Source organism: Pseudonaja textilis, chromosome 2, assembly GCF_049901715.1.
Source record: "Pseudonaja textilis isolate UNSWEBS1 chromosome 2, rPseTex1.2, whole genome shotgun sequence".
Taxonomy (NCBI): Eukaryota; Metazoa; Chordata; class Lepidosauria; order Squamata; family Elapidae; genus Pseudonaja; species Pseudonaja textilis.
In genome coordinates, this window is record NC_141991.1 from 164064215 (window position 1) to 164180906 (window position 116692).

The 116692-nt window shown below is 39.4% G+C and overlaps 5 protein-coding genes and 1 long non-coding RNA gene across 10 annotated transcripts; 4 read left to right on the top strand and 2 right to left on the bottom strand.

Moving 5' to 3' along the window:
- Positions 1 to 10304: 10304 nt before the first annotated feature.
- SMU1 (SMU1 DNA replication regulator and spliceosomal factor) lies at positions 10305 to 23480 on the top strand. Its single transcript, XM_026712681.2, has 12 exons — positions 10305 to 10428; positions 11854 to 12064; positions 12767 to 12919; positions 15793 to 15903; positions 16082 to 16210; positions 17164 to 17283; positions 17987 to 18103; positions 19275 to 19402; positions 19482 to 19608; positions 20457 to 20624; positions 21655 to 21807; positions 22553 to 23480. The coding sequence occupies exons 1-12, from the start codon at positions 10403 to 10405 to the stop codon at positions 22649 to 22651; spliced, it is 1542 nt and encodes a 513-aa protein (XP_026568466.1). The 5' UTR covers positions 10305 to 10402; the 3' UTR covers positions 22652 to 23480.
- A 1070-nt stretch (positions 23481 to 24550) lies between these two features.
- DNAJA1 (DnaJ heat shock protein family (Hsp40) member A1) lies at positions 24551 to 32489 on the bottom strand. The gene is made up of 9 exons (XM_026712632.2): positions 32285 to 32489; positions 31365 to 31509; positions 30451 to 30628; positions 29887 to 29991; positions 29556 to 29783; positions 28701 to 28815; positions 27104 to 27219; positions 26331 to 26431; positions 24551 to 26114 (listed from the first exon to the last, which is right to left on the bottom strand). Exons 2-9 carry the CDS (start codon positions 31494 to 31496, stop codon positions 25896 to 25898), a joined length of 1194 nt encoding a protein of 397 aa, XP_026568417.1. The 5' UTR covers positions 31497 to 31509; positions 32285 to 32489; the 3' UTR covers positions 24551 to 25895.
- Positions 32490 to 32503: 14 nt separating this feature from the next.
- APTX (aprataxin) lies at positions 32504 to 44556 on the top strand. 5 transcript variants are annotated; one of them, XM_087926318.1, is made up of 8 exons: positions 33803 to 33899; positions 35988 to 36121; positions 37473 to 37519; positions 40919 to 41248; positions 42221 to 42280; positions 42374 to 42600; positions 42757 to 42860; positions 43748 to 44556. In XM_087926318.1, exons 2-8 carry the CDS (start codon positions 35992 to 35994, stop codon positions 43900 to 43902), a joined length of 1053 nt encoding a protein of 350 aa, XP_087782444.1. In that variant the 5' UTR covers positions 33803 to 33899; positions 35988 to 35991; the 3' UTR covers positions 43903 to 44556. The 5 variants fall into 5 exon arrangements, with proteins under 5 accessions (XP_087782445.1, XP_087782444.1, XP_026568569.1 ...); XM_026712784.2 differs by lacking the exon at positions 33803 to 33899 and adding an exon at positions 34132 to 34213; XM_026712786.2 differs by lacking the exon at positions 33803 to 33899 and adding an exon at positions 34240 to 35067.
- Positions 44557 to 45002: 446 nt separating this feature from the next.
- Positions 45003 to 48242, top strand: ACTL7A (actin like 7A). The gene has a single exon (XM_026712782.2). The coding sequence runs from the start codon at positions 46518 to 46520 to the stop codon at positions 47739 to 47741; it is 1224 nt and encodes a 407-aa protein (XP_026568567.1). The 5' UTR covers positions 45003 to 46517; the 3' UTR covers positions 47742 to 48242.
- A 156-nt stretch (positions 48243 to 48398) lies between these two features.
- Positions 48399 to 93993, bottom strand: ELP1 (elongator acetyltransferase complex subunit 1). Its single transcript, XM_026712778.2, has 37 exons — positions 93858 to 93993; positions 91599 to 91768; positions 90826 to 90978; positions 89027 to 89108; positions 85716 to 85796; positions 85194 to 85279; positions 83608 to 83707; positions 83191 to 83281; positions 82747 to 82870; positions 82404 to 82497; positions 81556 to 81789; positions 80475 to 80642; positions 79213 to 79306; positions 77022 to 77192; positions 76228 to 76334; positions 75136 to 75239; positions 73704 to 73757; positions 73500 to 73605; positions 71991 to 72106; positions 71236 to 71309; positions 71051 to 71129; positions 70006 to 70085; positions 67983 to 68120; positions 65567 to 65652; positions 64089 to 64237; positions 63034 to 63157; positions 62263 to 62360; positions 61239 to 61440; positions 59673 to 59734; positions 58307 to 58369; positions 58143 to 58203; positions 57773 to 57886; positions 56862 to 56973; positions 54452 to 54579; positions 51945 to 52099; positions 50479 to 50557; positions 48399 to 49545 (listed from the first exon to the last, which is right to left on the bottom strand). Exons 2-37 carry the CDS (start codon positions 91746 to 91748, stop codon positions 49478 to 49480), a joined length of 3987 nt encoding a protein of 1328 aa, XP_026568563.2. The 5' UTR covers positions 91749 to 91768; positions 93858 to 93993; the 3' UTR covers positions 48399 to 49477.
- Positions 93994 to 94092: 99 nt separating this feature from the next.
- LOC113444173 (uncharacterized) lies at positions 94093 to 98371 on the top strand. Its single transcript, XR_003375196.2, has 4 exons — positions 94093 to 94317; positions 95039 to 95092; positions 96195 to 96267; positions 98237 to 98371. It is a non-coding gene; the product is annotated as an uncharacterized LOC113444173 (long non-coding RNA).
- The last annotated feature ends 18321 nt before the right edge of the window (positions 98372 to 116692 follow it).

Here is a 116692-nt window from a genome sequence, read left to right on the forward strand (position 1 = left end):
AAGTCCAAGTTTTTCTTCCTGCTAAGGGACCACCAAGACCATTTCTAGGAAAGCCACTGTGATGACTCATGAGCCGGTCAGAGACGTTAGTCAAAAATTCTAATGTAATTGAGCATGGAAACCTGTTTACGTCATATTATTTTTACAAAAGACTGCAAACCCCAGCAGTTTGTTTGAAAAGCAGATCTAATAGGAATATGCAGGACTTCTTTCTGGACAGATGCGTTTTGGAGCAGATTGCAAGTGGCATAAAAAGAAGCACCGTCACTTACCATTACTAACCCCATTCACAAAAAGGAAAACTCTATTTTAAATTTCTCCCATGTTTCAGATTAATTAGTTTCTGCAAATTGTAAACAAAAAAAAAAGATTTTAGAGCAGGGGTGAGCAAGAGGACGTGGGGGCATGTTTAAATTTTCTGCAAAAGCAATAGTAGTTGTGATTAAACCCTAATCTTAGTAACACTTATCTTGACATTCTGATTACCCAACTTGGATTTATTAGGAACTATCAATTATACATTGGCATTATGATCTGCATTCTCTTTCCAAAGAGTAAGCATCAATGAATTTGGTATGGGGGAGTTGTCTTTCTTAGATCCAAGCATGCCAAATCTCTTACCAAACAGTGTAATGTGATGCCACTTTAAGTTCCATTGGTTAGTATTGCAGTTTGTGTTGAAGAGAAAACCATAGGGATATGGTTCTCAAAGTCAAAGTACTTTATTTTGGTTTACATACATTTCACATTTGTTAAAAACATCTGTCTCCTTTTAAGAGATACATCTTGGGGGGAAAACCTCTTCTGTGATTAAAGAAACACAGAAGTGAAGGATTTCCTCATCATACAGAGGTTGTTTATTTGATTCCTTTCCTTTTTATTTTATTATTCCAAACACAAATCTGACCATCCTTGAGATCATTTCCCATAACAACAAACAAGCAAACAAACACAACTCTTAAAGCATGCTTCTTGGAGGTCCTGGTGTTTGCACTGCTCCATCATTATTTGCCATTTTGGAATTCTGATATATTTATTTGCAGAAAATGGTTACATAAAATGATTTTATAAAAATTCTTGGGGAGAAGAATTTTGGGGAGAGCAGTACATTCCCCTCTATCCTTGTTTGTTGCAAAGTAAGTCTCTATGTGCTCCACAATAAGCCTATCATACATTTGGCTAGTAATCTGGTTTGATATCCTCAAACTCCATCACCTCAACATCTCAGGTTGCTCCAAGTGAGGGATGAGGACTGAGCAGGTGCAGAAAAGTGCTTTCTCTTCTTATCTTCTTTTTCCCCCACAAATTTTTTATGTTTTATTTATATAACGTAAACATTTCAATTTCAATCAAACAGTGTGTTGTCTGGGTACAATTATTTTTAGGAAATCATAATCAAAATGTTTATAATAATATTCATCACAATGATATTACTTCTATAATAATAACATTTTGCTTGTCTACTTTAACAAATCTCCTTTATAACATTAGTCTTTTTTGTATTACAATATTAATACAAAATAATACAATTAATTATTGTATTAATACAATAATAATATTGTATTTTATTTCTAACTTCTGTTTTTATTATCTAACCATTGGTAAAATAAGTTATATGTCAAGAAATATTCAGTTTCTTCTTTTTCCTTAATTGTAAACGTTAATCTTTCCATTTCTGTACATTGTAATATTTTTTTAATTACACTCTCATCTGTCAGCATGTCTTCCCTTTTCCAATGTTGTGCCAATACAATTCTGGCTGCAGTTAGTACATGTAAAATCAAATATATATTCCTTTTATCATATTTTACCGATATGATGCCCAACAAAAATATTTCTGGTTTCAGATCTACAGTATATGCTGCTTTATTATTTTTTCCAACCAAGTATGTATTTTCATCCAATATTTTTTTGCTTTTGGGATGTCCAACACATATGATAATACAAACCAGATGTCTGGTTACACTTCCAACATTTAGTGGACTTGTCTTTAAACTTTTTTGCCAGTCTTGTTGGTGGAAAATGCCATCTATAAAACATTTTATACAAGTTTTCTTTATATGCAGTTGACATAGTTACTTTAACATTTATATCCCACAATTTCTGCCATTTACCCAGTTCTATTGTATCTCCAAAGTTTTTAGCCCATGCTATCGTTGTCTCCTTCATTTGCTCGCTTTCCAATTTGATGTTTAATAAATAGCTATATATTTTCTTTATTAATTTTTCATCTGTCCCAGTTAATATCTGGTCCAATTCTGTTAATTCTTTATTAAAACTGTACGTTTTAGCATCTTTCTCATATTGAGATTTTATGTGCACTTGTGGCCACCATGCTATATCCATCCCTTGACTACTCAGAATAAGGAAAACTTGCTTAGTTTTTAATTCCCTCTTTTCATTCAAAATATCTTTATATCTTATAATGTTTTTCCATATTAATAACATTAGGATATATCAATGCTTCCATCGTGAAAAGCCAGACTGGCATTTTCAAATAATGTTGTTCTTTAATTTTTACCCATACTGATAGTAATGCATTTCTAATATAATGTCTTTGAAAATAACTATGTATCTTATTTTTCCCATACCATAAGAAAAAATGCCAACTTAATTGATGGTCATGTCCCTCTAAAGTTAATAGTCTTTTATACCTCAAATTAATCAATTCTTTCACCCATGTAAGTACTGAGGCCTGATAATACAATTCCCAATCTAGAACCCAGAGCCCCCTCTTTTTTTGGAATCTTGCAACATTTTCAGGGTTATTCTTGCTTTTTTCCCTAGCCAAATGTATCTTAGTATTGTTTTATTTAGTTCTTCAAAATATTTTCCCCCAGCTTTATTGGAATTGCTTGAAATAAGTCTTGGTAAAATACTCATTTTTATAGTAGCTATTCTTCCTGTCAGTGATAATTGCAAGATTTTCCACTTCTCCAAATCTGCTTTCATTTGTTGCATCAGTTTCATATAATTATCCTCTTTAATCGTTGCACATTTTGCTGTTAATTGTATCCCTAGGTACTTTACTTTCTTAACTCTCTGTATATCAATTTTTCCATTAACCCCGCTTTCTGTGTATCTGTAAGATTTTTAACCAGTATTTTAGTCTTTTCTTTATTTCAGTCCTGCAACTTCACCATATTCCTCTGTTTCTTAATTAGGTCCAGTTTCTAGTGGATCTTCTAATATATAAACCAAATCATCCGCAAACGCCTGTAACTTATATTTCCCCTTTTTTATTTCCATATCTTTTATTTCTTCGTCTTGTCTAATATTTCTAGTTAGCACTTTCAAGGTCAGTATAAATAATAAAGGGACAGTGGACATCCTTGTCTTGTGCCTTTTTTATATAAAAATTATCTGTCATGTCCCCACTTATCATCATCTTACCTGATTATTTGTGATATATTGCTTTGATCATATTAATAAGGTGACCAACTTTTTTACAGTGAGAAGAAGAACACAAATAAATTGAAGAAAAAAAACAAAGCCACTTGCGTGTGGCGCACTCTTGTGCGCGGCGCACCCTTGCATGCAGCACAGTCTCTCAAAACAATTCTTCTGTATGGAGCGCATGCGTCTCATAATCGCACCTCACTGCACTGTACCGAGCCTTGATGAATCGTCATGTCAAATACAAATATGTCACATCACATGCAACGGATCGGATCGGCATCGATCAAATATTATCAAATATATCAAATGTCCCCAAATAATAGTTCCTATTTCTTATATTTAAATTTATGTTTATTCTAATTTCTATTGTATTGCAATATTTTGACAAAATAAAATGAATAAAATAAATAAATAAATAAAAATACAGAGATTTACATATTAATCTTCAAATATCAAAAAGGAGGACGTGTAGGAGGACACTTTTCGAGAGAGAACAGAACTTACAAAAGAAGGACTGTCCTCCCTAAAGGAGAACGATTGGTCACCTTAATATTAATAAATTTCTGCCAAAAATCCATGAATTTTAGATGTAATAACAAATATTGCCAATTAACATTATCAAATGCTTTCTGTGTGTCTAAAAAAATCAATGCCATTTGTTTTCCAGGATGTATTTCATAATACTCCAATGTGTTTAAAATCATCCTCATATTGTTTTTAATTTGGCTCTTTGGCAGAAATCCATTCTGATTTACATGCATTCATTCAAAACCCTTTTTAACCTCTCCTCAACTTCTGATGGCCATCAGCTGACTGAATGAGGTGCACAGTGACTTTGCAGAGCTTGACCAAACTTGGTTGCCCCCTGCGGTGTGCTTATTTATATTTGATTTCTAATTGCCAATTGACCTCATGCAGGCTGGACAGGAACAGCCAAAGATTCAGATGTGGCCTGAAGCAGAGGTGGTATTCAGCAGGTTCTGACCAGTTCTGGAGAACCGGTAGCGGAAATTTTGAGTAGCTCAGAGAACTGGCAAATCCCACCTCTGACTGGAGATTTCACAGTCTCCTTCCCCTGCCATGCCCACCAAGCCATGCCCACAGAACTGGTAGTAAAAAAGTTTGAATCCCACCACTGGCCTGAAGGCTATAAAATGCCCAGGCCTGCTTTACAGGATAAGAGATTGCGGAAGGTTGGTATAGACAATTTTGGATTCAGAAGTCAAATATCCAAATAAAGATAAGTCAAACATATTCTTCTCAAATAATTTTCATACTTGCCACTTTCTCCTGACTATTTGAACTTCCATGTTGTCATTATTTCTGACCTATAACCCTACAAAACCAGACTGAAATCACGATCATCCTCTCTTTTGAGGGCCTTGGTAAAAATTACTACTGCAAAACAAGCTACCACAAATTCAGGCAGTGGAAGGGATATTTACTGATTTGTGAAATTCATATGAAAATAAAATAATCTTTTCTATCTCTTGTCCCAGCCCTCAGACACATTCCTACTTGGTGTTATGTGCCATTCAACTCTCAAACACTGTCAGCCCCAGGAGATTTAACTTCTGGACTCGTGGACTTGGTTTAAATGGATGCCAAGTCCTTGTGTGAAAATGCCCATTCCTTCCTGTTAATATGTGGAAACCTTCCTGCAAGATTTTCCAGTCTTAAAGAAGTATGTATTTTGGTCAGACAAACAGCAGGAAGCTAGAATGGGAAACCATATGCCAGATGTGTTTTAAAAGGAAGTCCCTATACAATATCTGGAAAGCGGGAGACATTTTCAAACCTAAAGACGATGGGCTGGTATGTAATGGAAATGGATTCTAACTTTTCAGAAACTCCTGGCCCTATCAAGCCTCTTTCCCTGATATACTCTTTATCTCTTTCTCCAGGTAGAAGAAAGGGACTGCATTCACACAGCATGCTTACCTATAATATAGCTGGCCGTAATTTTGATCAGTTGTGGACATAGTGTGATTAGTTTATGTTTAATTGAGTTTATGATTGATGCAGTAAACTATAATTGAGTTACCCATGTGTAGAGTTGTAATTGCAGGAATGTTCTCATCTTGGATGGCAAACCTCAGATAAGGAATGTTTACAAGCAATTACAACTCAGGCAAACAAAGTCACTAATGTAAAGGAGGATTAGAGAAAGGAAGTAAACATATATTGGACTTTGACTAGAGATAATTAATTGTATTAATTACTATGCTAAACAGTAGCAAAAGTTAAGCAATAACCCAAGTTAACCAATGTTAGAGGATTACTAAAAATTTGTATAAATGCAAGACTAGACTCCAATAAAGTTCATCATGATTCAGTTGATCATGATCGAACACCTCGACTGCCTCGTTATTACAACACCCATGCATATTATATTTTATGTGAAATGTAAACATAGCCAAAGTGTCAATGTGTCTCTAGCGAATGAGAAAATATCTAGCAGAAAGAGGGTTCAATGTAACTCTCTTAATAATGATACACTATTCTAAGCCTGAGTCCATACAAGAGAATGGAATGGCATTACTACTCATTAAGAGTTTGATTAAAGATATGCTGGGCTATAACTTATTCGCAATAGGATCATAACAATTAAAATTAATGAGAGCCTAATATTCAGCAGTGTGATACAATTATATATACTTACTATAGATGAAATAGAGAAAGACATTGAGGAATTTCCTGGCAAACTGCTAGATACGCTAGAAGCAACTTTGAGAAAGGATGGAATATTACTAATGAACAAAAATAGAAATTTGTACGAAATTAAGGATTCTGGAATCACAGGAAGATGAACCAGAAGAATAATGCAAGGAATAAGCTAATAATGTTTTATGGAGAGAATTCTCTGTGTATTGCTGCTTTTGCATATGGATATCATTTGAGAGATAACATTGAAATCAAATGAGGCCATAATAAGAAACAGAAAATGGTGAAGTGCATTTCAATCTGCCAGTACATGAACACATAAATTATTAGGATCCAATCTGTGGAAGAATAAAGAAAGTAGTATTCAAGCAGGATATGACTACATAATGTAAATTTCAATGTAATGATCACACACGTAGTATGTTTAAGTTATGAATCAAGATAATATAAGTAATGAAAGAGTTGTGGAGAAATAGATTAATAGTAAAGAAGAGTGCAGTAACAAAGTTCGATAAAAATAAAGATGACTTAATGGAGATTACAACAATCTTTCTTTACAGGGCTAATGTTTGGCTATGGGCATTGAAAGGATAAAAGGAAGTGTTGATTAAGAACAGATCCCACCTTCCCTTCTCATATTTCCCCCCATCTTTTTAACTAGGTTTTAATAGTATTTATAGTATTGCATAAGGGATGGGATGGCTCAGTTGGTAAGATGCTGAGCTTGTTGATCAGAAAGGTTGGCAGTTTGGCAGTTCGAATCCCTACCACTGCCTAACGGAGTGAGCTCTCATTACTTGTCCCAGCTTCTGCCAACCTAGCAGTTTGAAAGCATGTAGAAATGCAAGTAGAAAAATAGGGACCACTTTGGTGGGAAGGTAACAACATTCCGTGCGCCTTCCATGTTTAGTCATGCCGGCCACATAACCACAGAGACGTCTTCGGACAGTGCTGACTCTTCAGTTTTGTAACAGAGATGAGCACCTCCCCCTAGAGCCAGAAACAACTAGCACGTATGTGCGTGGGGAACCTTATACTATTGCATTTATAGTTTTAGGGGTGCAATGATTCCGTGGTTAAAGATGCTGAGCTTGTCAGCTAGAAAGCTGACAGCCCAGATCACGCATGGGGTGAGCTCCTGTTAGTTGCTCCAGCTTCTTCCCACTTATAAATTCAAAAGCATGCAAATGCAAGTAGATAAATAGGGATCACTTCAGGGGGAAGGTAAGAGCATTCTGTGTGCCTCAGGGTACAGTCATGCTGGCCACATGACCATAGAAATTGTCTTCAGACAACACTGTCTCCCTCAACCAAGAAACACAGATGAGCACTGCCCCCTAGAGTCAGACATGACTGGATAGGGTAAATCTTTATCTTTATTTATATATAATTATAAATTACATATTTCATCTTTTAATATTGTAAGATGCCCAGAATAACCATATGGCAAAATAGTGGTCTAATAAATTTTACAATAAATGAATAAATGAGAAAAAAAAGAAAGTTTTCTTATAATTATGGATTTTGAGATGTTTATTAAGAGCACCATGCATTAAAATAATTGTAAGTCCTGAGCAAATAAAGGCTTGATGAAGCAGAAACTCACTTGTTTAGAACTAGAAAATCTAGTCCTAAAAGGCAAGGCTGAAGAAAATAGAACACAATGGACAGCATTGGATTAGATTAAATTAACTGGAAAGTCACTGGAAATCTTAAGTAATGATCAATCAGTTGGCAATTGTATACATATAGTTAGGAGTTGAGCTTCACCTGATGGCCCCCAACCATTCCAAGCTACCATTTCTTAACTTAAAACTGTCCATTCCATGACTGTTTTAGAGAGATACTGCCATTCAGCTAATTTTCCTTGTAAACTTTATAATCCAACAGACCAGAGGTGGTATTCAGCAGGTTCTGACCAGTTCTGGAGAACTCTTTAGCGGAAATTTTGAGTAGTTCGGAGAACCGGCAAATACCACCTCTGACTGGAGATTTTACAATATCCTTCCACTGCCACGCCCACCAAACCACGCCCATAGAACCAGTAGTAAAAAAATTTGAATCCCACCACTGCAGCAGATATAGTATTACACCTAGGTCATGTTGAAGATTAAGAAGGTCAGGTTAACTCTTGATTTTACCTACAAGACACTGATGTTCATGCACACTAGCACAACATTCAAGGATCTTCTAGCCGAGATACCAACATTTTCAGCAGTAATTTTTAGAGATGGCACTATGGGAAAAGATGTGGTTGATGCAGTGGATAGACTCAGAGATTAGGAACTATCACAGGAAATGCTGTATCAGGAATCTGACAGTACCTTTTCCAATTCTGATTTTTGCTGAAATACACTAAAACAGATCTTGTACAAGGTTATATCAGATTGTGCTCAGTACAAATGGTGGCTTCCCATTTTTATCATTCTTTCCTCACCCCCCCCCCCGATGCATCTTCCAATTTACGGGCATATCATCTGCAGGATGGCAAAGGTCAAGGCGAGTAGGTGACTGCTCGTGCTATGCAGGCTTTTCTATTTGCTTTGGCGCATGTAGAAGTCTGAATGTACTATTCACTTGACTCCTTTAAAGAAGGTGCGCTTTTTTTTTTGCAAGGGATCTTGCAAGTGCTCTCACTCAGAGTGGCCATCATCCACAGAAATGACGACCCATGCCTCCTGTTGCAAAAGATGCAGCATTTATACCAGACATCAAGATACACGCCCACGTATCACCACCTTGACGCTATTATAGCTGGCTACAGATACCAATGCTATCACCACTCCGTAGTAGTATATTCAATTATGAAATAACTGTCATGTATGCGAAGAAGGATTTCAGTTTCCCTGTCTGTTGAGCCACTCTATTGGAAACAACCCTATAGAACAGGGGTCCCCAAATTTGGCAACTTTAAAGACTTGTGGACTTCAACTCCCAGAATTCCCAAGCAGCATGGAATTCTGGGAGTTGAAGTCCACAAGTCTTAAAGTTGCCAAGTTTGGAGAGCTCTGCTATAGAATCAGGTGGGATTGATTTACGGGAGTGGAAGGGGCAGCTAGCAGAAGGAAAGAGAAGAGTTCGAATTATGTGACGTCACAATGCCCCCCCCATGCAGCGGAATAGTTCTGTGCGAAACACGTCATCAAGAAACTCCCGAGGCGATTTAGTTACACAGGGTCAAGGGCGCGACATATCACGTGACAAGGACTCGCTTTTATTTATTTTAATATCACGAAATCGTAGACGTACGAAAAGTAAAGATCAGACAGCATTGCTATCCTCTGCTAGGGCACGTGCATTTAAGGAAGCCACTGGGAAGTTTATCACAATAAAACGTTTCTTTCCACTTCAGATTCAAGCCTTAAGCCTTGTTTCTGCATACCAAGGGCGATTTGCAGAAAAGTTTCTACGGTGCTTATTGGGCAACCAAGTGCCACCTTCCTCCAATTAAAATATTTCAGTGTGGATAATGTTGCAAAATCAGAGAGGGTTTGTTTGTTTTTGTTTTAAGTACGGGTTTCTCTTTTTTAATTCTAGAAAAAAATCACTTCTTAATGACATATTGCGGGGGGGCAAAGGCAGCTTGTCCTGAAGGGGGTTAGGGCAATCTCAATACTCCTCTAGATTTGCATCACTTGTTAATAATGCCGCTGTAACATTTAGAGAGAAAAAATGCCAGCGTTTTCAAAGGTCATTCATATCCCATCGTTAAAATGAACCGTCTATATTTTATTTATTTATTTGTCAATCGTTTACAAGATAATAGATATAAGTATAAACATGAGTAAGAATACAGGAAATAGGTACGAATAAATGGGGACAATAGGACAGGGACGGTAGGCACGATAGTGCACTTATGCACGCCCCTTAGTTCGCCAAATCCATGCTGCATAATATTGGTGGGTTTTTTTTAAACATTTTACATCTCAAGTCGAAAAATCTTCAATCGGGACGGGCGTTCCGCCTCCCCCGACTCGGAAAGAGAAAAAAACAGATATATTCGTCGCACATTTTTCTTATTGTTTACCCCAGGGGGCTCCAACCTTGGCAACTTTAAGCCTGGCGGACTTCAACTCCCAGAAGTCCTCCAGGCTTAAAGTTGCCAAGGTTGGAGGCCCCTGGTTTACCTCACTTCTCTACTAAGCCCAGAGAAGGAGGGGTGGAGTGGGGGGGAGGCGGTCAAAGTAGTCCGGAAGTAAAAAGTCACCGAGAATTTATCTATGGTGTAGCTATGGCACGAAGGAGGCATTGACCCGGATGTGAATGAGCGGAGTGTGGGTGGGGGTGGAGCTGGGGTCGTGTTTCGTGTCGAAGGTGGCGGGTCTAGGCTTAGTTCAAGATGTCGATCGAAATCGAGTCCTCGGAGTGAGTGGCGGGGCGGGGGGGGGGGAAGGGGTTTGCGCTCGGTGTCAGTTTCCTTTGGCCTGCCCCAGGCCTAGCCCCTCCGGATCCGCCGCCCTGCAGCTTTCCCCGTTGATGCGTCCTCCGGACACTTCGCTTGCCGTAACTGCAGCCCAGCGGCCTTGGGGTGCACCGGGTTGCTCTAAATCCATCCCGGGAATTTCCGAAGGCGGCCGAAAGCTTCGCGCTGTATATTTACTAGCTATTCCTAAGGAAGGCACAACATATCGGGGGAGGAGAAGGGCGGGAAAGAGAAAGAAATGGCATTTGGCAACGTCAGTGCAGGTGGTCCTCAGCTTACGACCACGATTGAGCCCAACATTTCGGTTGCTAAGTGAGAAATTTGGTTAAGAGAGTTTTGCCCCACTTTATGACTTCCCTTGCCGTGTTTGTTAACCGAATCGCTGCTGTTGTTAAAATGAGCAACACCGCTGTGAAGTGAATCCGGTTTCCCCATTGACTTCCCTTGTTGGAAGGTTGCAAACTGGGATCACAAGAATCCAGGACAGTGCAACTGTCAGAAAAGCAAGTCAGTTGTCAAGCATCTGAATGTAAATCACCTAACCATAGGGATGCTGCAATAGTCATAAATTTGAAAAACGGTCACAACTTAACTTTTTTCAAAGCTGTTGTAACTTCAGAGGGTCTCTAAGCGAACTGTGGTAAGTTGAGGACAAGCGATAGAATCAAAAAAGGAATAAAAGCATCCTTTTGATTGAATTTCTCTCTTTGAAGCAGAAATGAATATTGGAAAATGCCTTCTAATGAGATAGTATGTACGTTATGCGTGTTGGAGAGGGAGAGAGTGACTAATGGAATAAATATCAGTAACTTAGCTCAATACCCATGCTTTGCTACGAAACTATGTGGTCGGGCTTAGTTTTTGGGGAGGAAAATAAGGGGGAAAAAATCTGCCTCTGCCCACCAGCATCCATCAATATTCATCTGGCTAGCGTCCTGTCAGTATGTGAGAGAGTTGAGGGCTGTTTGGAAACTGAAAGAGTATTTACTGTGTGAGCAAGAAGGAGACAACAAGGAGCCTGGGCGTGGTTTTGCTCAACTGTTCTGTACTAAAGCTGGTTGCTGCTGTGATACTAAAACTGAACCTGAAACTCCTCTGCTTGTGTTTTGCATTTGGAACAGATTTCTTTTCAGGTGGGGAGGGGGAGTAGAATTCCTTAGCATCAGAGCATGTTAATAATAATATAGGAAATACTAATGCTCTGATGGTCATTTCGAAAAATCCTTTCTTAGTGAGCACCTAGAAGCCAAGAGGAACATTCGTGCCAACTTTCAAGTTTGTAGGCTTTACGGTTATGGAGATTTTGTGATGATGGTGTGAATGGTATTTCGCTATAGATTAATTGTACTAATTGGTTTTTTTTTCAGTGTTATCCGTTTAATCATGCAATATCTGAAGGAGAACAGTCTTCATCGTGCCCTAGCTACATTGCAAGAGGAAACTACAGTGTCTCTGAATACAGTGGATAGCATTGAGAGCTTTGTGGCGGATATTAACAGTGGCCATTGGGATACAGTTCTGCAGGCAATACAGTCACTAAAGTTGCCAGACAAAACGCTCATTGATCTCTATGAACAGGTCAGCAAGCTTTATTTAATAATATTTTGAATAGTATCTTTTGGTGTATTTTTAATTGCTAGAAAATAAATTGGCATTTTGTAACTTTGCAGAATATTCATCTTTCACTTCTGAATGGGACAAATGATGATACATGTATGATGTATGTAGGACCATGCAGATAACACAGTTTAATATTTGTGCCAAAGTCATGGCGTCATCATCTAACTAATTATTTAGGCTGTGTTGTCATGCACCATTTGATATATCATGGCATGTTATGGTTGCTGCTGTCTCTGAAAATTAAACCATCTCCATTTAGCATAAAATTATATTAGCTCTGGATGCAATCTGATTTCCCCCCAGTTTTTTACAATGTGTCAATTATTTTTTAAAGATTTTTTTTCAAGAACAAAAGTTTGTGTTGTATGTGCTTCCTCAATATAATATTGGTACCACATAACAGTTTTAAAGATGTTAATGTATTTTATATCCCCCTGTTCATAGCTGAGTTATTTTTTTCCATTAAAAAATAAGAATTTTCAAGATTTATGGTCTAAACTCTTTCAGTTTGAAACTTGAATAAAACTGTGTAACATTGACCAAAGTTTTCAGCAGTGTAATTCCATTTAAACTGAATTTGCAAGTCACATAAGTGTAAATAGTTTGGTGCATTAGCACATGTTTGTATGACTAATAATTATTTTTCTGTTGATATTTCAGGTTGTTCTGGAACTGATAGAACTTCGTGAATTGGGTGCTGCTAGATCTCTTCTGAGACAGACTGATCCAATGATCATGTTAAAGCAAACCCAACCAGAACGATATATTCATCTTGAGAACCTTTTGGCTAGGTCCTTTTTTGACCCACGTGAGGTAAAACTATGTTAGCTCATAGTTTTTTACATGTATTATGTTGAATAGTATGTGAAGGAACTGCTAGGCTCTGGCTCTTAAATAATATTATATTGTTCTTTGTTTTGCCTAATTAGGTTTACTTTATTATTTTTCTCATTTACAATTTGTAATATATAAAATATCTCATTTAATCATTTCTGCATAATGGAAGATCTAGCTTGTTTACTAATTTCTTCATTTCACAATGATATAATTAGAATTTACAATTTTAAAAACTTTTATAACTAATGATATGTCTGTCACAGATACATTTGTTGTTTAATGAAAACCAAACTATGTAAGTTATCACACAGTTTTGAAGTTATAGTTAATTATGTAATTCAATTTGTAATACCATTGCATGTTTCATAAGTGAAAATATGCTTAAAACAATTCAGCTCTCTATCTCAGTTATATCTCCCAGCTGGTGAAATGGGCAGTATATAAATTTAATAAATAAATAAATGGTAGATAGATGCGACTTGTATTCTAAGAGATTTAGGTCTTGTAAAAGAAGAAGTTATCAGATATATTTCTAATATTTTTTGGATTGGTTCAGATACCTCTCTGGAACGAATTTTAAGAATTTAAAATTCTCTGTTGATTTCCGCATACATTCTTCCCATTTGCCTCACATATTCTCCATATTTGTTTGACTAATGTTACCTAAGGTGGCATGCTTTTTCTTTGAAAATCCCGATTAAGCCTGGCCTGTCTAAACAATTTGATGTATATACAAAGATAAAACATGAAAGAGGAATATGACTTTATACAGAGGAAAGAGGCTGAGAATCCATGATCTTGTGCCTTGTTTATAATTTAGAATTATTTCATGTTAGATGTATTGTTTCACTGTGAGATAAATAACAATGCTATTATTTCTTTGTTACATTTCAGTCTGAGGTTTGACCTAGTTTAGGATAGAATCAGCATGATACTTCCGTCCTTCTTTACGTGAGAGAGTAGGAGAGTGTAATTTTGTTAGTCTAGCTTGTTTTTGAGATAGCTCTTGATATAATCAACAATCTAGTCTTCCCTGGATTGTCTTTGTGAGTTGGAGGTCCTGTACAATAGAGGTGTCTCTCCTATTTGCAGTATGGCTTTACATAACACAGTGTGCTTTTAGATGTGTGTTGGGTACCAAAAGGCACTGCTTTGTCCCCAGTTCTATTTTAACACTTATATAAAGACACTGGGACAGTCATAGAGAAAATTTATTGGGGTGGTGGTGGCGAGGAGACCGAGAGGATTCCCAATATACTGACAATCGTGCTATTTCTTTATAATTTCTTAATGTTGGTTGGACATTTATTTGTTTAGCTAATTCATAAAACCACCCATCAACTAAAAGGAGCTTTCCATTTCCAAGAATAAAACCCAATATACTGATCAAGCAGCTTAAAAGAAAAGGCAATGGTGAAACCCCAATAATAGGGCCTGCATGGTGTGAATCAGTTCTTGGACAGTCAGAGTGATGGATTAGAATAGGGCCAATCAGTAAAGATTGAATCTTCACAAATAGGAATCTTGTGGGTCCATGATTTTCAGGTAATAGGAAGTGGGAATCTTTACTGTATTTCCTCAAAAATATCAGGTCTACAGTTACAACTGTTATTAGAGGCCAAGAAACCAGCATGGCTGGGAGTGTCTGGTTTCAACTTTGGTTTATGTATAAACTTTGCCCTTTCCTGGACCAAGTTGAGTGAGATGCTTCATTGTGCACATGTGGTATTGGTGTGGAAGCAGTTAGGCTCAAGGGCCTCATCTTTGTAGATCAGGCTGACTGACAAACTGTCGTGAATGCCTAAAATTGTAGAAAATCTCAACTAGCATTTGCTCACACTTTTCTCAGTTATGGCATTTATTGCCATACTGTATGTTATACCTTTGAAACTCTCTTCGTCCAGATCTTATTTTGATGAATGACAGAAAAATGTTTTTGTTCCTTCCTGTATTTTGCATTCCCTCTTTCTTGTTAATGTGCAGAGTGTATGTTTTGTTTTATTGTGTATTTTTATTTTATAAGCCAGAATGAATTTCTTCTATTCAGTAAACACACATAATGCTTACTTTCTTATCAAAGTTGGAAATTGCCTTTCCAGAATTTAAATAGTTCTTTTCATTCCCAGAATTTGTTTTGTTTTCTATTTGCCTTTAGATCAGTGTAATTTATACAAATAAGCAACCAGGCTTTCTTAGTTGGCTGGATTCAAATCTGCCCCACAGTATTCAGTGAGAAACAAAATTTAATGTTTCTACATTGGGTATGCTCTTCACAACATAATTATTTATTTTTCACGTTACATTGTCTAATTTGTGTGGAACTATATATTAGAAAGTTTTGCTGATACCAGTTAGAAAGACTGTCAGCATGACAGTATATTTCTGAGAATATAGTAATTGTAAGTATAAGTGATGGGTTGGGTTTTATTATGTATTGACATAGAAAATTGCTATTTTGAGGATTGGTAACATTTGAACATTTGTTTTCCTTTTTTGCTGGACATAATACGTTCTCTACTTTTGCTGGCTGAAGCTGTCATGAAGCAGAATGTGCATTTTAACAATAAGTAGAAAATTGGATTAAAGTTTTCTTCTGATTCAAATTAAATAGGGTATTGGCCTTTCCCAATACAGTTATTTTTGCCAAATTTGTCCCAATACTCAAAACTGTGTTGTAGATTTAGAGTTGCATATATAATGTATCAATTTTTAATAAAATATCCAGTTGACAAACCAGACAAGTTGTGGTTAAGTGGCAGATTTCTCAAAAGGAAGTTACTGCTCTGTATGTCTGTGGAGCTGAATGAATGTGGCAGCATGTAAATCCGATGACTATTGTTGCGTTTCAGGCATACCCAGATGGAAGCAGCAAAGAGAAGCGGAGAGTTGCCATTGCCCAGGCTTTGGCTGGTGAAGTTAGTGTGGTACCTCCATCTCGTCTTATGGCGTTGTTAGGACAGGTATTGTTTTTCCCCCTTAAGCTGAATTGACGAGTATGAAACGGAAGGCTGATTGTTCTTTAAAGCCTAAGATTGTGAATCTTTCATATGAAACTTTTCTTTTAATGTTTAAGTGCCCTTTTGTATTAAGTTTCAAAAGTGTTACAATCTGTGTCTGTAATCCTCTTTGGTATTGTAGGCCTTGAAATGGCAGCAGCATCAGGGGCTACTTCCCCCTGGTATGACTATTGACTTGTTCAGAGGAAAAGCAGCTGTCAAAGATGTAGAAGAGGAAAAATTCCCCACGCAGCTGAGTAGACATATTAAGGTGGGTTGTCCTTCACCATGATTTCAGCAACAGGTCTCAGGCCTTCTGGGATTGGGGAATTTTAATTGGATCAAATGAGGCAAGTGCTTAAGGCTTTTAATATATGTCACTGGCTGGATTCAATACTGCGTTAAATTATCATATGGCGTATTTTATTTAGCTTGTTATGAGAACCCAATTGATTCATTGATCAAACTCTAATATATTTTAGATGACTTCAAAAAAATTCTATATTTTAAAATAGTGCATGCACATGTCATTTTCATTCTTGTACTTTTAAAAAGAAAATAAAAGTTGATTTTAGTAAGGAATTGGATAAGAGCCACTTGATATACAGTGGTTAAGGCACTGAACTGGTCCTTCTCTCTCAGGAGTAGGTACTGGTAACCCTCAGTTAATGATGGTAATTGGGGCCAAAATTTGCCACGAAGTGATAACAGTTGCACAGCATGATGTCACATGACCACATTGCTCAAGAATGACAATCCCATTAATCTCTGTTGCTATTGATAAGTAAAGACCTCCTGGCCACTTCCTCACAACTTCCAAGAAAAGCAGAGCAGAAGCTGGCAGGACATGGCAAGTCCCAGCTGCCTTGAAAGTAGGCTGGTAGATAGGTGAGTGACTGCAACCAGTAGGAGGCACCAGTAGGAGGTAAGTGACTGCTACCAGTAGGAGGCGCAAGTTGCACGTGCTTCAGGTGCAGCATTAAGCCAATGTTTTTTGGATCCAAGAATAAAATAAGATCAAGATTCAACTAGTGAGCGATCACCAAGGTATCCCAGGGTTGTCGAGAAGAAAGGCACCGCAAGCTACTTTTGTACAGTTGCCAAGAGAACTCCCATCAGTGCAACCAATGGGAATTAAGTTTAATTTGAGGATGTCTTTACCTTTTCAGTCTAGATTAGTACATATTTTTTGTTATACGCTATTTCTTTCTTCCCGTAAAACAGTTTGGTCAAAAGTCTCATGTGGAATGTGCTCGATTTTCTCCGGATGGTCAGTATCTGGTCACTGGTTCTGTGGATGGATTTATTGAAGTCTGGAACTTCACCACTGGCAAAATCAGGAAGGTAATTCTGTTACTCTTAACTGTCATGTGAACTGCTCAATATTCTTCATCAATTCTTTGGGCACAGTAAATGAAGATGAGTAATATGAACTTTTCTGGATTTCCAGATAAAATTGGAATGGAATTTTAAATTAGGGTATACAGTGCCAAACCAAATGTTCTATTTGCTTTTTTTTTTCTTTTGAAAAGCAATGCAGCACAATGCACTCATTACAGTCTTTTTCACAATGGAAGCCAATAGAAGATGTTATGAGGTGCAAGATCCATGATCCATACCGAATATTTTCTTCTTTGATTTATCTTTGCTGTTGGTGGGGTGGGTAGAAAACTGGAATTATTTTCAAAATTGGAAATAAATGTGAATGGAGAAAAATGAGCTTTGGAGAAGATTTGCAAAGCGACAGTAATGTTGATGTTATTTGTATAAATGATTACAGTGTTAGAAACCCCAACTTCATGGAGTAACAATTAACATATGAAGAAGCACAAACTTCGCTTCAGTCCTTGACTTATTCTGTTTCAAAGAATCTCCTGGTTTAGATCCAAAATTGCCCTCTGAATTAGAGAGTCACCACCAGTCTGGATTTTAATAGTATGATTTAGGATAGTGTGGCTCCTGAAATGAATTTTGTATATATCTGTTCCTCCTGATGCTTGTTCTTATCTTAGTTGTATTAATTTATTTTGTTCACTGCTTTGTTTAGGATCTGAAATATCAGGCACAGGATAATTTTATGATGATGGATGATGCAGTGCTGTGCATGTGTTTCAGCAGAGACACTGAAATGTTAGCAACTGGAGCACAAGATGGAAAAATCAAGGTATGCTGTTAAGGACAGCTAGAGGCACAAAGTGGCACTTAAGAACTCTCTTATAAGCCATGTTTATTGAACTTCTGAGATATGGCAGACACACAATACTGGGTGTTTGTCAGGGGTCAGAAGAGTATGAATGAACCATCCTCTGAGAATATGTTCTTGGTCCTTTCTCCATGATTTTTTGTATTGGTTTTTAAGCATTGATTCATGGAGAGAGGTTAGAAGTATTTTCCTGAAGGTCTATGGAAATTCTCAGTCATCCAGGTCCCGGTTGTCCCAACTGTGTTTTTTCAAGAGGCAACAGAACTTTCTGTATTTTCTTTTAAGACATTTTGCTTCTCCTCCAAGAACCTTCTTGGACGAGAAGCTCAGAGCTGAAGAAGCTTCTTGGAAGAGAAGCGAAACGTCTTCAAAGAAAAAACAGAAAGTGCAGTTGCCTCTTGAAAAAAACCTTTCTGATATTTTCCTGAAGGAAAGTAATTCTATTCTTTCTTAGCATCAGGAATAGTTTGCACAGTCCCCGATCATGGTGTATAAAGAAACAGAAACAAGTAAACTGTTCCTCTCTACTTTCAAGATTGCATAGAAGGGAACAAGTTTATGGCAATGAATCAGGCAGCAAAAGAGCAGTTTTCCCTGGGTGCACATTTGGGGTCCAGATTGTTCTGGTTTTTCTTTGTTCCTCTTGTAGCACACAGCATGGGCTGGCAATTTAATGACATTCACTAATCTCAGATATTCAATGAATAAAAGAGGCCAATTTGAGTACAAGAGCCACGGTGGCGCTCTGGTTAGAATGCAGTACTGCAGGCTACTTCTGCTGACTGCCGGCTGACTACAGTTTGGCAGTTCGAATCTCACCGGCTCAAGGTTGACTCAGCCTTCCATCCTTCCGAGATGGGTAAAATGAGGACCCAGATTGTTAGGGGCAATATGGTGACTCTAAACTGCTTAAAAAGGTCTAGAAAGCACTGTAAAGCGGTATATAAGTCTAAGCGCTATGGCTATCTTGTTCAACATTCTGGTCCAACAATGGCCAGTCTACTGCCACGGAGAAATCTATTTTATTCATAAAGACAAGCAGTATATATTTTAGATCTGAGTGAGCCAAGAAATTTGGAAGGAAATATTTTTGTCTTCTTGTGGTAACATCAGTTCCCTGGTTTCTCTGAAGGTGTGGAAGATTCAGAGTGGGCAGTGTCTGAGGCGATTTGAAAGAGCCCATAGCAAAGGTGTCACCTGCCTGAGCTTCTCAAAGGATAGCAGTCAGATTCTGAGTGCCTCCTTTGACCAGACAATCAGGTATGTCTCTTTTTTGCAATAGATTTGGCTGTTCCGTCTGACGTGGACAAATAACACTAATGTTTTTATGCTGTAACAGGATTCATGGGCTGAAATCAGGGAAGACTCTCAAAGAATTTCGTGGTCATTCCTCATTTGTTAATGAAGCTACATTTACACAAGATGGACATTATATTATTAGTGCATCCTCTGATGGCACTGTGAAGGTACGTTCCTGGGTCCCAATCACTAGGTGCAATTCCCATGATTACTTAAAATATTTGCTTGGTTGTTTTTGTTTTTTTTGAAAACAAATTCTTAGTAGTAGAGATAGTCCTCGATTTGCAACCACAATTGACCCCAAAATTTCTGTTGCTAAGTGAAACATTTGTTAAGTGAATTTTGCCCCATTTTATGACCTTTCTTGTCCCATTTGCGACCTTTCTTGTTAAAATGAATCGCTGCAGCTGTTAAGTTAGTAACATGGTTATTAAGTGAATCTGGCTTCCCCACTGAGTTTGCTTGTCAGAAGATAGGAAGAAGCTGGTCACATGACCCCAAGGCAGTGCAGAATGTCATAAGCACCTGAATTTTGATCACATGGCTAAATCAACTGTTGTTAACGACTATTTGTACAGAAATATTTACAAACACTCTGCAGTGCCTGGTCCAGGTAAAATTTAATTAATTACAATTTCTGTCTCAAATGATTTCTACTAGCTTCAGCGTTTTCAGACATATCAGGTTTTTGGTCTTTGGAGACCCACCATAGTTTTTGACTTGAACTAGCTTCTAGATGCACTCTTCTGGTTACGCTTTTTTAAGTGACTGTTTTTTTTCTTTTTTTTTTAATATTGGTCCAGGTTGACTTTTTGATTGCACTAAGATCATTTTTGAATGAAATGTTTGTATCAGTGAGAGACAGTGTGTATAGATAGAGAAAAGGCCTATGTATTGTGGGAAACAATGCTGTGGTTAGGGCCATTATATACCCTGCATGAAGACACATGTGGGGTAGCTTGGGTTTCATTCTAATATGGAATTTGCATATTTTCCTTTCCTGTTTATTTGTTAGGTTTGGAATATGAAGACTACCGAATGCTGTAATACTTTCAAATCCCTGGGTAGCACAGCTGGAACAGACATCACTGTGAACAGTGTGATTCTCCTGCCTAAAAACCCAGAGCACTTCGTTGTTTGTAACAGATCCAATACAGTGGTCATCATGAACATGCAGGGCCAAGTACGTAATTGGATTGTGTTTTAAACATCTGTGAGAATGCAGTCGGTGTTCCTTTTGGACTCAGGAGCTAGCGTTGACAATGAGAAGTTGTTGTTCCCACTTTTTCTGATTAGTAAGGCTTTTTAAAGTCATGATTAAATGTTGCATTGGTTGATTGAGGATGCTGAATTAATATTGAGGAGTCTCAAGTAATTCAAAAGACCCTATTTTCAAGCTATTTGGTTAAAGATTATGTTTTTGTTCATACACAATTTTAAATTGGTTTGGAAGGTTCTTAGCTTTTGCTTCAGAGATCCCAGAAATTTGTACTGAAAGAAAAGTCCTCTTTTTTTCCCCATATATTAGCCCATAATATTGGTACTACTTTTTATTTTTATGTTTTATTATTAAATTTTTACCTTGCCCATCTCTGCTGTAAGGCGACTCTAGGCAGCTTACAGATTATATATGTTTTTAATCAAGATATATAAATGTCTCTAGTAACATTGTTATAGCTTTTTTAAGGTGCTTATTACTCAAATCCTCCTATACTATAAGGTTAGTTGGTGTTCCCCTGCTGTGCCTTTAACATATTTTCAAAGACAAAAGGAGCTAGTGAGGTTTGAAATATGCACATCATAATACTTGTACTATGTATTGAATCAAAAGTACAGTGCAGATTTAATATATACATTTCAGCGCACCCTCCCACCCGCTTCTCCAGGCAGAGAGATAAAACTCCTTCTTAGCCTTTAGTCTCTTTGTTCCCTCAGTATCCTTTAACCCAGAGGTCTCCAAACTTGTCTGGGAGTTGAAGTCCACACGTCTTAAAAGTTGCCAAATTTGGGGACCCCTGTTTTAACCTCTGAAGATCTCCTTGCTACTTGTGCTATTGCTAATCATTTGCATTAGAGATTGCAATTCCCTAACATTTTACACTCTGTCCTTTGGAGGGGGCATTTTCCTAAGAAATGAATACCGTATCTTGAACTATATTATGGCTGCTGACTTTCTTTTCTTTTTTTTTCTTGTTCATATTTCAACTTGTTAGATTGTGAGAAGTTTCAGCTCTGGTAAGAGAGAAGGGGGTGACTTTGTCTGCTGTGCCCTATCTCCTCGAGGCGAATGGATCTACTGTGTGGGTGAAGATTTTGTCCTCTACTGTTTCAGTACAGTGACTGGCAAGCTGGAGAGAACACTGACGGTGGGTAGCAGAGTGTGTCTTGGTGGCAACCTAGCAGCAGCTCTATATGCAGTAGAAGCTAGATTTGGGTCCCTGGTCCTATAGACTTTTCCACCAAATCTAATATTTCCCCAGTTTACACTTAGCAGAATTCCTGGAAGAGCAGATTTCCTCCTCTAAAAATCACTGGTGAAGATTACAAAACTTTTCCGCCGTGTTTCCTGACTGCCCCACCACTTTTTCTCAACCCAAATATCCACCAAATGTATAAACTTCCAATCAGAATCCTTTGGTCGGCTAACATGGCTGACATTTGAAGTCTTCAAATTTGGGCAGCGTCTGGAAGCCTGCTTTGTGGTGTCTTTTCAGGACTTATATAGGAATTAGGACTATAGTTTAACTTTAATCCAACATGCAATCACCAAGTAAACCATAACCATGTATTTAACAATCCACAATGTTTCTCTAATCAAATCAGATGTAATCCGCAATCCCAAAGTCAAAATTTAATTTTTCTCCTTTTCCTGTAGGAAATATAATAGTATTATAATATCCAAGCCACAAGAAACAAGTAGTCAAGGTTTTTGTTTATTATTAAAGCAGTAAATTTTGTTCTCTCAGCTAGTTCTACTAGTTTCAGAAAACATTTCTTGATTATTCTAAAAGTTTTTTTTTTCCTTTTAGTTTAGAGAAAGATAGAGAAAATACTTGATTTGATCTTATATTCTGGAGATAATCTTGTTTCTTCTTTCTTTCTGATGTTAAGGTTCATGAAAAGGATGTCATTGGTATTGCTCACCATCCCCATCAGAATTTGATTGCTACCTATAGTGAAGATGGGTTGTTGAAGCTGTGGAAACCATAGAACTGCATAAATTCCTTCAGCATGTGGCTTCTAAATCCCTGGGAAGTGTGTACCATGTGCAGCGGATATGTTTCCAGAAAGATTTTTAAAAGGCTTGTTTTAATTTATATTGAATTTCATATTCAGCTGTCTCAAGAGGAACCTTTAGCTATATATAACGCTAGTTGTGTATGCAAATTGCAAAATCAGTTCAATTTCTATAAATGTTCTTTTCATGTTTCATTTCTGCTTCTTATGTGAATGACATTACTTCTACATATTTCTGGATTTAAAAAAAAAAGATAAATTCTTTTAGTTACGGGAAAAATGAAAAGCAAATTACATGCAGTTTTACTTTTTAAAAATTGCATGTTAAAATTTTTGGCAGTATTCATGGAAATGTAAAGCACATACTTGAACATTGCCCGTTGAAAGTTATGATCTTGCAGATTATGTAACTTGGTTGAGTGAAACCCGTTGTTATTAAGATAATTACCATTTAATGGGAATATGTGTAAAACATGCCAGATTAAATTTATAGCCACACTGGGAGTAGGGAGTTCCTGCTCTGGTTAAATGTTAATTTCCCTCTCCTATTTAGAATATATAAATTGTCTTGAATAGGATAGAAACCGATTGTTAGTGTTTTGTAGACTTTTTGATGTTCTGAAATATACCGAGTTTATGTTACAAGCTTCATCTTATTTTCAGAAAGAAATAAAATATTTTTTTCCTTGAAGAATTTTAATTTTGCTGTACAAAATGGACATTTTATGGTTTCTAAATGTGTGCAGATTTTTTTCGTAGCTTTTTTTAAAAACACCTGTTCTACAATAAAATATTTCTTAAAGAGGCATTTCTAAGAGCTTTTCTAACTCTTTTAAAATAAGACCCAAAGTTGAAATTTGTGTTTATGAAGAAAGTAATACTACTTTCTGGACTGGTGAAGAGTTACTTATTGAGTTGCATCTGCAAATTAGCACTATTAAATGTATATCTAATCTTTCTTATACATATTCACTGGGAGAGAGAACTATAGTATGCGTTTTATTTGGTGGCATGATCTGTTACATGATGGCGTCAGTTTTGTCACAGGTGTTCGTATGAACCTTACCACCTAAAACATTCACCATGTGTCCAAGCGTTTATTTATATTTATTTATTCAGCCGAACAGCTGAATTTGTGTTATTCTGTAATTGGAGCATTGTGCCCAAATGTGCAAGAACCCTCCATAGCCACCTCACGAGCAGACCATTCTCCGTTATACATAGAAAATGGTCCATAGTGATAAAGGAGGCACCATACCTTTTACCAAGTTTCAGCAATCTTTGCTTTTAAAGAAATTTGATGAAAACAAGTGCAGTTGAAACTCTTAGCAAAACTGAATTATAAACATATTGTCGTTATCTAACATTTTCTAAGATTACTTTTTTAATTTCACCTCAAATAGCTTGGTATGTTGAGTTCAGTATTTACTGGCATTAGACCAGGGCTGTCACCCGGCCCATGGGCCAGATGGGCTGGATATGTTGGCCACGCCCACACCATTTAGCAAAGCTGCAATAAGTCACATGATACTGTGACAGGAGTTTGACACCCCTGCATTAGACAATTATTTAATTTTTCAAACCAGTCTAGCTCATGTATTTTCCTCATGCAACTCAGGAGGCAGATATGTGACTTCTCTGCTTCTGAGCATTCAGTTTATAACTAAACATCTATATATATCTGCCAAACTTATTTCTTGTAACTGGCTTCAATGGCATAAAGATGCCAAAGTGTATGAGCCTCAGGATCATCCCATTTAGCTACATGCCAAACTAGACCAAGGGTTTTTTTTTTAGATGATTTTCTTGACAAATGTACTGTATATTTGGAATAGATGGTTATATAGGCCAAAAAGGAAAAAGAGATGAAGCTGTTAGAAGGATAGTTTTATTTCCCCCTACAGGTACAAACTTGAATGTAAAGTACAATAATCAAGCATTTTAAAGACACAATTCCACTGTAACTCATCCTTATCACAAGGACTAAAATAATTTGCTGTACAACTTAAATCCTTGCCAAGGACTTAAGCTAGTGAAATTTTTTTGTCAATTTAAGATTCTAATAGTGACAGACTTGTTTAAAATTTCATATGGAACTGAAATGCTATTTTCTGCTATCCTATTTGCCCATATACAGATATATACATATAGCAGTTACATAAATTTAGGGCTTATCATAAATGACAATGTTAGCAACTTAGTTTTTAGAAATAGCAGTCTTAGGTATATTTAAAAGAGGTACTTGAATCTTTGCTAACCCTTCCCCCAGTCATGATGCAATGCCTAATTATTTTAGATGAATCTACACTATGTTACTTATATTGACATTTTGAAATAGTCATTAAAAGGTAGCCTTTTTCAGAAACTACACACAAAAACCTTTTGGACTGTGAACAGTTCATTAAGGAGCCATTTAGTGTTAATGGTTTTTTTTTTGCTAGTATTCATGCAGAATGGAATTTGAATGTTAGTGACATGAAACTCAAAATGCTTAAGGATGCAGTTTTGTACCATTATTCTTAGGCATAGTATTTTTCAGTTACATGATTGCCTCTATAAAATTATGTATTTGCTATTCAGAATCCTTTTAAAGATTTCAGCTTTTGTCCCATTTACACTTAAGACGTTTGATGAATTTTTTACTCCTATCCAAGAATCATGTCAGGATCCTGTCTCACATCAATGAGTTTTATACAGCATTCTAACTAAAGCTCAGTATAGAATGAAAGGGTGTTCAACATTCCAGGGAAGAAAACAAGTAGAGTTCCATACAGGTGCTGTGCAAAATCTCAACCAGCCATAGCACACCCAAAACACATCAATGTATCTAGATGAATACAAAATTTTAATTTCACATCCTTAACATGAATCATAAATACAGATGCATACATAAGAGGGAATATAATTTATAATACTAAACAGAAATCACTGAATACTAAGCCGGTGCATTTGCACACAATACACTTATGATGCACAAAATAAAATAAGCCAGAGTAAAGTGGCTTCAGATTTCCTTAGGAGGCCATATAGAAATATGAACATTCCAACTTGATCCAAGTAGTGTTCTACCAATTTCAATTTGTTAACTTGATTTAAAAACAACTAAGTTTAAATATTACAGAGACAATAGCAATTCTTGAATATAGCAACTTCAGTCCTTCACTCATCCACAACTGACATACAGGACAAGCAGCACAAGTGTAACTGTGAGACCACTTTAAGAAGTCTGGCATTGAACACCACCTCTAGGGTGGTGCTCATCATCTTCATATGCTTCACCATTGTAATGCTGTCTTCTTTCCTGAGATGGGTCAAAGTCTACCAACTCTACTTGATCCATGTCTTCAGTTTCTTCCACTTCTTGCCTTGGCGGTAGCAGTGTTTCCAATAAACATAGCTTATCTGAGCAAAGGAAACCACTTTCTGGAAATATCACCTGAAAATAGAAAAAATATGAATGCTTCTCATAAAGGTATTCTTATGAGTATGAAAAAGTATGAATAATGTGTCTGAATTTTAATGTAAAAGATACATTTGCTTAATTTGTATAACTAACACCAATTGTTTAAGAAATCAGCATTATAAGGCAGCATTGCCTAAAATATATTGAAATTTTCTGAGATATTTAATTAGTAATTCAACCATCACTTACCTTAAATTCAATTATAAGACGACCTTTTTCATATGGCCTACGGTAGATTGGCATTCCTTCATTTAGTACACACTTAATATCACCATGTTTGACAACCTGACCTAGAAATGAAAAAGATATAACTTGTGTTTAACAAACTTTATATAAAATTAAAGTTACAAGTACTCGTAATTGCTCAAGCAGATACTCATCTAAACAGCAAACTAAAGACACATGAACAAGGCATCCACAGAGAGTAGTAATCTGATTCTGGGAAAAGATCCAAGTGCTAGAAATATTTTGTAACCAAATCCAAACATGGCATATTCATGATAAAAAAACCAAAGGATTTCCAAGACATGTTCAAAAGATTTCTAATTCATCAGAGTTACAAATGATTGTGCCATTCCTGTCACTCCAATGTAACAGGAGTTTGCTAAATGCTAAATTCTATGGAGCTATTTAATTACAGTACTATTTTAAGACAGTTATAGCTGCTTAAGATCTTTATAGCATTTCAACTTTGATTCTTCAAAAAGATAACATTTTATGGTGGGTTCCAATTAATAGTGACTCCTGTATTAATTGCAAATGTTCAACAGACTAATAGTAGGGAGCAGTTGTCAGTTAAAGTAGAATGTTCATTTAACTGAAGGGGAACTTCACAAGATAAATAAGACTTTATACGCATAATGTAATATGGACGGATTTACATCCAAAGTGTATTAAACCATGGTCTTTTAAATTTAAATTTATTGTACCCAAGTTCTTTTTTCAGAGCAATACAGACTTACCAGGATGAGAAGTAATTATTATAGTTCGATTATCCAGCACTGCAATTGGTTTTTGAAAGCCACAGAGTGCTTCCACTAATTGTATATCCATAGACATGACCAGGTCTTCACCTCGCCTGCAGAGAGAAAGTTATTTGCCTTAGAATTGTAAGGCTATAACCATACTGTACAGGATATCAATTCAAAAAAGCCAAGGAAAAAAACTACTTAAAAAGGTAAATTATACTATTAAATAAATGTACAGAAAGAGTATAAAGAGATCTGCATTCCTACAGAATTAAAAGGGTTTGTTAGTGAAATAAGACTATTCTGGCACCAGAACTGATTTATATGGGAAAACAAAAAAAAATGAAGGTTTTATCTTAACATCTGATGTTTAAATATTATGCTATAATACAGATCAGTGGTCCCCAGCAAGCTATCAAAGAGTGCCATAGAACACAGAAACATCTACGGTGGTGGTTCCTCACCAATCCTTTATATGTTTCTTAAAAAAATTTAAGCGATGGTGACATGCTGAAATGCAAAGTGATTATCTTTCAGCATCATTATTTGCAATAATGCACCTGAATTGTAAATGGACTCTATAATATTTATTGAAAAATAAAATATTTTGGATGGAGGCAAATACTTTTAGGAGGAAGGGAATTTCTGTTTGTTCCCAAGCATGATAGCAGGCAACCTCAAATATTTAAACAGCACAACACATGATAAACTGGCCCTCTGAAACTTTCCCATGGCAGCCATTTTGTGAATAGGCAATTTTCCCCATCCAACAGCCACAGGGCTCCTATCGTGTTTTCAAAATTTCTCCTGCTCAAATATGGATGAGGATCCCCATAATAAATCAAAGAATATCTTGAAACTCAATGACATTCCATGTTTAATTTTCTAAGTAAAAAAAAAAAATCCTGCCACAATTTCATGGGAAAAAAACTAAACCGATTTGCCCTGCTACTGTACAGTAATCAAATACATACTATTTACATCCATATATAAGAAATCGTTTCATCACTTAAACTGAAACAAATTAGGGCACTTCAAGCCTTAAAATCAATGTAACATTTTACTTAACATCTGAAGTGTAACTTCCTGAAAAGGAAAACCAGTTTAATGACTTAGAATCATCATTAGGCTGAACAAACTTTTTAAAACAGAGAGAGTATCATACACTTTCCTAAACAAAGAACCAGGAATTGGCAATTAAAAACTGCTGTTGTGCCAGGCTTCATAACTTGATATAACTAGTGAAGGGCTACAGAACTATGACAGAATCAGTCCGTCATCTGTATATTAATATGAATTTATAAAAGTAGTAGGTGTCCAGATATTAGTTACAATGTGGTGGTTTACATTCGTTTAGTAGCTTAGAACAAATTGGGAAAATTGCAAGGCACTGCAGAAATAATTAACCTTTGTAGAGAGAAAGTTAACTGTGTGCAATTGTTACCCTGACCATTCTATTCTGACTACAAAATTTAACACCTGCTCCAATCAGTGTCTTCCAAACATAAACCTTAAATGTCTGACAACAGACATTCCCAAACTGTTACACATACTATCCAAATAAGATTTCCACAGTATTATTAAAACTTGCCTTGTAAACACAGAATGATCTTTTTGATCCAATACAATGATAATGTCTCCTGGTTCCAATCCTGGTTCTTGATCACCTTCACCATGAAAAGTTATTTTCTGACCATCTTTCATTCCTATTTCAAAAGAAACAGGTTAATATATTTTAAACTATTGTACTAATAGATTTAGCATTCTTCACTCTGAAAATAATTTGAAGCATAAGTAGAAGCATGAAACAGGCGCACAAAACATATTCCTTAGCTGTTAGTAAAAAGCCAGCTAGTCTCAATAAGTTATTTCTTGCTAAAAAAAATTGCCAAAATTTCAAGTTCTGTATTATGGAATGTACAAGTAACCTGTTTGTATTTTTTAGATATTGTGAAACTGAACTGTTGATGTATACTAGCTGTAATAATTTAATTTGACTATTTTTAATAGTTTTCCTTTTGTGTTTATTTCAACCCTTAAGTCAAAATTATTTTTATCCAAATACTAGTTTTCCAGAGCTAGTTGTCTAGTGATGTCTAGTGTTCAAGGAATCATTATGTCACCCATATAGCACCCCTCAATTCTTATTGGGAGCCATTAAACACACAATTCATACAAAAATTATGGAAGTTATACTATTTTATGAAAGCACCACCTCTTGACAGAGGTACTGAGGTTTAATGCCCAGAAAGTCAGGTGTGTGTGTGGGGGGGAACTATATTCTTTATCAAACAGGGTCATTCTGAGAAGAAAAATTAACAAAAGACACAGGTCTCATGGCAGAGACAACCCAAACCTACTTAATTTATCATCCATTTCTAAAATTAATATGTTAATATATAGGACTTTTAATATCCCACAACTCCTAGTTTCTCCTTTAGTATACCTTTATCAATGTGGACCTCCAAAATTTTCTTTTCTCTAACAATTTTCCTTCCATTGCAGCTTTTACACCTGTCCTTGGGACTGATGCGCTCCCCATGGCCTTGGCATTCCATGCACACAGATTGGATTTGCTGAACCATTCCGGGCCCTATCTGATGAATTCTTATTTGCATGCCTGTTCCTCTGCAATTAAGGCAGCATTCTACTGCACCTTTCTTGCCCCCTCGGCCTAAAAAAAAATAAATGAAAAAATAAGATTAAAGAATACTCCATCTTTTCACATTAAAATTTCTCCTGAACTTCTATAAAATTAAAGAAATGTTTTAGCATACCTTCACATTTATCACAAATCACATTTTTCTGCAGAGCAAGTTTCCGGGTTGCTCCATTGTACAAATCTTCAAGAGTTACTGATAACTGATGAACTACATTTTTACCTGAAATGAAAAACATGTTATTAAGGATTAATTCAATTCATAGCTGAGATTGTTTTTTGGGGAAAATTACATTTATTACAATGGAAATTAAACTTGGTTGGATCAATGGGGCATTTCTAAGTAGAGAGTTACAAAGGCCATTTAATGTGCAGCTTAAACCATGTTGAAAACATTTTGACTAATTGTATAATTTATACAGCTAATATTAACAGTAATAACAGCAAACAGACTTTGAGGTACTATTCAAATAAGGCTAATAGATGCTTTAATGGACATTAATTCATTTACAGCAATCATTACAAAGAAATGGTTTTACAATAAAGATTCTGAAACAAACTATATACCTGTTCACCTTGAATCCACACCATCACCTTTATCTTTATGTCTGCAGGCAACCACACTTTTTACTAATAAAAAGTTAACTACAATTTCCATTAAATAAAGAAAGTTTTGCATTACCTCTCCTCTCTCTTTGCATTCTTCCACCTCCTCCAAAGAACATATCAAATATATCCATTGGTGATCCAAAACCGCTTCCACTACCACCTTCTTTTATTGCTTGTTCACCACCTTTATCATACAACTCTCTTTTCTTGGAATCAGACAGGACTTCATAGGCTTGGGAAATTTGTTTGAACTACAACATTTAAAAACAATCTATTTAAGTAATTGCTGCCAGACAAATGATAATTTATTATTTATACCATCAGCTTTACTAATGTAACCTTCCTAATTGTAAACTTTTAAGTCATGTTCCACAGAATCAGGTTTTTTTTTTTGATATTGTGATAAAGTGATTTGTTATTCTTTTCTGCTGAAGTCTAGTTCACAGGTTCAATGCTGCTTTAGCTTTTTCAAAAGCAGCTAAGAATGACTAGGTGCTGCCACAAGAGCTGGGCTGCAAGTTTTCCAAAGAGCAGTGATTGTAAGAAGTGGGAAAAAAAAAAAATACAACATGCTGATTTACAAGTGGATATGTCTACATAAGTCACCAGGAGCCAAGCTCATCACGGAAACTTGTACTGAAGGTCACATTTGGAAATGACATGGAGAGAAAATTTTATGTATGTTTTTCAAAACTCAAAAAGAAAGACACTTAACTGTAAAAATCAAGTTGTATTTTCAATCAGAGACGTTTGGCAGGACAAGAGACAAGAATGTTCAAGGGCAAGCAATAGTCAAGCAAAACAGAACATGGAAACATTGAAAACCTGAAGAAATATTATATCCTGAAGAGGTATGCATATGGGTTCAACAATCAGAATCCAACTCATTCACACCAAGAAGTCAAATGAAATGGATACACACTACCTTCCACACAGTTAATTAGCATAAGGTGGGAAGAAGATTAAAAAAAAACCCTATTAACTCACCTTTTCGCCTTCATTAGGATTCTTATCTGGGTGGTACTTCAATGCTAACTTCCTATAGGCCTTTTTCAACTCCTCCTGAGAGGCATTAGGTTTTACCCCAAGCACATCGTAGTATGTGGTCTCCTTCACCATGATGCAACCTTATCTACATGGGAACATGGTGGGGAAGAGAATAACAGTAAGACACCGGTCTAGCGAGTAAAGCTGTCTAGCTGTTGAGACACTTCCCACACTTTCCTATTTTACCTTCTCCTCTATTATACCTCTTACCCTCAACAGAAACAATCCTCCCCATCTTTCATCCACTTCCCCAGCCTCCCACAGCCTAAACGGCTATACAAAACAATTACTAAGTCTGACACAAAAGCACCTTTTCTTGTTCCTCCCGCTTGACTCGGCCACCTTCGCTTAAATGGCCCGAATAAGGTCCACCTCCTTCAGTCGCACACCTGCCTGGTTCCGAGCAGATGGTTACTTACCTGAAAAAGGGCTTACTCTACCCCCCACCCCCGCCGCCACCCAGCTTCTCCCAGAAAGGATGCTTCTTCATGGTCACCCTTCCTCGTCTCACGGACGATGGGCGCCAACCCCTCCTCTGCCCCGTTCCCAAAAGGCTCCTTTCTCTCAGGTTTCTCCTCAGTCTCCCTCACCGACCACCATCACCCCCCTTCCGCCCTCGTGCCTCTTTTACCCACCTCGTGTCGGTTGCCCCCCCACCCCCCGCCTTCCCCACAAGTGCACGGTTTCGGCTCGCGCACCGCGCCCCCCGCGCGCGCCTCGGCTTCCCAGGCGCGCGGACGAAGCTGCCCAGGCGGGTCGTTTTCCTCGCGCGACGACGGGGTGGGGGGGTGGGGAGGGAAATCTGAGGGGGGGGGAGAAAGGAAGGCGCGGCCAACAGCTTCCCTTTGTCTTTCACCCACCTCGCGCTTTCGGCCGAAAAAAAAAAGGCAGCCTGACGTCTTCCCCGTAAGTCTACCCCCTCCTGCCGCCGAGTGCCACCTTCGCCTGCCTCTTTCTCTCCCACAGACAAAACGACCGCGACTTTTCTGGAAAGTTCCGAGCCGGTCTCAGGCTAGGCAGCATCCGGGGAGTTTTCTTTTTTTCAAGGAAGCTCCACCCATTCCCGGAAACACCGCCTTCTCTGCTGGTACCTTCGATGGCTGGCATTCGTCGGCTTTCCAGAAGCGATGACGAAAAACAAGTCGTCTTCCAATCACTTGTCGAAGGTTATGTTACCGCCGGGGACTACAGATCCCATCATGCCAAGGTAGGCAACGTGCTCGGCCCTCCGCCATTTTTCGACGCGGCTCAACAAGAGCCGACTAACAAGGGCCAGAATGCAAAGCGGCAGGGGCGGGGGCGTTCGACCTTTCGAAGTCCTGCGGAACTGAGCGGTTCTGCGCAGCTACAGGGGACTTGCGGCTAAGTTTAGGGCAACCCAAATCCTCAAGTGTGAGGGATGCGTTAAAGCAAACGAAAATATAGAATCTCTTTTAACACTGCGTCGAAAAATTGTATTTTATTTATTTATTAAATATATATGCCCCACCGTCCCACCAATAAGGTGACTCTGAGTGGCTTACAAATAGTGTAAATTAATAAATAAAAGAAGCAAAGAAAAATGTGCAGAAAGAAATAAAGCTTATTTTTTGCAGGAAATATAAGTAAAATTACAATCTTACTCTATGATTTAAAAATGCTCACTATTTTCTATAATAATCAAGTTTTTATAATAAAACAAAAAACGAGTGCATTTTTTTTCTATTTTATGTAAAAAGTCTTAAAAGGATTTCCAGTCAACCATAAATCCACAGATACTGTTTTTGCTTTAATAAAAGAAGTTAATTTATCCATCTTTATAAGTTCCATTGTTTTCATCAACCATTCTACCATTGTGGGTATTGTTGAACCTTTCTTCTTTTGATCATAGTCTCACTGCAATTGTTATATATATAAGAAGTTCCATGACTTTTTCTTACCAGGCCTTTAGTCATCTCAAAAAAAGTCTCTGGTTTCAGTTCTACTTTAAATCTTCTGCATTAATGTATTTGCATCCCAAACTCATTGGGATTTTTAAATTATGTATTAATACCAATTTGAAAACTACAACTTCACTGTTTAGGATATTTAGCTCTACAAATTTCCTGGTATAGGAAACTAATGTCACATTATGTAAAACAATCTTGATGGGGCATTTAAATTTGTTCCATACTTGTGCGTCTTTTTCATCAGTTCTTTAAAAAGTTGCTTAATTTTAGGAGCAGGGACATCTAGAAAAAAACATAAAAACTGAAATCCTATATCCACCCATAAGTTCCATTTAATTTTGAATTCTGGTATAAATATTCAGCATAGAATTTTAAATATATATATATCTTCAATCCGTATATATATATATGTATTAGCTGCATTTCATTTTTATGTCCCTAAAAGGCATCCTAATGGGACTCTACAGTACCTTCCCCCTTTTCTGCTTTAATGAACATCCAGCCGGATTAAAAAGTTGGAGAATTGAAGAGCTCGCTAAATATTTTGGTGAGATTTTGAGTGGCCTTAATATTAGTACTAACTGCCAGTGGTTTTGGTTTTAATGGATCGGCCTAGCCTTTTTTAATGGTTACATAAATAAGAGAAAATCCGATCACGAATCCTTGTAAACACAGTGGGTTTTTTTCCCCCCTCAAATCTTCAATGCGGGAAAGAAAGGTCGAGAAACCGGCTGGGTAATTTACTTCCTTCCTCTTAGCGGGGTGGGAATAAGGAATCAGAAATTTGATTGGGCTAGAAGCGGTCCAGAGGGACGCTATTGGCTAGGAAATGTAGAAAGGTGCAGAGATGGCAACGTGGAGGTGAGTGGAAATGCGAGGGAGTGTGTGTTGATGAAAGGAGGCGGTTCCCGTGAAGGAAGCTTCTCGTATTTCGGGAGGGGGGTGTTGAATAAGTCGCCGAAAATTATAGGGAAGGACGAAATCGAATGGGGTACATGGGTCTTTAGATGGTCTTTTAAAAAAATCAAGCACAAAATTGTACTGTGAGATGGCGCAAGAGAGATTATCCGGAAGAAATGTTTCTGTTGTAACATTTTCCTCGGAGAAACTCGTATAGTCGTACAGTCACTGACTCAGGAGCCAAACTCCAGCTGCCCTAAAATGCTGGATTGATTGTGGCAGGTGTTTGGCTTGTTTCAGTCGCATCCTTTGCATGCTGAACTTAGTTAATAGGATTTTTAATAAACATGCATTAAATCTGGATGTTGGTGATGAGGCTCATCGCCCGGATAAAGTACAGTGCAGAGCCAAAATTTTGGATCCATGTATCCACCAACAATTGCTTTCCAAAATAGTCCTGGTCTGTCATATTTGCAATGGAAAAAGAGGGAGTGAACCAGTTCAGTTTCTCTTGTAAAGTAATTTCTGTATCCTGAAAAGTGCTGAACTCTCCTGCTGCCAGATGCAGAATCCATTCAAAAACCATCTTTTGAAGAAAACTGGAAATTCAAAGAAAAACTTAAAAATGAAACTGCACCCTTTTGTTTGGTTTCTCTGTTACAAGGGTAGTAAGAAGTACACAGTAAATAGTTCTTTTAAGGTGTAAAAGGAAGGGCAGTGAATTTTCTGTTTATAATTGTTCAAAATCTAAAGTTCTCCAAACTTTCTCCAAACAAATTCAAAACTGTTTTCTGAACTTTTCATGAAACAAAATAGTAAGCTGTATTTTTTTTCAATTTAGAAATTAAATAAGCAGTCTTAGATGTTAAAAATAGGATGATTTCCCTTGTTTTGCTCCGCAAAAATAGTTTACTTCCTTGGATTCTACCATAGACGCACTTAAGAACAGCTCCAATGAAAGAAAACCTTCATTTCATAGGCACAATGCTTTCAGCTAATTCACCCATCACTACTTAATGTTGCCCTTTGGCCAAGTTAAAAGGTTTAGCACTGTAATCCATCATCTGAAAAAAAAAAAATCTGATGTGCTAGAATGTTTATTCCAAATAAGCAAATTCTGTTTTTTTTTCTTCTGGAAGAAGGAAAAAGCTATGCCAAGTATGAATCGGCAATTTTGGTCTATATAAATTTATAAATAGTTAGTTTTTATACTTATAAATTATAAATTGTTAGTTAAAAACTATTGGCAGACTTAAAAAAAGGACACTTTACAATAAATTTACTGTAAAGTGTTAGAGTGAATGAAATTATGTGGCTCATATAAAAGTATAGTTTTTAAAAATGACATTGCATATGAGTCACAGAACAATTTCTTTAATTGGAATGCTTTATAATCTAGTTAATGTAAGTTTAATAGAATTATAAATATGCATAAATATAATGATAAATGTAGCATAATATATATTGTTTAATCGGTTATTTTCTCAAATCTATGCATTATAACAAAAAATAAATGAAAATCTCACCATTTTGGATAATAAGCTGTTCAAAGTCTTGTAAATTTTTGTGCGCTTCCCTTTATAGATGGAGAGAGTAAATTTCATACAGTAGATAAAAACCTCTAGTGAGTGTTCTGGAATGAAATACTTTTATAGCACCTGTAGATCATTCTCCCTAGCTGGACCTTATTTGATAAAACTGAGTATTTCTTTTTTTTTTCCTTCCCCTCCCTGAGCACAATGCGTGTGTGCTGGCTAGTGAGCAAAGATAGAAGCTGTCAGCGAATTAAACTACCGCATTTAGAAATGGTGGTGATAGGGCGTGGGCCTGACACGGAGATTACAGACAAGAAGTGTTCACGAAAACAAGGTAAATTGAAGATTAAGGTAGCAGTCTTAAATATGCTAGGGAATAACTCTTAGTAAACTCAGTAGTTTTTACTTTATTTAATTTTTGCATCTTTTTTATTGTGCCTAATGGCATAAATATCTGGTGCCAGATAAAGGGTCAAAATAGGTGGCATGGTGAGTCATAACTAGGTAGCTAAGAGACTGAGCTAGCTAGGAAAACTGGTTTGAATTTAATTTCTACTCTCAAGGATGACTATTTTCATTTCTCAGGTTATTTTTATTAATTAGATTTTGTTATAGCCATCTATTCCAAAAGAGTCTAAACTACAACTGTGCTTATGATCTTACTTCAGCTTTTCTTTGCTTTACAGACCTCATAAAAGTGAGGACCGGTTGCAAACTTACTTGTTCATCCTTATCGTTAATGCTAATAATAGTATAGTAGAAGTAGGAGAAATATAAGAAAGTTCAATAGAATTTTTTAATCCTGTAATGAATCTGCCCTTGTTAGAAAATAATAGTGACTCTAGGAAAACTCAGCTACATAGGCTGCTTAGATAGTCCTGGAATGTTCTGAATGAGGAGTACCTTGACATTTTCTGTCCATGTCGAGAACACTGATGTACAATGTGGTGAATGCATGTATCAAGAACTGTAGTGCAAATGTGTATAACTAAATTTGAAAAAGAAAAAATATATTTTTCCTCTTGAGTACAGCTACTGAAACCCAAAGACTGATTAGTATAGGGAGATAGTATGAGACTGAAGTAAAGTGTTATAAAACTATTATAGCGTGTAATTGTAGCAATAATTTTAATCAGGGGTGGGATCCAACCGATGTAACTACCACTTTGGTGATTTACACGCTGTGCGCATGTGTAAACCATCGTCAGCTTGCTGCCTGGACAGCTGGGCAGCGCTACGCGTGGGTACGTAGCGCTTGAAAAACGCCTTTTTCCCTGCTTTTTTCAACCGCAGCTGTGCCGCGCAAAGCGGCTTAGGTTGAGAAAGAAGGAAATAAAGGTCAGGTAAGAGCCTGGGCGGGCAGGTGGGCCAAAACAGCAGCAGACATAGAACCGGTTCTACGTCTGCTGCTCTTCAGAGCTACCGGTTCTATAGAGCCGGACAGAATTGGTAGAATCCCACCTCTGATTTTAATCCACGTGATCATAGTTTATCATTTCTGGCTGCATTTATTTTTAAACAGACAAAAGAAATAAGAATAAATTGGTTGTCTCCTAGCACCTACTGTTTAATTTAAATTGCATCACTGTTAAAGCATTTGCTTTTCTGAATTGACCCCTTTTTTCTCCTTTCCTCAGCACTTCCATAAAATTCACAGCCTAATATTCTTTGTCACTTTTTTTCAGTACAACTAAAAGCAGATTACAACAAAGGGTATGTCAAGGTTAAACAGGTATGCTTTTTCCTTCCATGCAGCATTATGGAATAAATTATTAAAACAAGAAGTAAATATACATACATACAACATTTTATATATGTGTGTATACACACACACACACACACACACACCAAGTACTGGAAAAATAAGTGAAAAAATACATCAGTAAAAAGTATGCTATTACAACACTAAATAGTGACAATTCTATATATATAATCTGATGCAAACATTATGCAAGCGTGTGTGTGTATGCACCCATACCGACATATATTTCTAATACACTTTAAAACTGCCAAACTGTTTTTAACCAACTATATATTGTATAAATGAATCCCATATTACATTGTACTTATCTGTACAAAGACTGTCTTTATGTCATCTGCTCATAAGTAGCAAGTATAATCAGGTCTTCAATCTATTGAGTAAATTGGGTCATTTATCATTCCAATTCTGCATCATCAGTCTTTTAGCTATAGTAAAGACATGGAGAATCTATTTACATGTCCAGTTGCCATATTCTATATACTAGGTAAGTAATAAGAGAATTATCATCTGAAAAATTTAACTTTTGTTGCGTGGTCACTTTTATATGGTCTACTACTTTCTCCCCAAACACAGTATGTATAGGACATTGTTAAAAACATGAAGAAGAATTGTCTTTATATCTTCAACAAAATGCTGTCCTCAGTCTCCCACTGTTTAGGCAATATAGGAACCTCTGATTCTTTATTACAATCATCTCTTAGCATCTGCATATCCAATTGATTTATTAATTATAAATATCTAGAAAAATTAATAGCAAGGGGTTGTTTTGTTTTGTTTTAAAGGATTAAATCAGCTGTTCTAGCAGTCTCAGAAACCTTTTGGCTTCTGCCACCATGCACTGCCGTCCCAGCTGACCTTTTCCTGCTCCCACTGTTCCCACTGCTGACCAGACATATCCAGAAGCTCTTTGGAAAGGGATTGCTCCCCCCACCCCCGAAGAAGTTCAACCCGGCCCAGCTCAGAATCCAGGGTAGACATGCCTAGTTAGCAGTGGGAGGAAGAAGGCATCAGAGGTTAACTCGAGTGGCAACAGAGTGCAGGGTAGCAAGGCAACTGGGACTGGACTGTGATGGTTGGGACTCGGCTGAGGTGGCTGCAACTCCTAGAGCCTTGCATTGGGTGCAGGAAAGCAAAAGAGCAGGGGAAGGGAGGGTAGATAGGTGAGTCGAGGTGGGGGGGACACAGTTGGAGACAGTCCCTTATCTTACTGAGACTTGGGACTGGAAGCGACCAACCTGGGGTGACTTGGCCTGGGCTGCGTACTCGTTTAACGACTTGCGGTTCTTAGTTAACAATGACAACCAGGACTGATGGGATTGTGGTTGCTAAGTGATAGAGTCATGTGACATCTTGCTTTATGATCACATTGTTTAGCAGGAAATTTCAGTCCTAACTAGTCGTAAGTTGAGTCCTACCCTTATAAGAAGTAACCTTTGCTATGGATCATTACACCTTATGCTAAGCTATGATTTAAGAAAGGCTTATTGACTCAGTAAATTCACTGCGTTTATAAAACATGATACACTATAAAATGCATTTTACAAACCATTAGTGGTTAGGTTTACATGTTAAATCCAAGGAATTAAAATGATTGGGCGTATCATAAATGTAATAAATAAACGCTTTTAATAATCATTCCCAATGTGCAAACCATAGTGACTGGGTTTATTATCCATGCTAAGCCCAAACAGAACAACCCTCAATTTATCTTACCGCAAAGCAGCTTTATTAGGAAGAGGATTCTATGTACTCTACACCTCTTCAAAATGTATTTGCTTTTGGACTTCAGTATCACATCAGATTCAGACAAAATTCTGAAATCCTTCAAGTTGGCTTTCTGTGCTAAGTTTTGAGGAAATTGTACATTCCTCATTTAAGTCAGATCCTAATGAGTTTGCTTGTCAAAATTCTTGACCAAATGACTCTAGATTGTGCATAGGGGTCATGGATTGATGTTTTGTAATAAAAGGCTCAGGAAATGCTTTATAAAACAATCAGTTCCCAGAATTTGCCAAATGGAAACCAGGAGAATATTCAGGCTAATTTGAACCCACACTATAACTGAACCCACGGACGCAAAAGAATGAAAGGCTGGCTTCTTTTTCTTTTAAAAAACTAGGAACTCTCTGGTATGATTTCCCTTTTGCTCAGTTTGCTTCCACCAAGATTAATAAAGCAAGAGAGTTAGCCGCCTTCTCTAACTAAGGTTTGATTTTTGTGGATGCAGGTGGATTATCTATTGTGCAAGATGGTGCATCACAAGAAACTTCCTTTGTTTACTTTTATTAACTTTGAACTTCATTAACTTCATTCTTTTGGTACATCTGTTAAGATCCATTCCATTTGGTAGAAATCTTATTATGTGTATTTCTCTGTCTTCTTTAATATATAACAGACTTCATTCACAATTATTTGCTCCAATCCAAAAAGTAAAGCTAAATTTCTGTAATTTCCTTGTTCTCTGTAGGAGGATTAGAATGCTGTCCTATATGTCTTGTCACAGCAGTAAACCCCATCAATACTGTGGGACTTACTCCCAGATTAATCAGTATAGGATAGCAATCAGTCTGAAATAAACTGCTTTGTTCCTGTGTATTTGCAATGGACTGGCAAATATTTCTTAATTCTTAAGTATTTTGGTGCATAAATCCAGATTAAAGGATCTTTCACCTAGAGTTATCTAGCCGGTCTTAGGAGAAACATTACATAAAACGTAACATTTTGCAAAAACGAAAGTATAGTTTATGGTATAGAACCTTGAGTTTCTCAGTTTTGTTTCCTTAGTTAAGAATTAAAATATGAATAATTATAGGAATCAACCTTTTTTCAACCTCCATTTGTTGGTTCTCATGACACACTCCTATATCACAAGATTTTCACTATTTCATTATATATACATAATTTGAGGATTATATATACATAATTTGATAACTTTGGGATAGTAGATACTTTAAAGCCAAAAAAAAGCCACTGTCATTTTAGTACATCCTAGCTTTTATTGCACTATTTAACTTCATATTAGAATTGTATAAAATTCACTTTTCTATGGAACTGTCCCCAGTCTGCCATCTGTATTATAATTATTTAATACAGTAGCCGCCAACATTTCTGGCATCAGGGACATTTTGGAAGAAAAATTGTCCTCCGTGGACAAGAGGGGTATGGTTTCATGCGCAAGCTGGATCCCACGCATGTGGAGATAAAACTTCGCCCATCACTTGTATGGCCCGGTCCCTAATAGGCCATGGACCAGTACTGGTTCATAGCCCTGGGGTCAGGGACTCCTGATTTAATAAGATCACAATATATTTTAGGGATTCTGATTTTCAAGGAGAGCAAATACTAACATTTTGCCTTTTTTTTTTTAAGATAGGAGTCAATCCAACCAGTATTGATCTAGTGGATGTTGGCAAAGATCAAGAAACCAAACTGAAGCCAGGGCAGGTTCTCCATATTGTCAATAAATTGTATCCATACACTGTACAATTCTTGGAGGAAATGGGCACATGTGTTGGTCGGGAAAGCAACAAACTCCAAAGTGAAAAAAGGCCGCACGGTGAACCTGAGAACAAAAATATGGAAAGCTTATTTGGAAAACAAATAAAAACAGACCAGGTGGCAGTGCAAAACTGCAATTTGTACAAAGAGGTGACAGATGGCAGTTCTGTTTCTTCACATGAAAGCTCTTCTACCAAAATGGTGAGCCAAGAAATGAGAGCAATTGGTGTAGCAAAAGTGAATGCAAGAAGGTAGGCCAGGAAACCCTTCGGTCTATAGGACCTCAACCAAGGCCTCTTCCTCTCCCCCCCCCGGCCAAATCTCGGCTTTTCTTCACTCCCACCAACACTAATAGGCAAGAACCCCTCTCCCTTCTAGCACTGAAGATATTACCTGGGCGTGCAAGGAAACGTGCAAGCAAACAATCTTCCTCCCGCTCTTCCAAGTTATTCCTTCTGCCTGTTACATGAGGACTGGAGTTCTTAAGAGAATTCCCAATACCCCTGCTAATAATTCCCTGATATTGTTTTTGAGGGGAGCCATAACATTTGAATGAGAACAGACTGGAATAGCCCCATTTTGACCCACACACAATCCCTGATATTGCCCCCCCACAAATTCTAGGCCCCTTTGGAGAAAATTACGAAAACATACTAGGGCTGCAGTCAGAAGGAAATCTTTCCTTGTTCTGCTGATAAAAGCGATTCCATCATTAAGAGAAGTTAATCCAAAACTCATAATTATCTAGGGAGCAGGAAAAAGTACTGAGAATGCTTTTGGAGCTTAGAGTATGCGAGTGATTGGCATTTTGAACTAGGTCACCACTTGGGGGCAGGCACTATCTGAATTGCTCTTAGATTTGAGTAAGGTACATTCTGTCTATTGAGTTATATTTGTTTCTCTTGGGAGCAGTCTCAAAGTGGTAAGTGTTTTAGTATTATGTATACTCTGAAAATTATTTAAATTCTTAAAATTATTTTAGCTATTCAGAAGCACAATTAAATTGAATTTAATATTGCAATCTGAAGCTTCATTACTTTAGTAGGAAGCCTTTCATACTGGACTCTTCAAGATACATTTTGTAGTTTTACTATGTCTGTCTGTCTGTCTGTCTGTCCATCCATCCATCCATCTATCTATCTATTTATTTAGATTCTTCTGTTTGTCCTTTAGGAATGTATGCCATACTGGGCTCAAGGTCTGAAGGTTTCTATGCAAAATCCAGATGTGCAGGTAAGGTTTTCATGTTGCTTTGCTTCAAGACTGATAAACATGAGAATATTAACATCATTGTAACTCTGATGCATTTTCTTCCCTATCTGTTAGGTTTACAAGGATGAGCAAGTTGTAGTTATAAAGGATAAATATCCCAAAGCTCGCTATCACTGGTTAGTGCTGCCCTGGAAATCCATTTCCACTTTATTTGCTGTAACTCATGAGCATCTTGAACTGTTGGAACATATGCACAAGATTGGAGAAATGATAATCCAGCAGTGCCCAGAGAAAGACAGCCTGAGCTTCAGACTAGGCTATCATGCCATTCCTAGCATGAGGTAAGGCAGAACTAAGGTGTGCTAACCTTCTATCAAACATGCATTAGACTAAATGCTGCCTTCTGGCCTGTATCTTTTGTTAGTAAAAATGCTGTTTTAGCACATTGGTTTTGCTGTAGTGATATCAATCCTAGTTATTATTTTTGTTTTTCTTAGCCAGCTACATCTTCATGTCATTAGCCAAGACTTTGATTCTAAGTGGTTTAAAACCAAGAAGCATTGGAATTCTTTCACGACCAACTACTTCTTGAACTCTACAGGTAATAACAGAGGCTCTTTTAATTTCTGTGCCTATTCAGACTTGGGTTTCTTCCTATAACTTAAGATCAAAATAAGTTAATAGTTACTGCCCTGTTGGTTTAATAAAGTTCCTGCATCAGTCCCATAGAAAGCAAGTGGACAGGTAAAGCGCATTTAGTTTTAGCACTAAAAGGCTTGAGACAAGGCAGGTGTTCCCCTGCAAAAGGTTCTCTCAGTATGAGAGAAAAGGGCCATGGAAAGTAAAAACATGGGAGAATTCAGTTTCCCTCCCTTCCAATAAGGACAAATATCTTCCCTATATATATTTGAAAAGCTCAGACACAGTTAAACAAGTGTGGCCGCTGCTCAGTTTGACTGGCTTACAAGATTCTTTCAGAACAAATTTTTGAACGACCTATTCACACCAAATATCTTTTGCATATCTGCTGTTGTGGGAATTGCCACAGAAACACAGCCATTCTCTGGGTGCTAATTTTGGCATTAATATAAAGAACCTTGGGATTATGTGTTGCCAGTATTGCTGAAGATTACATCAAATGTCATGAATTCTGTCCTCCCAATTTCTAAGATTTGCTCAAAGTGAGAAAAGTATTAGTAGCTAAAACCATTCATGCGGGGTTTGGAGTGGGATGGACATGGCTGGAGCTATAATCCTAGATCTATTATGCCAGTGGCCCTGAACCTTTTGGGCACCAGGGACCAGTTCTTTGGAGAGCGGGTTTTTCCATGGACTGAAGGGGGCGTGGTTTCGTGTGCTGCCTGTATCCCGTGGATGGGGCTTTGCTTGTTTGTGCTGCGTAGTTTTTGGCATACTGCGGACCGGTGCCAGTCCACGGTCCGTGGGTTGGAGACCCCTGTATTATGCCTCTCTTCTTTTTCTCTTCAGATGTGATAGCAATGATAAAAAAGAAAGGAAAAGTAACTGTGGATAAGAATGCTATTCAACTTCTAACACTGCCTCTGAAGTGCCACATGTGCAAAAAGCAACTGCCGACTATCCCTCAGTTAAAAGAACACCTTAAAGAACATTGGCCAGAATGACCCGTGGACTGGTTTTATTTATGCACTACAGCTTCTTGAGTATTGGGTAAATTCAGTTCCAATGTTCATATGCAAATATTAATGCTGTTGCCTTATGAAGTGTACCAAAACATTGTCTACCTTAATATGACCGATAGTATTTATGGAGGGAAGTGGTTGTTATGGATAGAAGGGATGTGGAAACGTAAAAGGTTTGTACAATGATGTGCTTGTGCTTTTGCAGTGGAACCTTCACCTATGACATTTCTCTGCCTTTCATGCTAAAGAATTTGTTATAACCAGTTGGCCAACTGAAGTGAGCCCTGCTGTTGAATGAATCTTTTTGTTATGTGGTAATTACATGTTTTAACTTTGACGTGACGAAAGGTAACACTGTGCTGAAATTCAGGGTACTATTCTACAGGCTGAACCTTGATTTTCATTTTCATTTTCAAAACTGGCATGGGTAAAGGTTGAAAAACCTAAAATGTACTGTAGTAAGATTTGACTTGTAGTTTGACATATCAGGATAATGTTCCATCCTATGTTGGAGGCATTTGTGTTTTCCCAATTTAACTTTCAGCTTTATCACCATACTGTTTCTAAGTGGACTGCTGTGGATGTAGCAGGCATTACAATGTGAAATCTGAGATCTTATTAAAAAAAAGACTATCACTTGAACTCCTGTGTTTATTTCATTAAGTGTATGTATCTACAGTGCAAAGCAATGCCTATTAAATTCTACTCCTGCCTACATCCTTCATTTTTTCAAATGATCTCAAGATAGTGGAGATACTATTTTTCTTCCACACACACCTCCCATTATAGCTTCACAAGTACCATTAAGTAGTTCAGGCTGAAATAACCTAAGAGACCACTTCATCCAGCTAAATAAAAGGTTTTTTTAAAAAAAGGCGGGTGTCTATTTTAATTATCTCTGTTGATTGCAATCCTGTGTGAAGCAATCTCCCTTAACTCAGTTTTTATTTCTGAGCAGGCATAAATGAAATTATACATTTAGGTATAATTCTGACATTCATGCTTCTAATAAATTCTGGGATAACAGGCCAAGAAAATGTTTGAATTCATGAGCCAAAAACAAAAATTGAGATATATCCATGGGGGTAAACAAAATATATTTAAATAGCATTAACAATAAACAGAATGTTGAAACGGATCCAACAAATTCCCCCTTTGAACAACATCAACAAACTAGTCAGAATAGCTCTTAACCTTAGCAGATTGATCTCCCAGCTATTGCACAACCTCATTGCTATTGTAGTAGAAGCCTTTGTGAAACCCCGCTGAAAGTAAAACTACATATTGTGTAAGGCAGAGTGGGACTCCACAAGCAGGTGAGCTAGAGATGAAGACTGCAGAAGACACCCCCCACCCACTTGCCATTTTTTTTGTGCCTTGCTTCTTCAAAATAGACATTAACACATAATTTTGAGACAGCTCTTCCAGATTCTCTGGTGTGCCTTGTTTCACCAATTCATCTCAGCTCATCAGCAAGTCCATCTCAACATTGATTAATCAGAGCAAACACACCCCACCCATTATCTCGTAAAATGAAAATTTGATGTGAATGTAGAAAATACGATTTGTTTTTAGCTTTAAATTCTCTTGATTACCTGTTGCTTTCTTAACAGAATCATCAAAAGCAGCTCTCAATCTTTGTGCAAAATTCTGATAATTCTCCAATACTAGATATTTGATATTGGGCATATTTCATTTGGCTGTCTCTTTCAGCAAACTCAGAATAAAAGTCATCTTGATGAGGTCTGTAGTATATACAGTCCTCCAATATCAGTATAAACCATCTCAATGTGAAGCTATAAAAGTTAGAATTGATCCTGAGCATTTCCAAAACTTTTCTGGCAAGCTCCCATGTCACTGTTGGTTGAGGTAAGCCATGTTGCAAAAGCTGTGCTAGGTGCATCATGGAATTTTGCTTTTATAAATCCACTTGTTGGTGTTACAATAATGCTGCGGCAAGATGCTTAGCAGATGGTTGAGTGCTCTGAAGATCAGATCTTTGATCAAAGATAAGAGTCTGCTTCTCCTAATAGGTGTTAGTTCAATGTAGGCCATGGCAGGAAAAGGATTCTGCAAGATATACAGTACTGGATTTGTAATCTACATTACAGTAGAATTTTGGAAATCTAACAGCATTTTCTCTTCCTCAAAATTAAGTGAGCCTGTTTAAATTTCTTTCTAGAGTTGTCTTCTTTCTTGGACTTAAATTGTATTTGGCTAACTGCTACGTTCCTCCTCCAAGATCATATATGTGCTTTGTTATGCTGGACTTACATAATTAGTGAACCCACAAATTTGAAATCATGTTTAGAATATTGTGAATGTATGTATGGTTTGGTATATTGTACAAATAAAACCTAAAAACGACCCCCTTTTTGGATCTTAAGTGTAGATAAAATTAAATGTAGACAGCCTGCCCTTGAGGACAATCTTCTAGAAACTAATGTGTTGGAAGTACTGCTCAAAGAATTCCCATTATGATGTCACAATGCTTACTGTTGGTATCATCAGGCCTTTACTACATCATGTCCATTCCTGCCATTTGAAATGGTGGTCAGTACATGGAGAGTAAGCATATATGAGCATCAGGAAATAAAATGTCAAGCAGAGGAAGTGCAAGTTCTGGCTCTCTGCCGTCAAAGAAAGGACCAGCAGTCAAGCCGAGTACCAAATTTAGAGAAGAGGGAGAGGCAGCTCCAAGGAGGATAGTAAAGGAGACAAGAGCTGTTGTCGTAGACATTGGTACTGGCTCCTGCAAATGTGGTTTTGCTGGAGAACAAAAGCCAAGCCATGTGATTTCATCTACTGTCGGCAAGCATATCCAGGAGACAGCAAAGACTGGAGATAACCGGAAGGAAACTTTCGTTGGAAGAGAACTTCAGGAAGCTACAGTACCCTTAAAACTTGTCAATCCTTTAAGACATGGCATAATAGTGGACTGGGATTCTGTTCAAGATATGTGGGAGTATCTTTTCCTTAGGGAGATGAGGATTCGACCTGAAGAGCATGCTGTCCTAGTATCGGATCCTCCTCTAAGCCCTACCACCAACAGAGAAAAATATGCAGAAATGCTCTTTGAAACCTTTTGCACACCTGCTATGCACATTGCTTACCAGTCAAGATTGTCAATGTATTCCTATGGAAAGACCTCAGGTCTTGTGGTGGAGAGCGGTCATGGTGTCTCCTATGTAGTTCCCATTTACGAAGGATACACCATGCCAAACATTACCGAAAGAGTAGACTATGCTGGATCTGATGTCACTCAGTACCTAATGAAGTTAATAAATGAGAATATAAAATTGTTCACAGAGAAAGACTGGAATATCGTAGAGGATATCAAAGAGAACTATTGTTTCACTTCACTGGATTATCAACATGATGCAGCCACAGCTCCCAGGAAACACGAGGTTGAATATCAGCTTCCTGACGGGCAAGTTATCATTATTGGCAAAGAGAGATTCTTATGTGCTGAAATGCTCTTTAAGCCATCCTTGATAAACTCACAGCAATTGGGACTTCCTCTCCTGACCATGACTTCCCTCAACAAGTGTGATGTTGCCCTCAAAAAGAACCTGATGGGCAACATCTTGTTATGTGGGGGCTGCACCACACTAAAGGGCTTTGCTGACCGCTTCCAGAGAGAGCTGATTAGAATGTGCCCAAATGATAATCCCATTTCATCAGCTTCTCCGGAAAGGAAAACATCTGTCTGGACTGGAGGCTCCATTCTTGCATCTCTCAAGGCTTTCCAGCAGCTTTGGGTTCATAGAAGAGAGTATGAAGAAAAGGGCCCTTTTTACATCTACCGGAAATGTTTCTAAATCCCAAACGTGAATCCCTTCGCCTAGGAGAACGGGATGAAGTTTGGTTGACAAAATGGACACACGTTCCCTGCTACCCCTTATAATACCAATCTGCATGTTATATGATCTGGATGACATTCTGTTCTCTGTGTATTAAAAGCTCATTGTTGTAACAGCAAAAGATAGCATTCCTTTTTTGGTGTGAGTAACAACAAAAATCAGAGAAGATTAATGCATCAAGGAAAACCTTCCAATTAGATGATCTATGCTGAGAGCCAGCAACTGCACTTCTTCATTCATTCATTCATAGTAAGCTTTGTTGAACCGAATGGGATTGTCTTTTGAATAAATTAGGGAGGATTGTACACTTACTATATTCCTGAAAACAGTGTCTATCTTAACAAAGAAAAATAAAAAGCAGAGTAGAACACCTTAAAATACCAAAATATCTCATGAATTCCAGCTGTGTTTTTGCAGAATTTTTAAACCTTACCTGTTATATAGCCAGTGCTAACCTTGCACCATTCACATGCTTTCGAAGTATATCCCAGCAACTTTAGCAGCTCTGAGATTTCTTTTAAGAATAAAGTCAGGTTTTCATTAGCAAACTTGTGCATGTTGGCTATGCATAATCTTTAGAGGTTGCACAGAGTGATGAAATTGCAATCCACAGTATTTGTAATATGTACCCTTTATTAAAAATATAAACAGGCATTGGTCAACATTCATACACAAACATATCTGTTCATGTATCTGATTCGGTCACTGGAAACTATTTCCAGAAAAGGACTGTGTACTCGGTGCTTCATCATGTAGAAAATCAGAGATGAGAGATTCAAAGAAAAAAGTTACAATAAAACTGTATTAACCTCTCCCCCTCTTCTCTCTCCTTTGTTCTCAGAAAAAGAATGTTCCACCAATATTCAACCTGTCAAAACAGGGCTTAATAATAAAATTCAGTGGTACTCAGTGGTACTGAATTGTGTATCTTTAAAAAAATCCTTACAAAAATAAAGTGCTACTGGTAGCCCTGCTTTAAAATCCCCAAAGAACATTTCAGATATCAAACTGCAAAAAAAAAGAGTTTGGAGAGTTCAAAGCAACATATTAAAAATAATTTACAATAGTAGAAGCTGACTGATTGCTATCGGGTTAAAAAGGCAGTGATGGGAGAAAAATGTGGAAGGAAGCCCATGATCAGACATATATAAGGGCAAGGTGGCTCACAAAGAAGTATAAATTCACCTTGCCCTTATATATGTCTATTTAAACAATCTGTTTAAACATTACATTTAAATTCTGTTTCTCATCATATATCCTTAAATGAAGGATGAATGCAGGTAGCCTTCACTCAATAACCACTCATTCAGTGGTGCTAAACAAGGACTTATGACTGATCCTCATGGTTATGGCCATCACAGCATCCTGGGGGCTTAGCAACCAACTTGCAGTTATGATGTTCCAGGGTGATAATCATTTGCAACGTTTGCCGCCAGCTTCTGATTAGCAAAGTCATTGAGGAAACAATAGTTACAAATGCCGGTCACATGACCATAGGCTGTTGTGACAATGCAGGATTCGCCTAATGATGGTGACTGGGACTGCCAGAACTGCGGTCATTAAGCTGGTATGATCACATGACATTATGCCCCATGATCTCATTGCTTAGTGATGGAGTTCCTGGTCCCAATTATTGGTAAGCGGGAACTATCTGTAGAGAGATCTTCATCCTGACAATAGTTGTGGACCTGAGATTATTGGAACAGAGTAAGCTTCCACGGAGTGTTTTTGTTGAGTTTGGGAGCAATAAAGATCTCTGGATCTAAGAGAAAGAAAAAGCAAGAGAAAATCCTACAAATAAGATACGCAAGCAAGCAAAAGTAACGGATATTACAGTATACTTTATATAAACATTCTGACAAAAAAAAATTAACCCAAATCTCACAAATGAGAAGAAATGTATCACTGTGACAACAGTCCTATGATTTGTTTGCTACATGAAATTAATGAAGAATAAACTAAAACTTTATTCCTTTGCCACCTAAAACAGCAAGCTCAATTCTGAGCTTTCCTAAATTGCAATGCTTCATGGTAACTACGCACGTCTAGGGAGTGGGCTCAAAATTTGAATGCTAGGCCTGGGCAAAGAGCATAGCTAAGCAAGGAAGGGGTTTTGGTCAATTACTAAACTTCCCAATCTCCTTCCATGTTAAATAAAGTGAGCGTTCTTGCAACTGGGAGCCAAGTTTTATTTTTTGGCAGCTGAGAATTAACAAAAGACCAGAATTATCAGCCCACAGGTGAGCAGTATTTGGAGAGTTGATGGTAAAATTGCATTTGTATGCTGTTCAGAGTCACAGTTGTGAGATAGAAAGCTCAATAAATCATTTAAATAAATAACTTTGCTTTGCTATTCCATTTCACGTTGTAAGTGGGCAAAATCAACTTTTTTTCCATGCTATGTTAATATACTATTAGGATTGTAACAGGTTCTTTTGCAACCCATAAATTGCTGACAGATGCATTTAAAGACAAGCTTAAGTTCCAGCATCCTCATATTTATATTTTATATATATATATATATATATATATATATATATATACATATACACATACATATATAAACACACACACACACACACACACACACACATATATATATATATATATATATATATACACACACACATATACTGGTATACATACACATATGCACAAATTGTAATTAATTTGTACACTGCATGATCCGTCTTACCTTGTACTATAGGAGCCATCACTTTCTGTTGAGTATAGGCAGCACTTATGCTATTAGCAGTTGAATTGGGACCCAGGATCTAAAATTGCAAGGAATTAGTAAAAGATGTTGATTTATTTAGAATGACAGTACAATAAAACCATTATTTTCCCTATGGAATGAACAGGAGAATTAACTTGATTTTGTTTCCCAACTCACTCTTGCACCTGCTTTGAATTTTCAAGTAGTCCTTGATTCATGACAGCAATTGGGACCATGCTTAAGCGATGGTCATATAGTGTACTGCACTGTTAGTAATAAAAATCCCTGCATTCCGGTTGCTGTCATTAATTAAATCCTATTGTTGTTAGGCGAGGCAACTTCCTGCTGACTTTCCACCGCCAGTCAGTGGGGAAGGAAGCGAGGGGGTGTAGGGGAGGATCAGTGAGGTTGCACAAGAGTTAAGCGCAAGAGGGGTGAAGGGGTGTGCGAGGCGCAGGTCAGTGAGGAAGGGCCGAGGAGGGTGCAAGGGCTTGTACAACAGCATAAATCAGGGAGGGTGCCTGAGAAGTGCAGTGTATAGATCAGGGAGGGTGTAAGAAGGAAGACTGGGAGCATGAAGGTGCCTGGGTCAGGGAGAATGTGTGGGTGTGGAAGGGAGGGTCAGGTTGTGGTACTCTTGAGGATGCATATGAGTGCAGAAAAGTGTGAGAAAGACATGGGGAGGGTACGTGAGTGGCCAGCAGGGTGTGAACAATGAAGGGCTGAGGGAGGGTGCAAAGGAAGACTTACTGACTGGGGTGAATTTCCCTGCCAGCTTCCCCACTGACTTTCTGGTCATGCATGTGAACTATTTGCCACGTGCCCAAATTGCATTTGTATAACACAGGTGCTGGGACAGATAGAACGCCAAGCATCATTTGTTTAACACCATAATTTGGAATGGTTGCTGAACAAATGGTCATAGATCAAGGGCTACCTACACTCAAACATAGATTGTCTTCCTGGCAGCAACAGAATTCTTGACACAAACCAGTGAAATGGGATTCTCTCAAGAGAAATCAGGTAAATAAAATGGCTATAGATCCTCCACTGCAACCCATTACCAGGTGCAGCTATGATTTATTTATTTTTTTAATAAAATGCAATGAGCAAAAACCCAATCTGGTACTACGTCTAGTTTCTTCCCCAGGCCAAAGAAGTGGCATGCAATTCTCCCGTACTCTCTTCCCATTTTGTCCATGCATGCAGTATCACAGTGCACTTCAAGAGTAAAACAGGCAACTTGATGCTGCTTTTGTCATTTGCCTCCTCTTGACTTTCCCTCCCCCCTCATGGTTCAGGCGCCCCTTGTGGATCTCTCTGTTGCAACGGATTTTTCTTCGAATAAAGTGACCTCCTTAAGAATGCTTTTTCAAAATGAAAGCAGTGTGATACAGTGTGCCAGTGAGGGTGCCAAGGGGGCTAAGCTGGAATTAATGTCTTACTGGATTGGCTGGGGTGTGCTGCAAGTCTGGGCTCCAGATTTCAAGCAGGGAGCTCTCCACCAAGTGAAGGGTATCCTCAAAGGCCTGTTGCAATTCCTGGGCTTGTTCATCATAGCTATACAGGACTAGGTGTCTTAAAATGCTGTATATCTCACCTTCAGTGGGAAAAAAAAAACACATCCCATTCTAGTGAAATGCATTTTTTAATAAAATAGGCTACACAGAGAATCAGGTCAGCTTTAGGATTTATTACTTGGAACCCTGACACAGAGAAGATAAACCTCTTCCTTGCATGCTCTCTGATCCTAGGTTAAAAATAATGAAATCCCCCACTCCCTATTTTTCAGGGATATAGGCATAAACTGTATCTATCAGCTCAAACTCCCTGATTTCAGAACAACAGCCCTGGAGGTTGCTGCAGGGCTTGGTTTCTCCAGGCACCATTCTGGAAAGGTATTTAGAAATGTCCTACATTCTAAAAATAACAATATTGGCTGACAGGGCTAATAAGTTAGAAAGTTCCAGCATTCTATCCAGTGATTCCAGGGTTCTTAAGATGAATGGAAATACACACACACACACACCATGTTTCCCCAAAAATATGACCTACTGTGAAAATAAGCCCTAGCCTGATTTTTGGGGTTGGGCATAATATAAGCCCCACCGCAAAAATAAGCCCTAGTGAAGGGGAGCCCTGGTCAACACAGGAGGCAGCCCTTCCCTGGTCACCTCATGGAGGCTTGGCCCTTTAATCATGGCCCTCAGATCACCTGAGCTAGCAAGGGCTGGGAGATGGCTCTCATTCTCTCTCTCTCTGCGGAGGCTCCCAGTGCAATGCTCTGTCGCAGCAAACCTCTGCCTTCCCTGAGCAGGATTGCAAGGCTGAAGGCTTGGAAGGGAGCATTTTTGGGATGTGTGTCTGCGGCAGGGCTCCCCAAGGATAGAATGATTAGCAGGGAAATGGGGGAGGGGATTTTCCTGCTGATCGGAGCAAGGCGAAGCCTCCAGCCTTGCAATCCTGCGCAGGGAAGGAGGTATGCTCTAAAGCTGTAGCATAGTGTTGCATCGGGAGACCTCCCCAGGTAGCATTTCTGAAATGTTAACTTTTAACACTGTGCTCACAGGAAAATCCCCCCCCCCATCACGGTTTGATTTGCTTTCTGTGAAGCTTTGTGCTTTATGCTGAGAAAAGTCTGTGCTTTTTTTGTTCCCTTCTCCCCCTCACCCCTGGCTGTCCACCTCAGCTTTCCCAGACAACTGTCCACCAAGGTGGAGGCTCCCTTGTGGGGTGCAATCGAACTTCCAACAGACCCAGTGAGCCTGAGCTACCCTGACACAGAAAGGGGAAGGAACCGACTGGGGGGAGAGGGGGCTGTGGGGAGTTCTGGGAGTTGAAATCCACAAGTCTTAAAATGGCCAAGCGGCTGCCCTTGCTGCTGCTGGCCTCTTTGCCCTCCTGGTGCGGGATTGCTCCTGCCTGGCCAGGTTGAATCGTCCCAGATCGATTCAACAGGCTTGACTGTATTTAGGAATGAGTGCAAGTAAGAGAACCAAAGGGGAATAAAAGACAAGAGTGACAACTATCAAGTCTCATCTCCTCAGTACTGTTTTTTAATAGCTCATTTGCAGCCAGTTTTTTTTAATTAATCTAATTCCTTAAGACTACTATCATATCGGAGGACTCTAAAAGGGAGAAGAAAATGAGAGCCAGAGTAATGATGAAGAATTTATGGGAGACTGTAAATTCTAGTCCCACCTTAAGCATCAAAGCCATCTGGGTGATTTTGGGTCACTCAAGCTCTTTCAGCTCAACCCACCACAGGGTTGATGTTGTAGGAAAAATAGGAGGAGGAAGGAATAGTACAAATGTTCACTGGCTTTGAATTGCTTATAAGCTAATAAAGATGGGATAAAAGTCTAATAAGCAAACAAGTAAATTAGCACTAACAATTAAGTATTCACAAATCATTACCCCATCTACAAACTTGGTTTTGGATATGTGGATTTGGTAATTAGGCTCATCTGGTAAGGAAGTAGCCTTTTGTGCAACTTCCTGTTACCCCAAGATCACTGAAGATCACCATTTGGAATCTCTACATTAAGCCCTGCTCCCTCAGATCTTTTCCTGATTTCCTTTAGGGCAGTGGCCCCCAACCTTTTTTGAACCAGGGACCGGTTTCATGATTATTTATTCTTCCACAGACCGATACCTGAGTAACGCGAGACTCCACCGCCATCGGGACGGCTCTTGTTCGAAGCCGCACCCCGCCTCTTCGACGAAACTAAGGCACGAGCACCCAAATGCCGCTTTCCAACCGAAAACCCAGAAGCAACCGAAAACCCGGAAGCGCCGTCGAAACAAGATGGCGGCGCCCAAGCTTTGCGGCCCAGTGAAAAATGATCCACGGACTGGTACCAGTCCGGGGACTGGTGGTTGGGGACCCCTGCTCTAGGGCCATTCTTCTGTGCCACATCCAAAATTTGAAGAAACAACCCCTGCAACTAACCTTTCAAGTTGTCAATACTTCGAACGATTTCCCCTAAGGCCTCCAGAAGTGCCACATCTTCTAAGGGACTTCCTTCCTTCAGGCTGTGTTTCTTGCGTTCTGCCTTGCGACGGTTCTTTGAAGAGCGTCTGCAACAGATCAAAGAGCATCTGCAAAATGAGCTGGCTGACCAGTGGAGAAGTGAAAAGAGAGACTGAAGGGATGGGAGAGGAGGACAGCTTATAAACATTTTGTCTGATCAGTATTTCTGCACTCGCGTGTGGCTTGAATTGGATGAGAGAAGCCTGAGATAGTAAGGCTGATACGGATTGCATTATTTCAAGACTGCAGATGAAATTTATAGGACAAGATGACTGCCTTAGGTTAGTTCTGCTCCCCTCAAACACAACCCCTTTCCGTTCCTGAAAATGGAAAAGCTGCACATCAGAAGAAAGCACTTTTCTCCTATTATGCTTGTTTTCTATGCGCAGCAAGTTTTGATTCTGGATTTTTATAGAGGAGAAATAAAGGAAATTCAAACTGAATATATCTGCCATCACACAAAAAACAGATTTACAGTGTGCAGATAAGCAGAACATCATTTGAAATGGGTGTATTCACATTCAAAAAAAAATAACTGCTTTAATGAACTGAAGAAATGCCTGTTCACATTCTCATATATATATGAACCACCTCATTTGAAGAGCCTTGTTTACAATGTCAAGAACAATGACAGCAAAGTGTAAAGTTTGGAGGGCAATTTATCAATTTTCCTTCTTGTTTCACTATTAACTGTGATTATTGCCAGATACTGAACCGTTTTATGTCCTTCTCTTTTTTGGAAAATGTAATGTATGGAACAGAATCAGCAAAAGAATTACACTGCTCAAAAAAATAAAGAGAACACAAAAATAAGACGTCTTAGATCTGAATGAATGAAATATTCTTATTAACTACTTTGTTCATTACATAGTTGAATGTGCTGACGACAAAATCACACAAAAATTATCAATGGAAATCAAATTTAGCAACCCATGGAAGTCTGGATTTGGAGTTACACCCAAAATTAAAGTGGAAAAAAACACTACAGGCTCATCCATCTTTGATGTAATGTCCTTAAAACAAGTCAAAATGAGTGTAGTAGTGTGTGTGGCTGCCACGTGCCTGTATGATCTCTCTACAACGCCTGGGCATGCTCCTGATGAGGTGGCGGATGGCCTCCTGAGGGGTCTCCTCCCACACCTGGACTAAAGCATCCCCCAACTCCTGGACAGTCTGTGGTGCAACGTGGCGTTGGTGGATGGAGCAAGACATGATGTCCCAGATGTGCTCAATTGGATTCAGGTCTGGGGAACAGGCGGGCACGTTTGTGGCCCGCTGCAGGTCATTTTGCAGGGCTCTGGCAGTGCTTCTCCTGTCCCTCCTTGCACAAAGGTGGAGGTAGTGGTCCTGATGCTGGGTTGTTGACCTCCTACGGCCTCCTCCACGTCTCCTGATGTACTGGCCTGTCTCCTGCCTCCATGCTCTGGAAATTACGCTGACAAGACACAGCAAACCTTCTTGCCACAGCCCACATTGATGTGCCATCCTGGATGAGCTGTACTACCTGAGCCACTTGTGTGGGTTGTAGACTCCGTTTCATGCTACCACTAGAGTGAAAGCACTGCCAGCATTCAAAAGTGACCAAACCATCAGCCAGAAAGCATAGGAACTAAGAAGTGGTCTGTGGTCACCACCTGCAGAACCACTCCTTTATTGGGGATGTCTTGCTGCCTATGTTTTCCACCTGTTGTCTATTCCACATGCACAACAGCATGTGAAATTGATTGTCAATCAGTGTTGCTACCTAAGTGGACAGTTTGATTTCATAGAAGTGTGATTGACTTGGAGTTACATTGTGTTGTTTAAGTGTTCCCTTTATTTTTTTGAGCAGTGTATTTTTATCTCTATCTCTTTGTTATCTCTCTGTACACCCACGATCTGGGAACTGGAAGCATGTCATTAGCCATACACTCCCACCCCTCTTCATATATGGACAGGCTTTATAATGTTTTAGCAAAAAGGTTTCATGCTTATAGATGGCATATTCTCTTAAGACAGTACACTGAATTCCTAAAGGATATTACTTTTAAAATGTGAAATTTTCTCTCTCTAGCTCATACAAACATAAAATTCTAAAATTATTTTTCTTAGAGGTGAAAATGGGAAAACATTTTAATTAATGTTTAATAATGAATTAACAATGAATGACTAATGTTGCAGACCTCTAAGAGAAGTTGCTTTGTGGCCTGTTTGATTATCAAGCTCCCAGTGGAGTTCAGGGAGATATAAGGAAAGCAGTCTTTATCTGGAGACCAAAATTTTCCACTTGGGACATGAATGGCAGTCAAACTATTGTACACCAAAGCTATGATAAGGCAAAGTAACATACGCAGATATTCTTGAATTACTGTGAGTATATTTGGAACTTGTGTCACTGGCTGTCACCAAACTGCTGGTATCAGAAAAGAGATCCGATTCAGGACAATTTGATGCTTCGTGACCTGCAAAAATTAGTTAAAAGGGGAAAACATTCACATCTTATCTATTAAATAAATTCCTCTTGTCACTTCATTTCAGCAGCGCTTTTTTGACTGTTTTAGAAACATTTTGCAATGTTTCAGGTGCATCCATGGAAGGTGAAACCAAGGAAAAAGGTATGATTCCTGATGTGAAATATGAAGAATAGCAATCTGAACTTTAGTTAATGGGTTAAATTAATGAATGAATCAATTCTATCTAGTCCAACATCTTATTCCTCTGGAGGTCTGGCAGATATTCCTGGAAACTTTAGTTCAAATACTTTGTTTCCAGCATCTGGCATACAGAAAGGCACTGCCATTGAATATAAGGTAGCATTATTTCAAACAAGGTCAAAGTAAGAACTATACAGATTGCAATAATGTATCTTTAATGCTAATCTGGTACAAATACAGAATCTTGGAAGGTGTAAGAGGAACTTCCTACCCTCATTTACAAAGAGTTAATGAAGACACTTTGAGGGATTCAGAATGCTTCTTCCTTGATTTGTTTCCATATAGGCTAACCTGCCATTTATGAGATCAGTTGCCAACTGATTCACTGCAATCTCCTGATTGTTTAAATCAATGGTCTTACCACTGTTTTCTCAGCCTCCCCACAATCTCGCTTGTGTAGCACTTCATAAGTAGCAGAAACCAAAAATGTAAAGTTCTACTATTTTGTTGATATAGTAACTGAGGTTCCTACTCTTATCTTAAGGCATTAATAAGGAGCTTTCTATGAATCAGTGTCACAAAATGCAATTCCATTGAAATACATTACCTAGTAGTTCATTTTGGGCTTGCTGCTTAAGCTCTCGAACTACAGAAAGGCGCTTACGATGGTGGGAAAATTCTGCTTTCTGTGTTTCCAAGAACACTAAATGGTTTTTTTGAGCTAGAGAGATGATCACAGTAAAAGGAAAATTATACACATGTAGCAGAAACAGGCACATTAAAAACTTTGATTTGGCAATGTATAATAAAACAAAATCAAGATCAAGCTTAGATGTTCTTTGTGCCCAGAGACCAATTTTTTCAATATCCCGTTGTATGTCCTTTTTTCTCAATCCAACACTCTTTCCCTTTTCACCTAATTTGAATCTCATTAAGCTCACACCTCCAAGCACATATCAACTCTCAAGAAGCCTTACCTTCCAACAAAGATGGCCTGAAGTTGGTCTCTAGAATGTCGGTCCTATTGTATTTGTAAATCTAAAATGGAAAATAAAACAATAAACCTCTTTGACAAAACAAAGCAAAACACAACACTTTCCCACAGATAATGGAAAGGATTCAAGGCTTTCAGGAATCTTACTATTCTCAAGGCTTCATCCCAGGCAGTTCCTTCTAAAAGAAGCAGGATGGCCTCTTCGTAGTCCTGGAAAAAGGTAATCAAACATTTACTGTCATTTTGTTGACTAATCAGTTATTTCCCTCTCCTGAAGCTCTTTAGCTGAAAAGAAATATATGGATGAAATCCCAAATCCTGTGATATTCATAATATACAGTGAGTACTCTGCTTGACCTGCTTCTAATATATATTTGTAAGTGTGTGTATGTACCCAAAGTGCCTATTATTAACCTTTGCTTTCTCTTGCCACAATTGTTCTATTTCTATTTGTGGTTCTTCATATTTTATGATTTTCTCCTCTAGCCTTATCACTACATTGCAGGTAATATTCTGCATCAATGAACTATGAGAACTGATATAACCTAATGTTCCAAATGCTTCTATCTTATCACATCAACTCAGCCACAATGCTGTTCAAGAGCATCAGATGATATATGCCTCTAATTAAAAGCTATTTCTACCCATACATGCCTGAACCAGCTCTTGTTTTTTCCTTAGCTGGCATCCTTCCCGGGATTTTGAGATATCAAGCTAATTTTATTAGGCAGGCTAAATCTTTAGGATAGCAACTAGCAATACTTTAGCAATACTTATATTGTCAGTCATTCTATTTGCAGGAAATGGATGAAAGACTGATAGATTTGCCACATAAACAGATGAGGCATAGATGAAGAGGTTTTCATAATAAATTTGTTGTCATTAAACAACATGGTTCAACACTCTGAAGTGTATAAATTTTGGCTGTAGCTAGAACACAACATACAAAATCCAAATGAAGCAACGTAACCATGGGGACTTACAAATAAACTGCTCTCAGCAATACCATCAACAATAGTTTATATTATCTTTCTTCTCTTATCAAATATCCCTTGATATGAAAGATGAAATAACAACATGGAAAAAAATGGAGGCTTATAAATGGAAGATGAAGATACGGGAAAGGAACCTTGTCCAGAAACATGGGGAACAAGTCATGGTGTTACATATAGTAAACAGACCTGCAGGAATTTTGATTTACATCTAATCATCTGGGGGAGGAAGCAACCCACTGCTGCTCAGTGTTCATTTTCTATTTTCAAACACAGGCGAAAAATACAAGGAAGGATGAAACTCCGGAAATAATGTCACATATCATCATGCAAACACTACGATTTATGTAGCTATGTCAGATGTGTAGAATGATAGCACTTGGATGGTGATGTCATCATTCTGGCATCATTGTAATTTGCTACAGACTGTGTTGTGAAGAGACACGCATGGGTAGAAAACAGCAGATAAAAAAATGGATCAGAAACAGAGGAAATGAAAGGGAGTAAAATAGGAACTGCACCTTGGCATATTGTTCCAGAAGAACTGCTGCATCGATGTATTTTCTTTTTTCAGTAAGTCTTCCTGAAAGAAGGAAAGTGTTCAGGAGAGAAAATGGGAGATTTTAAAAGGCTATTTTTTTCCAGAGTTTCCCAGCCTGTCACAGTTTCACAAGCCTCCAAACCAAATGTAGCTTCTCAATCACTCATCCCTATTCTTAAACTTTAGCAACAGGTACATGAAAGGGTACCATTCCTTCCCAGCCATGCAGTTCCAGGGAGAGAACTAGTCCAAAGTGTTGCTAAGACTTAGTGGTGGTGGCTTATATCAGCTGAAGAGAGTGCGCATATTCTTTCCCAACACTGGAGCCCCATATCATACTTGATTGGTGCTTAAAAAAAAAAAAAAGGTCTTCAGGAGTCTAGCAAGGTTGCTGTTTGAGAAGGACTGAACCAAAGTAGATTTCTGCTATCATTTCCAAAGCTTTCAATTATGGTGGAGATTAATGCGCCCCTCTGAATCCACTGGGAGGCCCTACCCAGGGTCACTCATATGTTAGTGATCTCTAGATTGGACTGCTGCCACAAACTCCACACAGGGCTGCCACTGAAATACATTCAAAAATTTCAGCAGGTGCAGAATAGTGACACAGGCAGTTAGTGTTTTTCAGCATGTGACACCATTGTTAGGTAGGTTGCATGGCCGCTGGTATGATTCCAGGTGTAATTCAAGGTCCTGGTAGTCACCTTTAAAGCCCTTCATGGTTCAAAACCAGGTTACTAATGGGGCCATCTCTTTCCGACTGCTTCGACCCGCCCTATTTGGTCAGGCAACAGAGGGCAAGGAATGTTAATTATCAAGCCCCAGGAAGAGATGTTTTTCAGTAATGGCATCTACTCACTGGAATATCACCCCTTTGGAGATCAGACTGGCCCGATGCCTGTAGGCCTTGCCCAAAAATTCTTGGCTCTGTGGTCAAGCCTGTGACCCCTAAGCATGTAATGAATCCTGTCTCCTGTTTTGACTGTGATTGTTATTTGATAACTCCTTGGCTGTTATGGGTTTTATATTTTGATTTTTGCATATGCCTTTATCATTTGAAATACTGTTAGTAGCCCTGAGTCATATATTTGTGGTGGGCAGCCATATAAACCTATGGGCGGCCATATAAATCTATGAATAAATAAGACATTACAGATAAGGTGCCTTTGGCCATGTCACAGTTTGCATCAGTTTCTATATGCTGATCAACATACAAGCAAAATTAACTTCATGAACTAATTGCAAGCTTAACAGTGGGGATTCCATGCCTCTCCAATTCCCCGCCTGGTCTACCTCTCAGCTGAAATGTAGACTGCATGTTCCTCAGAGTACATGCCTGTCTTTTTCCTGCTCTGGTTCTTAAATGATTCTGCCAAGTGCCAGGCATGTCACCTGTACTATCTCATAAAAACGAACAGTATTTTTAACCACCACCTGTACGTTTTTGGAAGGGAAAAGAAATTGTAAAAAGATAATAGACTTAAAAACACTGGAATGGCCAAATTTGGAAAGGAGAGACAGGTTTAGGGTTATCATGGATGCTCACCTGCCATGCTCCTCGCCAGGCTAGCCAGCTTGTCCTCAGTGTAACAAAGTTCAGCAGCTGCACAGAGAGCCTGCTGCCAGTTGCCACTGATCAGAAAAGCATCCAGAGCTTTCTCAAAGGCACCGCATCGGAAGAAGATCAGCCCAGCTTGTCCAGCATGATGCTTCTGGATTAAATATTCCCCATAGGCGTAGCTGATGGTCTGCAAAAGATAGTTATAAGGAAATGGACCCGGGCTTTCTCACTGATCGAAAAGTTGATTGTTCTTGACTGTTTTTGGAGACGACCGGCAAAGGTTTAAGTGAAATTGTTAAGTGCACCTTCCATTAGTCATCTGCCAAAGGAGCACAGGCTGTCCACTGTCCGAGATGGGGAAGCAACTGAAGGTGTGCCAGGCCTATATTTCTGCCTTTTTTACAGATTGTCCTCAACTTACAACAGTTCATTTAGTGACTGTTCGAAATTACATAGGCACTGAAAAAGTGACAAGACTGTTTTTCACACTTATGATCTTTGCAAGCCTCCCCATGGTCACATGATTTGTCTCTGGATGCTTGACAAACATGGTTCATATTTATGAGGATCGCAGTGTCCTGAGGTCATGTTATCCCCTTTTGCGACCTCCTGAGAAGCGAAGTCAATGGGGAAGCCCGATTCACTTAACAACCATGTTACTAATTTAACAACTTGAATTCATTTAACGAAAGTGGCAAGAAAAGTCATAAAATCGGACAAACTCACTTCACAAATTTCTGACTTAGCAACATAAATTCTGGACTCAATCGTACCTGGAGCAACTACCTTTAGTTGCTCCTTCTATTGCACATTGAAAGGCTTACATGAACCAGAAGTCACAAACCAAACTTTATGCAAGAAGAACTTCTAGCTAAAGTACTTAGGGTTTGATAAACAAAGGAAATATTCAGAGAAAGATATATCTGCCACTGTGCAGCATGTATTTTATGACTTGAGTACAGCTGCCTGCTCTCACCAAATAAAAATGGATGGAAAATTATTTGTGTACCTTGTATTCTTGTGTGCCTGGCAAACAGAGCTTGAGGGCTTCATTATATAAAGTCTGATCAACCACCAAATTTAGGAACTCTGGAAAATGTTCTGAGCCTGAAAAAAAACAACAGATATTTTTTTCTGACACCCAAAAGACAAAGCTCTGCCCAGGCCTATGGGAGCCAGTTTAAATTAACTAGGACATTTTATTTTAAATTGCAACATGTAATATGCCCAAATCCAGGAAACAGTTTCAACAGTCTGTACTCCAAATCATTCTTACTTCAAATCCTTTATTTTTATTTTTCAAAGCTGGATGATTCCATAATATAAATTTATCAGACCTGTGGTTTGGAGACTCCCTCAGAAGCTATTCATCAATTAAAAAACCCCCAGGTCTTTTAAACAAAGAAGATAGTAGCAACTGGGGAGTAGCCTCATATGTTGTAATTCATCTTCATTTTTTAATGTACAATCTCCCACAGGGCTCCATCCTCAACATTCCAGGCATGCCCATTGGCCTGAAAAGATCTCCTCCCTCTTTACTACTCTTCTCCTAATAGTTTCCACTGAGCTGATTCAAAACCTTTTCTAAAAGCATGATGGGCTGCATACATGCTCTTCCATGGGTTCAGGGACGCTTCTCAGTATTTCTGTATCATGGTTACAAAAAAGGTTGGCCATCAGCAATTCCAGTCATTTTTAGGCAGTATAATGATGCTAAAACGAAAAGTATTGCTTATTCATGACTTTCTATCTCAGGGTCACACATTTCCAATGTACATACCACATTTACTAAGGTGGTAGAGAGCCTTTGGATATCTCTTCAAATATTTGTCTATTGAATATCGCTGATAATTGATTTCCATTTTCTTAAGTTTGTTTAAAAATGGGAGATATTCCTTAGGATCCTGAAAATAAATAAATGAATAAAAATAACTGACATTAAGACTGTATTGCCACAGTAATTAAAAAACACTGCAATACCATGCAATACATGAAGAGGGGCCACAAAACTAATTTCTGGTGCTTGTTACAAACATATTTGTCAGATCTGTGTATCTGCCATTCTTCAATGGAAGAAGGGGGGGGGGGAGTTGGTACAAGTAATCCTTTTTGATGTAACCTGAATATATTAAATCCTATATTGATTCTGTATAACTTGCATATGATATACAACCGGAGGTGTGGAGCCAGATGTCTAGAAACTTGTCACCTCTTAAAGAGATTACAAGATGAGAAGGGACCATAAAAATTCCAGCTCTGGAAGATGGTCCTGGGAACTCTGCTAAGATACGTTTCCAGAGAAGGGGAAGGAGGAATTAACATGTTGGTTCTTTGTTTGACTAAATCCACATCTAAATAAAGGGGGGGGGGGGTTGTTTCTAACTTCCTTTATCTATGACTGTATGCCTGGAAATATCTTAGACTCTGCTTTGCCTAGTGTTGGGTTTAATCATACATGGCTTTGTTGATGACACCACACTGTTACTTCTGATATTATGGAAACTATAAATGTGCGCTCTCCCTCGCTCTCCCTCCCTCCCCCTCTCTCTCTCTCACACATACACACACACAGAAGAATGAGCCACTGTTGGCAATCTCATTAAATAGACAAATGGCTAATGAAATGTAATAATGTTGTTGAGCAACAGAACAAACCACACTGAAAAACACGTAATTTTTAAGACTTGCACTGAATGTACAATTTATTGTATTTTACAAATGTTGAAAAGTTTGAGTAGAGATGGTGATGGTGGCAATTTTTGAATGCATCTCATAGTTTTTCTCATAACATAGCTAGAATAAGATTTAGGAAATCAGAATAAGAGCCAATCCTACCTTTTGGGACTTCTCAGCAACCATGATGACTAAATCAAAGTCATATGTCCCCAGTGAATAATCATACAATTCACTGACATCTACCAGATACAGCAGGTATTTCAATGCTTCTTCCACACTGATAGTTCCAACTGTTTCTGAAGACTGTCCTGTTAAGATTAATTTTAATTAAAAGCCAGACATTGTTTCCATGTATAATATGGATTCAGTCTTTATGAATTCAATACTGAAATAGCAAAACCTTAACCAGAAAAAAACAGGTAATAATGTACTGAGCAAACCCGAGCTTTGGGCAAGAGTGATATTTTTGCTAATAGACAATACAGAAGTAGTTCTCTGAAAAATATAGTGAAATGCTTTCTCCTTTTGTAGTGATTACATTCTTGAATCAGAATTGCCAGCTACTAATTCCTGCTATTTTCTCCTATCGTAAGGAATGCCTTTCGCCTGATAGATATCTTGTGGGGAAGGAAGTGAAAAATCACATTTCAATTTCTATGCTATAGTAAAAACAGTATCCTAGGAGATACTTTGGACCTCATCGTTACCTTGCTTTGAGTGACTGGGCAGTGAATGAACCAAAGAATAAGGTCATTTCCACTTTAGCATTTTCCAGAATTACTTAACACTTTTTGTGCCAAAATCACAGCAAAGATATTACATCATTTCAATGATGGCTTGGTGATGCTATGAAGACATTCTAATTCAGTAATGAGAAATTGGCCTAAGCTCTGTTGCTTTATCTTGATGATGTTGCCTTGTGTCAAAAATCTGAATGGCCGCACTAGCCTTTGAAATGATGCTCATTTTTTTACCTTTTCAGTGAGCATCAGGAGATCCACAAGAGCAATCTGTGTAGGGAGGTGCATAAGAGGGCAATTTGCTCTCTACTTGACTGACAGGCAATCTTACCTCATGATCAGAGTTATGGATAGTCAATAATATCATTACTTGGAGAACCCCAACCTCTTACCGTTGGAATCCTGAAGAAATCTTCTCCCTCTCTACTCTATCCACACTCCACCACCCTTGCCGATCAATCTGGAGTACTGACTTTTGGCAACACTTTTAGAATTACAGTAAATATGAAGATGTGTGTTATCTGTCCATCTATTTATTTTTAGCAGATTTTTTTAAAAATATACATCTTTATTCTCTATGCAATATGGATTTATGTCATTCAGTAATTTAATGCTTGTAAATTGCAGTTCAGAGAGTAAAACAGAAAAGTCATAAAGCCACACACAGTGTATTTTGTGTATGTGTGTGTTGCCTTATTAATCTGCTTTGTTTGAATAGAATAAATCACAATATTAATTTGGCTGTCATTTGAAACTCTACCATTCCTGATGTTTACTTATTCACATACAACAAAGCAGAAATTGGGGAGAAAGTGTGCTCTGCACTGGTTATTTGAATTATGATTTGGGTAGCCATAAGAGTGCTATGCAACTGACCAATCTGATGCAATACTTCACCTTGAAGCTGACGAATTCTCTGCAGGGCTGTTTCCAGTTCTGGGGGATTCTTTTTGACATGAGAAGTCAGTATGGCTAAGCAGTACCTAAAGAGTCCAGAAAAAAAGGAAGAATTGAAAATTGGGAACTTCTGAGGGTTGTCTCATGACAATTCTGACTGATGTAGGATTGCAATAGAATTCTACTGCAAGTAAACCCAGAAATTTTAAAAAATGGCTATTTGATTAGAGCCCAATAAAATAAACAGACTTTTGCAGGAACATCACTGAGGTATTAACCTGGAAGAAAGACTTAGTCTTCTTTTTCCAAACCTATTCTCCATTCTGAGCAGGCATTGGCCTATATCAATGTGTGTGACCCTAGAGAACCAGTAACAAGACCCCACAAGATTGTAAACTTTTAAAGTTTGTTGTTTATATTCATTAACTGTATTATATATTTTGTATGCAATCACAATTTCCCAGTTGAAAATGTGGTTGTATTATCTACGTGTTGAAAGATTGGGGAACTTTTTTAAAAGTCTGGCACAACAGCATGTATGATAGAAAAGAGACATGATATGCTTCCACTTCCTTAGAAATATCATTTTCTCTTTTGCAATTGGTGAAGGTCCATCACCTGCAAAAAATGAGGAGAGATACGTCTTCCCTTTTCATAACTCTTCAACTTGAGCTGCTTTCTGAAGAAAGACTATCATTAAGACTTCTTCTAAGTATGGAGCTGCATCCTGGGCTTTGTTACCACTTGTTAAGAGTCTGATAGTGTACTGAAACTGCCTTTGTACAGGTGAAACTCGAAAAATTAGAATATCGTGCAAAAGTTCATTTATTTCAGGAATGCAACGTAAAAGGTGAAACTAATATATGAGATAGACTCATTACACGCAAAGCAAGATAGTTCAAGCTGTGATTTGTCATAATTGAGATGATTATGGCTTACAGCTCATGAAAACCCCAAATCCACAATCTCAGAAAATTAGAATATTACATGCAATCAATAAAACAAAGATTGTACATAGAACAATATCGGACCTCTGAAAAGTATAAGCATGCATATGTACTCAGTACTTGGTTTGGGCCCCTTTTGCAACAATTACTGCCTCAACGTGGCGTGACATGGAAGCTATCGGCCTGTGGCACTGTTGAGGTGCCAGGATGCTTCAACAGCGGCCTTCAGCTCTTTTGCATTGTTCGGTTTCATGTCTCTCATCTTTCTCTTGGCAATGCCCCATAGATTCTCTATGGGGTTCAGGTCAGGCGAGTTTGCTGGCCAATCAGCACAGTAATCCCATGGTCATTGAATCAGGTTTTGGTGCTTTTGGCAGTGTTGGTAGGTGCCAAGTCCTGCTGGAAAATGAAGTCAGCATCCCCATAAAGCTCGTCTGCGGAAGGAAGCATGAAGTATTCCAAAATCTCCTGGTAGACGGCTGCGTTGACCCTGGACTTAATGAAGTACAGTGGACCAACACCAGCAGATGACATGGCTCCCCAAATCAACACAGATTGTGGCAACTTTACACTGGATTTCAAGCATCTTGCAGTGTGTGCCTCTCCATTCTTCCTCCAGACTCTGGGTCCTTGGTTTCCAAAGAGATGCAAAAGTTGCTCTCATCAGAAAAGAGGGCTTTGGACCACTGAGCAACAGGCCAATTCTGTTTTTCTGTAGCCCAGGTAAGACGCTTCTGACATTGTTTGTTGTTGAGGAGCGGCTTGACAAGAGGAATACGACATTTGAAGCCCATGTCCAGGATCTGTCTGGGTGTGGTGTCTCTTGATGCACTGACTCCAGCCTCAGTCCACTCCTCGTGAAAGTCCCCAACACTTTTGAATGGCCTTTTCCTGACAATCCTCTCCAGGCTGCAGTCATCCCTGCTGCTTGTGCACCTTTTTCTTCCACACTTTCCCCTTCCACATAACTTTCTATTAATGTGCTTTGATACAGCACTTTGGAAACATCCAACTTTGTTTGCAATTACCTTTTGAGGCTTTCCCTCCTTATAGGGGGTGTCAATGATGTTTTTCTGCACAACTGTCAGGTCAGCAGTCTTTCCCATGATTGTGCTTCCTACTGAACCAGACTGAGGGACCATTTAAAGGCTCAGGAACCCTTTGCAAATGTTATGGCTTCATTAGCTGATTAGAGTGGGACACTTTGAGCCTAGAATATTGAACCTTTTCAGAATATTCTAATTTTCTGAGATTGTGGATTTGGGGTTTTCATGAGCTGTAAGCCATAATCATCTCAATTACGACACATCACGGCTTGAATTATCTTGCTTTGCATGTATTGAGTCTATCTCATATATTAGGTTCACCTTTTCAGTTGCATTACTGAAATAAATGAACTTTTGCACGGTATTCTAATTTTTCGAGTTTCACCTGTTTATGTAGATGTTTTGTAATGTTATGTCCCATACTTAGTAGCACTGATATTCTCCATTGCTTGTCTCATGGCATCACAGATGATATTAATCTTTTTATTATTGGAAGAGTGCAATTCATTGACACCGGTGGGATCCAGAGGGGGGTACATTGTTTTTGTGAAATCTTCTTCTCTAGGAAAGGAAAAAAAAATGACCTTACTACATTTAAAAAGTAAAGTTAGATATATACAGTGTAATGTTGTCAGGCAGTAATATTTACTAAAAATATTTGGTAGAGCCAAATTATATGCTATGGTTCCTCAAAAATAAGAAACAAAGTGTTTGGGCGCAAAACTCAACTTTTATCAATACAATTCCTATCCCTTAGAACCAGTGGTGAGACTCAAATTTTTTTATTACTGGTTCTGCGGGCGTGGCTTGGTTGGCGTGGCAGGGGAAGGATCCTGTAAAATCTCCAGTCAGAGGTGGTATTTGCCGTTTCTCCGAACTTCTCAAAATTTCCATTACCGGTTCTCCAGAACTGATCAGAACCTGCTGAATACCACCTCTGCTTATAACATCAATAGTATTCTTGAAAACATGCAACCAAACCTACAAAACTCGTAGAAGCTAAGCCAATAGACACCCGACAAATTTCAGCCTCATTCATATCATCAGATATATTCTTTCAATTCCTTCCTGTAAGTTTTATTTCTATTCAAGTAAGAAAATCACAGAAGAAATCATGAAAGTATGAGGAAAAGTACTGTATTTTTCAGAGTATAAGACATACTTTTTCCACCCCCAAAAGTGGATGGAAATGTCCATGTGTCTTATACAGCGAATGTTGCCGAAGCCCCGCCCACCTGCCAGTGCATACCCTTCAGCCTCTGCCTCCCAGAAATTTGCCTCCTTGCAGCAAACAGCCTGGTCAGTTTCAGCACAGCCTGATTAGCACAAGCAGCTGACTGTCAGTAGGATCAGCCTCCTGACGATAAGCTGTTTCAGGATGCAGGGATTGCCATCACCTATTGCCGCCTCTGCACGCCCCATTTTCGGCCTCCACATCCCATTTTCAGCCTCCGCGTGCCCCGTTTTTGGGCTCCGTGTGTCCCATTTTCCACCTGTTCTGATCCCTGCTGCCCTATATGTGATGACAGTCCCTGCAGCCTGAAACAGCTGATCATCATGAGGTCGATCCTACAACAATCACCTACTTGTGCTAATCAGGCTGTGTTGAAGCTGAAATAGGCTATTTGCTGTTTGCTGCAAGGAGGCAAATTGCTGGGAGGCAGAGGCAGAATTTTTTTCCCCCTTGTTTTCCCCCAAAAGCTAGGTGCATCTTATACTTTGGAGCATCTTATACTCCGAAAAATATGGTAAGTGAATTTGCAGAGTTTGGGCAGATTGCAAAATCTTGGTTCAGAAATTAAATATATTTAAATGTTATAGAAACAGAACCCTCTTCTTGAGTTATTTTGATAACTTCTCTGCTATTCCCAATCAATATGTGAACTTATCAAGTTTCAACCAAAATGTTCCATTTCCTCTCTTCACTAATCTAGCCTTGCATTCCTTAACCCGAGTCCTTCTCAATACACTGGATCATAACTCTTAACATGACTATTAGCTGGGGGGACAGTAATGGTACAGTTTTAGTCCAAAATATATGAATTGCATTTCAATTGGGGAACTTTGCCTCAATTCCTATGGATAGTCCAGATTATTTCATTCTTTTTTGATTCACATAGCTCTAAGGATTATCATGCTGATCTCACTCAGCATATTAAATATTTGCTGGAGTTGGATGGAATCTAATTGTGTCTTGCATATTCATGCATTTTAAAAGCCAAGATGTCTTTTTTTAAAACACAGAGTAGCTTTGATGGTGATGGAAAAATCATTTATAGTACCATTTGTTTTTTCTGGTACCAAAGGGAGCAAATTTCAAAATAGAAAGATTATTAATTGGAAGGAAGTATTCCTAACCCCTTTCACTATTTTAAAATCCCTTTCAAAGTGTAAGAAACAGTTAACCCTCTGTCTTAAAAGCCAATCATAAAAGCCAAATACTCACTTCAGTTCTGTGAGGAACAGGTTGATATAATTTACAGAATCAATTTGTTTTATAAATGTTTCCACATGATTTAAGAAAACCTGAAAAGAAAGCAAATATTATTAAATGTTCATTAAACTGCCTTATACTTTCCATCTATTTAAAATGGAAAAAAATACTCCAAATTACCATGATGAAGTGGCTGCCATTGCTCACCAAGTTATGATGGAAAAACCTGAATCATTCCCATGCGACCACTCTACACATTGGAAAATAATTATATTGTGTTGTGATACAGCAAGATTTCGCAAACCACTAAATCACTGACTTTGATTAAAAAATAAAAAATGTGCCAACTGTTAGGAATGTAAGTCATCTAACAGTTGGGTTGGAAATATATAAACCAGGATAGACATTTTAATACTGTCTCTTTAAGGGAATTCTAAAATTGTAATTGGGTGTGGTTCCTCAAACGGCCATAAGATGGAGCCAGAAACCTGGTTTCCCAGAGTGTTGCTAGTTGGTTGATGTTCTGTTGTTCTGTTTTTTGGTTCCTGCATTTCCCTATTGACTCTTGATGATCGTTGTTATTCTTGGATTGATGTAACTCTATTACTGAACTGTTTTTTATACTGGACTTTTTTATTGGATTATCCCTGGACTAAAAACTGACTGCTATAACCGTGTATGACTTGGACTGCTTGTTGGACTTTGCTTAACTGTTTACTGGAAGTAAAACCTACATTTTACTATTCAGTGTATCTGTGTGCTGGTCGTGTGTTATTCAATACCACTCTCACTACGTCTCCCTGTGTGCTCTCATTCTCCTAATGGGGAATTACCTCAACACCAACATCTAATCAAGTTTATATCTTGCTTCAGAGCTATCCGTTTTTCCTAGCTGATATATCAACCTCCCTCCATGCCATCAATCCTTTAAAGACCAAGTGGTGGCAAAAAGAGGTGTCCTCATCCTGAAAGACTATCATTTGAGTTCACAGGAATCTCTCCAGACTATCTGTCATCCCTTCAGAAGATGCCAACTGAGCCAAGAGCTTCCACTTGCCTTTGGATTGTGGTCATAGAGTAGGTTGAGATTGACTCGCAGTTTCCTCATACATTCAAATGCTTCTTTAAACTGGAGGCTAGCAGGAAAGGCAGAACAGAGTTTGTCAGTTCCAACATGACTGCAGAAGCATCAAGTTCCACAGTCTCTCTGAGGCCAACTCGAACTTAGTCAGCTCAGCTCACCTATCCAGCCATTTGCGAACTTGAGCTAGAACAAGGGCTCGATGATGAATAGCTTCCAAGTTTCCTCTTGGCACCTGTAGAGAGCACAAATTCACTATGAAGCAGAGGAGGACCCACAGATGGCTCTTTCTGATCCGTAGCCACTTGACATCAAACACCTTTAGTACAAGAAGCTTTCAATTCAATAGTGGTTTGGAGTGGAACTCATGAAATCTATTAGTCCTGTTGAGCATGCTAATGAAAATTACAATTATATGCTAAATAAATCAATAGAATACTTCTGGCTGAGCCTTTACTGAACTCCAGGCCATTCAGCATGTCTTGCATGTGTGTTTGCTGATACACCAACTCTGAAATCTCCATATGGAATGACACAACCGTCTCGCTCTTGATTTAGGCACACATGTATTTTATAAAATATACCTTCCCTAATAGGAGATGAAATAGACCTCTATCTATCTAGGCCAATTCATATGAGCTGGAAAATCACACAGTATAGTTTCTGATAGATTGTGCTACTTTAGATTCTAAATAGGGTGATACTCTATGTTTGAATTACCACGCTTTATTCCATCCAATACACTATTTTTTTCCAATTGGGTAGATATTTGATAGTATATATGAGACTGCTGTCTGAAAGGTATACTGCAACAACAGCCAGAGGGATGATAGGAGGTTTCAATTTATTTTTAATTGAAAAATAAAGGACTCTATACAATCATTTGGGGCGATTGCCATAAAGAAAAAGCACTAACCTGCAATATCAACTTTGTGTGTTGTGGCACAACTGTGACTATCCGGGCTCCTCTTTCAATCTTGCGTAGAATCTCGCTATTGGGGAGAGAAGTGCTGCCCAGACCTGTTTGCAAAGCTGAAGGTGCCACAATCAATAGCATAAAAACCCAACCTCAACCTCTATCAGCTTTTATGAATTGGACAAACCTACACTCAAAACTAAAACATGAACTCATGAAATGCAGTGGTAAAAATCCTACATAGTGATTTGGAATATGACTTGAAAATCCCAGTGTCCGATTTGAGAAGTAATGGCCTCATCATGGAACTCTTAACTAGCAAGCAGGGGTGGGTTTCTACCGGTTCTGTCCACCTCTGTAGAACTGGTAGCTCTGAAGAGCAGCAGACATAGAACCGATTCTATATCTGCTAATGTTTTTGTCCACCTGCTGGCCTGGAGTCTTACTTGACCTTTATGTCCTGCTTTTTCAACTTCACCTGTCGTGCAAGGCACAGCTGCAGTTAAAAAAGCAGGAAAAAAGTGCTTTTTCAAAGGCTGCTTGTCTGCATGCAGCGCTGCTCAGCTGTCCAGGCACCAAGCTGATGATGATTTACAGGTGCACACAGCATGCAGAGAAGCACATCATAAATCACTGAACCTAGTAAATCACCGAACGGGTAGTTAACTGTGTCGGATTCCCACCCCTGCTAGCAAGGTATATTTCAGTATTATTCAGGTTAATGCTACCCTATCTCATTGTAGCGGTACTCAGTGATGTAAATATTAGCATTTCCTTGTTTCCCAGAGAAACAGAATTTATAATATCACAAAGATGCTATTTTCTATTGAATCAGTATGGTCTCAACTCAAACATTATGTCCTCCCTATGGTGAAGTTGGATACAAATATGCCCAAAACCTTAATTGGACTGAAATTTCTCCTTAAGAACTTAAACATGCCTATTGTCTAATAAGTAGAATAACCTGATTATTTTTGAAAGGGTGACATTGTTGAATAATAAAAGGATTCCTTCCTCTGTTTTACCTGGTCTATTCATACATAAATGTACATATATCCATCCATCAATGTGTGCAAAGAAATAGAAGGCCATATTTGGGCACCTTGGTATATGTACCTGTCCAATAACATGCAGTATGTATTCCTTCAATCCCCTCATTCTTTTGGGTGTAGATAAGCTAAATGTGTGCATACATAGGAAATGCAGCAAAGGAAAACAAGGTCAGGATGAAACACCATAACCTTCCTTCCTCATCATGACAATACTTTGCAATATACATACAGCATCTCAAAATGGCATTTCAACTGGCATTTTGAAAATGGGATTGTAAAGTTTAGAGTGGCCAGGTTCATCCTCTTTGCTACTCTCCCATGGAAAAGTGAATGACTATAAAAATGCAGGAGTCCAACAGGATCTTGGACAACTCACATACAATAGCTCTTCATAAATGAACAAACATATTTGGAGAAGGGTGCACATGGTCAAGAAATAAGAAACTGGGATTTTTACCTTTCAGGGATGTGTTCCTTATAGGCAGGCACTGACAAGTATGGGAATGTGTGGTCAATAAGAGAAATTCATCACTGATTGAAAAGGACGTAACATTTGAAGAAACCTATGAAAAGCAGAGAATCAAATTGCCCGTTGATTGGGGGAGAGATTAAAGGATTATGGACACAGCAGATGATATAAAGCCATGAAAACAATCAGTACCTCAGTATCATTAATAAAAAAACGGCATCTGTCAGTCAAGCCAAATATGGTTTCCTAAGAAAGAAAAGCAAAATGGAAACCAGAGTTAGAAACCGGAACAAGGAAACCAAAACCCAAAACTCAATGCTCTTAATTCTGATGTGAACCAGTTTGGTATCATAGTTAAGGTGCTACTCTGAAAACCAGATTACTGTGAATTCTAGTTTCACACTTTAGACATGAAAGCCAACTGGGTGTCTTTGGGCTAGTCTCCTTCAGCTTAATTTACTTCACAGAATTGTTGTTGTGAGGAAAAATAAAAGGAGGAAGGAGTGTTATGTATGTTAGGGTCAACTTTATCAAGCCATTAATTGAGGTTTAAGAACATTGCATTCACCTTGTGATCTAGTCACTAAATCAAAAAACATGATATTATTACATAGGCACAACTTATTTTTAACAAACTTATGGTGGCTTCAAGTAATCACTTTACTACTTTCTAAATGCCTGCACTCTCTGCTCAATTATCTTTTCTAGGATTTTCAAGCTCTCTCCTGGCTTTCGGTGTACCTTCTGACAGGCTGGACCACTTTTTCCTCTAACAAAAACACAGTAAAATAGAAATTAATCAGTTCAGCCTTCTTCCTATTGCCTGTTACATTTTGTCATGTTCTCCAACCAGAAGACCAACTGCTTCCTTGACTTTCCCTCTTGTTTCTCACATAACTTTTTTTTTTTTGTTATTTCAAAAACCGACTGCTCTGATTCACATGGAAATTTAGGGAGTTGAAACATCTATGTGGATTTTTCAAAATAGAGGTAGCCCCAGTTTGCTACATAAACTTAGTAGATCTCCTGAAGCCCAGAGAACTTGCACACTTAGTGTGCACTCTGTCAAGCTACGAGCAGCCAGGCAAGAGCAAAGAAGCAAGAATTATACAGATTTCCATAGGATAATCTGAAGTAAATCCAGAACATAAGGGAAACGTAAGAGGAATTTCCCACCCTCATTTGTAGTAAGTTAATTAAGCAGGCATATCTTTAAATGATTTGAAATATTTCTTCCCAAGTTTCTTGCCATCCAATCATGTTGCCATTTATAAGAGAAGCTGTCAATTGACTTGCCTGCCGTCTCTGTCCCTTTTCCATTCTTTTCCTGGACTTTCCACAATCAATCATAGTTAAAGACTTCAGGAAAAAAAGATCTACCTATGACGGCACCACAGTGGCTTTGCAAGCCAATTTATCACAACTGATCATTCCTACATGGCTGAAAGTATATTAACCTTAAGATGTTATGTGCCATGAGCAATTCTGTGCTTTTCTACTCACAATGTATAAATGAGATTAGGAAGAATAGCAACAGATAAAGTTTATTTAAGCAAGAAACACCCAGGAGAGGTGCATGGTAGACTATTGGCACAGCCCAAGATTTCCATACTTGTTTACTTACTTCCCCGTCAATTACAGTTAGTTCTGTCTGCATACATGGGGTTGGAAACCGAACACTGGAACCATTATTATTCATCCAGGGGATGGCAACCGGTTTTTCAGCTCCTGGAACATAAGGGAGAGAGGATTGATTATCAATCTTTAGGAAACCCAGGGATATATATTAGTAGGTGCAATTTGATTCATTTAGCTTCATATCCTGGAAACTGTGTTGGTTTCAGTCAACATGGCATCTTATAGAACAACAGAGGCTGCCCCTAAATCTTTGCATATAGATTATGAATGGCCATAACGTACATGTTTGAGAAGCTGATAAGAGTAGTAGGATGAAGTAGGATAGTTGGACCTTAGGAACCTCCTTTACTTCAAATCTGCCCAACATGGTTTTCATGCTCTGAAATCTCCAGATTATTAGATACCTCACAATGCAGGTTTATTGTGTTTCATAAACACAATGTACCTTAGTACAGCACAGTAAAGCAGAGACCGGCAAATTTGGGGGCCCTAAAGATGCATTTCAAGTCAAATCAGGGCTCCTGTATACAAGAACTATCATGCAATTTCTTTTCTTTCTGAGAGAAGAAGATAATGAAAGGCAATTCTCTCTAATCCAGCAGACTAGGGCATTGGGAATTGGATGGGAAGAAGATTTGGTAAATTTGAACATGAACACTGCAAGAAAATTGCAAAATCAGCCCATAAATTTTCAGGTTATTTGAGCATGTAAAACTGACTTAAACTGAAATAAAGCATTTTCACCCAAGCACCCAGGACGTGTCTATATGAGGTAGCATATGGTTTTGAAATTATGAAAGGACATTATGGTTTACATTTTCCAAGTATCATAATTCTGTTTTCAGTGCTACAGAGAAGAGGAAGCTGGAGTATTGTCAGCTGGTTAACTTTGGCTACTGGGCCATCTGACCCATGACCTTAGTAGTTCCTCCCTAGGTATGATGATGATGATGATTACAATTTCCTTTGTTTTATATATAAAATTTCTATATCCACAATGGCAGTGTACTGTCTGATCTCTTTTAAGTACAAACAATGATTCTGTTCCAAGCCCAAACCAATAGTACATCACACATACCCCACAGATACTTCAGGATTTGGCCATCAGAAAGTTGCAGAGCCACTGTTTTGGTCTTCGGGTTGCAACACAGGCTGATCACATCACCATCCACACTCACAGGGGACCTATTAAGAAGGGGCAGAAAAGGGAGAAATTTGGGTCAACTTATGCCTTCTTGAATGCCATCTTGAAATCACAAGAATGTTGGCAATGACCACAAGGAAAAAAGTGGAAATATCCTTAATTTAACATTCCTGCTCCAATAGTTTTTGCTGACAATGCACTTTTAGCTGCAGTATCCTGGGTTCATATGATTGCCATTTACAATCTTTTCAGGCAGTTTCTGACAAGAAAAGCTAATGGAGAAACCAGATTTGCTTATTAACCTAACAATTGCAAATGATTTCCTTGACAACATGGAAAAAAAGATTGGGTGTAACTCACTTAATTAAGCCTTGCTTAACAATGAAAATTCTGGTGTCAATTCTGGTTGTAAGTCAAGGACTACCTGTAACACAAGCTATCTCACACTATGAGCATTTCCTAACCCCACCAATTATGCACCATAAAGGACTGTTCCACTACAACACTGTTTAATGCTTTAGAAATGTGTCAGCAAGCAGTGAGAAAAAAATAAATATTGAAGAATGACCTTGTCTCCATCACCAGCATTCATGCTGTCAAAGTTTCTATGTTAGTTCAACTAACCAGTTAAAAAATAGCATTCAGGAGGAAAGTGGCCTTTTATTCCAGAACCACACGAAATAGTTTGATTTTCATTGATCTGATAAACATAAAACCTTGTCCAGTACCAGATATCGGTATGTCCTTCTTGTCCTGAGGAGCACAACTTCAGATGATGAATAACTGTGCGCATTGGGAGACAGCCCTGGCTAGCAGCTAAGAATAAGTCATCTTGCAGCCAAGTAAGAAAGCGAAGCCACAGTGGATTTCTTCCTCTTTTGTCATCACTCAGGCCAATTCTATGATAATTTCCCCCACAAAAACAAAGACATTTAGATGAGTGATTCATACTAAATTACACAATTTTCTAAAATATATCTAGGCAAATCAACGGATAATATGGACTCCCCCAAATATCAATGACTCTACAATAGTTTTCCTTATATATGTATTCTATAGTAGTAAATGCAATTTAGTCAATGATACATTTACATGTGTATATTCACTGTCACCATCATTGAATAACTTCATAGGAAATTCATGCCAACCGTTCTCATGTCAATTCAATTGCAAAGCTATTAAATCAGTTCATTCATTTTTTATGTTGACTAGTAGGAAGTACAGGTAATCCCTGGGTTATCAGCATTCTCTTAGCGAACATTCGAAGTTATGTGATAAGCACTCCCTAGCACTTATGAACAAGTCCCGAAATTATGAATATTGCATGGCAGTTGTTTGCTCTTAGGAATGATCGCAGAGGCTCTGGAACATTCCTCCCGCCTATTCCCCCCACGGGGTCTTCACACGCACTTCACCTGAGGAGACTCACTTATCTTGCAAAGATCTCCTCTCTGTCATGGTTTCTTTGCTTCAGGCTTTTGGTGCATTCACAGAGAACAGAGGTCTAACGTACCTTGAGATCACACGAGATCAGTAGTGCAAGATATTGTGCTACTTGATCTCATGTAATCTCGCATTTTAGGCCTCTATTCTCTGTGAATTGAGGCCTGGACATTTGCAAACTGAGGGAAGGCTTCGGTCCTTCAGACCTTCTCTCCATTTGCTGTTTCCTTGCTAAAGCCTGCAGGGAGAGAGAGTTCCTGTAGCTTCAGCAGCCCTTTGCAGAAAGCCTTTGTTGGCACCAGTGGAGCTTGGGAGAAGTGGATGTATTCCTCCAAAGCCCTCTTCCTACTGGCAAAGGCCTTTTGCAAAGGGCTGCCAAGGCCTACAGCGACACAATCCTCTAGTGCTTTGCCATGAAAACAGGCCCATAAGGCTGCGTGCGGCTTCTGTGGCTTTCTCGCTGGATATCAGCTTCACAAGGCCTCTGGCAGCAAGAAAACAGCCGCATTGGCTTTGTCATAACCGGAGGCCTCATTCAGCTGATCTCTGGTGAAAGGTACGTCACCCAGTGCAGCAGGATGGTGGGGGGGGAGCAATTGTGGGGACCCCAGAAGAGGGAGAATGAGGTGTCTGGGGTCGGGGGGAGGCTTTGGGTAGCCTGAAGTAGGTGACCTGTTCCCTCACTAGCCCCCCCCCCCCCATGGTCTTCCCCACCCCAAGATACCTCATTGCATTTTATGAGCTGCACATTCGCCTAAGCATTTAATTACTGAATGTGTGGGCAAAAGCAAGGAGTGATCTTGTTCAAGGTATGAGATTCATTCCAATGAATTCTCGAGTTATGGATGGAATGGGCAGGCTCCATTACATTCATACCTCGAGGATTACCTATATAACACAAGTCTTCTCCAAACTTGGCATTCTCCAGGTATGTGATCTAATTCTTGGCAATTCTGTGAAGTGAAGCCACACATTTGGAGAGTGAAGCAATAGGAGAAAGCTGTGTTACAAAAATCTAAGAAGAACTGTCTATAAGAAACAGACCTGAAATCTACTTCATACATCTTATGGCATTCTTCTCAACTAGAGGGGCTTCAAGATGTGATGGATAAGACCCTTGGTAACTGCAGCCAATATGGATCAGTTAGCCAGAAGCTATGGGAGTCATACCTAACATAGCTGAATGGTATCTAGTTCAGACCACAGCATTAACTGTTTCTATGCAACACAAACTCTTATTCAACTGCACTCTACCTTTGTTGACAAGACAGAAAGAGTGAACGTTACTAATTATATCTTACAATGGATTATGTATTAATTTCTATGAACACCTGCCAAACAGCAACTGGGAGAATCTAATTTAGAAAATGAAAGGAACAACTTCTTGGAAACTGGAGGTCCTATAGATGTAGAACCATTCCCTGTCTCCAATGACTCCAATCAGTGCCTTCCAGAGTCAAGTGTAACATCTAGTACCTGTATGATGTTTCCAGCCGAGGAAATGCAGCTGTAAATCTTTTCCCATTAACTGCACCCATCTTAACTGTAGAGTCCATTTCTGGATGACTATCTGTCAAAAGGCAATAAGGTATATCACTGAGCTAAATCACACATACCTTGTTATCTTTACAGCCACAAATTTATTCTTTAAAGTTATGGCTTAGCGAATAAAACATTGGGTGGCCATTCTGCATGGACATCTCCAATAATAAGTTAAATCTATTTTCTGGCAGAAGTGTTCTATAATTTCAAGACAAATATGACCTATGACTCTTCCAAATTGAACATTTCCTGAACAATGGAGGCTGTGATGGGAACAGAGACAAGATACCATCGGTCTTTTCTCTTCCAGGCATCTTCAAGTCCCTTCCTCCTTCCATGATTGCTCTAAGTCTAAGAGAACTGGCTGCACCTCAGCTGTGACTTTGAAAGACTTATAAAAGAGGGAAATTCATACAACAGGGAACCATCTCTAGTCACTGTTATGTAAGACGGAAAAAACATGTACCACTCTTTCCTTCTACATTATTTTGTATAAAATGATGGTACTGAGACGGTCTGTTCTTCATATGAAAGTAATCAGCAATCAGATCAGTTCACCATCATTGTTTGTTTGCAAGGAGCAGCTGCTGAAGAGCGGTGGGACTGCCTGTAGAACTGAGGGAATCAGGAAGGCCCTACATGGCTGACCTGCTTTTTCTGTCAGAATGGACATTACATGACTCCCACTACTATACCCTTGGAGGGGATTTGTGTATTTTTACATAGAATGTCCTATGTTGAATTTTTCAGTTACATTAACCAAGGAGGTCTTAATGAAACTATCCCATACTTTTATAAGTTAAATGTACTACTAAGCCTCATTTGAAAAAAAGTTGCATTAGAAAAACTGGGGTTCTCTCCAAGAATTTCCCCCAAATACAGGCATATAGCAATTACAAAAGGTAGTGAGATCTGAGGCAATACATTGTTCCAGCCAACATACAGAATTGAAGCCATATTCCCATGAACAAAAATCAAAGACACCTACAAATTATCTGGTGGGCATGTGAATATTTCCATGCCATGTTCTGCGAAATAATATCGAAGTAGCACCCAGTTTCCTTTTCCTGACATTTCTCTCATTTCCCAGTCTAGCTTGGAATTCTCTGATGGTCTCCCATCCAAATATTACACAGTGGTGACCCCACTTAGCTTCCAAGCCCAGACAAGGTTGGTCAAAGAGTCAGATTACCTACCCAATCTATAAATGGATAATTTGTTCTCAGCATCCAGAACAGCAAGATCCCCACTCTGAGACTTCATAGAGAAAGCAACTTGATTGACAACAGAGAAGAACTGGAGCTGGTATGTACAAAGAGGTGGGGGAACCACAGCGTGAAGAAAGGCTGTCCATAGAACTTTATCTTTCAAAAATGAAAAGGGAAAAAAGTTTATTTAAGTATCAGAGATGTGTATATGTGTGTGCAGTATATGTATGTGTATATATGTATGTATATGTATGTATATGTATATATGTGTATACTTATATTCAGATGACATAATTCAAATATGATTAGGCAATATCTGCACTTGTTGGCTTGCATTAAATCGAACAGTTAAGACACAACAAAGTCTTAAAAGCAGCATACATGGTTTTGGGCAGTCTTTGAATAATAGAAAACAGAATAGAAAGTGTTTAGCAAATTATTGCCCTCTTGTCTCATGGGACCTGCCATAACACAACTGGGTTGAAACAATATAACTAAAGTTACCTAGATAATGTAACCCAAATATTTTGATTGCATCTTTTGAAAGCTATGTAAAATTCAACATGATTTATAAATTTGCCATTGAAAAGATACAGTCACAGCCTAAGAAGAAAACAAATTGTAGACTAGGACACAACCGCCTCAGAAATCAACATCCATGTCAGCAGGAATCAGCATCAGGGGGAAAAAATAATGCCCCACTCAAGACACCATCAAAGAGGAAACCCTCCCATTGCTCCAAGGTTGGCAGGACTCAAGTTAGCATATATAAGAGCCAGCAAATATTGACTCTTCTCCCCACTGATAATGTAACCAAGCCTAGTAATGAAACATCTGCAAGAAAACAACCAAGCTCAGAGGATACCAAGGACTTAACAGCTGAACCCTGAGCTACTTACATTTTCTCCCATGAGTTATTTGTGAGTATCACATTATCCCCACAAGTATATCTAGTTTACCCGCCTTTATAAACCAGCCAGCAAGATGCCTCCAACCGTTCCCTAAAATCATATACATATTATTCTTGTGAAATTCTTGTAGTTGCAGTAAAGGAAAATTTGAAATGTACCTCCATCAATGACTGCTACACTAGCTGAGTCATTGGCCCCTCCGCTGGTGCTGTGATCAGTACTCCACTGCCAATCATAGCGAAGATAAAGCCATTGTTCACAGAGAACATGAAGTCGATAGGGAATCTCCTGATCCCACACCAGAGATACAAGAAGTGGGCTGCCCTCTAGGCTGCCAAAATGTAGGCTTTGTTTCAGGTACCAGTGATGGTTTCCCATTGTCCACAACTGGACTGTAATTAGAAGACAAAATGGTTATAGAACACAAGATTAGTAATAGTACATTATACTTTAATTATGTAAGTTCTGAATCTTATTGATGATGCGGTACCAAAACTGATTATAATATGGACTCTTCCCAACTAATGGTTTCTACAAAAACTTGTGCTACTTAGTTACTCAACACAGTATGTTTGCTTGCCTCTTCCTCTCTATCCATAATGTCCAAAGTTCCAGGTAAGAGGCATTTTAGGGGCTGCCAGTTGCTGATTGCTGGATGGACTCAGTTATAGCACTGTCAGAAAACCTGAAGGACCAGGATGGTATCAGATCCTCCTAGAGATAACTATTTATCTATCACCAAGATTCAATATCAACTTGACGGCATATATTCATCATCAATCAGTTACTGATTCCCTTAATTCTCATATCTCCTTTATCTTGTTGAGAAGAATTAAAAACACATGCTCTCCATTGCAATACTTAAACACATGTTATATTTGCAATTTTGATATCGTCAAAATTGAATAGCCTCACCGAAACCTGAAATAAAGTAGCAAAGACCATAGGACTGTGACAAATCCAATAAGTTCTATAAAATTAAGAAACAAATACTGAATCTCCTTACCATACATCTTTCTTTGAGAACTACTGTTGCTTTCCAGTTCTTCCACCCAGGCGGCCAATATTGTAGAGTCAGAATTCCACAGCAGCTCATTTACCTATAGAAATGCAAATAGGATCATCATCTGTCAAGCATTTTTAACAAAAAAGTTTCATGCCATACATAACTTCTTAATTAAAATCTCCTCTGAATAAAGTTCTACCTTGGTAATCTCCAAACACATTCATGTAGACAACTTGTAGGCTTAAAAAATGTCCTCCCACTGATAGTATCAGATACACTATTGAGGAAAAAAAGTCTGCAGATTCAATGATTGTTAATGCCTCAAGAAAAAAAAAAATCCTACCTTTACTTGGCCTTTTTGGAAAGGAAGAGTAAATTCACCATGAAGGAGTCCATTTTGTTCTACGAACACAACATCATGTTTGTTCACTTTATCCTGTGTAGAAGCAATCAAGCTTCCTGAGGGCCTGAAATATAGCCAGAAAAGAAAGGAATGAAGGAATAATTAGAACAGGTTTTCAAGCAACAATTCTCCAAATATTCATAGATTTTTCTAAAAAAATATCTGTTACTGTGTACAGATATGTAACAGATATTTGTTTGAGCTGGGTGGCCATGTAAATTGAATAAATTTATTAAAAATGGATTAGGAGTGATAGAGGGGAATCATAATCCTACACTCTAGATCCAAAATTAATTCCAGTAAAATCTTGATAAATAACAGGAAATTATAAACAGAAAGCCAATAATATACACACCATGAACCACCCCATATTTCCTTACTCACTTCCAGGCCAGAGCTTGTCCTAGTCCTGGGATAGGCTCACTGGTACTTTGTAGAATAAGCTCCCGACTCCACACTCTAACTTTTCGAGCACCTGAATATTTGCAGAATTCCCATAATTCCCAAAGTAGAGGATGAAATCGAGGAACCCATGAACGAATGAAACAGAAGGCAAGAGGAAAAAAAGAGAATAATTGCAAGTCATAGAATTCCCATAATTCCTTATCACTATGGTGCAGCATCATGGAAGCAATAAATCCAGCACATCAACCATATCAAGTTGGGGAAAGCTGCATCAAAATGTGAATACAACCATGGGGCTTTGGAAGATTTTTTTAAAAACTAAGACTGTACTTCCTTCACCTGCTCAGCCAAAAGCTGACAGGAATTAACATGCTATTATTTTAAAATAGTGCCAACCTGTTCCTGGGCAAACGTCACTCACTGCTACATATTGTCCATCTCCTTTCCAACTGATCCGAGGTTTATGGTCATCCCATGGTAAAGCAGGCAATATTTCCTGAAAAAGATAATATGAAATGATGCAAAATTTGGAAACAGATATTTTTAAACACATTGACTGAAATCTTACAAACATCACCAGATTTCATTAGATTTTAAGTGTTTTAAAATTTAAAACTATTAAAACTTGCAACAGTGCCTATCACCTGTAAAGGACCATTACCACCTAATTATTCTCCTTTAATATAATTGTATATAATTGCATTTCTATTAAGGGTTGCCATGCAGGCTCAGCTAATAGAAAGTCCTCAAGGCATATCAGTCTTCCCTCAATTCTCATTACATTCAGTAAGCCTGCTGAGATAATAGTGATCATGAAATTGAAATCTAGTAAAATTTCGCCCTAGGGGGAAATTGCAGGGCAGCCCTACTATTTGTGATGTCGTCTATATCTAGGCACACAAATTATTCACAGGGATCTTAGATGCTCTTGAAGCAGAGGTGGTATTCAGCAGGTTCTGACCAGTTCTGGAGAACTGGTAGCAGAAATTTTGAGAACCGGCAAATACCACCTCTGACTAGTCCTGCCCCCATCTATTCTTTGCCTCCTGAGTCCTAGCTGATTGGCTGGGTCTTCTTTTGTTGCCTTGCACAGGAGAACGGAGCTGGAAATCAGGTTAGTGGGGCGGGAAGGGAATGGAGATTTTGCAGTAACCTTCCCCCAGGAGTGGGGAGAGAATGGAGATTTTACAGTATCCTTCCCCTGCCACGCCCACAGAACCAGTAGTAAATTTTTTTGAATCCTACCACTGTCTTGAAGGGAATGGTATTAATTAAATGTTGATTCATAAAACTCTTTTTATCCCCACAAAATGAAGTAGCAGTGCAAGATCAAACATGTGGACCCATTCACATGTAATCTTACACACTTACTTACATATTAGCACATATTAACCATATTAATACTTAGCACCATATGCACAAACATTAAAGTGTCACCTTAGGCATCTATGTTTTTTTATTATCCCACAAGCTGGGAGAACTCTCATTGCCTTTCATTTTACTTTCTTGAATTCTTGGCTTGACATTAGATGTGAACCAGGAATCACAAGTTAAACACTCATTAAAATGATTTCCTGATGGCTTATTTGGCAACTGTTATATTCCTGATCTGAACAAAAGAGGCAGGAATCAAAGAAAATGAAATTAAATCATAGTTGATATTTCCACCTAGTTGTATTCAAAGACATGGCACATGAACTTAGGACTTGCACAAGTTCATATATTAACATTAAATCCTGGCCCATCATTAAATGCAAATTCAGCTGTGCCACTGAGTCAAGATCTGGCAGTGAACTTATGATTACTAGAAATGTGGATGCTTTCTATCCAAGTTCCAAACTCTAATCACTATTTCAGTTCAATAATTTGCTGCATATATTTTAATATTCATGTCTGCAGTAAAAATGCATACTTGTGCATCATTGTAATTAATTGAATATTTACATACAGAATCAGTATTTGCATTATTAAAAACATAGTACCTTTGGCTTGGTATGAGCAGCTTGCTTGCCCTCTGATCCATGAAACTGTGTTTCCTTTTTACCCCATCCAACAGTAATGAATTTACCTAAGAATCAACCAAATAAAGTGTATTTGAAGATTAACTTTTCATATATTTGTCAAAAGCTTACATCCAACTTTTTCAGTTTCCTTCTAACTCTCCAGAGACCACTGCATAAAAAAGTAAAAAAAATTCTATAGACAATTTCCAAGGTTAAAAAGTCCACACTCCACATTCACTATATGAAAGTTAATGTTTTTATACTTGGTAAATTGCCAGCCAGACTGATGGCAATGTCACATGTATGTAACAAGTGACTATAAAACATTCCTCTCTTTAAACTTACTGCCCTGATACAATAAACACATGGTCTTGGACTTCAACCCATAATAATTGATAGAGCAGCTAGTTTCGTCAATTTAATTTCTCTGTGTAGCCCAGCCCTTCACAGAATTGTAGTAATGTATTTTGTAAGATTCTAGCATCTGCACTACCACCTCACCTTCTCCAAAATCATCCTGGTGGATCTGCCTTTCCGCAATTGGTTCAAAGTCTCTTGTCATCAAAATCAGAGTCTGCTCACCTGTTACAACAAGAATATATAAAAAACTTTGAAATTAAAATTTAAGTGCAGTTGAATCATCTTGTAGAATCATAGAAGGAAGCAACTTCTAATTCTGAAGTTCTCAGGCCCAATCCCGGGTTAGTTCAGATTAACTCTTCTTTGAAAAATTATCTCTTTTCTTGACAGATATCTAGAAAAAAGGAGCCCTCCGGTGCTGTTCACAACAAAGAGGAGGGAAAAAGTGGGTGCCACTATGGTTTCAAGCCCTACTCCTTTTTATCTGTGTCAATGTCATACAAAGGGAAAGAGCGTTGAATTGTAGATTGTACCCACCATCTGGCCCCTGCCTATTGCTTTGTTGCCTGTTGTGGTTAAGAGTGATATTAATGCATGGCATATGAACCACCATGCTTTTGGCAAACAAGGAATAATTAAAGCAAATCAATGGCTGGTTAAAGGTAGAGGTTCTCTTCGTACATACGTGCTAGTCATTTCCGGCTCTACGGGGTGGTGCATCCAAGTTACCCAAGAGCTTGCTCTTCTTGAGACCATTATCTGTGAACTGACCTTAAATATCACATTTCGGTTCTTACTATGTTACAGAGGCCCTGATTATGACATTGAACATGTAAACAAGCTAAATACACTACTAACATGGGAAGCATCCTGCCCACACGCTTTTATCTTTCTTGGTGACTTCAATCTACCTCATATTAACTGGACCCTAAATGAATGTACAACTGAACCCATACATGCAGCCTTCTACAATGCTGAAACAAATCTGGGACTAGAACAACTAGTAACCAACAATATTAGGCTTAACAACTGCCTTGATCTCATCTTCTGCAATAGTTTGAATTCAGTTTACAGAATACAAATTAAAGAACCCTTTTCCAACAGTGACCACAACATGATTGACTTTTGTCTCAACATACGTCCACACAAAAATCATCACAATGACAAAATCCCCAATTATAACTTCAAAAAAGGCGACTAGGATCTTATAATCAATGATCTCTCATCATTGCCTTGATTGGCAATTTCCATTCACTGGGTGCAATACTGTTGAGGACCATTACAACATACTCTTACTAGAAATCAAAAGAGACATCAAACTATATGTACCAATAACAACTCCCAAAAGCAGGAAAAACAGATTACCCATAACAATAAGGAAGCTTCAATCCAAAAAGAGATCACTTTGGCAAAAAAACATTGTTGAAAAAGCACTGCGCAATCTAAAATCATCCCTATCTATTGGACTGGACAGAATATGTGCCTACTTCTTAAAAAAGCTATCCACTGCCATAGCCGAACCTCTAAGCATAATCCTTGAAAAAATTTTCAGAACCAGCTCCTTGCCAAAACTATGGTCACAAGCCACGGTCATCCCCATCTTCAAAAAGGGAGACCCCAGCCTAGTTGAAAATTACAGACCAATCTCCTTATGCTGCATCACCTGTAAAGTCATGGAATCAATTATTAATCAATCCATTATCCTTCACTTAGAGACAAACAACCTACTCTCTAATAAACAATTTGGTTTCAGAAAAAAACTATCCTGTAATCTGCAACTCTTACACTTCAAAAACATATGGACTACACAACTCGATCAGGGCAAAGCAATAGATGCAATCTACATAGACTTCTGTAAAGCCTTTGATTCAGTGGTACACGACAAACGACTCCAAAACTAAAATCTTACGGTATCTCTGGACACCTGCATAACTGGATAGAAGCATACCAGCCAAACAGACAACAAATAGTCAAAATTGGGAGCGTCCTATCAAATTCTGTACCTGTCAACAGTGGTGTCCCCCAAGGCAGTGTTTTAGGACCAACTCTCTTCATACTCTACATAAATGACCTCTGTGATCATATTAAGAGCAATTGCGTTCTCTTCGCTGATGATGTAAAGCTATTCAACACCACAGACAATACTACTACCCTCCAAAAAGACCTTGACCATGTATCAGAATGGTCAATCAAATGGCAACTTCAAATCTCAATTAATAAATGCTCTGTCTTACATATTGGCAAAAAAAATTATCAGAAAATAAAATACAAGCGAAATAATCAAGACCTTGTTGAGGATCCAAACTTTGTCAAGGACCTTGGAGTACTCATCTCTAATGATCTAAGTGCTAGAGCCCACTGTAACTACATAGCCAAAAAGGCATTAAGAGTTGTTAATCTAACGTTACATAGCCTTTCTCTGGTAATATTACACTAATAACTAGAGCATACAAAACATTTGCTAGACCAACACTTGAATACAGCTCATCAGTCTAGAACCCACATTACGTATCTGATATTAACACAATTGAAAAAGTCCAGAAATATTTCATAAGAAGAGTTCTCCGCTCCTCTACTCATCGCAGAATACCTTATGCCACCAGACTTGAAACTCTAGACCTAGAAAACCTAGAACTATGCCGCCTCCGGTCCAATCTAAATATAGTATATAAAATCATACATTGCAATGTCCTACCTGCAAGTGAATACTTCAGCTTCAATCATAACAATACAAGAGCACACAATAGATACAAACTCAAGGTTAACCGCACCAAACTTGATTGCAGGAAATACAACTTCAGCAACAGAGTGGTCAATGTTTGGAATACTTTACCTGACTCTGTGGTTTCTTCCCCAAACCCCAAAAACTTTAACATTAGACTGTCTACTATTGACCTCATCCCCTTCCTAAGAGGCCTGTAGGGTGCGTGCATAAGCGGACCAATCGTGCCTACCATCCCTGTCGTATTGTTTCTTTTTATTTTTCTTATAAGTATCTATCTCATGTATTCAAAACTATGTTTATTCTTATACCTGTATCTTGTAAGCAATTGACAAATCAAATAAATACTAAATACTAAAATACTAAATCTCCGTTACAAAGCTGAAGAGCCAGCGCTGTCCGAAGACATCTCCATGTTCATGTGGCTGGCATGACTAAATGCAGAAGGTGCATGGAACGCTATTACCTTCCCACCAAAGTGGTCCCTATTTTTCTACTTGCATTTTTACCTGCTTCTGAACTGCTAGGTTGGCAGAAGCTGGGACAAGTAACAGGAGATCACTCTGTTACGTGGTGCTAGGGATTCGAACCACCAAACTTCAACCTTTCTGATCGACAAGCTCAGAGTCTTAGCCACTGAGCCACCGTGTCAGATGCAATGAGCCATTCTTTGCCAGAATCCAAAAGACAGAGAATAAAGTTGAGAATGTTTTGCAATTTCGATTTGTACCTGTAGCAAGAAGAACAAGCTCTTGGTCTGGACTCCAGCTCATTGCGGTCAGGCCACTGTCCACACTCCCAACACATTCCAACTGCAAAAGAATAAGATTTTAATACTGTTTATCTCTTTAATAGAAGCCAACACCAATAAATCAAGCAAATTACATGTTTTACTTCAATCATCTTCAGTCATCAGAGTCAAATAAAGATGGATAGTGATCATGCTCTAGTCTTGCAATACTGTTATTTCTGTAGTCTTGTATAAGAACTTCTCTCCATAATATTTAACTAGAAATGAGGTTGGAGCATAATGTCAACACAGGTGACCCATAATTGAGCCCAAAATTTAAGTTGCTAAGCAAGACATTTGTTAAACAAGTTTTGTCCCATTTTACGACCTTCCTTGCCACAGTCTAAGTGAATCACTGCAGTTATTAACTTAGTACACAGCTGTTAAGTGAATCTGACTTCCCCATTGACTTTGCTTGTCAGAAGGTTGCAAAAGGTGATCACATGACTCTCGGACACTGCAACCATCATAAATATGAGTCAGTTGCCAGAAATCTGGATTTTGATCATGTGACAATGGGGATGTTGCCATCGTCATAAATGAGAAAAAAAATTCAGTGCAATTTCAAACAATCATTAAATGAACTGTTAAATTGAGGTCTACCTGTATATCTTTATTACTATGGTTACAGTGATACTGTACAGAAAATATTAACTCTTTGCTCCCATATAGTGGCCACCAGCCCATGTGTAGCATAACTTTGCTCTTTTTTAAAAAAAGAAAGTGCTAACTGCTCAAAACAATTTCACTGGAAATCCAGTGGAAATTGGACTCAACATTTTGAAGTTAAATTTCTTCTGTACTACCGTCAAGCATATTAACTTTTTACAAAGATCATAAAATTCATCATTAATTAATATACTCCTCTTAAGGATTTTAAGATACAAACTATTAACAAGAGGTATCAGTGGAGGTGTTAGCATTTCCCAAATGTTGCAAGTTATGACACATACTTTTGTCACAATATGGGAAAGTTCAACATCTTAATGTGATGTTTTTATGTACTAGCCCTGTGAAGCAGCACAGAATAGATGCACAACCAGGAGTACTAGCTCTGTCTTTACAGATAGTCCTTACTTAATGACTGCCCTGTTTAGCAACGGAATCAAATCAAATCTTTATTACGATCAAAAGCCAACAAAAGGAGGATAGGGTACAAAAAATTAAAAGGCATCAAAGAGACATCACAGTAAAAAATTACATCAAATTCTAAAAATATTATGAAAATGTAAAACACTGTATTTTTTTTAATCTAAAAAGAATCTAAAAAGAATGGCACAGGTCATCTTCTGATGGATTTTAAGTGCTGCTGCACAGAACCTGGCAACATTATGATACAGAATCAAAGAAATTTATATCCATAAGCAACATAACAGATAACATATTGCCAAGGTCAAGTAAACATACATCCGATTCCCCAGAAAATGAGCTCATCATTTTCCCAATGGATGGGGAAAACCAGGTTTTCCTAGCTTCCCATAACAGTTGGAATGTTGGGGGTCATTGAATTTCAGGAGCTAAAGGCCAAACAGTGCCACAGAAAATATATACATATAATGATTAGTATTTTATGCTATTTTTTATTCTTATGTCCAAGAAGCCAATAGATTTATTTAAAGGGGCAACAACTATATGAAGACTAGCTATGTTAAAGCAAGTACTTTTGTATTAGGCCTTGTGTTCTTGCATTCTATTTCATATCTTATTTGGACACTGCTATATTTGCCATTCTGCCATACCTGGTGAGTGTTTAGATTGCATAGTATAACATCGCCAATTGCAGTAGCTACGCAGACTGATTCTACATCTGGCAAATCTTCCAGGCCCACAATACACCCATTTCCATCTTCTGGCAGAAAACCCTCAGTTGTCAAAGTAACTTCGTTGATGACCTTTAAAACAAAGACCAAAAAAAAAAAAGGTTCACGAGAAATCTTTCATTCTTGTTCTAGATATTGTTTGGATCATAATTGTTATCTTTTTGAAAGATTGACAAACAAATCCAAACATCTTCGATTTTTATCTGTGTCTTGATGCTGCTCCAAATTAGGGTACAGGCAGAAACATTTATTATATCATGAAGTATCCCCCCAAGAAGCTAATTAGTCTGCAGCACTTAAACTGAATGCAACATTCAGCTTCTTCTTGCACAAATTAACAATAAAATATAGTGATTAGATTTAGAAAAGGAATATTCATTTTAAAAAGTCTTATCGGAAAAGTACAGATTGTAACCTCTAAGGATAGAACATGTTTACAGTTTAGAAAAAAAAATAGAATGGAATTTTCTTTGTATTTTTGGATACTCCCAAGTTCTTCCAAAATTTGATAGGGCTCTCTGTATAGCAATTTTTTTCAAAAATTAAAACCTTAATTTCACGAACCATTTGAAGAAAGAAATTTCCATTAAAACAAAGCAGCAATATCATCTAGTTTTCCTTCCACAGCCCCTGCTAGTGAGACAATTCTTCAAACCCAAGAACCATATATGGGATAACATGTGAACCCTCACCTCCTGTGTGATGGGATCCAGTTCCACAATTCCATACTCGGTGCTGATCAACACTGTTTCTCTGTCTGTGCGGACAGTGAAACCTTGAGGAGTTCCAAGAGCTCGGACTGGCTGGCATTCTTGTGCTCTCAATAATTTTAGGTTTCTCATTGTTTTCTCTACACACTCCACTGGAAAAAAAAAGAGATATGGTTTCCACATCGAATGATGATCTACAGACCCAGGGGTGGGATTCTACCGGTTCGGACTGGTCATTACAATTTTGCGCAAATCACTGGCCCCACCCATCCCCGCCCCACCCACGCACCATCGCTGCGTGCATTCTTCCACCCATCACTGCCTGCAGTCTGCCTTCACCCACCCGCCTGCCCGCCATCACTGCCTGCCTTCTGCCACGGCCCTGCCTGATCTGATTTCCCTGGGTAAGTGAGGCTCTGCAAGCCCCAGTCGCCTATCTGTCGCTGCTGCCGCCAGCCCCCGTTGAATCCTGACTCCCGGGCCACTACCGCCCTCACCGCCACAAACCGCAGTTGAGACTCAACTCCCAGGCCGGCCTAGGCCACCGCCACTCTCGCCCTTGCCTCCGCCGCTACCACAAGCCCTGGTTGAGTCCCAACTCCTGGGCTGCCACCGCTGTGCCACAAAGCTGGCTGAAGAACTCTGGGAGTTGAAGTCCACAAGTCTTAAAGTTGCCAAGGTTGGAGACCCGTATTCCAGTCCAAAGCGGCATGTAAGTCTAAGTGCTATTGCTACAATGACAGTGCTAGCTAGTTTTGTTTAATTTGCTTCAAAACATGAAGCATGTGGTTTTGGAGCAAGGACTTCCATGTACAGCAGCAGTCTATCTGCAAACAATAGATCTTGGAAACCAACAGCTGAAAAAGGCTCTTGCCCTGCTTGGGGGCTTCCTGGAAAAATCACTCTCACCAGAATACACAACTGAAAGCATAACAGGTTACAGGTAAAGAATTAAAGAATCTTTTATAGACAAGAGGATTCTTACACTTTGCTCATCTCACTCTGCCTTTCTTAAAATAAGCAGAATCTTTCATTTAGTTTAAATGCTGTAGTGTAGACTAAGTAGCTTCTTGGTGGGATACTTCATGACTAAATAGTATAAAGATCTAATCCAGTGTTTCTCAGCCAGTTTGGTTTAGTGGGTTAAGGCACCACATTAGAAATTGGGAGACTGAATTCTAGTCCTGCCTTAGGCATGTAAGCCAGCTGGGTGACTTTGGGCCAGTCAGTCTCTCTCTCAGCCTAATTCACCCCATAGGGTTGTTCTTGCGGGGAAAAGAGGAGGAGAAAGCTGTAATATATTCGTCGTCTTGAGTTGTTTATAAAAATAAAAATAAACTAAAAATAAAATGGTTTGGTTCTGCAACCCAGCAGGACAGACACACACTTCAGAGGTTAATTAGGACTGCAGAAAAAACAATGACTACCAACCTGCCTTCCATCAAGGACCTGTATGCTGCAGAAGCCAAAAAGAGGGCTATGAAAATATTTACAGACCTCTCACATCCCGGACATAAACTGTTTCAACTCCTTCCCTCAAAACGACGGTACAGAGCACTGCACACCAAAACAACTAGACACAAGGACAGTTTTTTCCCAAACACCATCACTCTGCTAAACAAATAATTTCCTCAACACTGTCCAACTATTTACAAAGTCTGCACTACTATTACTATTAACCTTCTCATCACTCCTTATCACCCATCTCCTCCCACTTGTGACTATATGACTGTAATTTTGTTGGTTGTATCCTTAGGATTTATATTGACTGTTTCCTAGTATGATTTGATTGCTTATTGTACCCTATGACTATTATTAAGTGTTGTACCTATGATTGTTGACAACTGTATCTTTTCTTTTTATGTACACTGAGACGATATGCACCAAGACAAATTCCTTGTGTGTCCAACCACACTTGGCCAATAAAGAATTCTATTCTATTCTATTCTATTCTATTCTATTCTATTCTATTCTATTCTAAAGATAGGATATAAATTAAATACGTAAATAAAAATAAATGAGCCATGTCAACTTTTAAGATTCTGCCTAGCGAATTCTGGGAGTTGAAGTCCACACATCTTAATGCTGCCAAGGTTGGGAATCACTGATCTTAAGCAGCAGCTTAGACCCTCCATGACTATTCTGAAATTTGACCATGCTAGTAAAAAAATAAAAAAGGAGAAATCTTTAGTAATCTCCTAACGTTTTATCTCCCCTTTCTCCTTGACAATAGTGGATTACCTCAAAATCCGCAATGAGTAGAGGAAAACGCCTCCAGACTCCTTAAGAGCACCGCTCGCTTTCCCTGCAACAGCACTGCCTTAATTTACGGACGCAGCGTGCCTGCCATCTTTAAACCCACTGTCTGAGCAGAGGCCTTCCGGAGCATGCGCTGTCAGCCGGTGAAGCTAAAACTAATGAGGGCAGCTTGGCTGCTGGGTCGCACGTGCTCAGTGACGTTCTGAAGTCCCACTGCGTGGAAGCAGAGCAGTTAAGCAACTGCGCGCGCAGGCAAAGACTTGAGCTGCCTTTGATACTGGTTTTGTGTGTTTTTTTGCCGTTTAACATGTCATTATCGAAGTACTCAATAGTTAAAAAAATAAATTTTCAGAACTTCGTCTAAATGTTAGTTGGGTGCATGGAAGGGAATAACAGATTTGAAATGGACTCTATAATATTCAAAGAGCATGGAATACTACAGGTTGGTTCTCTCTTAACTATAGTTTCATCTCTGGGCAACTAGTGATTTCTAGATTATGTGTAGGGCACATTTTGTGGCAAGTGTATGCATAGATCCACATTCCTTCTGAGATTGTAGGACAAGTGTATTAGTCTGTGGTAGCTCCAAATCCGAAGAAGTTTGATAAAAGGGCAGAAGCACAACTTTTTAAATTATCTGCTTTCTAATGAAATGTGCTAGTCTGAAAAGTTACTACCAAACTTCTAATAATAATAAAGGATCATCCTTCCAAGGAGAATTAGGCATTCATCTGATTCAGTCTTTCCAGCAAAACAGCAATCCCAGATCCTCAGAATGTAAAAAAGAAAAAAGACTGAATTGGCCCATTGCACTAAACCACCATGTGAGTTATTTTAGTTAAATATGTGTGAAGCTGTACGTTGTAATTTGCAATGTTCGATATTATATAAAACTACCAACTGTTTTTATGGAATAAATTATTAAACAAATGATAATAGTGTGATGTGGGCAAAGTGGCTTGGGGTGAAATGATTTCAGAGCTGACTAGACTTTACCTATTGAGAGCTGAATTCCCACTCTTATTTCTGAGGGCTTTTAAAATGCTTTAATGAAAATGTGCTAGTAATGTAAAACAAATGATTTAAAAATTGTGATTATTGCTCCTGATAACTGTTTGTATTACTTTCAAGGTTAATTTTGTTTTATCTTTTTTGATTATTAGGATTTTGCATGCTGCTTTAGAGTAAAGTGTCCTAGAACTTTGAAAAGTCAAATTGTAAGTATCACAGAATTAGAATTGAGAATGTGGTAGTAGCTTTTTCTCTGGTAATATCACACTACTAACTAGAGCATACAAAACATTTGCTAGACCAACACTTGAATGCAGCTCATCAGTCTGGAACCCATATCATGTATCTGATATTAACACAATTGAAAAAGTCCAGAAATATTTTACAAGAAGAGTTCTCCGCTCCTCTATTCATTGCAGAATACCTTATGCCACCAGATTTGAAACTCTAGACCTAGAAAACCTAGAACTACGCCGCCTTCAGTCCGATCTAAATATAGTACAGTATATAAAATCATACATTGCAATGTCCTACCTGCAAATGAATACTTCAGCTTCAATCATAACAATACAAGAGCACACAATGGATACAAACTCAAGGTTAACCGCACCAAACTTGATTGCAGAAATTACGACTTCAGCAACAGAGTGGTCAATGTTTGGAATACTTTACCTGACTCTGTGGTTTCTTCCCCCAACCCCAAAAACTTTAACCTTGGACTGTCTACTATTGACCTCACCCCCTTCCTAAGAGGCCTGTAGGGGGCGTGCATAAGCGCACCAATTGTGCCTACCGTCCCTTTCCTATTGTTTCTTTTTATTTTTCTTATAAGTATCCATCTCATGTTTTCAAAATTATGTTTATTCTTATACCTGTATCTTGTAAACAATTGACAAATCAAATCAAACCAAATAAATAAATAAATAAATAAATAAATAAATAGATAATAGATAAATAAATAGAGTGGGGGAGATCCTACCTCACAGGGTTGTTGTTGGGATAAAAGAATAGGAAGCTGCAGTGAAAGCTATCTTGAACATTTAGAAGAAAGGCAATATAATGTATCAATCTCTTCTGTCCCAGAAGAACAATGAAGAAGAAAGTAGGGAAGTCAACACCAAGGAAAAGCAATAATAAAACAAGACAAATTCCAGGTGCTTATCTTTCTGTTTCTGAGGCAGCTCCTCCAGATAAAAGGGCTAGGGGAGTTGAGCTCAGGTGAAACTTCCATACCCTGTAGGGTTGGGTTGCCAAAGGCCAAGATGGCAGCTGGCTATTGATGTGACTTGGCCTTCTCTCAAATTGCAGAGCAATGAATCAGGGAGGATACGTGCAGGTCAGGAAGTACACCATGGGGCCTTCATTACCATTATATCCTGAGGTAAGTGCCCACTATGCTTGAGTTCACATAGTACATTAGTCTAAACTGGTCTTGCCTAGCATAGATGAAGCAAGTTACCCAGGTTCCTGGTAGTGTTTTGTGTACCTTATTTCATCAAACCAATTGCAAACATGAGTGGTTTTTTTGAGCAAACATGGAGGGGTGAACAGTAGCCACCAGGTTCCATTTCAGCAGCCTATAGAACCTGCCCATCTAACAAGGCATCAGGGAAAGTTAAAAAAGCCAAGAAAACAGCTGTTCCTACATAATTGAAGCCCCAACTCTTTTACGTGCAACAGGCATAAAAAAGAGGTAGAATTTCACTCAACATTTATACTTTTTTGACCCCCTGCACACAATTCTGCTCCTCTGTTTTAGCACAACCATGCTAAAAATTGTGCAATGAAACCTTCTTTGGATACACTCTCTGGAAGAGGGGATCCATTTTTTCAGCCTCAGACACCTTTGACTTTACAATTGAGTCCAATATTTCTATTTGTAAGCAATTGTTAATTGAGTTTTGCCCCATTTTATGAGCTTTCTTGCCACAGTTGTTAATTGTATCAGTGATAAGACATTGAACTTGTCAGCTTGAAAGCTGACAGCCTGGGTTCGAAACACAAGCGCTGTGCAACAGGGTGAACTCCAGTTACTTGCCACAGTTCCTGTACACTTAAAACTTCAAAAACATGCAAATGCAAGTAGATAAATAGGTACCACTTCAGTGGGAAAGTAACCACATTCCGGGCATCTTAGTGCATCGTCTTTCTGACCACATGACCTCAGAAATATCTTCAGATAAAGCTAGCTCCCTCCACTAAAAACTGGAGATGAGCACCACCCATAGAGTTAGACCTGATTGGACAGGGGAAACCTTTACCTTAACTTTTACCTTTTACCTGTAATTAAGGTAGTAACACAAACTTTGTGACCTTTTTGCCACAGTTGTTAAATGAATCACTCCAGTTGTTCAAGTTAGTAACACAGTTAAGTGTCATTGGCTTCCCCACTGGCTCTGCGTTTTACAAGGTTGCAAAAGGTAATCACATGACCCTAGGACAGTGCAACCATCATAAATACATGCCAGTGACCATGTGTCTCTTTTGATCACATGACCATGGGGATGCTGCAAAGGTGGTAAGTGTGAAAAACGGTCATAAGTCAATGACCATGGGATCATGTTTGTGACCTGACAATTTATGTCAATGGCAAAGCCCAATTCACTTAACAGAAATGTTACTAACTTAACAATTGCAATGATTTACTTAACAACTGTGGCAAGAAAGGGTGTAAAATGGGACAAAACATATTTAGCAACTGTCTTGCTTAACAGTGGAAATTTTTGGCTCAATTGTGGTTGTGAGCCAAGGACTACCTGTATGTATGCAATGCATAAACTTACAAGTGCCAATTATATCTAAAGACATCTTTTGCAAGAGACCACTCAGCAGATGTTGGTTTGTTAAGTGCCCACTTCATTTCATGCTAGCAAAAGATGATGGACTCCGAAACATTAGGAAAGAGCCAGATTGGAGAAGACAGGTTAAAATTATCCCTGAACTGAGCAGAAGATATGATTATGTCAGAGTGTTTGCAGCGTGACCACCACTATGAGACAATCCAGGAACAAAACAGCACGCAGAGACTTAGACATTTAACAGTGGTTTATATACAAAACATATACAGAAATATACATGGTAGGCAAATACCTTACAAGTAATCTTAACTCTACATGGAGAAATCTGCAATGGATACAGGACACAAGGAGAGAGGATACATGCCCACTAATGGCTGCTTTATATAAACACCTCTTAAAGTGGTAAAACTTATGTGGGCCCCTTCTTAGTCTTAAATAGGCAATACCAATGCTGATTCATCTTCATTGCATCAGCCTTACATTGCATCAGACACATCTGGTCAGCTCTTAAAACTCAATACCTTAACAGATTATGTCTCTCCTTTCAAACAGGACCACATCTTGGAAGAAAATATAAAGCAGAAGATGTCCCTCGATAATCTTTAAGTGAGTGTCCACCTCCAGGTTAAATAACTGAGAGAAACTTCCGCCTGCTTTGACTTTGAGGACCAGCATTGCTCAAAGGGCTGCCAAAATTCTGATTAAGTTGCTGTTTGGTTGCTATCTCTTTGGCCTGTTCTTTGCATACGTTCATTTTTATAATCCAGAATTCATCTCTGAAACATTTTGAGCATTCCGAAGTGATCAGAGCATTCATTGAGTGCTTTAGGCACTGTCCTCCCCACCCCTCCCGGACATATCTCTACTGGAGAAATTAGGGCTGTTTGCTCTTTTGAGAAAGGAAAGGAATTCTTTCTCTCCTTAACTTGACTTACTGCCTAGAAATTTCATTTTTAAGGGTCTTAAACTCTTAAAACTCAACAAAGGAGTAAGTGCCTCCCACCAGGACTTGAGCTATGATTTCTACTGGCAACATTGCTGAACCTTTAACCTCTAAACAAGCAGATGTGTCTTCATCAGCATGTCTCTCCTGCTCCTCAATCAATTTCTGCTCTTCTAGAGGAAGAAGTTGAGACGTGGAAGAACATCCAGCAACCTCAGTCTTCCCTTTCCAAGAACAGCCAGTCAGCCTGTCAAACCTTTTGCATTACAAAACCATATGGACAGGAAAGGTTTTGAGGAGAAGCTTTTGCAGCCCACAATACTTCCAAGCCATCCTCAGAAGATGGTGGCAGTTCCAGGCATCCTGTTCCAGGCTGTTGACATCTAGCACATCATCCCATTCTTTGGGAGAGTCCAGTGAATGATAGTGATTTCCCTTTAGTCCCAAGGTAGATTATGACATGTCCATCTTAGGTGGCTCTGCATGGCATAACTCATAGCTTCCTTCAGTTTTGCAAGCTTTTTCACCACAACAAGGTAGGGATCCATGAAAAGGCTCAGATAGGTACTTCTTTGAATTAAAAGATTGGGGTTCCAGGAGTCCTCCTCCAGGCTGCTGATATCATCTAGGACAGTGATGGCTAACCTATGACACGCGTGTCACTTGTGACACGCCGAGGCACTTTGACTGACACGCCTGTTGGTGTGGGGAAAACCTGCACATTTAGAGGCTGCCTATGTTCTGCTCCAATCCCTGCTCCCTGCTTGTTGCGTGGAGGCATGGTGTCACCGCTGCCGCAAGATCTTTGCAGCAGAGAATGAGTTTTAACTGCCATAAACGCTACAGGAGGAAAGGAGATCCATGAGGTTCACAGCCCTGTAAGGTGGCCTTCCGATCCCCACATCCTGCACCTGCAGCCCTGAGACCAGGGAGATGAGTTTCACAGCCCTGTGTGATCACCCCAGCCCAGTCCGTCATAAACCAAATTATTGATATTTCTTGAAGTGACACACCACCTGAGGAAGGCTACACTTTTTCCCGATTTTCGACACACCAAGCTGAAAAGGTTAGCCATCACTGATCTAGGATGTCTTTCCTATGAAACAGAATGATTTCTCTTTAGCCATCAGGGTTTCTAAAAGAGGGCCTGCTGAATGGGGATGCTTGACCTGTACAGTGTGTCTCTTGCTGAAGGCATCTCTGAATTGGAGATACCACCCCCCAGTGCCCCCAGGAAAGTAGGCTATCTACATGTTAAAGTCCTGCAGGGAAGCAGCAAGGCGCTGGAGAGGGTGAAGCAGTAAAAAGAAAGGGATTGGCAGAGGGGTGGGTGTCACAAGCACTGACTGGAGACACTGAACACTATAGTGGGCCTTTCCCTGTTGCTTTGCGGTAAATGAGCCAATGGCAGCAAAGCTTGGGTGCATATATTTAGCCTATCTAAATTGTCCCAACAGCCAGGCATCATCAAGCTTTAGCTTCCAGAGCACTCCAGCACAGTTCACTCCGGTTAAGAGAAGTGAATGGAGAGCCTTCATCTCTCCGCAAGAGAAAACACTGTCTTCTTATCCATGGACTGGAAGACTCGCTGGCATTGGAAGCCACTCCCAGCTTCCCTCTTGACACCTCATCGAGAAGATGGTTCAGGTGGTGCGTGTCTTCCAGTCTGCTCCTGCTGTTGGTTCCCGCTAGGACTTTCATCGAATCCTGCAAATGACTGCATCAGGCTAAATCTAAAGCTCTCTGCATCTCAACAAGATCGCTAAAGCATAGGGTGCATTCAGTGCCCGTGTATCAACAGCAAGATGACCTTTGGAAGCCTTAAGGCTAGGAAGATAGATCACACAATTTTCCCCTTGCCCTTCAGGACTTATGGCATAGTCTTCTTCCGCCCCGTTGCCAAAACTTTCTTAACTCTGAGGAAGGTTTGTCCCCACTGAGAGAGGGAGAAGGCTCCTGTTCCACGGCTTCCGACACATCAGTCCTGTGCAGAGGAAGAAGATGAAATGTTTAATGAATCAAACTAGCTGCTCCTCCTCTTTCCAAGATGAACCACCGATGCAGCTATGCGGTAAATGAACCAATTGCACCAGAGCTTAAGTGCATATATATATAGTTTGCCTAGGTATGTTGTCTAAAGGGCCAGGTGTCACCTCGCTCCAGCACCCAGAGCACTCCAGCACAGTTCACTCCAGTTAGGAGAACTGAATAGAGAGCCTCCATCCTTCCCCAAGAAAAAATACTTCGTCTTTCTTACCCGTGGACTGGAAGAATCGCTGGCCTTGGAATCCACTGCAGCTGCTTCTCAACCTTTTTCTCACTCCTCATCCCAAATGTCAAAAATCATGAAATCCACATCTTGCAGGCTGCTGAGATCGCCTATTGTGGCTTCTGCTTCTTCAGGAGAATCCTGTGAATGACAATGATTCCTCTTTAGCCATCAGGGCAACAGAAACTCAGAATTCCTAAAAGAGAGCCTATTGAATGGGGATGCTTGACCAAAACTAGGTTTCTGTGGCTTTCCAGATGGGGAGGAATCCCCACTTCCATCCTATTCATCGCCCAGAAAAGTAGGCTCTCTACTTTTTCCCTGTTAAAATCCTGCCTGGAAGCAGCAAGGTGCCGGAGATGGTGACCCAGGAAAAGAAAAGGCATAAGCAGAGTGGGTCGCATCCATTTAGCACAATAGTCCACTACAGTGGGCCATTCTGTGCTGCTTTGCAGTAAATGAACCAATCGCACAAGAACTTGGCTGCCTATATTTAGATTCTGTTCAAAGAGCACTCCACAGTTCATTCAGGTTAGGAGGACTGAATAGAGGGCCTCTGTCCCTCCCCAAGAGAAAACACTTTGTCTTTCTTATCCATGGACTGTAAGGCTTGCTCGCATCGGAAATCATTGCAGCCTCCTCCCAGCTTCCCTCTGATACCTCATCCAGAAGTGCATCATGGGAGTCTACGTCTTCCAGGCTGCTCCTGCTGTTAGTTCCCATTAGGACTTTTGTCAAATCCTGCAAATGAGAGCATCAAGGCTAAATCCAAAGCTCTCTGTATTCCAACAAGATGGCTAAAGCATAGGGGGCATTTATCCCTAGTACCAACAGCAAGAGAGCATTTGGAAATCTTACGTTTAGAAGGATATATAACACACTTTCTCCTCCCCAATCAGGACTTATGGCATAGCCTCCATCGGCTACATTGCAAACCTTTCTTACCTCTGAGGTAGGTGTTGAGTCCCCATTAGGAGAGTTCTTTTCCTTGGCCCTGTTCTCTGCTGTTTCAGCCCTATTGAAAGGAAGAAAGTGAAATGTTTAAGCTCAGCCTCCTCTTTCCAAGATGAGCCACTTAGCCTGTCCATCTTTTTCTACTCTGCAAGCCCTTTGTGAAACAAGCAGGGGTCTTCACCTTCTGAGAGGCTACCTACCTTGACAGAACCCTGAAATAACAAAGGAAACAGTCTTTTGGCATATGGACAAATCCACAGAAAAAGGGCTTCTGCTATTGCCATGGTGAGGAGTTGATAAGACTTTAATGACTCATTGGAGGTCTCCAAAATTGTGGTGAGCTGTGGACTCCACTTCACTCTTCTCATTTCTGGAGAGACTGAAGGGCCAAAGATCAGAGCTAGCCATGGGCCCTTTTTCAAGACTGGGCATTGGAGGCTTTAAGAGACCTACTAAGAGGCCTGCCAATAGGGTCGCCCCGAGTCATTCTTCCTTTAGCAAAAGCAAAAGTAGAGGATAGAGATGCCTCCCCTCTGCAAACCTTCAGCCTTTCTCTTTAGGGTAGGCTTGTCCAACCCGCGGCCCACAGGCTGCATGCGGCCCAGGTCGCCTCATAATGCGGCCCAGTGCCCACCCCAACCTTCGTGCCAGAGCCAGCGAGGAGGAGGAGAGGCAGGCGCGAGGCGGGGCGAGGCGAGTGCCAGGCCAAGCAGCAAGAGAAAAGGCGGGCACCGTCAGAGCGCCACCTCATGCTGTTGCCACCGCTGCCGCTTCTGCCGCTGCTGCTGCCGCCCCCGCCGCCACCGCTTCTTCCCCCACCACCGCTGCTGCTTCTGCCCCTGCCACTTCTTCCCCCGCCACCGCTTCTGCCCCCACACTTCTTCCCCCGCCACCTCTGCTGCTTCTGCCCCTGCCACCGCTTCTGCCCCCGCTGCCGCTTCCTCCCCTGCCACCACTGCTGCTTCTGCCCCCGCCACCGCCACCACTGCTTCTTCCCCCGCCACCGCTGCTGCTTCTGCCCCTGCTGCCGCTGCCCCTGCGGTGGGGGCGGGGGAAGAAGCAGCGGGAGTGGGGGCAGAAGCGGCGCGGCAGAAGCAGTGGCGGGGAAGAAGGCGGCGAGGGCAGAAGCGAGCGTGGGGCAGAAGCAAGCGGTGGCGGGTAGAAGCTGCGGCAGGGGCAGCGGAGGCAGGGCAGCGCGAGGCGGGGGAAGGCTTCTGCCCCGCTGCTGCTGCTACTGCTTCTGCCTTCCAGTCCTGCCTCATCCAGCCGGGCCATTTGCAGGAGGAGAGGTAGGCATGAGGCGGGCGAGTTTTCTCCCCCCACTACCCCCCCACAAAATTTGGCCAGAAAATAAACTGTGATAAAAAATAATTTTTAATTAATAATTAATAATAAAAATATCTCACTAATTTCATTTCCAAATAAATTTAATATGTTAACTATGTTTTCTATGGTTTTTTGGGATGATCTAGTATGTTACTGTTATTTTATTTTATGTGCGGCCCAAACCAAATTTTCATCTTCTAATGTGGCCCAGGGAAGGTGAAAGGTTGGACACCCCTGCTTTAGGGCTTTTGTGCAGCCGCCTTCTTGGGGGCTTCAGAATCCCTCAGCTGAGAATACATACCTCCACAAAATTTGGTTAGGCATCACATCTAACTGTGGGTTATGGCTGGTAGGACAAACATCCATCCAAACCTGAAAGTAATAATTGTTCGTTTGAAGGTAACAATCAAAGTTCTCTGCATGTGGTATGTGGTAGAGCATTATCTGGATTCCCAGGAGGAAGGGGCTGCATTCTAGAGGGCAAAGAGACAGCAGAACATGGAAAATTTGGTTGACAGATTCCCAATATTTCCCAATGTTTTCCCCATCAACCCATCATGAATCCAAGGGGCTTTTCTTGAGTTTGTTAGGCTGGCCAGATCCCTGTAAGTGAGAATTCCTCCCTTTTCCCACCAAGTTTTGAGGCCACGTTGCAAAACCATCCTTACCCCAGTGGATGTAGATGTGTCGCCATGTTGCACTCCATGTTTCTGTGCCTCGACAGTGCTGACCAAAGGAAGAGGGTGGCATGTCAAAGAACATCCATCTAGCTCAGTCTCTCTAAGATTGGCCACTCAGCCTGCCCATCTGCAAGCTCCTCGTGGACAGGAAGCTGTCTTGGGCAGAGGTTCTTACAGGCCTTGCAGTCCCTTAATGGTGCCCCACTGATGAGTTGCGGGTCCCAGTGCCGGGATGAATCAGCTGACGACCTGCACCCAGACAGACTGTCTGGGTGGGCTCCTCTTGATGGCAAAGATGACAGACACAAAGGTTTCTTTTGGTGAGAGGAAAAGAGCGCCCAGAGCAAACTTTGCCCCTCTCTTTTATTGTGCAGCAAGCAGGGGGGTGGGTTTAGGTTACATGAGGTTAGACAGGAACAGGAAACACTGCCATATATGGTTAATCCTTATGCTATAGCTGACTCAGGATTTTGTACAAGAACAGGAAACATTGCCATATATGGTTAATCCTAAGTGACTCAGGTTTTACACGTAGCTGTTCCTATAGTGTCACCCTATATATGTATTGTATGTGTATTGGGTTGTCTGTGTACGTGACTTCCTACTGATGTGTCATATCGCAACATCTCCTCTGTTTTTATCTTGTTTTTAGGGCTATTTACTCACTATCCTCACTGTTATGTCCAGTCTAGGTCCTCCGACTCATCCTGTCATAGGTTCATGAGAATTCGTGGTTCCCCTTTGGCAGCATCTTTGGTGAACTCGTTATCAGAGTCATCGGAATCTGAGGAGAATTGCAAGAGGGCCTTTTTCTCTATTAGCGCATTAATTTGTTTTTGTTTTGAGTATAAATCCGAATCAATTTGGCCAAATTTTCTTTTAAGGATTTCTAAGAATTTACCTATCACACATGGTCCAATGGTACATGCCAACAAGAGAAGGATAAGTGGACCAGCTATAGCAGATAACAATGTTGTTAACCATGGGAAAGGTTAAATAGTCCTTGATACCAAGTATGTTGTGAAGTTCGTTCCCTTTCTCTTAATTTTAATCTGGTGTCTAGTTCTTTCATGGAATCTAGGACAACTCCTGAGCTATCAGCATAGAAACAACACTCTTCTTTAAGAGCAGCACATAGTCCCCCTTGTTTCAAAAACAAGAGGTCTGAGCCTCTGCGGTTTTGTAAGACCACCTCAGATAAAGAGGTAAGAGAAGTTTGCAAGGCAAGAATGGATTTTTCGACCCTTCTAAGATCTTCATCTATGGTGGCACTTAACTGGCGAAGATGCTGATCAGAAGTAACAAGGCCAGCTATACCTGTGGCCGTCCCAGAAGCCCCAATCCCAGCAGTACAGTTAGCATCAAAGCAGTTACTACTTCTCTTTTTGCCCTAAGGTTACATTGTCTAGGTTCTAGTAAAGAAACAAAATCTTCTGAGTTATATACATCAATTTTGGGAAACAATTGTACCTGAATACAAAATGATTTTTTTTGTCAATAATACATAATCATTTCAGCAAAGTCAAAATGTAATTTGGGGAAATAGGAAGAAATCATGGTGTAATTAGTTGTAGAGTTGAGTATTTGTCCATAAGCGTCCTGATGACCCATGTGATGTTGTGTGGTTTGTGGGCGTTAAGGCTGGTGGATGTCCCATCAGTCCAGCGAAACGAACAGCCAAGCAGGAAGAAGAGGAGTGCTGTCATCTTTTCGGATGATGGCTCCGCTGGTTGTGGGCGGTGATATGGGCGGACACACCTTGCAGGAACCCAAAGAGTTCTGTCAGGAAGCTGGACTGCTGCGTAGCCTCAACCCCAGGTGATCAATTCGGCAGGTCCTTTCCACGCAGGATCAGGTAACTGTCTATAATAGACTAGTGGTCTCGAAGTGGGAACAGGTGGTTTAGTAAAGTGTCGAGACGCAGCAGACAGGGGGGGGGTGCCAGTGAGATTGAGGAAGTTAAGCGTATACAGACAAACATTTAACACATTTTGTAATACTGGGAGGCTAGGGGGGCCTTTAAGGCCTTTTGACCCCATGTATCGTTGCAATGCCAATTTTAAGGTTTGATGAGCCCTTTCAACAATAGCTTGCCCCTGGCTATTGTAGGCAATCCCAAACTTGTGGATAATGGACCAGTGATAGCAGAACTCAGAGAATTGAGAGCTGATATAGGCTGGTCCATTATCTGTTTTTAGAATTTTGGCGATCCCAGCACTACGAAGATCCGAATACAATGATTAATAACATGCTTTGACGCCTCTCCCCTTTGAGGGGTGGCCATAATAAACCCTGAATAGGTGTCAACAGACACATGAAGGTATTTCCAAGGGGCAAAAGGTGAGAATTGAGTGACATCCATTTGCCATGTCTCACAAGCCTCTATGCCCCTGGGATTAATCCCTTGAGGAAGCGTTTTTGCTTGCAAACTGCAAGTGGGACATTGTTGGATGATTGCCTTTGCTTCTTCCAGAGAAATGCCAAATTGTTTAACCAGAGCCTTTTTGTTTTGATGAAAATAACTATGACTTTCCCCTGCTGATAGAGGGGAAGGTTGAGGCATCTTAATACTGATTGGAAGTATTTTACAAGCAGTATCAGCTACCTGGTTCCCTTCAGAAAGGAAACCTGGGAGATGTTGATGACTACGTATGTGGGCTACGAATAGGGAATGGGTCCTAGATTGAATGAGCATTTGCAGCTGAAGCAACAGTGTCATTAATGATGGTTGTATAGAAGGAGATAGATATGCCTCAAAAATATGTAAGACCAATTGGGAGACATATAGACTGTCCGTTATGATGTTAATTGGTTGTTCAGGAAATGTTTTCAAAGCCAAGTTAAAGGCAGCCAATTCAGCTTGTTGTGCTGAAGATTGGGGCTTTGTCAATTGCTTGTGCCAGTTGCCTTGATCATACCAGACACAGGCACCATGAGTTTTAGAGCCATCAGTGAAGATTGTGATGGCTTGAGTTAGTGGAAAAGCAACTACTGGAGAGGAAAAGGTAATAGGTACCGTTTTTATTAGCTGCAAACGAGGGTCAGAAGGAAGATGGCAAGAGATGGGACCAATCCAATTTTCCAGAGCGTCCTGTAATACATCAGATGTCTGAAAAAGGGGGTCCCATTGAGACAGTTTGAAGGAACATGTATTGCCTGGAGATCATGGCCGAGTAGGGCCTTAGCTCGGTGACGCCCCTTAGTACAGAGCAAGGCGAGCTGAAGGGCCCGGGAGGTAATAGTTGCCCTAGGAGTATGGGGAAGGTGAAGCCATTCAATGATGCACAGCTTCTTTGTTTTGGGGGCTGTTTGGAAGAGAATAGCTGTGAGGAGAGCAGGTGTGGGCAAGATAGCCAAAGATAGCAAACAGTTGGGGATGATGCGATCCACCCACACTTGCTTTAAGGTATTGTTGACTTGGGCTAGTGCCTCCAAGTGCTGTCTTGTAAGATGGACCACATCTGAAGGATGTTTCAAGCCCGTAAGGGCATGGAATAGAGGGGAAAGGGTTGCAGTAGTGACAGAAAGATAAGGCCGTGCCCAATTGAGCGTGCCAAGATATTGTTGAAGTTGTACAAGGGTTGGAGAGGAAGGGAGAGTCAGAGAAGGTAAGGCAGGAGTGGCAGCAGAAGACAGGAGTTTGTGACCAAGATATTGAAAGGGATAGTGAGATTGTATTTTTCAGGGGCTATGTGGAGGCCTGCTGTGGTCAAGAGTTTAGTGAGGATGGGAAGGGTTTTTGCAACTGTGCCTTTAGGGCCTTCAGCTGCGACCAAGATGTCATCCATGTAATGGTATACAAGAAAGGAGGGATATAGGTTGCGATATGGTTGGAGAGCCATGTCAACATAGTGCTGACACATAGTGGGAGAGTTTAGCATCCCTTGAGGAAGGACTTTCCACTGATACCTTTTGGTGGGTCTGGAGTTATTCAGTTCTGGGACAGTGAAAGCAAATAGAAGCCTATCTTGGGGTTGAAGAGGGATGGAAAAGAAGCAATCCTTAAGGTCAATAACTAGAAGGTCAAAATGCTGTGGGATAAGGTTTGGATTGGGAAGTCCACATTGCAGGGCACCCATTGGTTGAATGATAAAGTTCACGGCCTTTAAATCTTGAAGGAGACGGTATTTCCCAGATTTCTTTTTTATAACAAAAACTGGGGTATTGTAGGGGCTGGTAGAAGGTTCAAGATGACCAGCACTTAATTGTTCAGAGACAAGAGCAGTCAGAGCAAGCAGCTTCTCTTGGGGGAGTGGCCACTGATCTACCCATACAGGAATGGATGATTTAAGGGTAAGAGGGAGAGAAACAGACATGATGAGAATCATGAGGGAGGGGGAAGAGGAAGTGGGGATGGAGGAGGGGAGAATAATAAGAGTGGCTACGATAGTGTTAGCAGGTAATGAGAAAGGTCTATCACCTACTGCTGTAAGAGAGAGGCAGTTAAGAGCGGATGAGTCATAAAGAAAGGGGGCGGCGATCACCCCTTCCATGATCAAAGAGGAGTTTGCAAGTTGGGGAGATGTTAAAAGCATTGAAGACATCGTTTGCCATTCAGAAAAGAGAATATTATGGTTGTTAGAGATATTCTCCAGCATGGCACGCACATAGGGTGACTTTAGACCGTAGTTGGTGGTGGCAGATTTAAGATCTTTCATAAGATTCCATTCCATGGGGGCATACTGAGCAACTGGATTGCCTCCTGCCACTGGGGCTTGGAGGATCATGGGGAAGCAAGAAAGATCTTCTGCATTAATCTTCCCATTAGCTAAAGCTTCCTGAAAGGTGTTACGAAGCAAGGGGGAGGGTATTAGAGGGGAAGGAGTCAGGTTTTGTAAAGGAAGATTTTGAGGCTGAAATGCTGTAGGGAGGGGAGGGGGAGAGGGGGAGAGGAATGTGAGGAATGTAAGGCTTTTGTTGAAGGGGAGGGGGGAGGGGGGGCGTTTGGAGACAAAGAGTAGGTGGGTGGAGTTTCTGCTGGAAGAGGAGAGGGGATTAAGGGGGAGGAAGGAGAGGAATGTAAGGCTTTTGTTGAAGGGGAGGAGGGGAGGGGAGCGGGGGTGTTTGAAGACAAAGAGGAGATGGGTAAAGTTTCTGCTGAAAGAGCAGGGGGGAATTAGACAAAGGAGCTGCTGAAAGAGCAGGGGGGATTTGAAGAAGGAGGGAGGGAATCTTGTTGATTCAAAGTTGAATCAGGAGAAGGATAAAAATATCAATCGCAGCCATGAGCGCTCTCCAGGTACAGAGAATATGTGGCGCTGCCCGAGGAGGTTGATGGATCCATTTCCCAATTTTCTCCCATGTGGAGCGTTTAAGAGTGCCATCCTCGGAATAGGCTGGGCAATGTTTTTGAAGATAGAGCAGAAAAGAGATTATAGCTTTCCTTGAAAGAGGAAAGACTGTCATGCCATTAGTTCTTTGCAGAGCATTGGCCTTCCTGACTAAAAATGAAGTTCATCCACATGCTTGGACAGAACTTTGGAAAGTGGGGAGCCCATACTTACGAATGCGCTTGCTGTTGCCCAGTGGGTAGTCACGGGAGTCAGGCGCACGTCTCCCTAGAAAAGGAGCACGTTGTGAAATCACGTCGGGGTCACCAGTTGATGAGTTGCAGGTCCCAGTGCCGGGATGAATCAGCTGACGACCTGCACCCAGACAGACTGTCTGGGTGGGCTCCTCTTGATGGCAAAGATGACAGACACAAAGGTTTCTTTTTGGTGAGAGGAAAAGAGCGCCCAGAGCAAACTTTGCCCCTCTCTTTTATTGTGCAGCAAGCAGGGGGTGGGTTTAGGTTACATGAGGTTAGACAGGAACAGGAAACACTGCCATATATGGTTAATCCTTATGCTATAGCTGACTCAGGATTTTGTACAGGAACAGGAAACATTGCCATATATGGTTAATCCTAAGTGACTCAGGTTTTACACGTAGCTGTTCCTATAGTGTCACCCTATATATGTATTGTATGTGTATTGGGTTGTCTGTGTACGTGACTTCCTACTGATGTGTCATATCGCAACACCCCACCATGCCTAGTGTTTAAGGAGAAGTTTGTAGTACCTGTCAGGGAGCACAGGAAGGTCTTCTACGTTGTGTTCATACAACAGAAAAGGAACACCTGAGAGATTTCTGAGAAGAGAAGAGAAATAAACGTGAGCCAGTCAGAAGAGTTGGGAAGCATGACTTTCTCCCCTACTACCAGTTTCTTGGCATCTGAGATGGCCACACTTAATCTGAAAAGCCTTCATGCTGCCATAGCCACGCTAGGTGTTGTCATTTCATGAAGCAAGAATGGGCAGCTGTGCACTGGCTGGTGGTTTTAAAGGCAAACTCACAACCTCATTCCCTTGGCAACTGGGGAAATAATGACTATATTTTGAACCTACACAAGGAGAGCAGATCATTTTGGAATAGAAATGACAGGGCAACCCAGCGGCTGACTGTTGGTGGCCTTTGGCCTCTGCCTTTCATGTAGGAAGCTGTCTGTTCAAAAGAAGTGCGATCATTGTTGTGGCACAAAGCACAGAGGGAATTGGAATCCTCAGGTTGAAGGGTCTCCTAGTCCAACTCCAAAAGCAGGGTTCCTTCTACTATCAGTCTTTTCTTTAAAATCTCCACAATGGAGCACACACAACTCAAGGAGGCAAACTGTTCTACTGCTTTATTTGATTCCACTGTAAGGAAATCCCTCCTTATTTCCAGGGTTTGCTTTCCGATGAACTTCCACCTGCTTCCACAGCCCACTGTTCTTGTTTTACTTAGTGTCTTGATGAAGTTGTAAGTCACCCAGAGTCCCTTGATAGTGATATGGGAGGATATAAAATTGATAAGTAAAAAACATGTATATTGCAAAATTGTAATTGGCATAATTGGCAATATGGTGGCATATTGGTCATTTTTATCAAGTTCTTGATTAATTTTAATGTTTTCATTCTAAATGTTGGATCTTTTGATATTTTTCCTCTACCTATGGTTTCATGTTTTTAGTAATTGCAAAATATATATTACTATATTGGAAGTCATAGGCAGCTCCCATCCACATTTAATAAAAGCCAAAGTTAAAAAAAAAAAGCCTGTTCCTGATTGCTTACTTCCTGAGTTCTTCATTTCAGTAGTCTGACTATTGGGTAGGAGAGGATTGCCTTTGGTTCATGGCTAGGATGGGAAATTTCTGCCAGATGCAAGAGCTCAACCTGAGGCGAGGCCCCTCTGGAAAGACCCCATGCTGAGAAAGGCCAGGAGAACCCCAAGAATTATAGAAGAGCCTTTGGCCTTCAGCAAAGTAGTTGGTGAGGGAAACTAATGAATTCCCTTTGCTACATTGATTTCTGATGAGATTTGTTCAGTGTTACGGTGCAATTCATGAGCAACTATCTCAGAAATTCACATCATGATTCAGGACAGAAAATAATGTCCAGAATAAATGCTGACCAGAAGAGTTTTTACTTTTATTAATTGTTTTATTCAGTTTTAATTACAATTTAAGCAAGATAATATCTCGGATTTTCCAGCAGGATTGCAGCTAAAGGGTGATACTGAGTGCTCACTTCTTAATATTTTGCTAAAAGATCCTGCTGGCCTTTGTTGAAGGCCTGGCAGTGCTACAGGAGGTCAGGAGCAGTGTGATGCCACTGCTTGTGTGCCTGCATTTTGAACCAGCTGTAGCTCCTTGGTGATTTCAAAGGCAGCCTCTTGTAGAATCCATTGCAATAGAACAGAACAGAATAACAGTTGGAAGAGACCTTGGATGTCTTCTAGTCCAACCCCCTGCTCAAACAGAAGACAATAGTTGACGATTGTTGACAATTTTCAACAATGGTTGTTCAGTCCTTTTTTAAAGGCCTCCAGTGTTGGAGCACCCACAACTTCTGAAGGCAAGTTGTTCCACCGGTTGATTGTTCTTACTATCAGGAAGTTTCTTCTTAGTTCTGGGTTGCTTCTCTCTGTACAGTTTCCATCTATTGCTTCTTGTCTTGTCTTCTGGTGCTTTGAAAAATAGGTTGACCCCCTCTACTTTATTGCAGCCCCTCAACTATTAGAACACTGCTAACATGTCACCCCTAGTTCTTTTCACTAGATAAGACATACTCAATTCCTACAAACATTCTTCATATGTTTTAGCCTTCAGGGCAGTGGTGGGATTCAAAAAATTTCACTACTGGTTCTGTGGGCGTGGCTTAGTGGGCGTGGCAGGGGAAGCAGACTGTAAAATCTCCAGAGGTGGTATTTGCTGGTTCTCTGAACTACTCAAAATTTCCGCTACTGGTTCTCCAGAACTGGTCAGTACCTGCTAAATACTGCCTCTGCTTTAGGGGCTCCCCAATCATCTTTGTTGATTTTTTTTTTTTTTTGCACTTTCTCCAGAGTTTCAATATCTTTTTTTATATTATGATGATCAAAATGGATGCAGTATTCCAAGTGTAGTCTTACCAAGGCATAGTAGTATATAGCAGTAGTATCACTTCACATGATCTTGATTCTATCCCTCTGTTAATACAGCCTAGATTTGTGTTGGGGGTTTTTGGCAGCTGCAGCACATTGCTGACTCATATTTAAGTAATTGTCTTGCAGTTACTGCTGTTGAGCCAGGTTTTACCTAGTCTGTACCTGGACATTTGGTTGTTCTTGCCTAGGTGTAAAACCTTATTTTTTTCTACATTGAATTTAATTTTGTTAGATAGGGCACAGTGTTCAAGTCTATCAAGATCCATCTGGATTTTGAATCTATCTTCTGGGGTATTGGGTGTTCCTTCTAGTTTGGTGTCATCCACAAATTTGATGAGTTTTCCTTCTATTTCCTCATCTAAATCATTTATGAAGATATTAAACAGTACTGGGTGTTATGGTACCCTACTGCTTCCTTCTTTTCATGTAGATGTAGTTCCATTAAGGACTGCACATTGGAGTGGGACCAGTCAACCAGTCTGTCAACCACTTATAAATCCATCTGGTGGTGATGCTGTCTATCTCACATTGTTCTTCTTTACTAAGAAGTAGATTGTTAGACAACTTACTGAGGAGTAGGTATACTATGTCCACAGCATTTCTCTGGTTTACTCATTTAGTCAGTTTGTCAAAGAATGAAATAAGATTTGTTTGACATGATCTGTTTTGACAAACCCATGTTGGCTTTTGGTTATAACTTTTTGTTTCTAGGTGCTTGCAAAACTGTTGCTTACCTTTTCCAGGATCTTCCCAGGTATTGATGTCAGGCTGATTGGTCTGTAGTTTCCTGGATCAGTTTTTCCCCCATTTTTGAAAATGCGGATCACATCAGCTCTTTTCCAGTCCTGAGGTAGCCCCTCAGTTATTCAGGATCTTTGAAAGATATGGTACAATGATTGTGAGATAATATCTGCCTGCCCCTTCAGAACTCTGGGATGTAATCCATCAGGTTCCAGTGATTTATATTCATCAAGGTCAGACAGGTGTTCTCTTATCATTTAATTGCTTATTTTAATTTTTATTTCTAGTTTGTCTTTTAGAGTTATGTTTTTTGTAGGTTGGGCTATATTTTCTTTTTGCATGAAGACTTGATGCAAAGAATAAGTTAAGCAGCTCTGCTTTCTTTCTACCACCCCTTCATCTCCCATTAGTGGATTGATTGTTTCCTTGACTTTTTTTCTTATATGTTGAAATAAACTTTTAAATTGTTTTTTATATTTGTTGCAAGTTTTACTTTATTCTGAGCCTTAGCTTTCCTGACTTCATCTTTGCAAGTTTAGGCTACCTATTGGTATTTCACCTTAATTATGTCATATGTCCCTCTCTCCATTTTTTGTACTTATCTTTTTTTGTCTTTCAGTTTGTCAGATAATTCTTTGTGTAACCATGTTGGTATTTTCTTAATTTTCTTTTTCAGTGGTATTATGGGGGACTGGGGTTTTATGATCATATTCTTTTGAGTTTCCCAAACTTCTTGGGTTATTTTCACCTTTAAGATGTTCATCTATGGTGTCCTTCCCAATCTCTAAGTTGTTGAAACCAGATAACAGATAATCAGAGTTGGAAGGGACCTTGTAGGTCATCTAGTCCAACCCCCACCCTAACCAAGAGACCCTACACCATTTCTGACAGATGGAAGTCCAATCGCTTCTTGAAAGTCTCAAGTGATGGTGCTCCCACAACTTCTGAGGGCAAGCTGTTCCATTGGTTGATTGTTCTCACTGTCAGAAAGTTTCTCCTTATTTCCAGGTTAAATCTCTTCTTCAGTTTCCATCCCTTATTCCTTGTCTGGCCTTTGGGTGCTTTAGAAAATAGCTTGACCCTTTCTTCTCTTTGGCAGCCCTCAGATATTAGAACACTGCTATCATGTCTCCTCTGGTCCTTCTCTTCACTAGTCTAGCCGTGCCCAGTTCCTGTAACCGTTCTTCATATACTTTAGTTTCCAGTCCCCTAATCTTCCTGGTTGCTCTTCTCTGTACTTTTTCTAGAGTCCCAATATCTTTTTAATAGTGTGGTGACCAACACTGGATGCAGTACTCTAGGTGTGGTTTTATAGAGTAGTATTAGTACCTCACTTGATCTTGATTATATCCCTGTTAATGCAATTTAAGATTGCATTAGCTTTTTTGACTGCTGCTGCACACTGCTGGCTCATATGTGGCTAGTTATCCACTAAGACTCCAAGATCCATGTCACAGTTACTGCTATGAAGCCTGGTTTCACCCAGTTTATATGTGTACTTTTGGTTTTTCTTGCCTGTGTAAGACTTTACTTTTCTCTACGTTGAATTTCATTTTGTTAGATATGGCCCAGTGTTCTAGTCTGTCAAGATCCATCTGGATCTTGAGCCTATCATCTTGGATGTTAGCTACTCCTGCAAGCTTAGTATCATCTGCAAATTTTATAAGTTCCCTTTCTATTCCCTCATCTATGTCATTAAGAGTTCTGGGCCTAATCAGCTCTTTTAAAGTCCAGGACTTTGGTATGATTATGTTCTGTTGCTTATGTCTGCATTACATTGAATTCTAAAATGACATGATCACTCTCGCCCAAGGTTCCTACAACTTTAACCCCCTCTATTATTTTTTATCTGTTAGTAAGAGTTAGGTCCAGTATTAGAGTTCCTTTAGTTCCCTCTACCTTTTAGATAACAGAATTGTCGACTAGGTTGGTCAGGAATCTGTTCAATCTCCCACTTGATGCAGAATTTGTCTCCCACTTGATGTCAGGATAGTAAAAGTCCCCCATTACTACTGTGGTGTATTTTCTACATATATTTATTAATGAGTTCACCCAGGGTGGCTTCCTCTTTTTCTGGAGAATCCTGTGGATCCTCTTCAGTCATCAGGGCAAAAGAGACTCAGAATTACTCAAAGAAGGCCTCTTGAATGGGGATGCCTGACCAGAATAATGCTTCTGTTGCTCCAGAGTTCAGAAGCATGACTTTTGTTAGTGATTGGGGACAAACCCCCAAGCAGAGTGTGCAGCAGCAGTCAAGCCAGGCAGCCAAATGAGAGAGGCTGGGCCCAAGAGTATACACACACTGGAGACAAAAACTGTTTGTAGTTTTAAATAGTTGTTTAATCCATTCAGAGTTTAAGCATTGTCAATCAGTCCATATGTCATTCACAAATGTATCCATCCAGTAACTTAGTCCATTAACTAGTTAGTACTATGTCCTTATCTGCTTGTAAATCTTCTCCTTCCGATACCTTTCTCTTGAAGACAACGCTGAGTATTCACAGGATATCAGCTCACCAAGGAAATAGTCCTTTTGTTCAGCAGAAACGATATCCAGCACAGTAGCCAGCAAACAGTAACAAGCAGATGTCTCAAACAGGAGTAAGCAGCAGGCAGGCAGAGAGCAGGGACCAGAGCCAGGACTGTTACGTTTCTCTCACTGCCTTTTATTGCCGCTTGCAACCGCACCCTTAATTAGCTAATGACATTGCAGTTTGGTGCTTAAAGCTACAAACACTTAAACCTAGGTTTATATATTTATTCACCCAAACCTAGTTGGTGTATCAATATACCCAACAACTTTCTCCCCTACTACCAGTTTCTGGACATCTGAGATGATGATACTTACTCTGAAAAGCCTTCATGCTGCCATAGCCACACTAGGTGTTAGTATCTTGCTGCATGAAACAAGAATGGGCAGCGGTGCAGTGGCTGGTGGATTTTCAGGCAAACTCACAAGCTCGTTCCATTGGAAACCAGGGAAACAATGGCCACATTTTGAACGTAGGAGAACAGCTCACTTTGGACCAAGAATGGTTGGGCAGCCTGGTGGCTGACTCTCTTGGTGACCTCTGGCCTTTGCCTTTCATATGGGAAGGTGTCTGCTCACAATCATTGTGACACAAAGCACAGAGGGAATCATAGTATCCTCAGGTGAAAAGGACTTTTAGTCCAACTCCAAAGGCAGGGCTCCTCATACCATCTCAGACACATGATTGTCCAATGTTTTCTTGAAAATCTCCACAATGGAGCGCACACAACTCAGGGAGGCAAACTGTTTCACTGCTTTACAGTTCTCACTGTAAGGAAATTCCTCTTTATTTCCAGGGTTGGATCTCTCTCTCTCTCTCTCTGTTTTTTTGCTCTTGTTCATTTATTTATTAATACTATAAGATATAAAAGTAGGAAAGAAAATATTAGGAAAATGGGAGGGGGAAGTGAAAGAAAAGGTGTTGATTTCCAACTCCATTTGGTGCAATAGAATAAGATCACTTGAAATCTCAACACAGAATAGAGGAAATTGCAGACCAGACTCCTCTGGCTGGTACCCTCCAGATGTACTGAACAAGTATTTCCTTCATTTACACTGGCACGTTCATGTCTACCTAGAAAGTTCTAGGCTAGAGAAGGTTCAGGATACAGAAAACTGG

What these genes read in the sequence shown, in the direction of transcription:
- SMU1 (XM_026712681.2), top strand. Translation starts at nt 10,403, where the DNA reads ATGTCGATCGAAATCGAGTCCTCGGA. An exon ending in CCACTGGCAAAATCAGGAAG is followed by an intron (nt 17,284 to 17,986) that starts GTAATTCTGTTA and finishes TGCTTTGTTTAG; the next exon opens with GATCTGAAATATCAGGCACA. An exon ending in TCATGAACATGCAGGGCCAA is followed by an intron (nt 20,625 to 21,654) that starts GTACGTAATTGG and finishes TCAACTTGTTAG; the next exon opens with ATTGTGAGAAGTTTCAGCTC.
- DNAJA1 (XM_026712632.2), bottom strand. Translation starts at nt 31,496, where the DNA reads ATGGTGAAGGAGACCACATACTACGATGTGCTTGGGGTAAAACCTAAT. An exon ending in ATCCTAATGAAGGCGAAAAG is followed by an intron (nt 30,629 to 31,364) that starts GTGAGTTAATAG and finishes TAAATGTTGTAG; the next exon opens with TTCAAACAAATTTCCCAAGC. An exon ending in AATGCAAAGAGAGAGGAGAG is followed by an intron (nt 29,992 to 30,450) that starts GTAATGCAAAAC and finishes TTTTCATTTCAG; the next exon opens with GTAAAAATGTAGTTCATCAG.
- APTX (XM_026712784.2), top strand. An exon ending in GAAGTGTTCACGAAAACAAG is followed by an intron (nt 36,122 to 37,472) that starts GTAAATTGAAGA and finishes ACTTTTTTTCAG; the next exon opens with TACAACTAAAAGCAGATTAC. An exon ending in CATGCCATTCCTAGCATGAG is followed by an intron (nt 42,601 to 42,756) that starts GTAAGGCAGAAC and finishes TGTTTTTCTTAG; the next exon opens with CCAGCTACATCTTCATGTCA.
- ACTL7A (XM_026712782.2), top strand. Translation starts at nt 46,518, where the DNA reads ATGTCAAGCAGAGGAAGTGCAAGTTCTGGCTCTCTGCCGTCAAAGAAA.
- ELP1 (XM_026712778.2), bottom strand. Translation starts at nt 91,748, where the DNA reads ATGAGAAACCTAAAATTATTGAGAGCACAAGAATGCCAGCCAGTCCGA. An exon ending in CTGCTCATACCAAGCCAAAG is followed by an intron (nt 83,708 to 85,193) that starts GTACTATGTTTT and finishes TATCTTTTTCAG; the next exon opens with GAAATATTGCCTGCTTTACC. An exon ending in GTTCGCAAATGGCTGGATAG is followed by an intron (nt 71,130 to 71,235) that starts GTGAGCTGAGCT and finishes CTTTCCTGCTAG; the next exon opens with CCTCCAGTTTAAAGAAGCAT.